We start from the raw sequence: 131813 nt of genomic DNA, 5'->3' as shown, positions 1-131813 counted from the left end.
GAGAGAGAAAAAGAACAGGCAGTAGGGTGGGGCAGAGACAGAGAGAGAGAGAGAGAGGGAGGGAGAGAGAAGCGGACTCCCTGCTCAGCAGGGAGCCCGATGTGAGGCTCGAGGCTGGATCTCAGGACTGGGCGATCACCACCTGAGCCAAAGGCAAATGTTTGACTGAGCCATTGAGGCGCTCCTTTCACATTTTTTTGTGTAATTTTTTTTTAAGATTTTTTTTTTTTTTTTTTTAATTCATGAAAGACACACACACAGAGGCAGAGATACAGGCAGAGGGAGCAGGGTCCCTGCAGGGAGCCCGACGTGGGACTTGATCCCGGGTTTCCAGGATCACGCCCTGGGCTGCAGGCGGCCCTAAACCACTGAGCCACCCGAGCTGCCCTTTTTGTGTACTTTTTGTTGGTGATTTTGCTTCTAACAGTGGCCCACAAGAGTAGGCCATGTGAATGCTGCCTGGTGCTCTAAGTGCAAGAAGTCTGTGATGTGCCTTATGGAGAAAACATGTGTTAGATAAGATTTGTTCCGCCTGAGTCTCAGTGAGTCCAAAATCTGACGGCACAAGCTAACAGGCTGGAGACTGAGGGAAGAATTGCCATTCTGGTCCGAAGGCAGACAGCTAGCAGAGTACCTTCCTTGTTGGGAGAGGCCAGTCTTGTTTTAATAAGATCTTCAGTTGATTGGACTCTTCCACATTATGGAGGGTCATCTGCTTTACTCAAAGTTCAGCTGTTTAAGTGTTAGTCATCTAAGAAACACCTTCATAGAAACATCCCTAATAATATTTGATCTGATATCTGGGCACTGAACATCATGGCTCATCTATCTTGACACATAAAATTAATCATTGCAAAAACCAGTTTTTTTTTTTTTTTTTTTTTTTTTTTTTTTTTTTTTTAAAGCATAGGAAATAGTACTTTTGTGAGGTTGACAGCCAAAGAAATATATGGTAACGTTATTAAGGAAGATGTCAGGCCTTTGTTGGCTGGTATATTATATGACTAATGATTTGTAGGAAATATATATTGCCTAAGGTGTCTGTAAACACCAATACACAAACAAGGATATCTATTAAAGAGTTGACAAAAATACTGTGATCAGAGGCTCTAAGGAGCCTAGTCTTTTATTTCCTAGGAGCAACGGCTATTTGCTAATTCAGTATTGGGTGGTGATGGTCTACCCAACTACCGTGAATAACCAGAATCAACTGTCTATGAAGATGGCATAAAAATCTGTCTCACGATATCATACTCCTACAGTGATTTGCAGGCCACACATCCTCATGCCTTCCTGGTTGCCTAAAAGGAAAATTAAACCCCAAATGTTGCATATTGAATTATCTTTGCCACCTCTACCATCCTTTCTCCTACCTCCTAAAATTCTGTCCTTCCTTTACATTCCCTAACATCCATCAAAGAGATCATCGTCCAATCAACAAAACAAGTCAGAAACTATGACACCCCTCTTTAGTCTTTCTTTTCCTTAATAAAACTCCCATGACTCTTATGATTGACACATCCTGGTTTTGTTTACTTGCTTGTATTTTGACCTTGTACCTTCTGTGAATTCAAGTTATTCCACTCTCTCACTATCTCTGTGGTGTAGACTTGGCAGCTGAGGACACTAGGTTTACAGTCAGATGGAGCTGACCTTGATAATCAAAAGGAAATGAAATTGACTACACTTTAGTAGATAGGAAAGTATTGGGTAAATTAACTTAATATAAGGCTCAGTTTCCCCACTTGCAAAGTGTGGATGATAAAGCTACCTATGACACAATATAATCTGGAGGATTAACTGTCAACAAATTTACACACGAGTGCTTTGTACAGCTGTGACTGACACTATCATCCAAAGAAGTGATTACTCTTATTTCTCTAGAAGTCCATCACTGCTGAGGGCTAGAAATGTGACAGTGAATTTCCAATGAATGGAAGCCATGTCAATGGCTTCTGTTCTTATAAAATTTATAACCTATTTGTGGAAATTCTACTTAAATAAATAATTATGTTTATCTTAGCTTTTTCTTTTTCTTTTGCTTAGGCTGCTCTGTTTTCAGTGGCAATCTTCCCACTTGAGAACATTGGAATTGGAGTAAGAGTTGACATGAAAAGATAGGAAATGTCTTTATTTCATTTCTGCAACATCACACCACAAGAGTGGGTCCAATTTATTTCTAGCAAAGGCAGTTATCAACGGGTTAGGTTTTTTCCTGTACTGAAATACACATTCTCCACAAGACTAAAATCATTCCATTTGTTTCTTATTTTCGTCAACACACTGTAACTATCCTGAGGAACTGTGTCTTTAATTATCATGCTTTGTATAGGGGACAGCCTGCAAGGACCAGGACAAAGCAAAGCAGGGAAGAATGCCTTTGAATTCAAATTTCAATCACATTGTTGTTTGAGTCTTGAGATTAAAGATGGGGACAAATAAGAGCTAATGTGGGGCCTGGGGACAGTGAGAAGGGGTGTTTTGCAGATGTTTGAACGTCACTGAGAGCTACTGGGATAGGCCAAGGATCTATGCCTATTACCTCTATGTGAATGCCTCTAAAGCAGCATTACCCAGACATATGGAACAGGTTTTTCTGTCTCCAGAAAGAAATTAAAATTTACGGGAAGGAAGTAGAGGGAGCAGACACAATTTATTTAGGATGTGGCTCCTATGGACCACGTTGCTCAGAGAACGACCCCTGCAAGCCCCCATGCCACAGTGGCTTTTGTGACTGACCAACTCAACCGTGTGTTTAAAGCTTTTTAAATTTCCCCAGAGCTGAACTCTCTGAAATGCAACTGAGATCTCTTTAGTTGATCCAAGAGGTTTACTATGACTTTGAACAAACCTCTTGGAATCAAATAAAAAAAAATTTAAAGGGCCCAACTATCCACTAAAGAGTTCAGAATCCACTGTAAATCCCAAATTAGCAGAGATTATTATTATGCTTTAACTTTTTTATATCTCTTAGCACTCTCGAGGGTAATTCTGGCTTTATCTTGCAGGTTAGAAGGTAAGAAAGCATTTTTAATGCAGCATCTTTTGTTTCTAAGCAGAACACACACAGATTCTTTTTCATGTGAAGCTCAGTAAGATACAGTATTTATCTCTAGAAAACATCAGTTTATTAAAATGAAAAAAGATGAGTGCAGTCCAAAGAAGAAAAGTATGAAGTACTGCTTCACAACAAGCAAAACACAAGATATTTAGTAGTTATGACTTATGTCCAAGAGACTAGAATCATACCTGTATTTTAGTTGTTAGGTTTTCCTCTTCTCTATATATTTACCCTTGATTATTGCCTGCAAAATACTCTTTCTTGGCAAACTTTATTTTCAGCAGCAGGAGGCAAATTAGACATTTAGAGAAGTCTCAAAGCAAAGCAGGGTAGAAAGTCTTTAAATTCAAATTTCAGACTGTTGTTTTAATCATGAGATTAAAGATGCGCACTAATAAGAGTGTGCAGACAGTGAGAATGGGGTGTTGTACAGATGTTCAAAAAGTTACTGAGAATTATAAATGGAAACACCCAGAAACTGTGGCAATTACCTCTAGCAGAACGGAAAACTACCCTTTTGCTAACCATATTTGTTATAAATACATTAGATTTGTAGTATGGATTCTGCAGATATGAAATAAAGACAATTTTTAACTTTTCATATCAAGTGTTGTTTTGATGTTGCTTTTCAGGAGTGAAAAGTCTTTTATTTTAATAAGGGTTTTAATGAATCTTTACATATGCAAAGTCCAAAGCTGATGAGTGGATTGTATAAATGGCCATATGTGAAAATGTGATGGGAAATGTGTTTCAAAGGCACCTGAGGGTACAATTGCCTGAGAAATGGAAAATCAGAGAGATAAGAGGAGAATTTTTTAAAATATGGCCAAAGCACAGAGAGAGAGAGTCTAGAGTCAGCAAAGGGTGGTGGAAAGAGGGATTCCAAGAGACACAGTGGTCAACTGACTTGTGAGAACACCCAAAAGCTTAGGAAAATGATACATACAAGAATGTTTTGGCAGTTTCTCTAAGGTATTAAGGGAAAAGAGATATGTTCCAAGTTTGAATTATTGTAAAAATCAAAGGAAAGAATGGTCACATGAAATAAATGTGAGACATTCTTAATCTACAAGAACACAAATGAAGGACTTGAAGTTAGTGTAATTTTGTATTTGCTGCAAAAATCAGACTTGGGCTAGCAGATTAAAAGGAAGCCTGGCTCAACATGGGTTTAGCAGAGCCTTATGAGTATGGAGATCTAAGGAAATCATTGGTAAAGAACTGATCCTAAAAAAGAAAGAAACCAAATAAAACTTGAAAGATTTTTTTTTTAACTTGAAAGATTAATGAGAAGAGAAATTTTTGAGTAGAACAGGGTATAATTACTGAGGCTTACATTGTACTTTGACACTAAGTTTGGTAGAGAACCCCAGGGAAAAGAGGGGAAAGAAAAAAGGAGTTGAATCAGGCGTGCGCGTGCGCACACACACACACACACACACACACGTGGTGGGTATAGGCAGTGCTCCTTTAGAATCTGTAAACCCAATGCAGGGCTAAAGAGGAGAGTATTTTCTTGTATTAGTCAACGTGTATGTGTACTGGGGTTCACAACATGGCAGTCTGATTGAGGGATCTGGCCCAGGAAAGAGGGTGCTGCAGTGATCATTTAGCGAGACTAACCCAGGTCCGATTAGAGAACTAACAGAGGGCCTTGTGGATGGGGCCATCGTGGGCCATGACAGCAGCAGCAGAACAGGAGGGGGAAAGAAAGTCAACCTCAGAGGGCGGCTAAGAGGCCTGTATTCCTGAGCACCTTTACTAAGTACCCTTTGGCTTATCTGGAGGACACTTGGGGAGGGTGGACTTGTAGAAATCTGCAGGTGGGAGCTAAACTGGATCACAGCATTTTGTTACTACTCCTATAATGATATTTCACTCCCATTCTGGTGTGGATTGAGTCAAAGAAGTAATCTAATTTTAAATTTGTCTCAGTGTTCATTATTCGGAAACAAATTACTGTTCAACTTTTGGTTCTTCAGTGGATGTAATATGTTGACAGCAGGCTTGTTGCTTTTAATAATTGCCACTCACCTGCTTGGAGTCACATCCTAGACTCACCATTGTCCACTATTGTGGACATGGGTGGAATGAGTCACACACATACAGACAGTATCATATGTAGGACATCTGCCGAAGACAGACACACCTTCTTTCTTTCTTTTCTTTCTTTTCTTTCTTTCTTTCTTTCTTTCTTTCTTTCTTTCTTTCTTTCTTTCTTTCTTTCTTTCTTTTTCTTTCTTTCTTTCTTTCTTTTTCTTTCTTTCTTCTTTCTTTCTTTCTTTCTTTTTCTTTTTCTTTCTTTCTTTCTTTCTCTTTCTTTCTTTCTTTCTTTTTCTTTCTTTCTTCTTTCTTTCTTTCTTTCTTTCTTTCTTTTTCTTTCTTTCTTCTTTCTTTCTTTCTTTCTTTTTCTTTTTCTTTCTTTCTCTTTCTTTCTTTCTTTTTCTTTCTTTCTTCTTTCTTTCTTTCTTTCTTTTTCTTCTTTCTTTCTTTCTTCTTTCTTTCTTCTTTCTTCTTTCTTTTAAGATTTTATTTATTTATTCATGAGATAGAGAGAGACAGAGACAGAGACACAGGCAGAGGGAGAAGCAGGTTCCACGCAGAGAGCCCGATGTGGGACTCAATCCCCGGATTCCAGGATCACACCCTGGGCCAAAGGCAGGTGCTAAACCACTAAGCCACCCAGGGATCCCTTATTTGCTTCTTTCATGTTTGAAAAGTGAGTATTATTAGCAGATAAGATTTTTTCACATTCATAGAAAAGTACAATGTTTGCCTTCAGAGAAGAAAATGTTTGTAGAGAATAGCCTACCCTTGACTGTTATATGGAGGAAAGATAAACCAATGTATTTACCTGGTTTTGTCTATGAAAAAGCTTTTGACACTTTTCTTGCCAAAGGTATACTTTAAGGTTGAAATAATACGGTAATTGGGGCAATTTTTAGTTATGAGAAGTCTATTGGCTGAATCAAAGTCAGGGCAATCATAATTCTCTGGTTGTATATCCTTGGGGAAGTAATGTTAATGACAATCACCTTATATTACCTCTTTTTAAGGTGGTTATAATAATACCTTTTTAAGTCACAGGAATTTTGTGACAAATGAGATAATATGTGTTTAAGCACTTTGTAAGGAAAACAAAATTCTTTTAATTGCTTGTTAGTAGAAATTGAACTAATCATGGTAGAGTCCCTGAGAATTGCACCTGACTGACATTTATCCACAGTTTCTGTAACTGAACCATAAAAGAACTATTCAGTGATTTTCCAAGTGTGAGGATGATATAACTTCTTTTGGGTAATTAATAGGGTAAAATGATAGAGTATTCTTGAAGTTATGAACAGAAAGACAGATGAAGAATGTTTCTTTGGGCAAAGGTCCTACAAATATATATATAAAATGGTCATTAAACACATAAAGGAAAAGTTCTAGATAACATTTTTGATACAGATCTGAAATTGGTAAGCATAACAAAAAGGGTCAGATAGTAAATATTTCAAGCTTTGTGGGCCATATGGTCTCTGTCAAAACTACTCAGTTCTGCCATTTTAGTGAAAAAGTAAGCACTAGAATGATGAGTGTGGCAGTTTTGCAATAACACTTTGTTTATAAAAATGCACATGTCCAGATCTGGCCCATGGGCCATCATTTGCCAAGCCCTAGTATATAGTAAAAATAATGATATAATTCTGGACTATTTCCTGACAACTTTAGGCTAATAGAAGACAATGACATACAAAAGACTTTGATGGGCTGGCAAACTGAGGAACTCTGAGAAATTAAGTGCTTATATATTACCTAGGTAAGAAGACTTGCAGGACATGGGCTTTGTTTGCCTTCTGAGGAACAAACATGGGTTGCATGATGACTGGTTGTTATACTTCAATAATGCTATAATGGTGAAGAAAGTTTTTAAAGACCCAATTAGACTGATCAAAGGATTGGAAAGGTTCTTTATAAAGATACACTTAAATCATTAGGACTCACAATCTGGAAAGAATAACTAAGAGGTTATGTGTCTGAATTTAATAGAAATAACTTCATAGATGCTAATAGGTTTCATGTGGTTATTTATATGGTAAAGATAGCTTGGGGAGTCACTTCATTGAATGTTTTTGTGCATGCTACTTTAACAAAAAGACAACATTATAGCGGAAGAAGAAATAGAAGTTCTTTAAAAAATCATAGAGCTCAGATACTCAGCATTTCATGCTTTTCTTATGTATTGTCATTCAGATTTTTTCCGTACATATATATTTTTGCATTGTTCTCATAGCTGAGATATAATATTTTTCTCACTTACATTATAGTATATATTTTCATGTCATCAGTCATAATTCTATTCCATTTTGGTGTTCTCTTCTAATGCCTTTGACTTTTCACTCTTTAGTATTTATTACCATTTGATGTCTTCCTAATATATTTTATGTTTAGCAGAATTTTCTCTCCTGCACTCCAGATACTTCCTTCACTTGTCCATTGCATGTTCTTAGTCTACAGTTACTTAACATGTCCTGGAAAGAAATTACCATTAACCTTGCTCAGAGCTATTATGCTTCCTTTACTCATCATCTTTTCAAATGATGTCATAAACCAAACTCTCAAACAAGATTCTGAGGGTGAAGATTTCTCCTGCTCCACTGAGTCCCTAAATGAATATATATTAAATCCTGTCACTTTTACCTCCTTGAAACCAACGTCTTAGACTAGCCAATAATTTTGTTCATTATTATTGTTGCGAACAACCCTTCCCTGTCTTCAGTCCATCTTCCATCCTGCTGCAAAAATGGTCATTCTATGTATACATCTGATTCTGTTCCTGGTTAAAATCCCTCAGTGACTCTCAATAATAATCCAGACTCTTTTAAACACAAATAACAGAAGTCTTACTTAAGCTGGTTTACAATAAATAAGACTTCTCTTGTTCACCAATTTAGAAGGATGTAATGGGCTGACGAGATCCCCGCTCAAATGATGTCATTTGCTGTCTTAGCTCTGATTCTGTTTGTGTATCTCTATCACTGCTTTCACTCTTTTTCTCTGCTTCATTCTTTCTCTCCCACCTTCCTTTCTCCAAATCATTTAAAGAGTAACTAAAAAGTTTGACATGTGTCTAAGTATCTCGGAGGAAAAGTGCATTCAAGAAAGAAAAAGAAACAGTTAATGTAGGGAAAAGAAGCCTAATGGTCTAAACATCGCTCATGCTAAGCTCACGGATTTGTCTGGACCAACTGAAATCCCACTTGAGGGGCACCTGGGTGGCTCAGCTGTTGAGCATCTGCTTTTGGCTCAGGTCGTGATCCCGGGATCCTGGATTGAGTCCCTAAAAAAAATCGGATTCCTTGTAGGGAGCCTGCTTCTCCCTCTGCCTATGTCTCTGCCTCTCTCAGAGTCTCTCATGAATAAATAAAATCTTAAAAAAAAAAAAACGAAAGAAATCCCACGAGATTTAGACATATTACTAGACACACAAATGATTTTTATTTGAGTTATAATTTGTATGAATTAATGCATGTAATTTATTTCACCATTTAATTTATTCCAGTTCACTTTTGTTTCTGATTTTTTATTGAGCAAGTTAACTAAACAATACGCACCGATACTTTCTCCAGTCATATCTTATTAAATAAGAATATTAATAACAAAACATGAAAAGTGCTTTGGATATCTAGAATGTATAGACTGATACAAAACATTGAGAAATTTGAAAGTTGCATGTGTACACATAGATACATACAACAAACTTTTTATTGTTTCATATATTCCAAACTATGTAATGGTGTTCAGTTCATGCTTTCTAAGTTAATATTCTTGAAACAGTAAATTGTAGGTGCTAATTATTATGGGAATCCAATACATCGATAATAAGGAAGAAAATAACAATTTTTAATTCAAAAGTATAGATTCAAAATGTTATTTATCACCTAATTTTTTACTCATAGTGACATCTGTAGATCTTTCATACCATATACTACTGCATGTTACAATGGAAACCAGTATAAGGAGGGCATTAACTCAAACTCTGGGGTGGTCCTCTAGGTAGGAACAAGGAGTATCAATTTACATATGCAGAAAGAGGTTTCAGAGCCTTTTTGCCTGCTGATGAAGATGGTTAGCTATGTACAGATGCAAGGAAGAAGGGTCTCCACAGCAGATCTCTGAGGTGAATCTCCATCCTGATCAATCCACCAGACAAAGAAGGAATACTGCATTAGTAGATAGGATTTATTCATTCCCACGGTGATTTATGTATTTATAGACATGTGTTTCATTTTTTTAATTACTGAATCTTGAGCCACTTAAAGCCAGACTATGCCAATCATCAACTACAGCTGTCTTAAATTTCAAATTTCTTGACAGTATTTTTAAAGTTTTCTTTTAAATTTTCATATACATAGATGCCCAAAGTCCCAACACTTGAATTCTCCCATTTAGAAGTTATATGAAAGACAATACTAATATTGTAATTCCTTATATGTATGATAAAGTTGTTATTTTTACAAGGGAAGAACATGATCTGTTATTTAAACTTTATTTTCTCTTTTTCAGGTGATTACTTTCCAATATAATTGAGACTGAATCATTAATAACTATCTAATGCTACATAAAGACATAATACTACATTAAGCATTATGAGTATTTACCTTTGATTATTATGTTAGTTTTTTTATTATTTCTTGACTAATGATATTGAGATGAAGAAGGAAACATATACTTAATATATATAATTAGTCATCATATTTGTCAGATTATATTTTTTTATTTTTAAAGATTTAATTTATTTTATTCATGAGAGACACAGAGACAGAGGCAGAGACACAGGCAGAAGGAGACGCAGGCTCTATGCAGGGAGCTCGACGTGGGACTGGATCCCGGGTCTCCAGGATCAGCCCCTGGGCCGAAGGCTGCACCAAACCGCTGAGCCACCCGGGCTGCCTGGTTATATTTATTTTTAATAATGTGGAGGAGGTTATCAAAAAATAGTACATTAATATTTGCTAAGATTGGATATGTACAATAGAAACATTCTTAAATTTGACCATATTGCTAGAAACAAACAAAAAAGATAAGATCAGGTGATCATCAGATAACTTGACATGGAGTTAATTAACTCTGTAACTATTTTATCTATTTAACTATATGATAAGAAATCATGGGGGGGGTACAATATAGTCCTAAAATATTGACTCTGAACTTGAGAGACTAAAAATGAATAGCAGAATTCACAGAAACTTTGATAATGGTAATAAATGTAACACCACATTAGGGAAACATACTATTTTCAAACCAAATTATCAGAAAGCTCTGGTATCTCAGGAGTAACTCAAGGATTTTGAACTCTTTGGCTTGGAACTTTATTAATAATCAATATATTTAAATACTTAAAATTGTCTTAAAAACAAATGAATAAATTCCTCAGTTTGAATACATTAGAGAATACCAGGAGAATAAGTTTTGCTAAAAGGCACAGGCACTTGAATTCATTTTGGTGCAGACCTAAAACTAAATCTCTAAACCCACCTCAAAATGCAAAATGAATTTCTTGTAATGTATAATGGGTTTTCATCTGAATTCACATCTGCACACAGGCACCCATGTAAAATGTATGTCTTAGTACACAACCAGAACACATGTGCATCAGGTGCCATTAAATGCCTAGTATGTCTCAACTATGTGTCTGTGAGCACATCCTCATCACAGGGTAATAGTTTGTTTTGGGTTTTTTTCCCCCAATAAAAAGTAGGAGGCATAACACACTGTGCTGTGATAATTGCATCATTTTAACATTTAAAAATTTTAGTAAATATGTTATTTTGGTATTGGGGGTACCTGTGGCACAGTCAGTTAAGTGTCCTACTCTTGGTTTTGGCTCAGGTGGTGATCAAGCCCTATGGCAGGCTCCTGTTCAGTGGGTAGTCTGCTTGAGATTCTCTCTCCCTCTGCCCCTCACCCTACTTGCTCGTGTGCTCTTACTCTTTCTCTGACTCTCAAATAAATAAATCTTAAAAAAAGGAATTGAGAGCAGTTGATTAAATTCACACGCTTTAAGGTTTCTAGATCAATTTAGTTCACCAGCATATGGTATTGCAAACAATCAAACTATGAAACAATGTCTGGTTACTATGCTTTAAATATAGAGACTATTTCTGGATGATACATAGAACAAACTATTGCCAAAGTTATTCTTTGTAAGAGATCCTAGTTCTGGGTAGGAGGGAAGATTAATTTTTTTAGTTGTATTCCATTGCAGACTTTTTAAAATAAAATGGTTATTATTTAAAAATTTTACTATGTGCCATCTGTAACTTTTTAAATTAATTGTACAGCAAAATGTGGTAAATGTTATAATTAGGAATTGTTTTTTGAAATGTCATTTGCAACTTCCTGATCGTGGGAATCCAAATGGTCTTGATTCTACGCAACCAATATAAAGTGAGGTGGAACTTTGAAACATAAATATTCTTGTCAATAACCTTTTCATAGGAAAATATTTCATATTTCAACTCAGGACATACTTTATAGAAATGCATTTGAATATTATTGTTTTTGTTGTTGAGCTACCACTAAAAATTTCATCTAGGGAAAAGTTTCAATTGCCATTTTTTAAAAAACCACTGATAAAAGGCTTGACTTGGTGATACATTTTTGGATCATTCAATTCTTACAAAATATATATGAAGTGAGAATTACTATATCCTTATTTATTTATTTATTTATTTATTTATTTATTTTTTACTATATCCATTTTTAGTGACAAAAATCGAAGCTCAGAAGTTTATAGCCTTCTCTAAGACCAAATGATTAGTAAATGTCAGAGCTGTGGCTTGATTCAGGTGTTCTAAACTCTGTATCCAGAATTTGCTCTTTTTTCTCACGATTTTTCACATGGAGGCATGATGTACACATTTTAAAAAGTATGTGGTTGAAACTATAAGACAAAGATATACAATAATTATAGGTGTTCCTCTTCAAGAAATTGAGAATTCAAAAAATGAGAAAGGAACGGAAATTCTAGCCCAGAAACCTTGTGAGGAGGCGGTGTGGCCTTAGTGCTCTGAACATCAGCGCAGATACCCATGGGAATCTCTGTCTGCATGTTGGCGCCCAGGTATCTGTTGGGTTCATCAGGCCTAAGCCCCTGTTTAAAGATTCTTTCTGCTCTCCCTGTTGCTTTAGGATTGAAACTTTGACTTTTTTTTCTCAGACTAGTGCCTGAAGTATAGTAAGTGCTCATTCACAAATTTCTGATGAATAAATTGTCCCTCTTTCCTGTCATCCACTCAGAAACAGCTTTTGTTTTCTTGAACCCAAAACTGATTATTAAGACATGATTACCTTTTGTTATAATTGTATAGAGCACCTAAATATTTAAATATTTAGAGATCTAAAGGGAAAAGTAGCAATATAATAGTAGTAGGGGATTTTAGCACCTCATTTACATCAATGGATGGATCATTCAGACAAAAAATCAGTAAGTAAACATTTGCCTTAAATGACATGTTAGAACAGATGGACTTAACAGATATACACATAGCAATTCATCCAAAAGCAACAGAATGCGTATTCTTCTCAAATGTACAGGAAACAGTTTTGAAGATAGATCATGTGTTAGACCACAGACCAAGTCTCAGTAAATTTAAGAGTACTAAAATTATATCATGCATCTTTTCTGACCAGAAACTAGAAACTAGAAATTAATTACATGAAAAAAACTGGAAACTTCACAAATATGTGCAGATTAAACATTCTGCTGAATAATAAAGGGGAGGGGTGAAAAAAAAAAGAAATGTTTTGAGATAAATGGAAATATACCAAAATTTATGGGATGCAGCAAGAGCAATTTGAAGAGGGAAGTTCATAGCCATAAATGCTTGCCTCAAGAAAAAAGAAAAATCTCAATCTAAATTTACACCTCAAGCAACTAGAAAAAGAAAAAGCTCAAAATTAGGAGGAAGAAAATAAAAAGAGAAGAGACTAAAAAGATGAAGGATCGGTGAAATTAAGAACTGATGATCAGGACACCTGGGTGGCTCAGCGATTGAGCATTCGCCTTCAGCTCAGGGTGTGATTCTGGAGTCCCGGGATAGGGTCCCACACTGGGCTTCCTGCATGGAGCCTGCTTCTCCCTCTGCCTCTCTCTCTGTGTGTCTTTCATGAGTAAATAAATGTAATCTTAAAAAAAAAAAAAAAAAGCACTGATGATCTTGGAAAAGATAAACAAATTGACAAATCTTCAGTTAGATTGACCAAGAAAAAGGACTCAAATAAAATCATTAATGAAAGAGATTTACCGCTGGTACCAATAGAACAAAGGACTGTAGAAGACCACTATGAATACTTGCTTACACATCAACAAATTGGACAACCTAGAAGGAATAGAGAAATTCCTAGAAAGATAAAATCAAGACTGAATCGTAATAAAATAGGAAATCTTAACAGCCCAAATTCTAGCAGGAAACTGAGTCAATAATCAAAAACCTCCCAACAAGCAAAAGTCTTGAGCCAGATGGTCTCATTTCTGAATTCTAACAAACATTCAATAAAGGATAATACCAATTCTCAAAATCATCCAAAAAATAGAAGCAGAGGGAACTCTTCCAAATGCATTTTATAAGGCCTCCATTACCCTGATAGCAGAACCAGATAAGGATAGCACCTAAATAAGTAAATAGTCAAAAAAAAAAAAAAAAATACAGGCCAATATCTCTGATGAACATGCATGCAAAAATCCTCAACATAATATAAGCAAACCAAATTCAATAATACATTAAATGGATTACACACCATGATCAAATGAAATTTATTCCAAGGATGCAAGGATGCTTCAACATCCACAAATCAGTCAGCGTGATACACAGCATTAATAAAATGAAAAATAAAAATCGTGTGTTCATCTCAACAGATGCAGAAAAGAGCATTTGACAAATTTCAAAATCCATTTATGATAAACACTCTAAACAAAGTATACAGAGAATGTACTTCGACCTAATAAAGGCCATATGTGACAAGCCCATGGTTAACATCATATTCAATGGTGAAAAGCTGAATGCTTTTCCATTAAAATCAGTAACAAGGGGGATCCCTGGGAGGCTCCGTGGTTTAGTGTCTGCCTTTGGTCCAGGGTGTGACCCTGGAGTCCCAGGATCGAGTCCCAGGTCGGGCTCCCTGTGTGGAGCCTGCTTCTCCCTCTGCCTGGGACTCTGCCTCTCTCTCTCAATGTGTCTCTCATGAATAAATAAATAAAATCTTTAAAAAAAATCTGTAACAAGACATAGATGTCTGCTCTTGCTACATTTGTTTGACTTAGTGCTGGAATTCCTAACCAGAGCATTGAAGGGGGGAAAATAAAGCATCCAAGTTGGAAAGGAAGAAGTTAAACTATTACTATTTGAAAATGACATCATATTATATATAGAAAACTCTAAAGACTCCAACAAAAATCTGTTAGAACTAATAAACAAATTGAGTAAACTTGTAGGATACAAAATTAACATGCAAAAATCTGTTGTGTTTCTTTCACTAATGAACTATCAGAGAAATTAAGAAAATCCTTTTTGTAATTGCATTAAGAATAATAAAATTCATAGAAATAAATTTAACCAAGCATCTGAATGACCTATATACTGAGAACTAGAAGACATTAATGAAAAGTTGAAGAAGACACAAATAAATGGGAAGCTATTCTATGCTCACAGGTTGAAAGAATTAATATTGTTAAAATGTCCATACTACCTAAAATGGTCTATAGATTCGATACCATCCCCATTGAAATTCCAGTGACATTTTTCGCAGAAATAAATAATCCTAAAATGTGTTTGGAACCACAAAGGGCCAGAATAGCCAAAGCAATATGAGAAAAAAAGAACAAAGCTAAACATCATGATCTCTGATTTCAAACTCCATTACAAAGCTACAGAAATTAAAACAGTATGGTATCAACACAAAAACAGACACATAGATGGATGGAACAGAATAGAGAGCCCAGAAATAAGCCCACACACTTAAGGTCAATTAATTTATGGCAAAGGAGCCAACAATATACAATGACAGAAGGATGGTCTCATGCAAAAAAATGAAACCGGGCCACTGTTTTATGCCATACACAAATCAAGTCAGAATGGACAAAAGAATGTAAGACATGAAACCATAAAAATGCTAGAAGAAACATAGGTAGTAAACTCCTTGATATAGTCTTAACAAGGATTTTTTAATTTTTATTTTTTAAAAGATTTTACTTATTTATTCATGAGAGACGCACAGAAAGAGGCAGAGACAGAGGCAGAGGGAGAAGCAGGCTCCATGCAGGGAGCCCAGTGCGGGACTCGATCCCCGGACCCCAGGAGCATGACCTGAGCCAAAGGCAGATGTTCAACCACTGAGCCACCCAGGTACCCCAGCAATGACTTTTTATTTTAATCTGACACCAAAAGCAAAAGCAACAAAAGCAAAAATAGGCAAGTTGGACTACATCAAACTTAAAAGCTTCTGCGCAACAAAGGAAACCATCAACAAAATGAAAAGCAACCTACCTAATAGGAGAAAAGAATTGCAAGTCATATATCTGGTAAGGGCCTGATATCCGGAATATGCAAAGAAATCATACAATTCATTAGCAAACTAAGATCCATTTAAAAATGGGTAGAAAAAAAAGAGCAGAAGATCTAAATAGCTTTTTTTTTTTTGTTTTTAAAAGAAGACAGGGACATGAAAAGATGCTCAACATCATTAATCATTAGGGACATGCAGATCAAAACCATAATGAGATATCATCTCATGCCAGTTAGAATGTCTATTTTAAAAAGAACAAAAAATAACAAGTGTCGGTGAGGATGTAGAGAAATGGGAATTTTTGTGCACTGCCAATGGGAATGTAAATCGGCACAACCACTATGGAAAACAGCAAAAAATTAAAAATAGAACTACCATATGATTCAGCAATTCCACATCTGAGTATTTATCTGAAGAAAATAAAAACACTAACTCAAAAAGACATCTGCACCCCCATGTTCATTGTAGCATTATTTACAATATCCAAGGCATGGAGGCAACCTAAATGTCCATCAATGAATGAATATGTATGTTCGTATTATTCAGCCATAAAAGAAAGAAACCTTGCCATTTGTGAAAAACATGAATAGATTTTGAGAGCATTATGCTAAGTGAAAAAGTCAGGCAGAAAGACATATACAGTATAATCTTTTTTACACATGAAATCTTAAAACAGAGAAGCTCATAGGTATATAGAACAGACTGACATTGCAGGCGGGGATGGGCAGATGGGAGAAATGGGTGAATTATTTTTTTATTAAGTTTAAATAAATTGAATAAAAATTTAAAGAAGACATGTAGAGACCTAATTCCACAATTGTTCTAATTCTCATGTTTTATTTGCCTTCTTGCATTATAAATCTTCAGCTATTCATTGGCCCCCATGTTCATGTTCAACTAACTAGTCAAAATACCAGAATATAACTTGTTATTTTAGGTTGTATTCTGAACCTCCCACCCCCATTCCACCGATGCATGCCAATTTGCCTTGCTAGGTATTATCAGGATCCCATGTTCTATCTTGTACTCCCAACCTCCTGAGGAGCTTGCAGCTTACGTCATTAACCAAGTGTTCATCCCACTTAGTTTATAAGTTTCGTTCCAGACCAGGCCTACTCCATAAACCCCCGCCTGTATATTTAAGTAGACTGTGTCCTGGCCTGAATCATCACACAGAATAGTATTTACCATGTTATTCTGTGCAAAGTTTCTTCTCTAGCAGATATTTGACAAAATGGGGACCTTGGAACATATCTTATGGTTCATTTATGGTGGTGTCACTAAGAATAAACTCAAGCTCTTGAAACTCCATTTTTTCCTCTCCTCTCCACTGCCATGTCTTCTAGTAGCTTTGCTCTCTCACGTCATCCACTACACTTCAGAGAAGCTTCAGCTCTGCAACTAATCTTAACCACTGTACAATACATATAAAGCCAATAAAAGCCATTTAATTCAGGCTTAAATATATGAATTTTTCTTTCAGTAAATTCTAGTTGATAATTTCTTTTCATCCACAAATTTCTTCCAATGATCTTGTTAACATGATTATTCTGGTATATCTCATTCCACCGTTTTCCATTCAGTTAAACATGTTACTTTAGTTCTATATTTCATTTGGTCTTTGGAGGACTAGTGTCTTTTCTTTTATTTCTCAGTCTTTGTAGCATATTACAATGAATGGAGTTGGACTTTTGAGTCCAGCGTTTTAAGTCTTAGGACTGATTTCATCACTACACTTAGAACCTCATGTAATTTATTTTACTTCAGGAGACCTCAATTTCATTATCAAAAATTGGGAGTATTGATGTTGAAATCTCCAAGATCCCTGTTACATTACAATGTGATTATCTTTTGAAAGGTGTTGCTTTTAATGCTGACTCTGATTCTTTGGATTCACCAACCTATAGTATATTTTCTGCTATTTTTTTTGTCCCCATTAAGTATAGGTAAATCCACAAATTTTCTGCAAGTATACTCATGACTTCATATCACTTTAGGAAAGGATAATATTTTGTTACAACTGGTTGGGAAATATTTCAGGATTCTAAGGGGTTTTAACTATCAACTTCAGAAGAACTCATGTTGAACATGAATAATTGTATATTCTTTTATTTTTTTAATTTATTTTTTATTGGTGTTCAATTTACCAACATACAGAATAACCCCCAGTGCCCGTCACCCATTCACTCCCACCCCCCGCCCTCCTCCCCTTCTACCACCCCTAGTTCGATTCCCAGAGTTAGCAGTCTTTACGTTCTGTCTCCCTTTCTGATATTTCCCACACATTTCTTCTCCCTTCCCTTATATTCCCTTTCACTATTATTTATATTCCCCACATGAATGAAAACATATAATGTTTGTCCTTCTCCGACTGACTTATTTCACTCAGAATAATACCCTCCAGTTCCATCCACGTTGAAGCAAATGGTGGGTATTTGTCATTTCAAATAGCTGAGTAATATTCCATGTATACATAAACCACATCTTCTTTATCCAATCATCTTTCGATGGACACCGAGGCTCCTTCCACAGTTTGGCTATCGTGGCCATTGCTGCTATAAACATCAGGGTGCAGGTGTCCCGGCTTTCATTGCATCTGTATCTTTGGGGTAAATCCCCAACAGTGCAATTGCTGGGTCATAGGGCAGGTCTATTTTTAACTCTTTGAGGAACCTCCACACAGTTTTCCAGAGTGGCTGCACCAGTTCACATTCCCACCAACAGTGCAAGAGGGTTCCCTATTCTCCGCATTCTCTACAGCATTTGTGGTTTCCTGCCTTGTAAATTTGCCCCATTCTCACTGGTGTGAGGTGGTATCTCATTGTGGTTTTGATTTGTATTTCCCTGATGGCAAGTGATGCAGAGCATTTTTTCATATGCATGTTGGCCATGTCTATGTCTTCCTCTGTGAGATTTCTGTTCATGTCTTTTGCCCATTTCATGATTGGATTGTTTGTTTCTTTGGTGTTGAGTTTAATAAGTTCTTTATAGATCTTGGAAACTAGCCCTTTATCTGATATGTCATTTGCAAATATCTTCTCCCATTCTGTAGGTTGTCTTTTAGTTTTGTTGACTGTATCCTTTGCTGTGCAAAAGCTTCTTATCTTGGTGAAGTCCCAATAGTTCATTTTTGCTTTTGTTTCTTTTGCCTTCGTGGATGTATCTTGCAAGAAGTTACTGTGGCCGAGTTCAAAAAGGGTGTTGCCTGTGTTCTTCTCTAGGGTTTTGATGGAATCTTGTCTCACATTTAGATCTTTCATCCATTTTGAGTTTATCTTTGTGTCTGGTGCAAGAGAGTGGTCTAGTTTCATTCTTCTGCATGCGGATGTCCAATTTTCCCAGCACCATTGATTGAAGAGACTGTCTTTCTTCCAATGGATAGTCTTTCCTCCTTTATTGAATATTAGTTGACCATAAAGTTCAGGGTCCACTTCTGGGTTCTCTATTCTGTTCCATTGATCTATGTGTCTGTTTTTGTGCCAGTACCACACAGTCTTGATTACCACAGCTTTCTAGTACAACCTGAATTCTGGCATTGTGATGCCCCCAGCTATGGTTTTCTTTTTTAAAATTCCCCTGGCTATTTGGGGTCTTTTCTGATTCCACACAAATCTTAAAATAATTTGTTCTAACTCTCTGAAGAAAGTCCATGGTATTTTGATAGGGATTGCATTAAACGTGTATATTGTTCTGGGTAACATTGACATTTTCACAATATTAATTCTGCCAATCCATGAGCATGGAATATTTTTCCATCTCTTTGTGTATTCCTCAATTGCTTTCAGAAGTGTTCTATAGTTTTGAGGGTATAGATCCTTTACATCTTTGGTTAGGTTTATTCCTAGGTATCTGATGCTTTTGGGTGCAATTGTAAATGGGATTGACTCCTTAATTTCTCTTTCTTCAGTCTCATTGTTAGTGTATAGAAATGCCACTGATTTCTGGGCATTGATTTTGTATCCTGCCACGCTACAGAATTGCTGTATGAGTTCTAGCAATCTTGGGGTGGAGACTTTTGTGTTTTCTATGTAGAGTATCATGTCATTGGCGAAGAGGGAGAGTTTGACTTCTTCTTTGCCAATTTGAATGCCTTTAATGTCTTTTTGTTGTCTGATTGCTGAGGCTAGGACTTCCAGTACTATGTTGAATAGCAGTGGTGAGAGTGGACATCCCTGTCTTGTTCCTGATCTTAGGGGAAAGGCTCCCAGTGCTTCCCCATTGAGAATGATATTTGCTGTGGGCTTTTCGTAGATGGCTTTTAAGATGTCGAGGAATGTTCCCTCTATCCCTACACTCTGAAGAGTTTTGATCAGAAATGGATGCTATACTTTGTCAAATGCTTTCTTTGCATCTAATGAGAGGATCACATGGTTCTTGGTTTTTCTCTTGCTGATATGATGAATCACATTGATTGATTTACGAATGTTGAACCAGCCTTGTGTCCTGGGGATAAATCCTACTTGGTCATGGTGAATAATTTTCTTAATGTACTGTTGGATCCTATTGGCTGGTATCTTGTTGAGAATTTTTGCATCCATGTGCGTCAGGGATATCGATCTGTAATTCTCCTTTTTGCTGGGGTCCTTGTCTGGTTTTGGAATTAAGGTGATGCTGGCCTCATAGAACGAATTTGGAAGTACTCCATCTCTTTCTATCTTTCCAAACAGCTTTAGGAGAATAGGTATGGTTTCTTCTTTAAACGTTTGATAGAATTCCCCTGGGAAGCCATCTGGCCCTGGACTCTTGTGTCTTGGGAGGTTTTTGATGACTGCTTCAATATCCTCCCTGGTTATTGGCCTGTTCAGGTTTTCTATTTCTTCCTGTTCCAGTTTTGGTAGTTTGTGGCTTTCCACATATGCGTCCATTTCTTCTAGATTGCCTAATTTATTGGTGTATAGCTGTTCATAATATGTTTTTAAAATCGTTTCTATTTCCTTGGTGTTGGTAGTGATCTCTCCTTTCTCATTCATGATTTTATTAATTTGAGTCTTCTCTCTCTTTTTTAATAAGGCCGGCCTATGGTTTATCTATCTTATTAATTCTTTCAAAGAACCAACTCCTGGTTCTGTTGATCTGTTCCACAGTTCTGGTCTCGATTTCGTTGAGTTCTGCTTGAATCTTTATTTATTTATTCTTTATTTTTATTTATTTATTTTTTAATTTTTATTTATTTATGACAGTCACAGAGAGAGAGAGAGAGAGAGAGAGAAAGAGAGGCAGAGACACAGGCAGAGGGAGAAGCAGGCTCCATGCACCGGGAGCCCGACGTGGGATTCGATCCCGGGTCTCCAGGATCGCGCCCTGGGCCAAAGGCAGGCGCCAAACCGTTGCGCCACCCAGGGATCCCTGCTTGAATCTTTATTAACTCTCTTCTTCTCCTGGGTGTAGGATCTATTTGCTGTTTTTTCTCTAGCTCCTTTAGGTGTAAGGTTAGCTTTTGTATTTGAATTCTTTCCAATTTTTGAATGGATGCTTGTATTGCGATGTATTTCCCCCTTAGGACTGCTTTTGCTGCATCCCGAAGATTTTGAATGGTTGTATCTTCATTCTTATTAGTTTCCATGAATCTTTTTCATTCTTCCTTAATTTCCTGGTTGACCCTTTCATCTTTTAGCAGGATGGTCCTTAACCTCCACGTGTTTGAAGTCCTTCCAAACTTCTTGTTGTGATTTAGTTCTAATTTCAAGGCATTATGGTCTGAGAATATGCGGGGGACAATCCCAGTCTTTTGGTATCGGTTCAGACCCGATTTGTGACCCAGTATGTGGTCTATTCTGGAGAAAGTTCCATGTGCACTTGAGAAGAATGTGTATTCAGTTGAGTTTGGATGTAAAGTTCTGTAGATATCTGTGAAATCCATCTGGTCCAGTGTATCATTTGAAGCTCTCGTTTCTTTGGAGATGTTGTGTTTAGAAGACCTATCGAGGTTAGAAAGCACTAGATTGAAGTCACCAAGTATAAGTGTATTATTATCTAAGTATTTCTTCATTTTGGTTATTAATTGATTTATATATTTGGGAGCTCCCACATTCGGGGCATATATATTGAGGATTGTTAAGTCCTCTTGTTGGATAGATCCTTTAAGTATGATATAGTGTCCCTCTTCATCTCTCACTACAATCTTCGGGGTAAATTTTAGTTTATCTGATATAAGGATGGCTACCCCTGCTTTCTTTTGAGGACCATTCGAATGGTAAATGGTTCTCCAACCTTTTATTTTCAGGCTGTAGGTGTCCTTCTGTCTAAAATGAGTCTCTTGTAGACAGCAAATCGATGGGTCCTGCTTTTTTATCCAGTCTGAAACCCTGCGCCTTTTGATGGGGTCATTAAGCCCGTTCACATTCAGAGTTACTATTGAGAGATATGAGTTTAGTGTCATAATGATATCTATTCAGTCCTTGTTTTTGTGGATTGTTCCACTGAACTTTTTCTTAAAGGGGAATTTTAAGAGTCCCCCTTAAAATTTCTTGCAGAGCTGGTTTGGAGGTCACATATTCTTTCAGTTCCTGCCTGTCTTGGAAGCTCTTTATCTCTCCTTCCATTTTGAATGAGAGCCTTGCTGGATAAAGTATTCTTGGTTGCATATTCTTCTCATTTAGGACCCTGAATATATCCTGCCAGCCCTTTCTGGCCTGCCAGGTCTCTGTGGAGAGGCCTGCTATTACCCTAATGCTCCTCCCTATAAAAGTCAGGGATTTCTTGTCTCTTGCTGCTTTAAGGATCTTCTCTTTATCTTTGGAATTTGCAAGCTTCACTATTAAATGTCGAAGTGTTGAACGGTTTTTATTGATTTTGGTGGGGGGGGGGGTATCTATTTCCTGGATCTGAATGCCTGTTTCCCTTCCCAGATTAGGAAAGTTTTCAGCTATGATTTGTTCAAATACATAATCTGGCCCTCTGTCCCTTTCGGCGCCCTTGGGAACCCCAATTAAACGTAGGTTTTTCTTCCTCAGGCTGTCGTTTATTTCCCTTAATCTATCTTCATGGTCTTTTAATTGTTTGTCTCTTTTTTCCTCAGTTTCCCTCTTTGCCATCAACTTGTCTTCTATGTCACTCACTCATTCTTCCACCTCGTTAACCCTCGTCGTTAGATCTTCTAGTTTGGATTGCATCTCATTCAATTGATTTTTAATTTCTGCCTGATTGGATCGAAATTCTGCAGTCATGAAGTCTCTTGAGTCCTTTATACTTTTTTCTAGGGCCACCAGTAGCCGTATAATAGTGCTTCTGAATTGGCTTTCTGACATTGAATTGTAATCCAGATTTTGTAACTCTGTGGGAGAGAGGACTGTTTCTGATGCTTTCTTTTGAGGTGAGGTTTTCCTTCTAGTCATTTTGCTCAGTGCAGAGTGACCAAAAGCGAGTTGTATTGGGAAAAGGAGAAAAAGAGAGGAGAGAAAGAAGGAAAGAAAAGAGAAAGAGAAAAAAGAAAAAAAAGAAGAAAAAAGAAAAAAAGAAGAAGAAAAAGAGAAAGAGAAAGAAAAAGAATGGGAAAAAAAAAGTGGGGGAAGGAGACAAATCAAAAAGCAAAACAAAACGAAACAAAAAACAAAACAAACAAACAAAAAAAACCACGGGGGAGTATCTTCTGATTCTGTGTCTTTAAGTCCCTTGCCTTCCCCTGGAACTTGTCCTTCTAGCTGGTCTTCTGGGGGAGGGGCCTGTTGTGCTGATTTTCAGGTGTTAGCACTTGGGGGAGCTGCTCTGCCCCCTGCCCGGTTCAGGGCTCAGTGGGGGTTGTTTACCCCGTGAGGCCGCAGGAGGAACAACCCCAGTGGCTGCCCCAGCTCTGGAAACCTGGATTCAGCTCCTGCAGGAACTGCTCCGTCTGCAGGGCCTGGAGGCTCTGGGGCGGGGCCGCTGATCTGCTCAGCTCGGGGCAGGAGCGTCCTTGCTGTCCTGGGCCCTCCCGGCCTCTGCCTGTCCCCGGGGGAGGCCGGATCCTGTCCCGGCGCCCTGTGCTGCGGGGCCTGCGCTGTTGGATTCACGCTCCCGCCCCGCAACCCCCTCCGCGGAGCCGCCCCCGAGTCCCCCCCGAGCCCCCCCGAGCTGCTCCCGCCCCGCAGCCCCCTCCGCGGAGCCGCCCCCGAGCCCCCCCGAGCTGCTCCCGCCCCACAGCCCCCTCCGCGGAGCCGCCCCCGCCCCAGCTGCTCCCCCGCGCAGCTCCCTCCGCTGAGCCTCCCCCGAGCTCCCCCCAGCTGCTCCCGCCCCGCAGCCCCCTCCGCGGAGCCGCTCCCGAGCCCCTCCGAGCTGCTCCGGGTCCCCGTGCGCGCTGCAGCCCTTAGGGAGCTCGGCGCACTCTCCCGGGGCGCAGGTGTCTGTTAGTGTCCCCGGGATCCCGAGGGCATCCCCGCCCTCCTGGGTCCTGCTCCAACTCCCTGCGAGCCCCTTTCCGCCGGGGAAGGTTGGTGCAGCTCCTGCGTCTCCGGGACGGGGCTCTCCTGTCCTGGGGACACTCGCCCCGGCCTCAGCCCGGCTCCTCGCGGGGCCCCTCCCCCTTGGAGGCCTTTGTTCCTTTATTTCTTTTTCCCGGTCTTCCTACCTTGATAGAAGCCGAACTCTTCTCACTGTAGCATTCCAGGTGTTCTCTCTTTAATTCTCAGGCCGAATTCATAGATTTTCAGGAAAATTTGAAGGTTTTCTAGGTAATTTGGTGGGGACAGGTGATTTGGAGACCCTACTCTTCAGCCATCTTGCCCCTCCCCCTCCTGTATATTCTTTGAATTCACTTAAAGTTGATTTGAGATCTTCTACAATGTTTAGCAAAAGGACAATTGCTAAGCCTTGCTATCTGAAAAACACTGGGGGGGAAAACACGGTTTATGCTAATTGACAGATGGCTCATGGCCATAGGTTCCTTTTCATAAAACTTTATTTTTTTATCCCTTCATTTGGGATGAGGTAATCACATTAGTGAACTTTTCTTTTTCTGGACTTAATGGTTTTAGAGGTTTATGAACGACATCACATTAACTCCCGTGAGAAAATGCAACACATTAAGGCCGACACTCCCACTGGTGAAGTGATGTATGAAGTACAGATAGTCAAAGATGACTTAAATATTGCCCCTACCAATAAGAGTTTTTGTTAAGCAAGAGAAAATTTGTAAAGAGATATAATAAAAGGATTAGTACGATAACAGGGGATTTAGAGAAAATATTAAAATTTTGTCAGATTGTTTCCGGTTAGCTATGTTTTAATAACCTTGTTTTCTAATGTGCAAGGCTAGGAATAGATTTTAACAGTGTATTTATACAGTTTACATTACTTTTCTGAGGAATCTGGACTGTAATTTAATGTTGAATACTGTGAAAGTGGGATAATGTTTTGGCAATAAACTAGGCTTTCACATTAGCCCTTTCATTTTTTAAAAAAAATTTTGTTTATTTTTCATAGGAGACACAGAGACACAGGCAGAGGGAGAAGCAATCTCCTGAGAGAGCCCAATGCGGGACTTGCTCCCAGGACCCCAGGATCATGACCTGAGCCAAAAGCAGATGCTCAACCACTGAGCCCTCCAGTGCCCCTTAGCCCTCTGATTGACACTAGGCAACACACCACATTTCTACGTATGAGGCCAGCCATGGTTAAATGGAAAATGTTTCGTGTCGATGATAAATAAATTTATGGAACACTTACTACAGATCAGACACTAATTTTACTTCATTCACATAGTCCTGACAATAACCCTTTGGAGACTATCATGATACACACATCAATGAAAAAAATAGTGAAGAAACAGACACAAAACAGTAAAGGGAGTCACCTACTTAGGAATCATCACACAAGTGGGTTTACTTCAAAAGTTCACATTCTTAGTCTCTGCCTGTATGTCCCCTTCAGGTAAGAAAGCTGCATGATCCACTTCAAGGAGAAAGGTTCAGGGTCACAAGTCTCAGATATGAGCTTATAGGTGGAAAGTATGGCTGTGGGAGGGAGCAAATGGCTAGCAAATCACAGACTGTTCCTGAGACTGTATGAATCGTTTATTTTGACTTCTTTAGGAAATGAAGGCGAGAGAATATATGAAAAAAAAATATATATGAAATGCATAGTTCACTTCTTTGAGTGAGGACTCTTCTTGCCTGGTGTTCAGCTTCTGCCCCATGGGTAGGAAGTACCAAGAATCGCATTAATAAACATAGATCTTACAAAGGCACATGTATTTAATTGGCATCTTTTCAGTGTGTGCATATGGGGTGCCTCACACTGAGAGATAAGTGCATGCCCCCGTGGCGGAAACATAGTTTGCAAAATAGTTGTACTGAAAGTTTGTTCTCTTACCATCACCTCACCATCAGAAATAGCTGGCATGATCACAGTATCAGAACAGCTGTGCTATTTAAAAGTGTTTTGATTCCTAAACAGCCTCCCACTATTACTCCCTGTTTTCATCCATTTGTACAAATGAGTTATTATTTGAACATGAAACAGAGCAGGAGAAAATATGAAAGAAATATGCTATGGTGGACATATTTTCAGGCACAGTGGTCATGGGTGCAACTGATTTGCTAATTACACTCAGTTTATACATTATTAAAAAATGATTCTATTACCAGGAAGCCAGAGTTGAGACAGTCCAGATTGGTCTGTGACAGTTTCCTTCTGTTTTTTTCTTTTTTGACATAATTTAATTCTGAGTCAACAAAATGTTTTTCTGTATCATGCATCTTGACAGTATTAATTGAATACTTCCCCTTAGAATTTGAATCATTGACAATGAAGCCAAAATTTTGTTTCTAAAGGTTAATGATCAGTCAGTAGTTTTCTTTGCAGGCATGGTTGTTCCCTATAAAAAGGATCTTATATTGTCACACAGTTTAATACTCAGCTTGCTGGGTGAGAAAGAAAACGGATCCATTGCAGGGTGAACGTAGTGTCATGATTACTGAGGTCAAATTTGCTTGTTCAAGAATCTGCTTTGAATTTTGGTTATTCAGCTGTGTTTACTAATAAACTATGCAAGCATATAAACAAGGGTCCTAGAGACACAATGGCTAGACTTTCTGTTTCCAAAATATTGGCCCAAAGTGCAAAGTCCATTCACAGAGAGTACATTTCTGTTGGCTAAGCAAAGGATTGCTAAGCAAAGGAGATGGAATTATTCTAATTTTGTGGTAGTTTTGATGGCATATTCCAAACATCTAAGGCATATCCTAGGTATTACTACCAAAGAACAAAAATAGACTGAATCGAATATAAATACATACCTTTAACTGCTACTGAGAGCTTAAAGAAAAACAAAGGAGGTAATGATAACATCTTAGAACTCAAAGGGATTTACATTTCAGTCACTGACTCAATTTTCAATTAAAGATTCTTTTAAAGAGCTACTAAAAGTTCCTCATTTCGTTTGTAAATGAAGGAAAGAAAAAATGATTTTGAAAGATTAAGACTGACTGTTTATGGGAACTAGAATGGATTTTTCAGGAACATCCAGAAAAATGCCATTTTTACAGGAATTTTTTCCTAGTTTTATAACGTGGATCAGTGGTTCACTTCAGTATTCTCTAAAATTTCATGGACTCTGGGTTTTGATCCAAACATAAATATTTGGGGGGGTTAAATATTAGCCAAACCTTTGGAGAAGATTCTTGAATCTCCTCCGTATCCCCTTGGGACTGTGGCAAACCATTTTCAGCCTTGTGATAGAGTACCGCTGCAAATACCTCTATCAGTTTGCCTCTTTAAGGCCCATTCTAGTTTCAAAGCAGTGATGTGCTCAGGATTTCACACCCCCAGGGTCAACCCTTAACCAGTGGAAGATTTGGTGAGTGACAATTGGTGGATGACAGGCAAGCGCCCCATAGTTTCTCAGAAGGGAGTCAACAGAAAGGAGCATCATTTGCCACAGCAGAAACCCTCTCATTAATATACATTTTCCTGGCATTTCTTCCATTTCTGTCTCACTCATCTTACTGCTTCCCCATTCATGTATTTCCTAAGATCACCTAGACTCTATGCACATGAGTCCTTGTCTCATAGTTGACTTTAGGGATCACAAACTGAAACACATTGACTTCCAATTTCTATGAAGAGATACTTAAACATTTTCTAATATCAATAACCAAAAATTCAGTAGGACTCTTGAACATCAAAAACTCACTGAGCAATATTTTGATGAATTAAAGTTTAATGATTTAATGCCATATGACCCACTGCCTGTCTTTTGGTACAAAAATGAAATGAGAGTTGCTCCCACTTGTCCTAAATTTTTGGTTTTGGTGGTTTGTGAAACTTAAATGTTGCTTTACTGTTTATATTTGAAGAAAAAGGAGAGGAAGGAAGAGAGGGAGAGGAAGAGAATGGGAAGGAAGGAAGGAGAAAAGAAATATGGAAGAAAGAGAAAGAAGGAAAGAAAAAAGGGAAAAAAGAAGAAAGAGAGAGAAAAGAACTTGGCCAATTCTCTTACCATTAAGAGAACAACTTACATGACTGATGCCAAGAATGTGGAGATGTCCTCTCCAATAGAACATACGCCAAACCACTTATGTCCTCTGCGTTTAACATGATTTTTTTTAACTGAGTAATTCTAATTTTGTTTTTAAAAAGATCACAATTTTAGATGAACTATTTGCTTTATGATTCTCCTTTTTTTCCCTCAATAGTACTTCCCATTTACTTTAAAATATGAACAAAGTAAGCCTATCATACTATATTTGGTAAGAAATTAAATGAAATGGTATTATTTCTGCATCTTTTCAAGAACTACTAGCAGCCAATAAAACAGGAAATTCTCAAGTTCTGGAGTTTATATTGGTTTTCTTTTTTCTTTTTGTAGTGAAAATATATTAATACAGTATATAGGGATTTTTTCCCCTCAATTAAAATCCCGAAGATACTTACCAGTGAAAAAACAAACAACAAAATCTCGAATTAGATGTTTGAGACAAATATAAATAATAATAGAAAAACATAACAAATAATCATTAAATAATTTAAATTTAATTTTATGTAATTAAGGCAACAAAAAAATCACAGGGAGAGGACTGAAGGAGACAGGTGAATAAATTGTCAGAAAGGCGATTTAGTCTGCCAAATCCTAAACAGACATAGATCTACCCAATCTAATCAAATGTCACTTGAAAACAGTCATGGTCTTGGGGCCCTGGGGGCTCAGGGGTAACCCTGGGTCCCGGGATCGAGTCCTGCATCCAGCTCCCCACGGGGAGCTGCCTCTCCTTGTGTCTGTGTCTCTCATGGATAAATGAAACCTTTTTAAAAAATAGTCATCAAAAAAAGGTGAAAGCTTTTTATAATTATACTTGTCTCATAGACAAATGAAATGGCTATTTCAGAGAAATTTTGTTTTCCCAATTTGTTATGTCTTCCTGTTGACATGCTCGTTACTTTATAGGGTCAAAGTGTCTCTTTGAAAAAACTGCCCTTTTCACATCCTCTCCCTTAAATACAGAACTTATACATTTTTAAAGTAGTATATCATTAAGAACCATAAATGAATTGAAACCTTTATGAAAATTTTCCTTTCCATATATTGACATACATACAATTCACTTTTCCTTTAACAGACAAAAGTAAATCTTGCACCTTATCTAGCCTCAAGGTAAGAGTCATCACCCTTTTAGTTTGTAAATACATTTTGTTAGGCATTACATTAACTAAAAAAAATTAATATTGATTGATGGATAATTTCCAGCAATCCATATCATCACAAATAACACACTTATTATTTTTATGGTAACTGTATGGGCGTTCATCTGAATAGTAAATTTGCAGGATGACCTCCAGGCTCAGTTGAGACTAGCTTTCCTATCTCATTTTCCTCCCTAAATTCTTTTCTGCCTCCTCTCTATGATGAAAAAGGAGAGAATTACCTCTTGATCAAAAGCCAAGAATATGACTAAATTAAATGAAAGTTGTCCTCTTTCTTCCAAACCTTCTATATTTTGGCTAAAACACTTCCTGGAGACAGGAAGCAATTAATTACGTGTTTTGATTTTTTATCGTCTGCCTCTCCATCTGGTACTTGACTGCACATTATATATAGGAGGGTGTGAACAGAAGATGGTGACGACGTCAACTAAGACTAACACTTTTGCAGTATGGAAGTAAAGAAGCTGATAACATAATTATGACGTTGAAAGACAAATTATGGAAACATGCAACAATGAATAATTGGAAAATTGGCTCTGTAAGTTGGAGTATATTCTTAGTTCAAAGATGTGAATGAAAAGTCATGTGTAATGAATTTCTTTTCATCAAACAAAATTAGACTACAGTTTCTCAGCAATATTAAAACTAACATTTAGGCTTAATATTATTTTAAAAGCCGCAGCTTTTTAATTAATCATTAACCATTAATTTTTAATTAACCATATTAATTTTAAATAATAAACTATTAATTATGTAGATATTCAAATAGATCATTTCTCTATATATGAATATTAATTTCATTTTAAAGAGAAGAGATCTAATAAATAAAATAAAGCATTAGAGAAAGAAGGTATAGTGTGTTGACAGATGTCCTTTAAAAAAGCCAACACCATGTCCTACTCCTTGGAACTTGTGACCTCATTTGTAAAAAATCAGTCTTTGCAGATGTAAATAAATATCTCAAGTGAGACTGTACAAGACTATGCAGGTGGCCTGGATATCCAATGACAATTGACCTTCTAAGAGACAGAAGAGGAAAGAGAACAGAATAGAGGCCGTGAAGCATAGAGGCAGAGATTGGGGTTACTTAGCGAGAGAATACGTGGAATCCCCAGAAGCCAGAAAGAAGCAAAGAAAGATTTCCTTTTTAAAGTCATACATATTATTTTGCATTCGGACACACATGGGATGGGGGCAAGAGTTTTCATAATGTATTTTAGAAAACTGTCCGTATTTTCTCATGTTCATCTGAATAGAAGACCTAGACACAAAACAAGTTACCCGAGCACTCAGTCTTTTTGAACCCTGTATCCAAAAGTCAGGCCTTTCCCCCCCCTTCCTGTTCATAATCATTATAAACAGAGTCCATAGGCTTTAGAGACCTGCCATTCCTGTGACAAGGCTCTTGAAGACCCTGAAGCCTATGGTACATGAAATGTGGTGCTGAAAGGAAGTGCAGGGCTATTTTTTTTAGAAGCAAAAGGGATTGAGGCTCTTAGAATACTTCTTTGCCTTCTCTACTTACATCCACTGCCTAGATGCAAGCCAGAGTATTCATTTGTCCAAATCGAATACCCACTAAATAAATATATCATGGGCAGCAACTCGAGATTCATTTTGGCCAGTCAACAGGTTGAAATTACTAAGTGTCCACTGGTCACTGTGTGCGTTATAAGAGTATTTGCTGGCCAAAGATGTGGCCCTTACTGTGGTCCAGGTCATTGCCTCCAGGGACATAGAGCTTTTGAGGAGAGTTCAACACTAAACACATCTTGATTTTGGGCTTTTGGCTTCCAGGACTGTCAGAGAGTAATTTCTGTTGTTCAAAGGCACTGATTTTCGGTAATTTGTTACCACAACCCTAGGAAACTCTTAGAGAAGGTGGCAATGCATTTTTTTTTTATAGTTTACGTCTTCAATTATCATTTATATAGTCAGTATTACATATTAGGAATTAAAACTTCTATTCTTTATATTCTCCAACACTAGTTAGTGTAATTCTCACAACAACCGAAAGTATGTACCAGGAAAGTAGAGAAGTGCAGCACACATGACGTCACTGGCTGGGGGTCCCGTGCCACCCAAGTGGTGGGACTGGGATTTCTAACCCTAGCTGGGCTCTGGGGTTTATGTGCTAAATTGTCCTCTTAGATGAATTGAGGCAAAAACAGGTGATAGAATTCAAAGTAATACTCCACAAAGATGCTTTCATCTTCTTTTGAATAAGACTGTGAAGACAGGGAATTTGAGTCTTTGAAAATCAGATGGGCCACACAGGAGGATAAACAAATATATCAGTAATGAATCATGGTGTTCTTCAGGTCTGTTTTCTCCTTCCTAACACCAAAGACTATCTGGCTTATGCTGGCAAAAAAATCCAGTTACACATCTGCATCTTTCAGGTTTCAGTGGATTTGGAATTATGCAATGAACCTTCCCAACTAAAACTGCATGGAAACTAAATGCTTTCACTTACCTGACTGTGTCATTACTTTAGCAGATTATTTTAACAGGTGTAAGGAGGAGAAGATACTTATGAATGCAAACAAAAATGAACAAAATATTTCAGCAGATTAGAGCTTGTTTTTATGTTTTCCCTGAAAACCCATAAATTTAAACCAACCTTACAACTTTCTCTTGAGGGACACCTGGGTGTCTCAATCGGTTAAGCATCTGACTTGATCAGGGTCCTGGAGTCAAGTCCTGCATCGGGCTCCCTGCTCAACGGGGAGTCTACTTCTTCCTGTACCCATCCCTGCTGCGTGTGCTCTTTTTCAAACAAATAAAATCTTTAAAAAAAAAAAAAAAAACCAAAAAATTTTCTCTTGAAAACAACCATCCATAATTTCAAGGCTGGTACTCATGCACACTCTCTCCATATATATAAAATATAATTTATAAAATATAACAGTTCTATATTCATAAAATAATATGTGTATACTCTAATATTTTTTCCTTAAAAGTTGTTTAACCATATTCTTGTTTTTAATACATAATATTTTGCTTTGGTTCTGTGGCCTAAAAATACAAAGCAGTGGATCTACCCAGTTCGCTCACTGATCAAGAAATTCAAAGCATAAGAAGCTTGCCAGGCAGAATGTTGGTGTATTATCCTAAATCCAATAACAATTGTCCTTTTAAGAGATAAAAGGGCATTCTGTCTCAGACATTTTCAAGAAGTAGGAATTTTTAAAATAAAACTCTTATGAACATAGGTCTATTTATTTCAAATCCATTTAAGTCAATATTGATTTTACATGCAATGTCCACTCCTGAAATAAACCTGTTACAGATGGTCTGTATACCTTTGGCATATGAGTTCTTTCATCTCTAAATTTTACTAACCATTTCTTATACTACCAGTGTGACTTTTTACGAAGTATTTACAAAGGCCTGGACTGATGAAATGTTCTCATGTGACTGTTTTTGTGGCTTCTCTGTCCATGTCCTGGCTCCCTGAATTGAAGTGCTTACTACCAAGAATACCAGCCCTAAGCTGTTACCATATAGTGCAAGTAAGTGGTAAAGAATGAATTAATGGAAAAATATTTGATTTGTTGTATTTTTAAAATATCAACTGAAATATTTTAACAGTCATAAATTAAATACATATGTATCTTTTTAAAAGTTTTTATATGGAGTTTTACTTCTGCATTCTTTAAATAAAGAAGAGTGGATTTTTCCATTTTCTTTCTCTCCTTTTTAAATACAAACTTACAATATTGATGTATCAAAAACATGTAGCGGCTACCACAGAAAACAGTATGGGAAGTCTTCAAAAAAATTAAAAAAAGAACTATTATGTGATTTACAATTCCATTTCTGTGTATATATCCAAGAAGAATTGAAAGCAAGCTTTCCTTTTTTATGATTGTATTTATTTATTTATTTTAGAGAGAAGGTGAACTTGCACACATGTGGGGGAGGGGCGGGGGGACAAGCAGACTCCTTGCTGCGTCCAGAATCCCACGATGGGCTCCACATGAGTCTTGATCTCAACACCCTAAGACCATGACCTGAGCCACAGCGAAAAGTTTGTCACTTAACTAACTAAGCCCCCCAAGTGCCCCAAAAGCAGACTTTCAAACAGATCCTGTAACTGCCATGTTCACTGTGGTACTATTCACAGTAGCCAAGAGGTGGGAGCAACCCAAGTAACCTTTGAGGGATGAATGGATAAACAAATGTGATGAATACATGCAATGGAGTATTAGTCACCTTTAAAAAGGAAGAAAATGCTGTCATGAACTACAGTATTGATGGAACTTCAGGGCATTATGCTAAGTTTGATAAGCTATTCCAAAAAAAAAAAAAAAAAAAAACCCACTGTATGATTCCTAGAATAAGAAGTCTGAAAAAAAAAAAAAAAAAAAAAAGAAGTCTGTAAAGAAGAAATTAGAGTAGTGTTTACCAGGGACTAGGGCAGAGAGAGAGAAAGGGAAGTTGTTGGTTAATAGATACAGAATTTCAAATTTGAAATTTGAATGATGAAAAAGTTCTTGAGAACTGTTTCACTACTATTTGAATAAACTTAACATATTGAATTTTACACTTTAAAATGGTAAATTTTTATATTACGTGCTCTTTACTGCACTTGAGAAAAAACACGAAGAAGAAAATCTCTGAAGCAGAAAGATGATTCATTCTTATAATATAGTTCACATTGCAAAGTAATAAAATGAAGGTATATTTTAAAACATCTGCCAGAGGAATTTCATTTTGGTTCCTTAATCAGGTACTTCTTAGATACTATGTTAGATGGTAAAGTCTAAGGGAAAGTTTTTGATCTAATTCTTCATGAGGTTGGGCAGAAATCCTTAAGCTTAGTGAAAAACGCTATAGAAAAGAAAGAAACCAACAATGAAAAAGATTTGATTTGACTTGCTTTGGTTGCATATTATTGATCACCTGTCATCATGCACCTAGCATTCGTGGGTTAGCTTATTTATTTGAATGGAATTAAAACAATATTTATTGGTAAAATCAGTAATTTTTTATGTTCAGCTTATTGCGGAAGAAAGAAGTAACTCATAATCTTTTCAGGTGTTTTTCTATCACCTCAACTTTTAATATACAAATGCTTTCCATAATTGCTGAAGATCTGTAGGTGTTCCTGAGGAAATGAAAATTTGTTTATAGAGGTCAACTGAAAATCCTTGAGTGTGAACATAGATAAGCATTGTTAATTGTCACTCAGAGTTTTTTTTAGTTTTGATCATCTTTGTGTTTCAAATAATTTTTTTTCTTTGTAGAAAGAAAAATAAAAAGAGGCAAACAGAAGAAAATACTTAATGTCTCCACAATGAACCTCTATAAGACATCAGTGTATGTGTCTGTTTTCTTTCTTCATCTACATCTTATACCTCCACACACACATACACGGGCACACCCCCACACACACAGCTTCTATGAAACCAAGCTATTGTGTAATTCATTCTCTTTGGCTTTATTTGTCAGGAAGTTGATTATTTTTTCTGCCCTTTTATTGATGGAGTTGCTCTTTGGTGTGCTCTTATTTTTGTTCTGATTTCATTTGCAGGGGTACCTGTTGCATTATCTGTAAAGAGAGTTGAAATTCTGGTGTCTAGAGTCCTCTCCTGACACAGTGATTCTAAATTCTATCCACAATCCCCAGCCACGACTACGGGGCCGCCTCTGGTTCCCTGGCCCACGTTACTGTGAAGGGCTGACTTCTCTGCGTTCCCGTGGCGACCTTACTCGTACAACCAGTGTGGTATCTACAAGGCAGCTGATCTCTGAAATTTGGACAACCCTAAGGATAGACCTATGTGTTATACTCCTTCGTGTTCAACATAAAGAGGATGCTCATTATCAACACAAAAAGTAATTCTCAGCTTTATGGTATTGTATTAGAAAGTCAGTGCCTGTTTCTTAATTAATTTCTTATCTTTCTCTGGGGTAAAATCTTTTAATAGAGTTTTCACCCAGGAGACTGATTTGAATGTAAATGAGAGTCAGTAAGTGTCATTTCTTTTGTTTCATCCCTTTCCCCCTTTGCATCCTCCTTTAGAAGTATTGTTTTCCTCACCAAAGAAAGAGCTTTGAACCAATAGATGTTTAATCATAGTCTGGAGATTTGTTAACACATAATTAAAATATGTAGTTGCTTGAGTTATTGAACAATAATGATTTTTTGATAGGTGTCAAGTTATCAGATATGCACTTAAGACAGACCTCAAAAACCCCTGTTTGCATATAGGTACATAGAGAATCATTAGTATAGACATGTGTTTGAAATCTAGCTTTGCTATTTATTTGAATTTAGAAAAGAAAATGGGGATCCCTGGGTGGCTCAGTGGTTTAGCATCTGCCTTTGGCCCAGAGCCTGACCCCAGGGTCCTGGGATCTAGTCCCACATCGGGCTCCCTGCATGGAGCCTGCTTCTCCCTCTGCCTGTGTCTCTGCCTCTCTCTCTCCGTGTCTCATGAATAAATAAATACAATCTTAAAAAAAAAATTTAAAAAAAGAAAAGAAAAGAAAATGAACCATTCTGCAACTGTTTCATCTGTAAAATGGTAATGATAAGTAAGAACTCTCTTGTATTTTTGTTGAAAGGATTCCTTAAGATGAGGTACATAAACCACTTGGCATTTCTTGGTATAGAAAGCCTCAATGAGTCGTGTTGTTAGCATCCCCGTTATTGTCTAGAGTACATTATTACTCACCTTTAGCCATGGCTTGCTTTGGATTGTCAGATTAATTTGTTGTTGTTGTTTAAGATTTCTTTTATTTATTCATGAGACACACAGGGAGAGGCGGAGGCGCGGGCAGAGGGAGAAGCAGGTCCCCGTGGGGAGGCGGACGCGGACTCGATCCCGGATCCCGGGGTCACGCCCTGGGCCGGAGGCGGGCGCACAGCTGCTGAGCCCCCGATCCCTGTCCGACTAATTTGTGGGACCTCAATGGAAGGCGTGTGGGGAAGTAGAGGACCCGTTGAGCCTCAGATCACGGAGCCTGGGGCCTCCAGGCGGCGGGGACTCCTGGGAACACACACTTGCTCACCACCGCCCCTAACACACGTGCGTTGTATGGATGGGCTGAGGGAGGCCCCGGGGGCTGGAGTCAGTGCATCTGGTGACGCAGGCAGGAGGGCGCCGGCGCGGTGGAGAGGACACACTCACCTGAACAAGTCGGGGGCGGCAACGACAGAGGCCCCGAGACCCGGCGGGCACGGCTGTTGGCGGAGCAGCGGCCCGCGGCGGGGCCCCGTCCTGTTGTGGGGCTCCCGGGGGGCCCGCTCGGCTGGCGCTGGGCGGCGGGGACCAGGACGCTGGGGGGCGGGGACCAGGGTGCTGGGCTGCCGGGATCAGGGTGCTGGGCGGCGGGGATCAGGGCCCTGGGCGGCGGGGGGCCAGGAGCTGGGGCCGCCAGGGTGCAGAGCTGGGGCCGCTGGGGTGCAGAGCTGGGTCGCCGGGGGCCAGGAGCTGGGGCCGCGGGGTGCAGAGCTGGGGCCTCGGGGTGCAGAGCTGGGGCCGCTGGGGTGCAGAGCTGGGGCCGCGGGGTGCAGAGCTGGGGCCGCCGGGGTGCAGAGCTGGGGCCGCGGGGTGCAGAGCTGGGCCGCCGGGGCCAGGAGCTGGGGCCGCGGGGTGCAGAGCTGGGGCCGCGGGGTGCAGAGCTGGGACCGCTGGGGTGCAGAGCTGGGGCCGCGGGGTGCAGAGCAGGGGCCGCTGGGTGCAGAGCTGGGGCCGCTGGGTGCAGAGCTGGGGCCGCGGGGTGCAGAGCTGGGGCCGCCGGGGTGCAGAGCTGGGGCCGCGGGGTGCAGAGCAGGGGCCGCTCCCCCGGCCACTCAACCCTGAGGCTTTCGGTTCTGTAGGGGAGTTGACGACACGTCCACCCCTTGTCCAGGAACCCCGCCGGGTCCGTGCGGCAGGGTTCAGCAGCTTGTCCACTTGATATTATAGAAAACTTCAATATTCAACAAGGGAGAGGAGCCAAAACAGTCTCTTAAATGTTAATGGATTCAGCTCAATTGTGAAATGTCAGCATCACTCTGCCGTCTTGCCTTAGGACCCACAGCGCTACCTGCCTTAGGGCATGCGCCAAACTCTGCTAGGAAAAGGCCAGAGACACTCGGGGCTCCGGGGTGGAGCGCCCGCCTTCGGCTCAGGGCGTGACCCCGGGGTTCCGGAATCCAGTCCCGCGTCGGGCTCCCGCTTGGAGCCTGCTTCTCCCTCTGCCTGTGTCTCTGCCTCTCTCTCTCTCTCTCTCTCTCTCTCTGATGAATAAATAAATAAAGTCTTTAAAAAAAATAGAAAGAAAAAGGATCAGCATTTAAAAATATCTTCCAAAAAATAAAAATAAAAAAATAAAAATAAAAATCTCTTCCAATTTCCTAAAGCTGGATTAGAAAAATACACTGTCTTTGTTCCTTATTAGGCACCACTGTCACTAAGTGTATCCGATCATGTGAGCATAACCAGTTAGGCACCGGGGACTGACCGTAACCCTCCTACAGCACAACACAGCGGAAGACGTGGGGGCGCCTGCGGGCTCAGTCAGTTAAGCCTCTGCCTTTGATGTGGGTCCTGGGATCCAGCCCTGCTTGGGACTCCCTCCCTCTCCCTCTATCTCTGTCCCTCCCCCTTGCACTCTCTCAAATAAATAAAATCTTAATAAAAAATGTGTTGAAAATTATCACGCTGATAGGTATTTTATAAATTTGTATTTTACTTATATTTTATATATAGCTAAGAGTAGCAACTAGTAAAATACCCAGTTTTTTCAGTCTTTCTAATTACAAAATCATACAGATTATAACTGAAAAGATTTATATAGTAGAAATCACGTGACTATCTTATATCTGAGGTGAAATTTCCACCCCCCTCCTGAAATTTTTATTCTGTTTATTTATAAGAAGCCATTCTCACTGGCTTCTATAAAATCATTTACACCTAATTCTTTAAACATTAGTCATTTTCTTTAAAGATGAAATTTAAGATATCAAAACAACAAAGGGATGAATTTCTGAAATTTATCTTCTATCATAAAGAAGGCATTTTTTAAAAGCTTAATTCTTTGCAGTTTTCTAGCTAATTTTATATAGAAAAAATGAGCTTATCTCAGCATAACGTTATTAAAATAAGCTTGCTTTTGCCTCACTTAAAAAATTGATAATTTTTGCTTAAATATGTCCATAACAAAAGGTGTTCAGTTTTTCTGTTCCATTGTAAATAAAGACAAACTTTAAGAGTGTTCTTTTATAAATCTCAAGACAATTGTATCTTAAAAAAAAAAACCCAAAAAAGCAAAAAATCCAATTTCTCAGTGGTGTTACAATCACTCAATCATGTCATAAGCACTGAAAGAAATTAAGCAAGAAATAAATAGCATTCAGTTCTGTCACATTGTAAAGGATAACGATCTCAACTGAGCTTGAGGGCTTGTTATCTCTGTTGACATCCATTGATACTATTCAAGATAGTATTGACATTAAATATTATTGAAACATTAAAATTTAAAGAACTATAAATGCAAGGCTATAGTTACAAGTGATGTTCCTGTGTATAAAATGTAGTTTTCCTTTGTTTGTAAAAAGTCAACATTTATATACATAATATCAAGATTTTCTGTTTTCAAAGAAAGAAAGATTTTCTGTTTTACGTCTTTATTCCTTCAACCTTGGATGGCTTTCAAATGCCTTCATTAGCATAGGATTAGGCTGTTTCAAAATACTGTTTCCTGACCACGAATATTGGCAATGTGATGTACTAGGTGAACTTGTAACTCTTGACTGATATTAAGCCTTGGCTAATGTCCTCTTTCTGAGAGTGCTCTACTGCAATATTTTTGTGCTTTGTTGATTTTCCTAGTCAGAATAAGTAGCTAATGTAGGAAAAGTGGCTCTTGTTCACTGTGATTTTTATATTCATGTAAAATGTTCAGTATTATTTTACAGTCTTCTTAAATGCAATCGGAAAAACTCCAACAACAACACGACCAAGAAATCTGGTATTCTCGTGGAAGAAGGTGTCCTAATCTTGGCTGTTTTTCCAATAATGTGTTTGGCACTTAGTGCTTATAATAAACAGCTTTCTTTCTGTGCTCTGAGGGAATCAGATCTTTCACTGAGCTAAGTATTGCCCCAGGCTATAGAGAAGATGGAAAGAATGTAGAAACCTCAAAGTTGGCTTCCATGAACACCTGGTCATTTATTTGAGACAGTAAATGGGAAGTATGGCAACTAAAAAATAATCCATTTCTAGACTACCATCATATATGTGCATTCACTTGTTTTCCTCCTTTACCACTTGGAATGATATTATGGAAGATAATCCTTCAGATTCTGGCTTGATTATCTAACTAAAGTACAGGATTAGTCACCAATCTTTAGACCAGATACCTAAAGAACTACCAGGTCATTAGGACTGGAAATCATAGTACATGGATAACTTAGGGAGATTTTGAAATCTTAGGGAATTTTTGAGCTCTTTGAAATTAGTCTTATGAATTCTTTTTTTTTTTAATTTTTTAAAAATTTATTTATGATAGTCACAGAGAGAGAGAGAAAGAGAGGTAGAGAGACACAGGCAGAGGGAGAAGCAGGCTCCATGCACTGGGAGCCCGACGAGGGATTCGATCCCGGGTCTCCAGGATCGCGCCCTGGGCCAAAGGCAGGCGCCAAACCGCTGCGCCACCCAGGGATCCCTTATGAATTCTTTTAAACATTAGGTATATTTGTGATTTTTTTAGAGATGTGGAAACATATTTAGCATTGAGACTCATCTCTGTCCCTTTTTGTTAGTTGCTATTATGGCTGTTCATGTTCCCTGAAAGGTAAGAAGAAAAATTATCCCATTGTCTTTTAGAGTAAAATTAACCACAAATAATAGTTAATAAAATATGCTATCACATGACTTATATTAAACTTTTGTAATAATATTATTATTATTATAGTCTTATTGATTAGAAAGTTTAGGCTTAGAGTAGTTAAATGATTAGGTGCCCAAGGTGCCCAGTTTGCAAGTGGTAAAACTGGAATCCAGAGTCAGGTGTAATGATTCAGACTTTGAGTTCCTATTAGCTGCTACATTATACACTGAATCATTGGGCTGTATTAAGACATCCAGTATAACCATTATATTTGTAACTATGCACAGTCAGACACACTCCCCTGGAAATGAATATGGGTATGACAGGGACCTCTTTTTCTTCTCCTATCTTTATGCTTATTGGAAACTTTCCTAAAAAGTGAAAGGTCAGGGGCACCTGGGTTGCTCAGTGGTTGAGCATCTGCCTTTGGCCCAGGCCGTGACCCTGGAGTCCCACATTGGGCTCCCCACTGGGAGCCTGCTTCTCCATCTGCCTCTCTCTCTGTGTCTCTCATGAATAAACAAATAAAATCTTAAAAAAAAAAAAAAGTGAAAGGTTCACCTTATGAGAATATTTTCCATAAATTCTGAATATTTGCATATGTCATGTTATCATCAATACAGAGCTCAGTGATGAGCATGGCTTCACACATTGAGATCTTTAATTTCCATTTGATAAACAGCTCATAGTTTGTTTCCAAGTACTCATGAAACACAGGTCAGGGTAGATCTTACCTTCAGGCAAAATCAGTAACTTGCTATATATGTAATTGACTTCAGAGGTGCCAGGAGAGATATCCTGCATCATCCTTCCCTTTTCACTTCCTTCTCCCACTCACTATGGACGCCTCACCTACTTATCACTAAAGTCTGATCTACCATGATGCCCTAAACATGAAAAAGCCCCCAGTGGGGAAAGGATTGGTAGTTGGAGGTGACTACAGGTTTGGGGCTTGATGTACCCCCATTCACAGAATTTAGGACAAGGCAGTCTCTCACTGGAGAAAAGTTATAACAAAGGCAAAAATAAAACTATGTGCCTTTAAAATTCTAAATGATGTTAGGGCCTAGAAAATGGGATTCTTTTCATCAATATCATTATAGAATTTCATAAAATTAGCTATATGGAAACTTTAAAAAATCTAATCTGATCCTTTCATTTTCAGATACTATTTTAGAAGTGATGTTTAATTTTCCTCATAAGATTTTGGTTGGAGTCAAAAGAAAAATCAGAAAAAATATTTTTAATGCTATTATTTTAAACTCTTTTTTTTTTTTTTTTTTTTTGCTTTTCTTCAAACAATTCTATTGTCACTCCTATGGTAAATTACAAACATGGCCACAGATCTTACACTCCCTATGCACACTTACTTTTGCTATATACTTTTGTTTCTTATTTTGTGGTAAAAACATTTAATGGAAAAGCAGCCCTCTCAATAAATTCTTAATTACACAATAAAGTATTGTTAGCTATGAGCACTATGTTGTACATCAGATCCTTAGAACCCAGTCATTTTGCATAATTGAAACTCTACAACCGTTGGACAATGGCTCCCCGAATGCTCTGCCCCCAGCCACTGGCAGCTCTACTCATGTTTGAGAAGTTCCACTAGTTTAGATATCTATAAATAGAATCATGCGGTACTTGTCCTTCTGTAACTGGCTTGATTTCTCTCAGCAAAATGTCCTCCAGGTTCATCCATGTTGTTGTATATGGCAGGCTTTCCTTTGTTTTAAGGCTGAATAGCATTTTGATTATATATATATATATGTGTATATATATATATATATATATATACACATATATATATATATGATATAGTGTGTGTGTGTGTGTGTATCAAATTCTCTATTGATGGACATTTAGGTTGTTTCTATACCCTGAATATTGTAAATAATGCTGTGGTAGTACAAATATATCTTTGAGATGCTCATTTTAACCCTTTTTGATATAGACTCAGAAGTGGGATTCCTGGATCATATATTATCTATATTTTAATTATTTAAAGACCTTCTATACTATTTTCCATAATGACTATACCAGTTTACATTCCCAAGAAGTATTTCAATTTCTTCACATACTCTCTAACACTTTATTATCTTTGTGTGTGCATGTGTTTGATAATAGCTATCCTAATAGGTGTGAGTTGATATTTCATTATAGTTTTCATTTGCTTTTCCCTGGTGGTGATTAGTGACGTTGAGCACCTTTTTCATGTATCTATTGGCCATGTGTATGTCTTCTTGGGAAAAATGTTTATTCAAGTCCTTTGCCAATTTTAAAATCTGATTATTATTATTGCTATTATTATTTTTGATTAACCCTTTATCAGACATAGAATTTGCAAGTATTTCCCTCATTCTAAATAGTTGTTTAATTTTGTGGGCATCTTTTACAGTGCAGAAGTTTTTTAGTTAGATGTAGTCTCACTTGTCTATTTTTGGTTTTGATTCCTGTGTTTTTGGTGTGATAGCCAAGAAATCATTGCCAAGACCACAGTCAAAAAGCTTATTCTTGGGATCCCTGGGTGGCGCAGCGGTTTGGCGCCTGCCTTTGGCCCAGGGCGCAATCCTGGAGACCCGGGATCGAATCCCGCATCGGGCTCCCGGTGCATGGAGCCTGCTTCTCCCTCTGCCTGTGTCTCTGCCTCTCTCTCTCTCTCTCTCTCTGTATGTGACTATCATAAATAAATAAAAAAAATTTAAAAAAAAAAAAAGGCTTTTTCTTTATATTTTCTTTTTGGGGTTTTATAGTGTGAAGTCTTAAACAAGAGGTGAAATTCTTGTATATTGAAAACTAAAAAAAATTTTTTTTTGAAAAGTAAAAACTATTGATGAAAGACATTTTAAAAACAAAAATACATGGAAAGACATCCTAGATTCATGGAATTTAAGACTTGATTCCATACTACCCAGAGTGATTTTCAAATTCAACACTATTCCTATCAAAACCCCAGTGGTATTTTTTATAGAAATAGGAAGGAAAAAAAAAAAAAAACCTCCTAAAATTCATATGGAACCAAAATCTGGACAAATAAGAACAAAGTTAGAGACATCACAATAATTTCAAAATATATTACAAAGGAACATAATCAAAACAGTATGGTACAGGCATAAAGACAGACCTATAGGACAATGGAACAGAACAGAGAGCCCAGAAATAAATCCACACATAGACCGTCTTCAACAAAGATGCCAAGAATACACATTGGGGAAAGTATAATTTCTTCAACAAATGGTGTTGGGAAATCTAGATATCTAAATGCAAAACAGTAAAACTGGACACTTACCTTACAACATAAACAAAAATCTCAAAATGGAGTTTAACTTCACATCTTTTCTAACTTGCAACTCTTCCATGGAGAGAGAGTTCATTTTCCTTCCCTTGATTCTTGTTCTTAAAATGTAACTTGCTTTTAGTAATGGAAACTTAATAAGTATAATGCAAATATTCAGAAACTATCTATACATTGCATCTTGCTCTCTTGCTGCTCTTTGGAACCCTGAGGCTACCCAAAGCCCAGGGTAGCTCTGGAGAATGAAAAACCTTTCTGCATGAGGACTCTGTAGACCAATCAACTTGGTAACCATCAGACACGCAAATGAGACCATTCTCAACCATCAAGCCTTAGTTGAGCCCACTTAGAGAGGGACAACTGCCTAAGAAGTCCAAAAAACCTTAAGAAGTAAAAAATGCTTGTTGTTTTAAGCCATTACATTTTAAGGTAGCTTGTTATATTGCAAAAGCTAATCTATGCATTTCCTAGTTTCCCTTTGTTATTGTTATTGCAAATACACATCTTTAAGGAAATCTCACAAGTACTTCCTAGAATAAAGAAAATATCCGGGAATATAAAAATATGAACTTCCACTCCAGTCAGTAATTCTAGGAGAGAATCTGATTCAGAAACACAATAAATGCCATTGCTCAGTTCACAGAGCAAAGCTAGTTCTCTCTGTGCTGCCAATATTATATGTGAAGAAAATAAGAAGTACAGTTCTGTTTGGGTTGACACGTCTTCATTGCAAGGTTAAGCATTTGATTTGTTTATACTGTCGCCCACTTCCCTGGTTGAGCTGCACTGTCTGGGTTTTAACAGGCTTCAGTGTTCCTCCATTCATTGAGACAGTGTCTGAGTTAAGGATTAACATTTGTATAGTTAAACATAAATGCTTGTGAATTGTATATAATATTTTAGCAAAAGATTAGTTTTACCACTTTTACAAATTTTTGGTCAAGCAAGCAGCCTTTTGTTATTCCCTTAGCAGCCCAATTTGATGGCTGCTAGCAATGCATTAAGAAAAGTAGATTCTTAAAAAGTCTGTAGATCTAAATAGGTAGCCGCTCTATGCTATGAATTAAAGAGAATATTTTTTACAGTTTATCTTTTCTTATTTCTTTTTCCTCCATCCAGTATGCCTATCTTAACAAATGAATCTAAAATGTTTAAGTAACGTTCAAATAAGTGTATATCCTGATCAAATTAAGTAAAAATAGTACTTGAAAAGTTTTTTTTTCACTACACAAACAATTCTATATGACTACAGCACATTTTTTTTCCATCTTGTGTATGTAAAGTTTGTTTCTGAAATCATTTAGTTTCCCTGTTTTGCCCTTATTTCATTCTCCTGGAGTAACCTCTTCCTGTCTTCAGAATCCAATGATCTAAATATATTAGAGCTGGAAGGAACTTAGAATTTCTTTGGAGTCTATATTTAAAATAATTTTTTCCATATGCTTTTATAGACCCCCCAACTTACTTTATAGTAAGTTTCACAAATTACTTAATAGTCAATGATGCTTGCAATCCTATTATTCCCTGTTTGTTCTCTTCTAACTGGTCTCTTAATGTTAGTCCTCAGTTACTAAGTTGATTTCTTCTTTACTATTGGATTTTGACCTACTGATGGAAAAATTCCATTCTCTACTAGAAGGAAGAAAAACATCCACAGCTTTAGATGTGAAATGATGTAATCCCTTCTTCTTACCTCTCTATACTCTTTTCCTAGCAAAGAAGAGATTTGTCCCTACAGACTTCAGTCCATTGGCCAGAACATCTCATGAATCTTCTACTCTTGGATCTCCTTTTCTTTGATTTCTTGTTTATTACTTAGGACTCCCGAATTGATTTAGTTTATTTCATCTTTCTCACAGTTCTGTGTCTTGTCACTCTGTGCTCCTCAAACCCTGCTACAAACATACCCTACCTCAAGATACTCAGGCTCTGTTCTTTCCTAGCTCATGTTTATATTCCAGTGACTGTGCTCCACTCTCCTGCTCTTGGACACCACTCCTTATGATCACAGCCCTTACTTACCTTTGTCATCCTGTGGAACCCCAAGCATATAGGAATGATTTAGAATGCCTGGGATCACCAATGGATAGCAAGAATGACTTCCAAAAAGGAAGAAATGAAAGATATTACCAGAAGAAATGGGTCCCTCTACTGGTAGAAAACCATTTTCTTTATTTCATTAACTAATTTTTGCCCTTGAATACTTTTTTGTCACTTTTCCAGATAAATATCACACATTTAAATTGAATAATTTAAAATTTTACAAATTTTCCTTGGTGAGAAACAAGTCAGGTTACCTTTCATGTATAACGTGAAGCCCAGTCTCTCCCGACTCCCAGGGCCCTGGCTCAGGGAAGGACAGATCTTGCTTTTCTGTCTCTAGTGTCTGCTCAAACGTAGATACCCTCATGGCTATGAACTTCCCCAGCTTCTACTTTCCTTTGTCTCTCCCACACCAGGCTGTGCAATCTATCATTACTCCCACTTATCTACTTCCACTTTTATGAGAAATGGAGTAATGCTTCTTTCAAACCACAAGGTATCCACTCTTGCCAGGCACATCCAATTAAAGTGGGGTAGGTTTTTGAAATGATCAGGTTTCCACCATTATTTACAGGGCTGCTTACCCATAAGACGAAGATGCTGTAATCTTGTCCAAAGAATCTCACTGTGGAATGAACTGAGTATCCTTCTCTTGAGATCTAAATCATCTCCCCTTACTTTCTTCTTTGCTCCTCACCAACCAGAGTTCTCAGGTACTGAGTTTATCGACCTCAGCTAGACGTAGACAGGAGGCAAAGTACAGGGTCATTGGTCTCTGTAGGAAGGCTCCTGTGGTTTAGTAGTTTATGAAATTATATTTCTAATTGGTAGACTTCTATGGGGAGGAAAGAAATTCAGTCAGTGTGGGTTAAGAAAATGCTTGAGTGACAATAATCTCTATGTTTGATAATCACCACATACATTTTCTTATGCCATCCTTTTGTTAGCCAGATTGCATACTGATTGTTTCTATCACTTTTTTTTCACAGCAGAATAAATCACACAGTAATATGGTATCTTTCCTGAAAGCCAACATATAAATTGTTTTTTGATCCTTTTATCTGAAGAATTAACTCAAAGTTTTTCATATTGGAAAAGAAAGCAAAAAGTAAAATCTAGTCTTAAATAAAAGAACAGGTGGATATCCTGAAACTTGTAAGACTCCCCCCCAGCCAATGCAAGATGGAAAATTATAAGAGCAAGCTAAACACAAATGCTGCCAGACAATGTTCCCTAGACATAATTTGTAGGGCCTCGTACACCCAGTACAAAATTAAAAAGGTTTCATGTTCAAATATCATTAAAAGTTCAATATGGCAGTAGCAGACCATTACACCAAACTCAGGCCTTTCCATAGATCCTGAATTTAAGCAGGTACTTGCACAGACCATCCACCTGTAAAGCCAGCTCTGTCCCTAGAGCTTTTCCTGAAAATAGACTGAAAGCTTTCAGTCCCTTCCTCACCTGCTTCCTTCATTGCATCAACTAGTGTCTCTTCTATGTTTCACAGACAGACTTGTGAAATGATGGCCTAACTGCTAATAAATATTGCTGGAAATTCAACAAATATTTTTGAAATAATTGAATAAAAGTTATAGAATTACCAGAAAAAATACTGCTGGAAAAAAATATATATGAACACATGTGGAATAAAATAAAATGAAATTTTTACTTCATTACTACTTTTTAACTACTTTAAATAGTTCTAAAAGGATTCAGGACTGAAAGGTGAAAATATAAAAGTTTTAAGAAGTTATAGAAGACAATAGAGATGATGACTTTAGCTCAGGGAAATACTGTCTGAAGAAAGTGCTCCCCCCCCCCCCCAAAAAAAAGGTAAGATTGGTACATTTAGCTATATTAAAATTTAAAAATTACTTTAGGAACACCTGTGTCACTCAGTTGGTTAAAGTATCTGATTCCGGCTCAGGTCATGATCTCAGGGTCCTGTGTTCAAGCCCCTCGCTCAGTGGGGAGTCTGCTTCTACTTCTCCCTCTGGCCCTCCTCCCTCGTACTTGCTCTTTCTCTCTCAAATAAATAAAATCTTAAAAAAAAATTACTGTAAGTTAAAACATGCTTTAAACAAAATGCAAAGACAAGCTATAATCTGAGAACATTATCTGTCATACATATAGCTGCCAAAGGATTTTTTCACATTATATAAAGAATCCTTTTAAAAGGGCAATGATACATTTTAAAAATACAATATGAAAAATGAATAAATTTGAATGGTCAATAAGCCTATATGAAAAATGTTCCTTCTGAGAGCATGGAGAGGTACCATTTCACACCTCATACTCCATATCCTCATCTCTTTCCACAAGTGCATATATGCCAGCAGCCTTGGACACAGTCACAGAGCTTCTGATTCACCAGGGTTGGGGTGGGGCCTTGGAAAGTTAACTTTGAAAAAGCTCTCTGAGGGATTCTGATGTGTACCATGGTTGACACATAATTTCCCGAATTTCTACAAATCCTCGTCCAAAGCAATCAATCATCATATCCTAAAATTGTAACTTCTAGACAGTTTTTCAGTCTGTCATTTCCTCTCCATTACTTATTTCAGACAAGTTTAGAAAGGGACTTTGGTATGTAAAAAGAAGTTAGTCTTGAAAGCCATTTAGCAATGTGCTCCAGTTGTACAGGTGGTGTAAGGCCATCAGCCAGAGACTCCATTACCACATGGGATGAGGATGGTGTTCATGAGTCTCCATCTATGTTTTCTTTCTTAGATGTCAATATTTTCCTCTACTCTGTTTCTCTGTAATTCTACATTTCATTAGAGAGATTTGAATCTCTGAAACTCCACAAGAGCTCTGTCTCACTTGTTGCCTTCCTATTCCCAATAGATAGAGAGAAGGAAGTATGACTTCTTGGGAGAGAAACAGGGAGTCTGCTTCTTCCTCTGATCCTGTGCAAGTGCATGCTCCCCCTCTCTCTCCTTCTCCTCCCCTTCCTCTCAAATAAATAAATAAAAACTTTTAAAAGATTTTATTTATTTAACAGAGAGAGATCACAGCTAGGCAGAAAGATAAGTAGGGGGAGAAGGAGAAGCAGATCCTCCACTGATCAGGGGTCCTGATGTGGGTTTCCATCCCAGGGCTCCGAGATGATGACCTGAGCCAAAGACAGACACTTAACTGACTGAGCCACCCGGGTGCCCTAATAAATAAAATCTTTAAAAAATAAAATAAGAAGCATTTTTCTGATAACAATAACTTCTGTATCACCTAGATCATAACAGGAAGTTCACATAGCACCTTACAAAAATAAGTACTAAGTAGGTGTTAGAAATAATGAGAAAAAAAATTGTATAAATTAATGAAGAATTGGTATCTAGTCCATATTTTACAGGTAAAATCAAGGTGCAGATGTTTAATAACTTAATAAGCTCTCATGTGGGAAAACAGATAATTATCCATAAAGAACCAAGAAAAGGATGAACCAGAAACTACTGAAAATGCTTATTTACAGTGGATGGGAGGGAAAGGGTGGAGTTGGACATAAAATTTTTAACATAATTAAATATTTACACATAAAAATAATATCAAAAGTAAAAGGAAGCAAACTGCAAATTGTAATCAAAATAGAAAAATGAACTAACTATATATTAATAAGATAACTATATTATAAAAAATACTTCAAGTAACTTTTTAAAAAAGATTTTATTTATTCATCTGAGAGAGAGAGAATGGTGCATAAAGACAGAGAGAGAAGGAGAAGCAGACTCCCCAGTGAGCAGGGAGCCTGACATGGGGCTTGATTCGAGGACCTGGAGATCAATGACCTGAGCCTGAAGACAGATCTGACTTCAAGTAACTTTTGAACACAGTGCTCTGACCACCCAATCTTAATAAGATCTATTCTAGGAATAAAAAATATTAGGAAATAAAAATCTAAAGATATTTATTAAGTACATTTATTAGTAGTAGTAATCTGGGACATTTCTAGTGTTATTTATTTTATGTGTGTTGTAGACAAAAATAAATAGGTTAATGTCATTAAAAGGAAGATTTTCACAGACAAAAAAAAAGGTACAAAAATAAAATAAAATAATGTAGGAAAAACTTAGTGTTAAATTTTTGTTAGAAATAATAACTTGGGGGCTCCTGGATGGCTCAGTCAGTTAGGCATCTGCCTTCAGCTCAGGTCATGATCTTAGGGTCCTGGGATCAAGCCCTGATTGGGGCTCCCTGCTCAGGGGGAGCCTGCTTCTCCTTTTCCCTCTGCCTGACACTCCCCCTACTTGTGCTCTGTCTCTGTTTCTCTGTCAAATAGATAAATAAAACCTTTTTTTAAAAACATTTTTATTTACGATAGTCACATAGAGAGAGAGAGAGGCAGAGAGATAGTCACAGAGAGAGAGAGAGAGAGAGAGAGGCAGAGACACAGGCAGAGAGAGAAGCAGGCTCCATGCACCGGGAGCCCGACGTGGGATTCGATCCCGGGTCTCCAGGATCGCGCCCTGGGCCAAAGGCAGGCGCCAAACCGCTGCACCACCCAGGGATCCCCAAATAAAACCTTTAAAAAAATAATAGATTGAACTCTTGATTAAAAATACTAACAGTGAGTGGCTATATCCATACACTTTAAAGGTGTAGAATGAGTAATGATAGCTGCAGTGAAATACCTAGCACTGAGATCTTAGTTTCTAAATTCCCTTTTTTTTTTTTTTAGGATTTTATTTATTTATTCATACGAGACACAGACAGAGAGGCAGAGGCAGAGGCAGAGGGAGAAGCAGGCTAATGCCAGACTCAATCCCAGGACCTCAGGATCATGACCTGAGCCAAAGGCAGATGCTCAACCACTGAACCACCCAGTGCCCCTCTAAACACCCTTATTGATGAAACGAAATGAATATGTATTATGCCAGTAAAAAAAAGAAGTGCTAAAACACTAAAAGAATTCTGGAAAGAAAAGAAGGACTCAACACTGACCTAAAGGAACTTACACTATTTTGGTTAATTTGAGAATCTAATAGGATGACAGATTTAGATTATAATTCCTTTAAAAATGTAAGTCCAAAAACATTTTAAAAATAAAAGAAAGCTCTTTTTTTTTTTTTTTTTTTTTTTACAGAAGAATGTCAACTAATGACTGTAGAAGAAATGATGAAATTTGTGAACTAATCAGTTTGTCGCTCCCAATGTAATAAACTAATTTAGGCTTTTACTACAAATAGATGCTAAAGCCATTGGCTAAAAGATTGTTAGAGGAGATAATTTTTTCTTGGTTGCAAGTTATCATCCCACAAATTACTAAATATAAGGGAAAACATTAAAGCAAACAGGTATTACGATCACCACCCTTAACCCCATGATCAAGCTGTCTCAACAATAGTGAGAAAATCTGATAAGATCTTACCTCCTTATGCAGTGCTATAAAAAGCACACAGAATCACACCTATGTGCCATTCTTGCTAAACACATTTTATGTGAATGTAATTACAAGGAAATAAAATAAGACAAATCCACAAAGTGGACCATTCTATGAGACAAATGGTTTGGACTCCTCAAAACAAAATGCAGCCAAAACAAAAAACAATGAAATTGTGGAAAATAAGATAAAACAACAATAACAACAACAGGAGAGTCTGCAATAAAATAGACTAAAGAGCTGTAACAATCAAATGCAATGTATGAAATTTGATTGGAGTCTATATTAGGAAAAAAACTATAAAGGACTTCTGAGACAATTGGGGATGATGATTGTAGACTATATTTTATGAAATTATTTTATATCTGATAGTGTGGTTATGCAGGAGTATGCCTCTATTTTTAGAAGCTGATGTTGACATATTTGTGAACTATTATGCCTACATTCTACTTACAAACTGGTTAAAAATATACACAAATATATATAGAGATAAAGTGATAATGAAAGATACGGATACTTGGTAAATCTAGGTGGGAGGTTTACAGTTATTCATTGTAGTACATTTTTTCAGTTCTCTATAGAATTGGCTTTTTTAAAAGTATAAAGTTGGTGGCAGAGTAGGAAGAAATTTCTATTTTTACCTTTTGCAATGTATTCTGCAAACAATATCACTTCCCTTCCCATATGGTACCAAAAATCCCTCATTAAGCAGCCAAGCTACAGCAACAGTAGCCACACCACTGCACCCCCAAACTGATTGTTTGCACATTGTCCTTTCACTTCAGGGAGCCAAGGCTTCTTGCTCTTCCTGCCTCTCCCCGCACTGTCTCTAAAAGGAAGAAGCCCAGCTAAACAGTGACCCAAATTTATATTAATGTATAATATATATGTATACCTGGTTTCGATTTAAGGTAATTTTGTTATTGTTATTGCTGTTGTATTTGTCCATTCATATAATTTTCCCCAAAAAACAAAAGGACCATATGAAACTGGGATTTGTACTTTCTAGCTTTAGGAAAACTACAATTACCTAAAATCCTCTCAACATGCTAAATTATATGGGTTGATAGGATATCCCCACAAAAATTTCTAGTAGGTAAATATTCACCTCCTGAAATAGTCATCCTACTTGTCATTTTTTTCCTTCAATATCAGTCTTCACTCTTCTTTTAAAAAAAGATTTATTTATTTATTTAATTTTATTTTTAAAAAGGTTTTATTTATTTATTCATGAGAGACACAGAGAGAGGGAGGCAGAGACATAGAGGGAGAAGTGGGCTCCATGCAGGAAGTCCGATGTGGGACTCGATCTTGGGACTCCAAGATGACGCCCTGAACCAAAGGCAGAACTCAACCACTGAGCCACCCAGGCGTCCCTATTTATTTATTTTAGAGAGAGTATGTCTATGTGAGTGGGAGGGCAGAGAAAGAGAGAGAATATCAAGCTGACTCCACAGGAAGCACAGTGCCTAAAGCAGGTCTCAGTCCCAGGACCTTGAGATCATGACCTGAGCCAAAATCAAGAGTTGGATGTTTAACTAACTGAGCCACCCAGGTGCCCCTCATTCTTCACTCTTAAATTACATCTGTATGATGTCTAAAACCTATGAATGTTTAATAAATATATGGTGAATAAATCACTGAATGTGTAGTGACTTGGAGACCAATAGCAATAAGCAATAGATCAGTCTGTGAGCATAAGAGAGGTCTTCAGAGAAGATGAGTTGAGAGAAAAGAAGGCAAATCGAAAAGGAAAAAAGGAAATGAAAAGGAGAAATTGAGGAAATAAATGCAGACAATAGTGATAGTGGGTAGCATAACCAAAGAGTGATATCTCATTGATATTCTTTATTATTCTCTCAACCTTATTTTAAATGTGCTCACTAGCCACATGTAGCTGAAGGCTACCATGTTGGATAGTGCAGTTTTCAGAAAATTCCCTTATTATGAAAAGTTCTATGGGACATAACTGGTTGAGAAAGTATAGAGCGAAAAAGGGGCAAAGAAGTAAAATCTGAAAATATAAAAAATGTATAGATTAGAAAAGTATGTAAGGAAGGATAAATAAAACTAAATATTCAGTAGAGGAGTCTAGAAGAATATGGTATCAAAGGAAACTAGGAAGTAATATAATCAAGAGTGTTCTTCAGAGGTCAGCTTCCTCGAACATATTTACTTGCTGCTTTAGGGACATGGTGGAAGAGATCACAGAAATCCATTACGGAAGTAACCTTTCCAATTAAAATTGCCAAGTTTGAAAGGCATGAAGCAATATTTATGCTCCTGATTTTATATTCTATTAACATATTAAGTTTGGCTTCTAATAGATTCTTACTTTAATATTTCTAAATATTACAGGAAATAATTCACATTAACATTAAAAGAGATAAAAAAAACATTAAAAGAGATAATAAAGACTCCTACAACCAGACCCTCCAAAATTGTGTTTGCTGCATACAAAATAATCATTGCTGTAGCAAATGTCTCAAAAGCTAAACTTGAGGCACTCCAAAGATGTGTGATGGAAAGAGAGGGGGAGTTAAGTCAAGAAACAACAATTAAGGAAATGTCTTAAACACCAACTCTATTTTGGTTTTCTCTAGCCTTTCCACTGTTCCCACTTGTGTTAGTCACTATCCCACAGTTTCCTTTCATGTCACTGAAGCAAGTCAAGTCAAAAAATAAAGAGTCATCTGTCTCGGAGCTTCCACGAATCTAAAAACAACTTGCATTGCCCACTACTAAGGCAAGTCTAGTCATACTCATTTTATTCAAGTACCTTTCACTGTCTGCTCAGAATAAACAGTATTGGAAAAATGTGCTCTTGTAATCTTATGAGAGTCATTTCCCCTTCCTTGAACTCAAAACATTCCTTAAATATGTGAGCAGGGCAATCCCAGTCATCACACTCAATGGGATTTCACTGAATCCTCTGACAGTTCAGATAAACTGCTAAAAGAATGTTTATTGGAAGCATGCATGAAGGCGATACATTATAGGGAAGAAACTACTTGAAGAAGTTATTCTACCTGTAAACAAGATTGCCTAGATGGATTTTATTTCATTCCTAGAAAAATGCCATGACTTACATGGAAAACTAAAGAGTATGTCACCATAATTTTGTTTGGCTGAATCTGCATCTTGTATGCCTCTTCCCATAGATTTTGATCTTGGCCCAAGTCAACACTTGACAACAAACTATGCATTTTGCTGTTCCTAAACATCATGACTCTTGAAAAAAAACCACACATTATCAGCTGCAGTGATCACAGGAGCTGATGAAAACTAGTGTGTGTGTGTGTGTGTGTGTGCATGTTTGTGTGTGTGTGTAGGCCATTAAGTATGTGTGTATATTTACAGCAGTCCTAAAGGCTTTCATGAATACTGTGCTTCTCACTAACAGATCTCAAAGTTTATTTTAACTGTCATCATTAAACCCAACAATAGCTAGAATTTACCTTTATTTTCAATAACAGTTTTAACATAAAATGTAACACTCAATATCAACATCTATATGATACCTTTAACTACTTTAAGATTTATTATGTTTTTATTATCAAGATTCTACTCAAAAGAAAAAGTAAGATCTGTTAAGAATCTAAAAGGCGAAAGATTTATACGATCTGAAGAGAAACCGGGGGGTGGGAGTGAATGGGTGACGGGCACTGGGTGTTATTCTGTATGTTAGTAAATTGAACACCAATAAAAAAAAAAAAAAAAAAAAAAAGAATCTAGATAATTCAATATGTTATTTTATAATAATCTAAAAAATAGCATGGCTAACTAGAAAACCATGGCCATGAAAACATATACAGTCAGAATAGAAGTGAAATTTGTGTTATATTGGACTTTGGGCATCCTCAGATGACTCTATACATGATCCAAATTGTTCATCATAATACTATAGCAATGTTATGCATACATTCACAGTTATTTAATTTAATGGCTTATCTTGTCATTTCACTCTGTAAAAAAATGCACAAATAATGCCTTTTTTAGGTAGTGTGAAGCATTTGACTAAGCAAAATATTCCTTTATATCAATACCCAAAAGAAAAAAATCAAAGCGACTCATGTTACCAAAAGAAACAGGAAAGAAATATTCTTTAAAACCTACTCACAGCTGTTACCATAAACTATTGTAGACTTACCATGTAAGATGGAAAAACAACCATAAAATTACATAATTGTCCTGATTTTTATTTCCTTCCCCCTGGGAAAGTGACCCTTACTTGACAGTGAAACTTTTTTCTATTTCAGTGCAGGTGAAAAGAAAGGAGGCTTTGGTGTTTGTGTTGAGTTACTGTCATTCTATAAGGATACTCTAAAATATATTTTCATATTAATCTCAAAAATTCTAAATTATAAATTCTAAATCAAAAATTCTAAATCAATAAAGATAAAATGCAACAATTTTCAAGTCATGTAGAAAAAATAGAAACTTTCAGATTAAAATTATATGTATATACCACAAAAGACCCTGAATAGCCAAAGCAATCTTGGAAAAGAAAAGCAAAACTGGAGGTACCATAATTCCAGATTTCAAGTTATACTACAGAACTGTAGTAATCAAAACAGTGTGGTGCTGGCACAAAAATAGAAACATAGATCAATGGAAGAGGATAGGAAGCCCAAAAACAAACCAATAATTATATGGTGAATTAATTTTCAACAAAAGAGGCAAGAATATGCATGGGAAAAAGTCTCTTCAAGAAATGAGGTTGGGAAAACTGGACAGATACATGCAAAAGAATGACACTGGACCACTTTTTTTACAACATATACAAAAATAAAATAAAAATAGATTAAAGACCTAAATGTGAGACCTAAAACCCTAAACATCCTAGAAGAGAGCACAGGCATTAATTTCTCTGACGTTGGCCATAGCAGCATTTTTCTGGATATGTCTCCTGAGTCAAGGGAAATAAAAGTAAAAATAAACTATTGGGACTACATCTTCTATACACTGAAGGAAACAATCAATAAAACTAAAAGACAATCTACCAAATGGGAGAAGATATTTGCAAGTGAGATAGCTGATAAATGGTTAATATCCAAAATATATAAAGAACTTACAAAACTCAACATCCAAAAAACAAAAAATCAAATTTAAAAATGGACAGAAGACATGAACAGACATTTTTCAAAGAAGACATCCAGATGGCCAACAGGTACATAAAGATGTACTCAACCTCACTCATTGTCATCTATTAGAATGGTTAAAATCAAGAGCACAAGAAACAGCAAATGTTGGCAAGGATGTAAAGAAAAAGGAACCCTCTTGCACTGTTGGTGTGAATTTGAACTGGAGCAGCCACTCTGGAAGACAGTATGTAGTTTCCTCAAAATGTTAAAAATAGAACTACTCTATAATCCAGCAATCACTCTACTGGATTTTTACCAATACAGAAGAATACAAAAGCATTAACTTGAAAGGACATATGCACCCCTATGTTTATTGCAATATTATTTATAATAGTCAAACTATGGCAGCCCAAGTGTCCATTGACCGATAAATGGATAAAGAAGAAGATGTTGTTCATCTATAAAAATTAATGAAATCTTGTCATTTCCAACAACATGGATGGAGTTACAGAGTATAATGCTAAGTGAAATAAGTCAATCAGAGAAAGACAAAATACCATATGATTTCAGTCATATGTGAAATTTAAGAAACAAAATAAAGGGGGAAAAAAAAAAGAAACAGACCAAAAACCAGACTGTTAACTATCGAGAATGAATGGTAACCAGAGTGGAGGTGGTGGGGGGAATGGGTGAAATAGGTGAAGGGAATTAAGAGTACACCTATCATGAAGCACATTGAGTAATGTATAGAATTGTTGAATCACTATATTATACACCTGACAGTAATATATCACTGCATGTTAACTGCGTATATTAAAAACTTAAAATTATATATATTTGTATACACACACACACACACACACATATCTCCTATTTATTCTGTTTCTCTGGAGAAACCTAACACAGTACTCAATCATACATTACACATAGCAAGTTGTTACTACTCAAAAACTGTTAGATGAATAAATAAACACAAATCAATTTTCGAAATCCTATTCTATATAGAACAGTACTGCAGAAGAGCGCAAGGGTGTGCCTGAGGTGCAATCAGTAGAGTTCCCAACACAAAATTTAATATGAACTTATTAAGCAGAATTTATGATAAAGGGTTTAATAAGTAAATATTAAATAAATACATGGTTTTTTAAAAATATATATATTATGGCCCCTAAAAAGGAGCACGGGAATTTGTACCCATTACACAATAAATATTTGTTGGTGTGAGTTGATGTAGTTTGAGTTAAAATGCCTCAGTTAATTCCATTTAGCTTAAAAAGTTCTGTTTTGGAAAGGGTTATTTTTCCAGTTAACAGGCATCAATGACAGTTTATTACCACCACATCTTGTCACAAGAAGACCATGTTTTGACAATGGCCTCAATCATAGTGCTAGTGTATTCTTTTTTTCTGAAAGCAGCACCAAGCTGTAATAGCCACCCACCCCCAGCAGGACGCTGTGCTCTGATTGGACGGTGAGCTTGAAGGTGGGCCTGCTTAGACTCTGACCACACCAACTGCATTCCCCAGAGTTGTGGTCATGAAATTGGAAGCCACCTTTGTGAAGCAAAAAGCCTCAAAGTAATTGCTATGTGCTGTAACCTTCCCTCTCGTTTGGAAAACAGAAATAAACAGTGCGTTTTCTTCATGAACCTACTGTATTTACCAATATTGTTTATGGGGTATACTTTGCCAGTTGACATTACTTTAGTAAACTTATTATTATATGGTCAACACCTGCCCCATAAATATAGAATGGAGAAGTTATATTATATTTGTGTTTGGTGAAATGAAGTGTTACCCAAACTCTGATGTGGGGAAGACCTTTGGTGCTCTCTGTATTTATGGGAGCTACATGCCACTTAACATATACCAAATCGGGTAAGCAAACATGCTTGACTCAAAGTTCAACTTTACATGATCTCTGTGACCGGAGATTGGGTCATTTGGTTTCTAATGTATAGTTTTAACTACTTTAGGATGCTAAATATGTTTTTAAATTAGCTTTTTGAGTTTTTATTGAATAGCTGTATATTGAACAAAAAGAAGCCATGTATACCATGTTGATGGGTTTACGTATTTGCATAGGAAGCCATTGGAAGTTTAATCCAAGATTAGATAATCCTTAAGAAGATATAATTAGAAAGTACATAGCCTTATCTTTTTGTGAAGCAACACGATATAATGGTGAGAGAGGCTGAAGTCAGAGAGATCTGGACTTGCAATTCAGCTACTCACTGCAGCTGTGTGTGCTTCAATCATTCAACTCTCTGAACCCTGATTTCATTATTTAAAAATACACACCCTATCCTGAAAGCTGATTTAAGTGTCTAGAGATAGCTCATGCAAACGGCCAGTCTCTGATAGAGAAAACTATAAATATACATATTGTTGTGCCTGTTTTTAGTACACTACTCTTGTACTTTTATTTTTATTTATTTTTTTTACTCTCGCACTTTTAGAAAAATATTTTATCACCTCATTACCCATAGTTATTTCCACTTGTCTGATTGTGAAGGCACCAAAAAACTGTTATCCAGTAGCACCAGTAACCACAAAGATATTATTGAATGTCTACCGTGTCCACTTGTTGCTAGACAACAGGGCTATAAGAAATAAAAGATAAACACAACTTTCCAGCCTCTTTCCTCAAGTCAGTTTTCATTGCTATTGAAAAGGAATTTGGTCAGAACCTTCAGAAGAAGTTATGGTAATAGAATCAGGAGTCCTAATCCCTTGAATTAATTAACAACAATTTATTTTTCAGATAGGAATAGAGACATATAGAAATAAAGTGAACTAATAAATAAGTGATATATTTTTAAAAATATTTAACCCAATTACCTTCAGGTGTGGCTAAGTACCAAAGCACAAGGGAAACGTCAACCTTGAGTTCTTGTAAGTAAATTGTCTACTTCCCTCAGACTGAAGGAAATGACGCTATCAGGTGAAAAGGTAGTGAATGTCTATCCTGCTAAGCATACTGAAAATTGTGGATTGGAAGATAAAACAGGGTAATATCCGTTAAGGAACTTCTTACATTGAGAAATATGGCAGGTTACTAGTTTCTCCGTTGAATACAATGTCCATTGTCCTGCTGCTTCTTTTACTTAGGAGCAGAATTTGCGATTCGAAATATGCTGCAGTGACTACTCTTGCACATATATCTTGGCCCACATGTGCAGGTGTCTGTGGCATGCCTTCCTGAAGCAGAATAAAAAGGTCTGAGAAAATACTAATTTTTAATTTTGATTGAGAGGACAAAGTTGCTTTCTGGTGGATTTTGTTCCCTATTTTCCTGGTGCTAATAAGGCTTGGGAGTCTCTGCCCATCAGTAGGAAGAACTGACATGCGATTAGTCATGTTTCTATACAATGGCATAGACTACAACCATTTGAAATAATTGAAGCAGCTTTATATAAAGTGAATAAATCTTAGGACATGTTAAGAGAATAGAGCAAAGTTTAGAATGAGAATATAATTCTATCTTTTTTTATTCTGGAACTTAGCTTAATTTCATTTTTTAAAATTGTGGTAAAAAATACATGACATGAAATTTACTATCTTAACCATTTTAAAGTTGAAAGTTCAATAGTGTTAAGTATATTTACATTGTTGTGAAACAGACCTCGAGAACTTTACTATCATCCAAATCAGAAACTCTATTGGATGTATAATGTATGTGTACATGCATACATATATGATATATATACATACATATATATATATATAATTTAGCTCACACAGAAAAGAGTTTTAAGAATAGAGCAAAATATCATCTTAATTCCTTACTAAGAGACTATTATTATTCTTCCCAAGATATAAACACTCTTATCAGTTCAGTATATATTCCAATGATTATTTTAAATAAACTTTCAAATGTATATGTATGTATAAAAGTAGGACTATATATTCCATGGTATCGTATTAATTATTCTGCTATGTTCTTTTTAAATATAACACTCTTTTGGTGTTATACTTGTGTCAGTAAATAGGACTCTATTTCATTCATTTTAACTCTTGATTAAATATACGATAATTCTTGATTATGTGCAATGCTTCCACTTCTACCTTTCTTTTAGCTATTTTTGAAGTTTCATGCACATATAAAAAAGTGAACATACTGGTCAACATTTCTAGCCAACCTTCAGAATAACCACTATCCTGATTTTATGAGCATAGATTAGTTTTGCCTCTTTTTGTACTTCATGTAACTGGAATCATATGTAGCATTCTTTTTTGTGTCTGGCTTTTTTTCCCCACTCGGCATTGTGTTTGTGATCTTTATACCTACTGCTGTAAATAGTGGTAGATTTTTCATTCTTATTGCCATGCATCACATTGTAAGAATATAAAAATTTATTATTCTACTATCATTTATTTTTTAAAGGTTTATTTATTTATTTTAGAGAGAGAGAGAGAATACAAGTTGGGAGAGGAGAAGAGAGAGAATCCTCAAGCAGACTCCCCAGTGAGTGTGGAACCCAACACAGGGCTCAAACCCAGGACCCTGAGATCATGACCTGAGCCCAAATCAGGTGTCCCTACTTATTCTGTTTTTAATAGGAATTTATTTTTTTTTTAATTTGGGGCTACTACAAATGGTGCTGTTATAAACGATCTCATTAATTTCTTTTGGTACACATATGTACACATTTCTGTTAACTCTATATCTGAGAGTAGAATTGTCCATTCATAGATTTAGCAGATTCTAACAAATCATTTTCCAAAGCACCTGTATTAATTTTCAATCTGGTCAGTAGTGTATATATAGATAATTTCTTGACATTAGTGTCACATTTAACACTTTTGATCATTTTTATTGTAGTCACTTGGGTGGGTGTGCAGTGGTATCACACCGTGACAGACATACACAGGCCATTATAACCATGGGCCATTTCTGGCAATACCACATAGTACTTTGGTGATTGGCCCCAGGGACCTAGAATTTAAGTGAGCTTTATAGGAAGTATTACTTTTCACTGTGTATTCTTTGAAATTTTTACCATGTACCTGCATTACCTCTTTAAAGTGTTCTTTCATTTCAGTTCAGTTTTCATTTTTAAAAGAACAGTTATGTGAGCCTAGAGTCTTCTCACCTATAGTCTCAGTCTGCAAAGCATTCAGTTTTGCCTCAAAGACACCAGGAGTAGGATAATCATGTCCTTAAGGAAATATAAAGCACTACATTTTTTGCCAATTCCTAAGTTGAGGACAGTTCAGGGAGATAGGATACAGGTCAGGGAATAAGACTGAAACCCTGGAGGAACATAGACAGTCAAATATCCAGGGCCTTCTGAAATCTCTCTTTCTGTTTTCTCCTTTACCTGATTATAGATGCTATAAGATTACACACACACATACATACCATCTCCAGGGAGCTGGTTGAGAGTTGTGAAGATGAATGCATGTCTCTGCCTCCTCCATCCTGGTTGGCAGATTCATACTGACTTGAGAGGAGGTCAAGGGAAAAGCCACTGACCTAGAATATAGGGACTGGACTACCACCTCACTGTTGTTAAGAGGCACAGAATGCAAGGGCAAGATAGACTTAAAAAGCATAATATGACAACATTTTTGTTTTTTATTACTTCTGGATAGAATTACCCTGTAGGACTTAATAGATTGATGACTATTTGAGAGAATTGTACTGTTTGGAAAATTCGTCCTTAGATGTTAACTACCTGTAATTGCCCTGAGAACCTATAGGACCAAGGCTAGTACCCTATGAGTGTGACTGTGGAGATTACTCAACAGGAAAGTGCCTCCCAGTGGGTCAAAGCGATGAATTTGTGCCACTAGCAGAGAGGTCTGAGCTCGTGATTATTCCTTTCTGCTTTTCAAAGAGGAATATTTATTGTACTGTCTTTATTTGTCCTAACACTGTCTGTTGTGTAAGATGGAATGGTTATATTTGTAATTAGAATTTTGTTATAGTACTGTGGGGACTCACATCTGGATTTGATTAAGAGAAATGCATTTTACCCAGAGAGGCCAGCCTTAGAACAGGATGACTTAATGTGTCTTTGAGTTGTGCCCTTTGGGGAGAGGATGAGTACATTTTTATGGTAAGTGAAATAATTATGTTAGGTGGAGTTACTCATCAGATTGTTTATATGCGTGCTATCTGGGCATCTAAGAGATGAAATCCAAAGGACAGAATTTTAATACCTTTATTTCTCTGCATTTCATGTATTAACAACCAACTCTATCCTTTCTTGAGGAGCTTTTTGGTGGGACCAGTGTCATGCCTGCTTCCATATCTTTTTCTCTCTATAGCTAGTGAAATATCTGGCATCTGTCTGACTTATAATACACATCACTCTAGCCACAGTCATTGGCCAGTGATGGCAATAAAACAAACTCTTTATTGGCATCTAACATGTAGATGCTAGAGTGGAAAATAGCATATTCCTTTGAGTTCAGTAAGCTTTGCTAATAACAGTCTTGCTCCTTCTGTGGACATAGTATTACTACTTCCTCTCAGTTGGAGAAATTTTACCTTTGGCAAAACTATGTGACCAATAGAGAAAAAAACAAGAGCTGAAAAAAACAGGAGACAATGAATCCCAAAGTCACTAAGTACTGTGTGGCCTCTAAGTAACCCCAGAATCAGAACTTTCTACAATTCTACAGCAAAGCAAGAACTAATCAAATGAAGATATCGTGGATGAGAGGCAAGCTAATTAAGTGATGGTAACCTAACTCTGAATCAACCTGAATCATAAGAATTTGATCATTTGTTTTGAATATTTAGAAAATCATGATAATAATAAATCTGAAAAAGCTTTATGTAAAGAAAAATGGTTGCTTTATGTAAAGAAAAAACTCTAAAATTCATATATTCATTAGTCAAAGATGAATATTTATATAAGTATGCAACTTTATGTATTGCTTGATGTATGGTTTTCCACCCAGTTTGTCTAGCCTATGAATCAAACACAGTTTAAGTGAATATTGAATAATTAATTAATTAATATTTAAAATTATTAAGAAATAATATATTAAACATATCACATTTTTATCAAAACAGACACATTAAAGGCATAAATCTATTTCATATTATGCATAATATGTGGTTATGATTGTTAGAGGTGAAGCAGAAATATGCTCTTCTTACCAGGTATTTAACACTACCTAATAATATATATAGAAAGATAAACACTCAGGAAGAAATAAAGATTTATGTTCTGCTATAAAGCATAATTTTATATTTTATTTAAGATTGAGCCTTACAAAAAAAAAAAAAAGATTGAGCCTTACATTGATATTAAAAACTGTGCTTCATGGTTGGAGCATAAAATTTAGTTCATACTATATTAAGCCAATTTAGCAAAAATAATCCAGTAACTTAAATATATCACATTTTTTAAATGATGCATTGGAGAAACAGATACCTTGCTGCCCTAATAATGGTTTGTAACATGAAGCACTGTAAAAGTCTAATCCCTTCAGGATATTGCTTTTTCCATTTTCTCAGCTGAAATGATCAAATGAATCTTTCTGATTCATGTTTTGAATGAGTTATAATCAGCAGTATCCTGTGCTCAGTTAACAGACTGTACCCAGAGCAAACAGGTGTGAGAGGAAACAGAATGTGACTCATTATTTACCTGGACTTCAAAAGACTGTCTTTTCCCTCACACACTGTCAAAATCGGATGTTGTATCATAAAGCTGAGCCTTCTTCTAGACCGTGTTTTAAGCCACTTAGCTATATATTGACCTTGTGAAGCAGTGGCAAAAAGGAAAGGATATGCATTGATTTATTTTTTTTTTTTTTGTACTCTGCTGATAGACAGGAAGAAACTGCTTGCTTAAGCAGTGTAATTGGCAGACTTTAGATTTGCTAAATGATAAATAACTGTAGGCTTTAGAGATTATAAATAAGTTTACCTATTAACTTATCTAATATGATGAGATTATTTTCAATACAGAATGCATATTTTCTATGTTTGATTCATGAACTACATGAGGTTATTTACCTATTACCTTGTTAAACTATCCATGATGAAGACCCAATCCTATATATGTTTTTTAAATGGATATTCATTAAGAAATATATTAATGGGGCACCTAGGTGGCTCAGTTAGTTAAATGCTCAGTTTTGGCTCAGGTCATGACCCCAGGGTCATGAGATCAACCCCACATTGGGCTCTGCACTTAGCACAGAATCTGCTTGGGATTTTCTCTCTCTCCCTCTCCTTCAGCTCCTTTCCCTGCTTTCTCTCTCTCAAATAAATAAATAAATAAATAAATAAATAAATAAATAAATAAAATCTTAAAGAAAAAAATATGATATTAGTTTATACTCTATAATGATGAGTGATTAAATAACTGGTTATTAATTGCTCAGACATGGTTATAATGTATATTAACTAAATATGGGCTTTACAAATTTTTTTGAGTGTACATAGTTTGTGCTCTCAGTGTATTGAAGGTACACAGGGTGGGGTATTATTCAGTGACACGGTTAAAACTAGTGCTATTTTATAACAGAGAGGCCAAAATTTCATGGGCTGGGCTAAGATTGTGTTAGAGGAATTCAGCAAAGTAAAGCAAAGTTTTTTTATTTGTTTTTCTCAGAAATTATACAAATTAATGATGCAAGGCTCCTTGGAAAATTCTTGCATGTGAATCTAAAGAGATGCTAGATAGTTTCTTTCCAAGATATTAAAATAAGACTCTGCTTGGAAAGAGGTTAGATAAACTTTGGAGGACCCTCGGGTTCTCGAGTCAGTGATTCTCTGCTGTAAGCAAGTAAGACAGTATGGATTTGAAGTGGATATGTTTTAGCCAAGTCTTTTTAGAAGCCAAGCTAGTCATCTGGTTTTAATGAGGCCCCTTGGAATGCAAGAATTTTAATGTTTTGCTTGAGGGCACTTTAGTTTTAATTACTTGTATTTGACATGTGTTGAGCCTCAACTAAGCACTAGTAATTAACCAAAGACAGCACTTGGGCAATGCCAGCCTCATTTAGATTGAACTTTAAAATGACAGCATCTTTCAGGTAGAATAAGGGTTAAGAAATATAATGATAGGGCATTGGTATTTCCAATGAAGCCTGAAAAAATTCAAAATAATCTAGGGTTAGCATGACCTTCTGTCCACTTTTTTTTGTACATAGTCTTTCCAAATATGTAAAAAAATAGTCTGAATCATGTAACTTAAATGAGAGGATTGTGACTATTTGATCATAACCAGATGTCTTCACTCTCCACTAACTACAGACAAAAGGACAGAAGATTATAGACTGCATCAGTTAAGGACAGTTACTTCACTAAGGTGAAGGAAATTAGTATCTACACCTTTTCAAGTCTGAAGACCTGATTTTTAACGTGAGCATGTTTTGTAGATATCCGCTAGGGAGTAAGTAGTGATGCTTTCAGCAACTTCTGATTAGGATAATGTGTAACAAATTATCATGTGGTCAGTGATATCTTCAAATAAGTTTATGATTTAAAAATTGTATCATGGGCATTTGAAAAATTAAGTATGATATGGGAGATACTGTTTACTGAATCTACAAAATCATCCATAATAGATTTTCAGACCCCTTGTTACTACTCTGAGAACTCCTTGAAGTTTCCTTCATCTCAATGATAAGATTTACTTATTAGAAACTAATCTGTTTAATATCAATTTACTATTTAAATGAAGAAATCCTCATCATGCAGGGGTGCCTGGGTGCTCAGTCTGTTAAGCACCTGATTCTTGGTTTCTGCTCAAGTCGTGATCTCAGGTTTATGAGATCAAGCCCCACATTGGCCTCTGCTCAGAATCTGCTGGAGATTTTCTCTCTCTGCTCATATACTCTCTCTCTCTTCTCTCAAATAAGTAAGTTAAATCATAAAAAAAAATCCTCATCATTTAAGCCTATTTTCAGAACACATAAAACTGTATAAATACAAACTAAAAATAATAACTGAGAAACAGGGAATATACAGTTGACCTTTGGAAAACAACTAGTTTGAACTACATGGGTCCAATTATACATGTTCTTTATATATATAAGATAGTACAGTACTATAAATGTATTTTCTCTTCCTTATGGTTTTTTTAATAATACTTCCTTTTCTCTTTCTTCCTTAAGAATTCAATATACAATAAATACACAAAGTATGTGAGAAATGACTTCCTATATTATTGGTAAGGCTTTTCTAGTTCGCAGTAGGCTATTAGTAATTAAGTTTTGGGGGAGTCAAAACTTATATGTAGATTTTCAACTGTGCAGCAAGATTGGTGCTTCTAACCTCCTCATTGTTCAAAGGGTCAACTGTACTTTGGAACATAATGGGTATATATCATAGAAAAAGTTTATTTTTTATCAGTTTTGATAAGCCAGTCTATGTTCTGCTAGCCTAAATTAGAAGCAAATTTAGACCCTCACTCACCTCCTATGGCCTGCTGCACCGCCTGAACGCTCTGCCACTGTCCCACAGAAATGCTTCGATTACCTGCAGTCCTCCCCCAAATTAGGCCAGTGTCCAGAGTGCTGGCTCCTTATCTCGCTTGGGCCTATGCCAAAGATGTAAAATCTGGTGCAGATGCCCAAGCCTTAATGCTTCAAGGTGTAGACCTTTTAGCCAATGCTGTAGCCATTACTATGGGGCCAAAGAGAAGAACAGTGATTATTGAACAGAGTTGGGGAAGTCCCAGAGTAACAAAGGAGGATGTGACCGTAGCAAAGTCAATTGACTTAGAATATAAAAATATTCTCACTAAACTTGTTCAAGATGTCGCCAATAACATAAATGAAGAGGCTGGGGAATGGCACCACTACCGCTACTCTCTGGGCATGCTCTATTGCCAAGGAAGGCTTGGAGAAGATTAGCAGAGTTGCTAATCCTGTGGAAATCAGGAGAGGTGTGATGTTAGCTGTTGATGCTGTAATTGCTGAACTTAAGAAGGAGTCTAAACCTGTAACAACCCCTGAAGAAATTGCTCAGGTTGCTACTATTTCTGCAAATGGAGACAAAGAAACTGGCAACATCATTTCCAATGCAATGAAAAAGGTTGGAAGGAAGAGTGTCATCACAGTAAAGGAAGGAAAAACACTGAATGATGAATTAGAAATTACTGAAGCCATGAAGCCATGAAGTTTGATCGAGGTTATATTTCTCCACCTTTATTAATACATTGAAAGGTCAGAAATATGAATTCCAAGAGGCCTATGTTCTGAAACATAGTGAAAACACTGAGCGAAAAGAAAATTTCTAGTGTCTAGTCCATTATACCTGCTCTTGAAATTGCCAATGCTCACCATAAGCTCTTGGTCATAATTGCTGAAGATGTTCATGCAGAAACTCTGAGTACACTCATTTTAAATAGGCTAAAATTTGGTCTTCAGGTTGTGGCAGTCAAAGCTCCAGGTTTTGGTGACAGTAGAGAGAACCAGCTTAAAGATATTGCTAATGGTGGTGCAGTGTTTGGGGAAGAAGGATTGACTCTAAATCTCAAAGATGTTCAGCCTCACAACTTAGGAAAAGTTGGAGAGGTCATTGTGACCAAAGATGATGTGATGCTTTTAAAAGAAAAATGTGACAAGGCTCAAATTGAAAAACATGTTCAAGAAGTCATTGAGCAGTTAGATATCACAACTAGTGAATATGAAAGGGAAAAGTTGAATGAATGGCAAAACTCTCAAATGGAGTAGCTATGTTGAAGGTTGGTGAGACAAATGATGTTGAAGTGAGTGAAAAAAGACAGAGTTGCAGATGCCCTCAATGCCACAAGAGCTGCTGTTGAAGAAGGCATTGTTCTGTGAGAGGGTTGTGCCCTGCTTCAGTGCACTGCAGCCTTGGATTCAATAACTCCAGCTAACGAAGGACAAAGAATTAGTATCAAAATTATTAAGAGAATATTCAAAATTCATGCAATGACCATTGCTAAGAATGCAGGTGTTGTAGGATCATTGATAGTTGAGAAAATTACACAGAGTTCCTCAGAAGTTGGTTATGATGCTAGGCTTGGAGATTTTGTGAATATGGTAGAAAAAGGAATCATTGATCCAACGACGGTTGTAAGAATTGCTTTATTGGATGCTGCTGGTGTGGCCTCTCTGTTAACTACAGCAGAAGTTGTAGTCACCAAAATTCCTAAAGAAGGGAATGGGTGGAATGGGAGGTGGTATGGGAGGTGGTATGGGAGGCGGCATATTCTGATCCCTAGAATAGTGCTATAGCCTTTACAAATTTGATTGTATCAACAGCACAAACTAGGCTATATTTCTATGCATCACTATATTAAGAGGGGCTGACAAGTTATTCACTGACCATTTCCTTTTTCTTCTTTAGTCCAAGCAGATCAATATCTTAGAGCTGTCTATGCAATTCCATAAGCAGCAGAGTTAATAGATATGGACTTCCTATTCACAGGTGGTGACCAATTGGGCAGATTAAATATTTAGAGCTGGCTGATTCTTGCTTGGTCATGTCATATAGGCTACCAGAGGTAACATGATGAAGGCTAGATTATTGAATACCGGAAGGAGAATTCAGTTAAATGCTTTAGTCTGTTCCATAGGGTTTCCTGGGGATACAGAAAGTGAAAAGCAAGAAAAAAATGTCTGTTAATAGTACGTTCATAAATTTTATCAGCAAAATTATTTAAGTATTTCCTGTCACCCTTAGCTTAGCAAGTGACCACTTCATCTTGCTAATTTTGAAAGTCAGAACTTTCATGTTATTTCTGACTCTGGTTTTTCTCTTCTACCATATGTCAAATTCATCAGCAAATTCTGTCATCCATGGATTCAGAATCCCCGTGCGATTTACATATCCTCCAAGTCTTTATGTTTACTGCCTTGTTAGGGTGCCACAGTCTTTCCCTTGAAGTACAGCAATACCCTTCTCATAAGCAAATAAAGTGCTGAGGAAAGTACACGCGTGCCCAGTCAGGCAGAGAATCACAGCATAGTGGTTGAGACAGAGAAAAACTTAAGGTGGTATAAGACTATACATATATATATAAATTATTATAATCATTAATATATCAGCATATATTATGTATGTATATTTGTATATGTGTATATGTATATATTTATAAATATGCATTTCTATCAGGTGTGTATTTATTTTAAACATACATAGCTTTACAAAATATAGAATAAAGCAAAAAACCCTCCAATACCATGAAAATAATACATATAATTGAAATGCTCTAAATATATATACTCGTCAGTAATCCTCAGTGCTGCCACGATCTACAGTGGTTCAGTCTGTTCCTCCAAGTCCACAAAATGTGGTTATCAGAGCTTCTGAAGTCCAAGTGCTAGACTGGCTTAAATATCAATCTTGAATCCTGTCTATGGTAGATCATAAATGCTGATTTTCATTCTTTGGAAAAAAGTATATTATTTATTCTCACTAAAGTATAATCATCATTCTATCGAAACAATGCATATGCCAAATAATTTTAGATTTTTAATTTGTATTTATAATACAAGCTGAAAAAAGTTGATCTTATGGAACTAGTAAGTATAGCCAAATAAGAAATCCAACAGAACTATTACACGTTCAAATCTGGTAGGTGGAATTTTACTCAGTTTTTGTTTATTACTTGTGTCCTAGTTTCTAGGCATTGTGCTCAGTCCAGGAATCCAGTAATGAATAACACAGAGGCTCCAAACTCAGAGTTCACACTTTACTTTCTATGATGTTCAAGAAAAATCATCCTTGCCATGTATCTGTGTGGTTCTTTCTCTTTGTTTGCAGGAGTATAGATAACAACTGCCTTATTTATCATCACTTGAGATGACATAAAACATTGTGCCTTATATATAAATATTAAACAATAAATTATTAGATATAATTAGCTTATAAAATTGTTAATTGTGTGCTACATTTTACAATTTTAATTTCTACTATCTGGGTTTTTATTAGTGCCATTAAACATAATAAATACTTGTTTTGCTTAAGAAAGTTCAATAGTATTCTTGATACATTTTATAATAAGCTAACTGTGGTTTTCCATATGACTTTCCCTTTGTATATACAATATTATTTAAAAATAAGTTTTTGTAAAATAAGCCAAATGGTTTTTATTTTAATGTATATATTATTAGTAGATTGCTTATTTCCATTTTATATGCCATCTACTAAGTTTATATTTACCAGGAAAATAACTACTTTGGTGACTTAAGTCATGTCTTCTTCAACTTCTTCTTATACTTGGCAGTAAGTGTAGGCGTGTGTCTGGGCCACTCGCCCAACTGTACCAGTGGTTCCCTTTCATTTCCTTTCCCTGATTCAGCAGCCAGTATGAGTGACAGGATGGTCACCAATCTTCTAGACAAAAAATAGTTTGACAAGAGTTGGTGTTTCCACTGTGTTAGTCATATGGGAGTCCTCTCTGTGGTCAGTACCTGTATGGAAAAAGAATGAAAAGTGTGTTTTCACTGATAACATTCCTTCAAATATATTTTGTTTCACAGAACAACAAACCACAAAGATGATTCCAGTCAAGACATCCAAATGTTTACTCTGAGTCATAGACCGGCTACCACAAACTGAGGTAAGGGATTCCCTAAGTAGTATCTCGGTTTTCTATAGACACTAAAAGCTCTCAGATATGGATTTGAGTGGCCAAGTTTTATTTAGTTTGCTGACTTTAAAATTTCACTCAGTGACTTTTTTGACTACTCTGGGCAAGACACGGAGCTATATTCTGTAATACATAGAAAGTGGAATAAAGAAGAGTTCCCACAATCAGATAGTTTATAGGTATATCAGATGAGTGTAAGAAAATACAAAAGTAGCATCGTTAGATTATAATTAGCATCTTAAAAGAGCGTTTGGGGGATTTAGAAGAAAAAAGGATTGCAACTTTTTAGTAATACCAAGAAGACTTCATACAGGGTAACATCGTCAAATCTGTAGAATTTCAGCGCTTAATATGATGGTGACTTTTTAGGGAGAAGGGACATCACTGAGTACCTGTTTCAGGAAGAGAAATGATACAGTTGGATTGGCCTGTTGGATGCAAGTAGGAAATTACTAGGGCTAAAGCTGAAAATTAAGTTGATGTTAATTTTGTTTGCTAATTTGAATGAACCATATTTAATGTGGTAACCATTTTTTTAGCATAATAACATAATCTAAGTGTGACTTAGAAAAACTAATCTGAATTATTCATTAGAATAAAATGATGTCAGAAAGACTATAGAAATGAGACCAGTGAAGAGATAGGAGTAAAAGAAGATAGTGTAAGGTAGAGAAATAGGAATCAGAAAGGCCGAGTTGACAAAGTAGGGATTATATGATTAGCTGATTATGAGAGACATTTGATAGAAACCAAAAATTTCATTATTTTTACTTTGGAATAAAACCCAATTGTTTTTCACAGATTGAAGGATATGCGAATGGATTTGGCTTTTGCTTTATAGAGTTTGAATCCCAGGTATTTCGCTAGGTAGTTTATATAGTGGATGGACAATTGACAATAGGGAAGGAAGTCGAGAGAAAATTGGATATCATTCAGTTGGAGGTAATTATGACAGTTACTAAATGACAAGCTAAAGACCTTTATTTTTGACAATACTATGTTATATTCAATATGTACTATGATTAGCTTTATGCTATATTTTCCAGTGACTTCATCTTGATTTTTCTTCATTCATGGGTTCTAGATGAAAATGCTTGGGTGTACAGAGGCTGATGGAGATTGTCATATTGGCCATATCCACTTATTCTTTCCCTCTTTACTCAGCCAGTAGTAATAGATTTTATGTGCTCAACAAGGTAGTAATTATAGTATAATATAAAGATGAATGAAATCAAGTTCTTGCCTTCACAGAGCTAAGTTTGGTTGAGCAGAGTAGGAAGTCATTGCTAGTAAGTCTGGTTTTAGAATCATCAGTTCATAATTTCCATTATACTGATGAATTTGTTGTCAAAGCTCACTTAGAAATCAGTTAGCAAATATATTTATCAAAAATATCTAAGAACCATGTAGCAAGTGGCTATGAGACAAAGAATTATTTAAGAGTCTGTATTCATAAGAAATAAAATCATACTTTGGCAATAATTGCCTTGCTGTGGAAAATCATCTTTTTCAGTTTGGCATACAAAGCAATTTGGACAACTACTTGTTTATAATAAAAGTGAAGTTTTATACTATTTAAATCATACTTCTGATTCTTGAACTTAATATGCTACTGTCTAAATTTGTTTTAATATGTGACATTAGATTTATTTCATTTGGAATGTGAAGACTGACTTTCATGTTGCCAGGTATTTATTTGTACTTTTTTCTTTTGTTTCTTTTCTTTGGTTTACTTTGCTTTGCTTTTTCTCTCTCTCTCTTTTTTTTTCTTTTCTCTTTTAATTTTTTCTTTTTTTTTTCTTTCTTTTAATTTTTTCAAATGAACTATGAAACTGAGATTTTATGTCTGCATCTGCATATATAAATAGCTGTAGAGCCGTATTGTCATTATGGCCCTACTAATACACTTAATGTTTTGTCTAATTTACCATAGTCAGGGGATCCCTGGGTGGCTCAACGGTTTGGTGCCTGCCTTTGGCCCAGGGCATGATCCTGGAGTCCCGGGATCGAGTCCCACAGAAGGCTCCCTGCATGGAGCCTGTTTCTCCCTCTGCCTGTGTCTTTGCCCCATTCTCTCTCTCTCTCTCTCATGAATAAATAAAATCTTAAAAAAAATAATTACCATAGTCTTGGTGGACAACAGTCATTGGATGAACTATAGAAAGAGGTACCTCTTGACCGTTTAAGTACACGTCACCAAATAAAGTTAATTCTGTCAAATTTTGTTACCTGCAGTGCTGACTCCTTGGTAACATTAGCAATTTTGCAAGCCCCCAGAAATAAGGTATTCTTTTTGCAGGTTTAAAACTCCAAACCTCTATTTTTAAAACTATTTTTGAGCTTCTGAAAACTTTTCCTTAATTCCAGAATTCCATTTCAACTTAAACAATGTATATCTAAGTACATTATTTTTCAATGTTGATATTTAATTTCCCGTCCATTGTGCTTAAAGAAAAAAAGAAAAATCAAGTAATACTACTACTAGTAGTAATGATTACTTTTTAAGCATGCCACCTCTACCTGGAAATAATAGATTAGGTAATACGGCATGACATTCAATTTCCATTTTCTACTTGGTCACCTTTATTTTTCTGGATTACCTGTGATTGTGAATATACAAGAAAAACTTTGGATTTTTAGAACTCTAAGGCCACTACTACAGTTAAGGGGAAAAAAAAGACATAGCTCTTGCCATTACCTTACTTTTAAGGCTTATTTGGGAAGCTAAGGTTTACTAGGATGTCTTTGTCTCCTCTGTAATCCTCACAAATGAGATTTTTTAGAAACCATCACTAACTTGGTGAGAGTTTTGTATAGTGTCTGAACAGTGACTTCAATGACATCACAGAAAGTGAAGTAGCAGAAAAAAATTTCCATTAAAAAGGAATATCTGGAGCACTTCAGAGTAGGTGCAGAGTGTTGTTTCTCTGTAAGTTTGTTGAGTTATATCTCTAATTAAGTATCTCCAAGTATTTTGTGTACACATAACATTGTATAATACCATACCCTAACTAGTTCCTCATGCAAAGATCAAAGTTTTTGAAAATATAATGGTTTCTTTTTACTGGACTTACTTTTATCCCCTTCTTTTTCCACTTTTTCCATTGGGGATACACTCTCCAAAGTTGTTTAAAAAGAAAAGAAAACACCTTTAGATCTTTGGGTATCCTTATTCAGCCAAGGAAAACATTGAATATGAACATCAAATGCTCCAGTAACATTTCTATGATTTGTCATTAAACTATTTTCCTTCCTTTGAATTTTTTTTTAAATAGTGTTTAAGTCTATAAAAGATCATGGTCCCCCAAAAGTCAACAATTTGCTTTAAATTAAATTTTTTATTAATTCAGTTCAGTCTTTTAAATTGGAAATTGAACTTTGATGGTTACTCTATCTATACAATATTAGTGTTCTTGCATTATGAAAGTTCCAAAAGTTATAAAGGAAAATGGTAATAACGTTTTTGAAAGAAATTTCAAATGTTTCTGTAGAAAAGTATATATAATTGGGTCAACATATAACTGAAAAGGTTCAGAACTTACTAAAACAATTTCCATTGAAATGAATGTTCTGTATCCTTTCTTAAGATATTAAATTTAAAATGTTACATTTAAAATACTATCTGTATACTGTATTTTAAAATGAAATAGGAGTTGAGTTCAAAATTGTTATTATGTATAAAACTAAAAGACTAAAATCTCCAAGAAACTAAACTTCTCTTTTTTAATTGATTTATTGAAGATTTTTAAGTAGGAATTCCTTATTTAGCTAGTATATTTGGCATCTATGTGCTAAATCCATTGGTAGATTTGAGGAAGAAAAGGTAAATAGGTAATTGATTCTATCTTGGAAATGTCCACTCAGGGTTAGGGGGATAAAAATTACATTATATCAGAAATAAATGGCTATTTTTCCTTGAAAAAAAGTTCATGGACATAAAAATGTTAATGGAAATAATAAGTAATTTTCTACTCTTAGGTGACTATTTTTATCTATATGAAATTTTACTAGCATTATCAAATTGAGTTAATGCTTTATCTATAAATTAAATACTTATTATATTTAATTTTTTTTTTGAAATGTTTTATCAGATTCAATTCTGTAACACCTCAGTATTTCGCAGTAATGGGAAGGAAATTCACCTCCATCAGGTAGATAGCAGTGAAGTTGAAAAATGGTGTAGTTTTAAAATGCCTAGAATAAGTCAAATGAAAAGGCTGCACGATTCATGTTTTATTTTTATCTTTCAATGTGTAGTCACTTTTTGCATCACTGATGGGTAAAGCTTGAGTTCATTTATCCAACTTATTACTAAAATGTTTTATATTATAAAGATTGAAATTATGATTATTAGAGATAGTCACAAAAGGAAAAAATATATACTCAATGTACTAATATATTTTGAGATGTTTTCTATCATAAGATTTTGTTAACTCACATATTAAACTGTTTTTAGAAGTAATTGGTAAAAGGCTAGTGTACTAAAATCCATGCCCCTTCCTTCCTGCAGATTATAGATTTTAGTTATAGCCATTGTGTATCTCTCTGATGTGTGTGCTCAGCAAGGATGGAGGATGGTTTTCTTTTATGGGAACATGACCTGGCAATCATACATTAAGTTCTGTGACCCTTTGATAACTGAATAGCAAACTAAAAATGATATAACGTGCTCTATATTTACCTTTAGGGTATATTTTAGTATAAAGTAATCAAAGAGTAAATGTTTAATTTGCATATCACAGTAAAAGAACAATTTCCCCTTTGGGTGTTGACAAGACTCAGAGTGAATTGCCTGGTCTATTCTTTTGGTGGTTTTTTACCGAATGAACACAAACTTACCATTATTTTGCCTTTGTCTTTGATGTTGAATGACTGAAGATTAAAGATTTTTTTTTCTTGACATATGGCATTTCTTTAGTGACAATGTCCCCCTCACCCAACACCTTTTTGAAGTACTGATCACGTGAGGACATGACATAAAAGATTTCATTTGGTATTTTTCACTCTAAAATTTCCATTTGGTTCTTTCTGATCATTTTAATTTCCCTTGTAAGATTTCTTTTTTTTTAGTTACAAGCATATTTTCCTTTGTGTCCATGAACGTAATTATAACAGCTGCTTCACGATTCTTGTCTACTAATTTTTGCATCTGGATCATCTCAGATTGGTTGCAGTTTCTTGAATACGGGTCAAATTTTTGGTCGTGTCCTGGGTATTGGGAAGGAAAAAATTGTAGAGATTCTGCTTTGGGTGATAGTCTTAAAAAAGATGATTGCTTTTTCTTTGTGCTAGTACTCCATTAAGTGGCTGAACTCAAACTCAAAACTCCCTTCCTGGGGCGAGCAGACTCAGAAATCTGGAAGTTCAATGCTTCTAGGCTTGCGGGCTGCTAGTGCCCCCATGTCCACGCGTGACTCGGGCTGGCCAGGGGTTCAAGCAGAGCTCATGAGCAGACTTGGAGGCGTTTAAAACAGGAAACTCTCCTTTCTCGTCTTTCCTGCCTCCTCTCCGCTTGCTGCGATGCCTCAACACATCCCTGTGGCCCATCAGGCTCTAAGCTCTCTGGGCTCTTGTGACCTCACGTGTCACAGACCGGAGCCCAGTTAAGGGAATGTTCTTAAAAGAAAAAGGGGACAGTCATCCAGTGACATTTCCATCCTCCAGATGGTGACTACTCGATACCTTCTGCCTGCTTTTGGTGAATCTCTAGTGCTTCCAGGTGATCATGCATTATTTTTCTGTGTCCCCCGAAGATGGTACCTGGGTTCTGCTGGAGGAAGTCCCACCGAAGCCCTCCTATCCCGGCTACGAGCAGGAGGTCCTCCACGAATGCTTGTATCTGATTTTCTAACAGATTTATCTCTAGCAGAGAAGAACTGTGTCATTAAATTCATGACAAATATGTGTCTCTTTTAAGAATCATTATCTTAGGGCAGCACGCGGGGCTCAGCGGTTCAGCGCAGCCTTGGGCCCAGGGCGTGACCCCGGGTCCCGGGATCCAGGCCCAGGTCGGGCTCCCTGCATGGAGCCTGCTTCTCCCTCTGCCTGTGTCTCTGCCTCTCTCTGTGCCTCTCATGAATAAGTAAATAAAATCTTTTAAAAAAAAATCAAAATACTGAAGTTTAAGAAACAAAAAAATACCACTTTTTTTTTTCTTTTAAAGAATCATTATCTTCAAAATAACTTCAACTTACTGCCCAATACTATGAAGAGGAAATGTTTTATTCATTATAATTACTGTTAAAACATCTGTATCTTACAACAATATGCAATTTCTATCAATATTTACCGAATTTCGTGCAACCACCTCCACATTGAAAGAGTGGTAAACCTGCCACATAAAACGGGGCGTATCAAAATATGTATGATAACCATACACTTAAAAACCACTTTAAAATATATTGTATTTTTACATTTTTACATCAACATATCCATTTGTCTAATAGTTCATGTGTTTTGTAATAATTGGCAGCATTTTTGGATATCTTGGTGGCACATACAGTAATGGTAGCTATAACTGATGATGTTTTTGATTTTAGGAAATAATTTAAATGCTTTTCATACATTCATCTAAAATGAGGGAATTGTAAACTGTTGTAGAAACTGTACCCTTTTGTGTTATTTTAGATTTAGAAATATATACTTTAATAATGATGAATCAAAACTAGTACATACTTCATTCACCTTTATGCAACTTTTTAAAGTATGTTACATAAAAAATGCACTTAAAATGTTAATCTGTTTTTTTTTCTATTTGCCATCATGAATGTGTCTCTTTGTGTAGAAACAGAACAATAAACATTAAGTAATAAAATAGTATCTTCTAGAATGACAGAAACTAGCACAGCGCTATAAACGCAACACGCTAGGGGTAAAAACCCAAGAAAAAGATCATATTCACATGGGTTCTAAAATAAGGCATAAATATCTCCATTTTTCCAGATAGAGAAAATTTCAGCTATAAAAATTAATGACAGAGAAAGCTTTAAAAAAATAGATAAAAGGAATGTGCTTTTGAAACTAGGCACTTTGCCAGTTGTGATTACTGTCTAATTCTGCAAATATGTTTTAAAGCCAAGCTTGTCAAATGAGCTTGAAAAAATTACCAGAATTATGAAATCTTCTGTACAGACAACTGTCCTGGGATCCCTGGAGACTCTCTCATAGTAAATCTTGTATGGTGGCCAAAACCAGTCAAAACATTCTCTATTCAGATTTTCTTCACTTGGTCTTTTCATCACAATTTTAATGTTAGAAGGATGTTAGCACTGGGTGCTACAGATCCTAAGCAATTAACTTATTTATCTACATTTCCCAGTTATGTGGTGGAGCGGGGTGCTGAACTATTGACATGCTTTTGGAAGAATGGATGAGTCTAGAAAAGGAAAGAAATGAAAAAAAAAAGAAATGTAGGAGAGTAAAGATTCGCTAAAGCTTATAGATACTTCATCATAGCAATTAAATTAGAGCCACATATTAAGGAATTATCAGCATTGAAAAATAATTGATAGATTCTAGTTTGGAGTCCCATGTTTTAGCAGACTATTTTCTCTCAAAAGAAATATTTGAATCCTTTTTGTGTTTGTAGACTGTAACATTTTATTAAAATTTGTGATAGATACATACCTGGTATTTGACAACATTTGATATGCCTTGTTTTTCAGTATAAAGTTATGCTTTTATTAAAAAATACTTTTAAACATATTTAGAGAAATCTTTACTTATTTTGATTTACATATATATATATTTTTTTTCTTGTGAAGATTTCTCTTACAGTTGGTTGGTACATTCCTAGAGATGAGACCCTTGTGATGTGTTCCTCTCTGCAAGGTCTGGAGTATGCATTCAAAACTGAACTAATTGCATCCAGAAGTCTTCAGGTACCCTAGATTCTTTTGGTATTATTCCATTTTTTTGGTATTATTCCTAATTAGGGAGCATTTAAGGAGTCTTAGCCCAACAACTGAGCAGCAGATGACCACACAACACATGGCTCACATTGGCATGTTTTCAGCTTTACTAACTGATTTCCAGCATTTTTTCCTGCTTGTCATTTCTCAAAATTGAATTCCTGTGGGGAAAATTTTTGCCTTGATCTTTGTACTCTTTTTACTGGACTCAACCTTGGCATCACAGTCCAATTTCTGGTCCTTCCATTCAATCAACAAATATTTACTGAATACATTTTATGTGCCATGCACTAGTCTAAGTAAGTGCTTCCTATATATGCCGGAAGCGAACACTGAGGGCTTCCCTTATATAGCTTAGATTCAAGCAGCAGGGAGTGGAGAGGAAGACCATTAATAGTAAACAGCAGGAAAAAAAAAAGGAACATGAAATCGTATGCTAGAATGAAGTAAATGCTAAAGGAAAAAAAAAAAAAAGCCAGAGTAAGGGGTATCTAGAGTAAAGAGAGCTGAGAGTTCCTTGCATTTTAAGGAGGCTGGTCATCGAGAAGGTGATGTCTGAGTGGAGAAAGGAAACAAGGTGGAGAGAATTGTTCTTCACAGAGGGCCCACCAGCATGGAAGCTTTTCTCAGATTCATGGAGAGGCAGGAGGCCAAGAGCGGAGCAGGGGCGATCTGAATGAGAAAGGGAGCCAAGGAGGATGAGGTCAGAGAGGTAGTAGGGGGAGAGTCCAAGCATGGTGTGCTCCATGACAAGGATTTGTTTTCATTCTGAGGAAATCTGGGAGTCAAGGCAGGATTCTGCTCAAATCTTCCAACCACATACTAGTCTCTGTCTTTACGTCCCCTATTCATAACAGAATGTGTTGAAATACCTCATAATAATAGTAGATTTGTCTGTTTTCCCTGTAGTCTTATAAATTTTGCTTTAAATATTTTATTAGGTGAATACAGTTAGGAGCTGCCACATATTTCTGGTGAATTCAACATTAAAAAATTATTATATCGAGCTATTTCTAATAAACCTGTTTTGCATTCTAAAATCTGTTTTGTCTGAGAGTAATATATAGCTATTACAGTTTCTTTTGGCTACTATTTTCTGGTGTTTTTTTTTTTTTTTTCTTTTCCTACTTTATTGCTTCCAACTTTTCCCCAGCTATTCATGGATATATCTCTTAGAAGAAACAGAGATGAATGTTTATTTTTTCCTTGTTTTCTTTATTCCTTTTATAATCTAACCTGATAATCTCTGTCTTTACATGACACATTTTTTTACATTTGTAGTTATTGTGATTTTTAGACCTTTCATATTTTTATGCTGTTTCATTATCTTTTTTAATTTTACGAGTTGATTAATTTTTGTTATTATTAACCTTGAGTTTTATTCTTTTCTTTTCTTTTTTAAGATTTATTTATTTATTCATTAGAGATACAGACTGAGAGAGAGGCAGAGACACAAGCAGAGGGAGAAGCAGGCTCCATGCAGGGAACTTGATGCGAAACTCGTCCCGGATCCAGGGATCATGACCTGAGCCAAAGGCAGCTGCCCAACTGCTGAGCCACCAGGCATCCTTATTCTTTTCATTTCATATACTGATTTGAGAATTACACATATAATTTCAGTGTCTAAAGTTTATTTTTGAACATCTAGTATACTTATTCAATTAATTAATGAATATGAAATTATTAGCTTAGTTACCACTGGAAAACACCAGGGGAAAAAAATTTTCAAATTTAGCTAATATACATTGGACCTTAGGAAATTCAACTTTGATCCCTTTACTGTTAGTACTGTATAGTGCTCTAGTTGTGTTCTTTTGTTAGGTAGAAGCTAGATATGAGCAGTAAAAGGAATGCCCATAAGCAAAGTCCCAAGTCCTTGAAGGGGACTGATAGAGACCAGAGCTAGAGGCACAGAAGGTGATAAATAGGTTATATACTAGAGGCCAAGAGCACAGCCTGACCTCGTGGCTTCCAGAACCCTGGGACTAAAAGACCAAGAGCCAGAGGTGCAGAGCACGTGCTCACCTATTCCACCTCTGCCCCAGGGTAGCCCCTAGACTCATCATAATGAGTCCACATTGTGGTTGCAGCCCCACTTCCCTCCATGGAGAGAGGTTGCCATGACAGTTCTGGTACAAACCTTGTGGGGTCAAATCCCCCCCAGCCCCAAACTGTGGAAGTAGCTCCCCAAATGACTGGAAGCAGTCTCCACTAGAGACCTCCCTGTCCGTGACCCAAGACCCTGCAGACGCAAAAGGAAAGGACTCCTGTGGCCTTAGGCCCCTCTGGTCCTACGTGCTCTCCCACCTTGAGAGTTTACTGTCCTTAACAGCCTGCTCTGTGCTTGCTGCTTTCTTTCTGTCTTTATTCTAGTGCAGATCATCACCTAATTGTTTGGTGGGTTCCATTAGTGGGCAAACTAAGAACCAAGACTTTTTTTCACACAATGCAGACTCTTCCATGGGTAACACTTTTTTACAAAAGTGATTCTAAATTAAAACATCATTATGAATTTATTCATGTTTTATAATAGCATTATTTTATGCAAACGTTATTTTGAGGATTTGTGCACTTGTTTAACAATTCTTGGGGATCCCTGGGTGATTCAGCAGTTTAGCGTCTGCCTTCGGCTCAGGGTGTGATCCTGGAGACCTGGGATCGAGTCCCGCATCTGGCTCCCTGTATGGAGCCTGCTTCTCCCTCTGCCTGTGTCTCTGCCTCTCTCTCTCTCTCTCTCTCATCAATCAATAAATAATTAAAAAAAAAAAACCCACACAATTCTTTGTGCATTATTTCATTTTGCAATGCTTCCTTTCTTCGTGGTGGAGTTATTTTTCCTCTTCCTACTTCATATCTTTTGAAAACTTCTTTATGACAGATGGTTAGTGGTAAGCTTCTTCCCCTTAAGCTATATTTCTCCCTCATTCTTTTAGTTCAGCTGTGCATATAATTTCAGTTTGATAGTTACCTCTATTTTTCTGAAACTTTTGAAGGTATTCATTTTTTTCACTTCCATTTTTATTTTGAGAAGTGGCTATTATTTTTTCATGGTTTCTTTGTAGGTGATCTCTTTTTATTTTGACCCATTATTAAGATCCTCCCAATACCTTTGGTTACCTCCTGCTTACCCACACTGTACCAGTGGATATTTTTTATTCATACCAGTTGGTATATGTTATATTTTCTTTATCTTTACATTTGTGGAGGTTTTTATCCATTCTTGAAAATTTCAAGCATTTTTTCTCAAATTTTGTTTCACCTTCATTTTGTTCTATTCTTTTTTGTTTAGATGTATGTTGGAAACGCTCCATATCCCTTATCTTCCTTCATCTGTTTTACTTTTCTTTCTGCACCTTTTGGACTTAGATCTTAACATCTGAGCTCCAATTTAAATATGCTGTTTTCATTGGATTGATTCTGTTGTTCTGTTGAATTGTAAGTTTCAAAAATGTATTCTTTTTCTTTTCTAGAAGCTAGATTTGTTTGATTTTATTTTGTTGGTTTTATTTTTTATTTTTGCTCTGCCCCTCCCCCCTCTCCATCTGGTTATTTTTATAATGTTTCATTACTTATTTATTTTAATGCACATTTAATTTCTTAAAGCAAATCAAAGATATTATATTTCTTTAATAAAGAAATTTTCAAATTTACCCAGTATACATTGCAGCTTGTTCAAGGCTTAAAATAGCCTGATATTTTGTTGATACTGGCATTTGTCCTCAAGTGAGCTTACCCTTTATTTTTGTTCATTGCTTAGTATTCCTCGCTAGGTGTTTGGTTTTTCTAAAAGATTTTATTTATTTATTCATGAGAGACACACACACACACACACAGAGAGAGAGGCAGAGACACAGGCAGAGGGAGAAGCAGACTCCATGCAGGGAGCCCGACATGGGACTCGATCCCAGCTCTCCAGGATCACACCCCAGGCTGCAGGCATCACTAAACCACTGCACCACCAGAACTGCCCAGGCTTTAGTTTATAATATGCTTATGATAAGTTAGTTGTGTGTGTGTGTGTGTGTGTGTGTATTTTTTTCTTAGTTGTATTAGAAAGTTCTTTTCGCCTTTTACCTTGGTTACAGATAGACATAACATTTAGTACCGGAAGAAGAGAATGTTTACTTGCATCATTTTGACATTATGTGTGACTGTCTCTAACAAATTGACCAGATGTTAATCTCAATGTAACAAAATTACCATGTTATTCAAAACAATAGGCATTTAAGTTATTTTTTAAAATCCAACTTGGGATCCTTGGGTGGCGCGGCGGTTTGGCGCCTGCCTTTGGCCCAGGGCGCGATCCTGGAGACCCGGGATCGAATCCCACGTCGGGCTCCCGGTGCATGGAGCCTGCTTCTCCCTCTGCCTGTGTCTCTGCCTCTCTCTCTCTCTCTCTGTGACTATCATAAATAAATAAAAATTGAAAAAAAATATTAAAAAAAAAATAAAATAAAATCCAACTTGGGATCCCTGGGTGGCGCAGCAGTTTGGCGCCTGCCTTTGGACCAGGGCGCGATCCTGGAAACCCGGGAACCCGGGATCGAATCCCACGTCAGGCTCCCAGCATGGAGCCTGCTTCTCCCTCTGCCTATGTCTCTGCCTCTCTCTCTCTGTGTGACTATCATAAATAAATAAAAAATTTTAAAAATAAAAATAAAAAATAAAATCCAACTTGGGTGGGTTGGTTAGTTAATTAAATTTGTCTCTAAAATTATTCAGAAGAAATGATACTTATTTTGTTTTATAATTATTCATGATAATATGGGAAAAATGACAATTCTTTGTTACTATATTTTTAGATCCTCTTCATTGTGGTGATTCCAAGGTTGAGAAAGCAAAGTCAGATAATATTATAAGAGAACAGCTTTTATGCATATGTGCTGGATCATCTTTTCCTTATAATGTATATTAAATTTCCATTGTATCCATGTTTTGAATAAAACATATAGCCTAAATTTTTTAGTCTTTCAAGTCAACTATTTCTCAGAATATTATTCATCTTTCTGTGTCATTTAGTGGGCTGGGCTTTTAAGCCTATAGTATGATATGAGCTTATTCATTTTTGATGTAGCTATTTTGACACTCTTTTTTAGGTATATACATATTTAGATTTCTTATGTCTTCTTGAAGAATTGTCCACATTATCAATATGCAATGCTACTCATCATATTTGATTGCCTTTCTTATTTTGAATTACATTTTGTCTGAAATTAATATAGATATTCCAGCTTTGTTTTGATTTTGTGTCAGCATTGTATACCTTTCCCCATCTTAGCTTTTTTAAAAAAAGATGTATTTATTTATTCATGAGAGACATACACAAAGAGAGGCAGAGACACAGCCAGAGGGAGAAGTAGGCTCTATGCAGGGAGCCTGATGTGGGACTCGATCCCAGGACCCCAGGATCACGACCTGAGCCAAAGGCAGACACTCAACCACTGAGCCACCCAGGCGTCCCAACCCATCTTAGCTTTTAACCTGTCTGTGTTTATATTTAAAATTCACTTATTGTAGATATTGGGGTTGGGTCCTGTTTTTGTTTTTGTTTTTGTTTGTGTGTTTTTTATGATAGAGACAGAGAGAGAGGCAGAGACACAGGCAGAGGGAGAAGCAGGCTCCATGCAGGGAGCCCGATGCAGGACTCTATCCCGGGACTCCAGGATCAGGCCCTGGGCCGAAGGCAGGCGCCAAACCGCTGAGCCACCCAGGGATCCCTGGGTCCTGTTTTTCTTAATCTGAAAATCTTTATGTTTTAATTGGTGTATTTAGATCATTCACATTAAAATAATTATTGACATAATTGGATTAATATGTACCATTATTGTTCATTGCATTTTCCTCTGGGTTTTTTTTCCCTCCTTTTTGCCTTATCTAGTATCATTTGAGCACTTTATATGATTCTATTTTGTGTCCCCTCTTAGTATTTTGATACTTGAAAATTTTTTCTAGTGGTTGCTCTAGAGTTTACCACATACATTTTACATGGATCTAGGTTCAACTTCAAAGAGCATTATATGATTTCATGTGCAGTACACGTACCATACAACAGAGGACTCAATTCCTTCCTCTCATCTTTTGCGACACTGCTGTCATTCATTTCATTTACATGTATGCATAGCCACCCAGCACATTTATTACTAGTACTGCTTTGAACAGTTATTTTATTTATTTATTTATTTATTTATTTATTTATTTATTTATTTATTTATTCATTCATTCATTCATTTATTTGAGAGAGAGTACACAAGCATGCACAAGTAAAGGAGGGACACAGAGTCAGGAAGAGGAAGAGAAACTCAAGCAAACTCTCGCCGGAGCACAGAGCCCAAGGCCAAGCTCTGTCTCATGACCCTGAGGTCACGACCTCAGCTGAAACCCAGAGTGGGCCCCTTAATAGTTATTTTTAGATCAATTAACAATAGTGAAGTTGTTTTAAATTTATTTTATCTTTATTTATTCCTTCTCTAGCAGTCTTTCCTTTTGTATAAATCCAAATTTCTAACCTATATTGTTTTTCTTCTGCCTAGGAATTTCTTTTAGTATTTCTTGTAGGTGCAGGGTCTGCTAGAAATAAATTCTTTCAGTACTAATTTCTTTATTATCTTTCAATCTTGAAGGATCATTTACCAGACTATAGAATTCTAGGTAAAGCTTTCCCAAAACTTTAAATATTGTACTCCACTTTCTTCTTGATTACATAGTTTCTGGTAAGATTCCAATGTAGTTCATATTATAGTTCCTCTATAGATAAAATATTTTGATTCCTTTGACTTGCTTCAACATTTCTTTTTTGTCATTTCATTCCTCATTTTAAATATAACATGGAAAAGTTATGAAGTTTTTTTATATGTATCCTTCCTGCATGTTCTCCAAGCTGGTTTGTGAATTTGTGGTTTGGTACTTGTTATAATTTTGTAAAATTCTTGGCCGTTATTTCTTTTTAGTATTTCTTTTGCTCTGTTCTCTTTTCCTTTTCCTTCTGGTATTCTAATTACATACATATTATACCTTTTGAAACTTTCCCACAGATCTCCAATGAGATCTCTGGGTTTTGGGGTGGGTTTTTTTTTTCATACTTTTTCTCCTTGCATTTCAGTTTGGAAGGTTTCTGTTGACCTTTCTTCAAGTTCGTTGAATTCCACTTGTGGCACATTTACTGATGAGCCCATCAAAAGCATTCTTTATTTCTGTTCTTGCATTTTTTATTTCGGAAGTTCCTTTTGATTCTTTTATGGTTTCCATCTCTCTGCTTGCATGACCCATATGCACTTACAGTGTGTCTATTCATCCCATTAGAGCCATAATAGATTAATTACAGTTAGTTCAAATTCCTTTCTGATAAATTCAACATCTGTGTCACATTTGAATCTGGTTGTAATGATTTCTTTTTCTCTTCAGACTATATTCTTTCTTGGCTTTTGGTATGTTTTGTTTATATTTGTTGAAAGCTACATAGGATTTTTCAGGTAACAGGAATTGAAGTAACGGGCTTATAATGTGATGATTTATATCATGATGATATAGACAGATGATTTAATCTGACTGGAAGCTGGGATATATTTAATGTTTCATGGAGCTGTAGGTACTGTAGGCTTCACATTCTCCCAGTAACCTTATTTTTGTCTTCTCTCTTGATCTTAGGCTTCCTCATTCAGAGTCTGTGTCTTATAGCTCTTTACCTACATCTACTATTATTATACTGGGGTCTTGATGGCAATATGTGGGAGAAGGTGAGCGTTCCATAATCTTATGGTTAAACTTCAGTCTCTTAATGTCTCTATCTGAAGACTATGACAGCATTTTTCTTCCTTCCTCCCAATCTCTTCCGTAGTACAGCAGATTATACATCCCTTTCCTTAGAACTTTCATTTCTGTTTAATGTGTGCTTGATTTTTTCACTTAAGTGAGAGAAAGGAATAGAAGAGCTGGGAGTGGGAAGGAATTATCTTCCTCTTGTTGAAATAAGAATTCAGAATTATGCTATGGCAGAGTCCTTTCACCTGAAGAATAGGTCTTTCTTCTGAAGAAGGCTTGGCGTATATTCCTCAATGCTCTTGGTATCTCCATTCCCATCTCTGCATCAAAAGACCCCCTCAACTTTCTACTATTACTCATCTACATCCTCTACTCATTCTGTTATAAGTTCAGAAGTTTTTTCCTAAATTTCAAGCGTTCTGGTGTGGTAATAGCTGTTGTTTAGCACATTTTTTTGAAAAAATTTCCTTTATAATGTAATTTTTCCTGCAACTTACTACTTGCTTTTATTTGTTCAACAAAACTATATACTTGCAGTAGGATAAAATCCAACACATATTCATGATCAAAATTCTCAGTAAAGTAGAAATAGAGAGAAACTTTCAACCAGATAAAGACTATTTACAAAATACCTGTAGCTGATATTATACTTAACGGTGAGAGACTCAAATCTTACCAGTAAGGTCAGATATGAAGCAAGGTTATCCTCTTTTGCCACTCTTTTTTAACATTATCCTGAAAGTCTTTGCTAAAAGAATAAAGCAAGAAAAGAAAAAGTATACAGATTAGGAGAAGAAAGCAAAAAACCATTCATATATGACATGATTGTCTATGTAGAAAATCCAAAGGAATCAACAAAGAGCCTCTTGGAACTAATGAATTATTATAGCAAGTTTGGAAAATAGAAGGTTAATTTGCCAAAGTCACTTGTTTCCCTCTATACCAACAATGAACAAATGGAAATTAAAACCACTGTACCATTTGCATTAGCATAAAAAATGTAATATTTAAGTGGAAATATAACATAATATGTGTAAGATTTATATTAGGAATACCATGAAGCTCTGAATAACAGAATCAAAGAAGAAATAAATAAAGTGATGTTCCATGTTCTAGGATCAGAAGACTCAATATTGTCAAAATTTCAGTTCTCACCAACTCGATCTATAGATTCAGTGCCATCCCAATCTAAATCCCAAATTATTTTATGAATATCAACAAATTGATTCTAAACCTCATGTGGAGAGGCAAAAGGCCAGCATAACCAACATAGTATTGAAGAGAAGAACAAAATTGGAGGACTGACACTGCTTGACTACAAGATTTACTATAAAGTTACATAGTATTTAAAAGAGTATGGTTTTGCTAAGAGAATAGGTGAGTTAACCAATAGAACAGAATAAAGAGCTGAGAAATAGATTCCCATAGGAATGCCTGGGTGGCTCAGTGGTTGAGCGTCTGCTTTTGGCTTAGGATGTGATCCCAGAGTTCTGGGATCAAGTCTCCCATCGGGCTCCCTGCATGGGGCCTGCTTCTCCCTCTGCCTGTGTCTCTGCCTCTCTCTCTGTATCTCTCATGAATAAATGAATAAAATCCTTAAAAAAAAGAAATAGATTCCCATAAATATAGTCAACTGATCTTTGACAAAGGAGGAAAAGCAGTAATGGAGTAAAGATAATATCTTTAAACAAATGGTTCTAGAACAACTAAATGTCCAGTTGTTAAAGAAATGAATCTAAATGGAAAGCTTACACCCTTCACACAAATTAGCACAAAATGGATCATAGGCTTAAATTACAATGCAATACTATAAAATCCTAGAAAATAACATGGGAGAGAAACTGTGGTGATGTGATTTTACATACAAAATCAAAGACATGATCCATAAAAGAAATAATTGATAAACTGGACTTCATTACAATTTAAAAAAACAGTCTGCTCTGTGAAATACAATATGAAGAGAATTAGAAAACAAGCCAGAGACTGGAAAAAATATTTGCAAAGCACACATCTGATAAAGGACTGCATGCAGTCCCTTGCCATAAAATCTAACAATCACACTTGGTATTTACTGGACAGAGTTGAAAACTATGTCCACACAAAACCTGGCATAATAGATTTTTATAGTGGCTTTATTCATAATTGTCCAAACTTGGAAGTAACCAGAATGTCCTTCAATAGATTAATGGATAAACAAACTGCAGTATATAAAGATAATGTAATGTTCTTCAGCATTCAAAAGAATAGAGTTATCAAACTATGAAGACATGGGGGAAACCGAAATGCATACCGAATTTTTACCAAGTGAAATAAGTCACTCTGAAAAGTCTACATATCATATGATTTCAGTTATATGACATTCTGGAAAAGACAAAACCAGGAAGACAATAAAGAGATCACCGGCGGCCAGGATTGGGAGGGGTGGGGAGAGATGAATAGGCCAAGCAAAGGTGATGTTTAGGGCACTGAAACCATGTGAGATGATGACAGTGTAAACACTTATACATATACCCAAACCCATAGAATGTACAATACTAACAGTGAGCCTGTGGGTAAACTATTAACTTGGGGTTTATGGGATTATGAGGTGTCCATATAGGCTTCTTCCTGGTAAAAAAGTGTATAATTCTGTGAGTGTGAGTGATGTTGATAGTAGGAGTATAGGGGAAACCTCTGTACCTTCCTCTCAATTTTGTTGTAAACCTAAAACTTCTCTGAAGACTTTATTCAGAAGATTTTTTAAAACCCAAGCAATTAGTAAATTGATTACCTATGTTGTACTTGCCACTTTCATAAGTGCTAAAAGCCTCTAAAAGAATAAGATGAACACTATTCAAAAGTCATTTACATTTTATTAGCTGCAAAAATAATATGATTAATATATAAAAATGTAATTTAATACATTTAATAATACATACTTGAATAAAATGTAGGTGGTAAGATACTTTCTTTTTCAAAGTTAATTGAAAAAAGTAATAATCAACAAAAATTTTAAGAATGATCTAACACTAAAAAAATGAGAAGCCCACATGAATACTCCTATAATCATACCTCTGACTTTGGAAAAGAAACTAAAGTATCTTGGGATAATAAATATTCTTTCAGGTTTTACACAGAAAATATTGACTTTTTCTTCCTGATGTCCTTTTGCTATATCTTCTTATGACTTCTTTCTTTGTTAAACAGAAGATCCACAGTGTATTTGAGGCCAGTTTCCTGTAAGGATTTTTTTTTCCTTTACTTTTTCTGTAATGTTGAAAAAATGGATTTATTATGCAGAGACATTTTAAGAGTTTACTATTAATCAAATTGAATTTTAAAAACTTAAACTTACATAAGCTCATAACGTAAAAACAAAACAAAACAACTACTCCATACCAAATCAATAATGAACATACTTCCTTTTAGAAAGTAAAATAAACAGAGATTCCAAATCTCAAACTCAATTACTAGAAAAAACAAAATGAATTCTAATTTATTTGGGGAGCACTTAGAATATTTTTACTCAAACAATGAACAAATAAGTTAGCTTTCCAATCCCTACAAGACTTATGTACCTAAATTATTCATAGAAAATTAAATATGTGTTCTAAGCAAAATACTCCCTTCTTACACAAGGGATGGCATAAAAATAATTAACCTTTATTTGAGACTTTAACTTGAATTTTTGAATATATAATATGTTCCATTTGGAACACAAATGTTTTGATGGGCCACTCTGGCAGCAAGAAAACAATCACATCCATTTCCTTCTGCAAGAATTCATAAATAAAATAATTTCTTTTAAGAAACAAAACTGCACAGTTTCATAAGAAAATAGAAAATTATCTTAAAATCAAAATAACTTCCCATATTCTTGTATTGTATATGTGATATTTGTGATTGGACTATGAAGGAAGGAAAATATAGTGGATCATAAAAGGTATCATTCTTAAGTATGATTATTTCTAATCTTTTGTAGCAGGGTTTATAGAACTACAGTGAGCTAGAATCCAGGAATTGACTATGTCCCAGTGGTAGTACTGGTCAGCTACTAAGTAGATGCGGGTTGGGTTGTTACTATTTCTAGACTTCAATTTCTTCACACATCATTCAGCTATCAGTAAAACCTTCTAAAGACATTAAGAGCAGCTATCAAGTAATTCTTCTTCATACTGTTGAAAAGGGAAGTATATTGTTCAATTGGATTAGATTTGCATTTAAAAATACATTTATTTAATGAAATATAGGCACAGGGTTCTACTTAAGTAGATATAATTGGTCAGAGTTAATCAAAATTTTGTGGCAATATACGCTAAAGGAATCCAGAATGGCATATACCTAGAAACCCGGTATTATTATAGTTTTGGCACCATTATTGAAAAATAATTCCTAAAATGAAGTTAATCGATAAGTTGAATTTGCCAAAATAATATACAACATGCCTTGGACAGAAGGATGTGGAAATAATGCAGCGATACTTTGTTATATTGCATATACCAATAAAATCTGAAAAAGCCCACACAAATTTTCAGAGCTACCATTTGATATCTACAGCCTATACACATTTCGTATGATCTTAGTAGATTAATTTGCTTAAGCAGAGAAAATTTAATTGTGGGCACTCAATGAAACTAGCTTGCAATGTGTTGAGCTGGAAATAAATGACTATATGTTTTTGAAGCTCAAATATTTGTATGCCGCGTTACTGGCTTTATTTACTAAAGACTAATAAATAATATCCTATCTTAATGGGATCCTAGTTGTTAAATTAGATTTAAAATCTATCTGCTTCCAGAATTTACAAGCAAGTCATTTGATTTTTTTGTTACTGTCTTGTACTAGACCATGCTAGCAGAAAGAGCAGTGTAGAGAAAACAGGCCTTCAGTCCCATTGGAGCATGAAGATCTCTGCACTTACAGTTATACATGTTATAGTAAGAATTCTTGATTTTTTTCATAACACAAAACATCAATTTATGATTTTATAATTCATAATAAAACTATCAAGGGGCTGAGTTTTCAATTTATAAGGAAACATGTTATTTATCTATAGAAAAGTCTACCCAAGTAGCCAAATTCTAATTGTAAGGGAATGTGGATGGTTTGAAATAAGAGAAAGTAGCTGTTACAAAGTTCAACGAAATTGCTTCTGCTTTTTGCAAGCAGTTATCACACTATAGTAGTTATTGAGCCATAATTGCATATACTTTTGTTTATCTATTGCATTTTTTATTTACCAGACCATGTATTTCATGAGGACCTTGTCTGTGTTTCCACTCAGGATTTCGGAGAGCCCTCAATATGTGAGCAATAAATATTTGTGGAATGAATAGATAAACAAATGACTGGCTAGTAATGTCTATCTATGCTCTTAGAGACTTTTTAAAGTAGTAATTGAAACTTTAACCGCCAAAAGAAAATAAATAAGATCATTTTTAAGAGTATTTTCAAGCTGGTAGAAAAATAGGAAACACATTTAACTCGCCTCTGTTTTCTTCACAATTGCATAAATGTGTATCATCTCTTTCCTGTAAGCTTGATTCTGGTTAATTGATTGATTGATTGGTTGATTCTTCCTTCTGGTTGCAATTATGATTTACATATATATCTTTATGTATATAATAATAATATAAATAATTATGCATACATACATTGAACTTCTCAAGAATAAATTGCAACCAAGGAAAAGATTAAAGCCCAGGCACTGAAATTTAAAAATATTTCTTGAGCATTATTCACAACAGTCTTCAATAAAAGACTGCATTATAATCATACACAAATATGTATGGTTCTCTCTGCAAAAAGAAAAAAATGGATTCTCTCTTTTCTAAAGAAAAAATGAATTTAGCCATCAACAGTTGGCCTGAAACTTTTACTTATCTTCTATGCTCTGCATGGTTGGAATGTCTTGCCAACTTCCAGTGAACAGAATTACATGGGTTTTTAAAAGCAAATAAATGAACGTAATCTTACACTAAGGGAAGAGGGAAGGTCAGAAAGAATTCTGTTGTATAAGCACTCAGTCTGTTTGCCATGTGGCATGTTTCCACTGTGATAAAGACGACTACCAAATTCTAAACTGATAGAAATGTTTTGTATGTGCCTGCAGCGTATTTCTGTGCCAGCACTCGGCAGCACATCTAGACCTGAAGTAGAAAAGCCTGCAGAGAGTGAGGCTGTGAAATCCCAAACCTTCATTTTCAGAAGAAGTTTTGCACTGGTAGCAATGTTTTCTTCAGTTGGAAAAACTACTCTCTGTATATTTGCTTGTTTGTGGGTGTATTTGCACACAGATACAGAACTTACACGACCCAGGCCAGACACAGGCATGCAGATGCCGCAGGCAAGCTAATAAATCGGCACTGCATCAAACCAACATGCTTTCACTATTTATTCTGTCTTCATGGAGAAGGAGGTCAACTTCTTTATAGGAGAAAAGGAGAGAAGGCGACTTGATCTCTGATCTCTTCCTAGGTGCTCGGTTTGTCCCTGTCCCATGTTATACTAAGCAAAGCGGTAATCCTGCAGTGAATGGTGCCCATTTTTAGGCAGGCAGTGTAGTATTGTTCTCTTGATACTCGATGACTTACCAGTTTTTTACTCATCTGTTTAAATAAATTATCAAAGAATTCCCACAACATTATAGAAAAGTATCTACTAAGCATAATCTCTCTGTGTTTACATTTGCGTGATTTTTCAGCCCTTTCTTGAATGGTCTGATACCGAAATCAGGTCATGACCCACAGAGCTGTGCAGCCCACCCAGCCAAAAATGAGGTGGAAGCAACACTCGGGTTTCCATCATTAACAACTTTATCACTTCAGCACCATCTGTCTTCATCCCTTTTCTCTTCCTCCTTTCTTCTGGAGCCTCCTGCCTGTCCTTTTCTGATTCCTCTCACTCTAACCTCCTTTGCCTTCTTGGCAAAAACCTCATATCGGCCATGTGTATATATTGGAGCAGGTGAGTAAGTATTTTCTCCTCAAATATCGTCCATATTCAAATACTCCCTCTAGGTGCCTAAACAGCTTTGTTTCTTTTCAACTATACTGTAAAAATCTAAAGACAAGGGAGGACAGGATTTGGTGAGTGGTACAGAATGCCTATGGTCATACTGCCTACAGAGGTACTTAAGGGATTTAGTGGGTTTTTTTTAAATCACAATATTTCATTTCATGAGTTAAAAGTTTTACAGAGTATCAAGTTCAGTGACAAAGGCATAATTTATTTTAATGTGGCTAACTTAATTTCCAAACATAAATAAATGGAAGCTAGTTTTCATATATTTCTGCTAGACACCAGATGTTGGATTATAAGTGTATATAAATGAACATATACATAAGAACACATCCGTGTGAGCACACACACTGAGTGTACACACACAGTATGAACAATCTCTGGAAGCCAAAGGGATAACAAGCTTTGACAATATTACATATTGATCATACTTTCCCTGAGATACACAAATATACACATATGCACATTTACTCATAATCAGAAATCATACCTGAATAAATACTTTTTATTCTTTTTAGGTAACTAGGATAGGCTTAAAAGAACCTTTTATTTTGAAGTATAGACTCAAAGGAAGTTGCAAAACAGTAGAGACTGCAATATACTCTTTACCCACTTTCCCCCAAGAATGGCATCTTACACAGCTGTAGTATAATTTTAAAACCAGGAAATGACATGTTTCTACTGAGTAGACAATAGTATTTTCACCATTTTTAAATCTGTATTTATTTGTGGAAATATAAAGTTCTTTGCAATTTTATCAAGTGTATGGATTTGTGTAACTGCCACCAAAATCAATATGTAGAGCCATCCCCTCACCACAGAACAATTCCAACATGCTGTGTCTTTGTATTCATATCCACAAACCCACCACACACACACTACCTGTTCCCTGGAAACCACTAATATGTTCTCCATCTTTATATATTTATCATTTTGAGAATGTCATATAAATGGAACAATACAGCTTGAACATTTTAAGACTGAGATTAAGATTGTACTTCTTCAGCATTCCTATTGTGTTCATATTTTTTATTTACTTTCTAATTGGATAGCTTGTTTTTCTTCTGTTGAGTTTGAAGAGTTCTTTATATACTCTAGATATAAAACTTTTATGTTAGATACATAGTTTGCATATATTTTACCTGGGTTCTGGCTTGATTTAAATCCACATTACATAGGGCCTTTTGCATTACATGTTTTTAGTTTTGATCAAGTCTCATTTGTTAATTTTTTTCTTCTCTTGATTATATTTTCAGTATCATGTCTAAGAACTCTTCACCTATCAATGGGATTCACAGGATTCTTCTATTTTCTTCTAAAATTTTTATAGTTTTATATTTTAATATTTAAACACAAAAATTATTTTGAATCAAGTTCTCTTTTCTGTTCTTTTAATCCGTAGGTCTTTTCCTCTGCCAATACCACAGTACCTTGATTACTGTAGTTAAATAACAAGTTTTAACATTTGGTAGAGTGATTTCCCCATTTATTCATCTTTCTAAAATTTGTTTTAGTTATTCTAGTTACTTTAACTTTCTGTATGAATATTAGAATAAGCTTGCTTATGTGTATAAGAAATCTTGCAAGGATTTTGATAGGCCTTGATTTAAGCTTATATATTTATGTTGGAGAAGATTGACAACTTTACTGGATCGAGTTTTCTAACCCATTAACTCATTATGTGTCCTTACTTTTTTTGACTTTTTATTATTTCTTTCATCAGTATTTTGTGATTTATAGTGTATGGTTCCTTTTTTTTATTTTTTTTTATTTTTATTTATTTATGATAGTCACAGAGAGAGAGAGAGAGGCAGAGACACAGGCAGAGGGAGAAGCAGGCTCCATGCACCGGGAGCCCGACGTGGGATTCGATCCCGGGTCTCCAGGATCGCGCCCTGGGCCAAAGGCAGGCGCCAAACCGCTGCACCACCCAGGGATCCCTGTATGGTTCCTTTATGTGTTTTGTTAGGCTTGTAAGTCGGCATTTTGCTGTTTTTGGAGAAATTATAAAAGGTTTTGTGAGTTTAGTTTTGGTTTCTACTTGTGTGTTGCTAGTACGCTAGAAGCATGGTGGGGGCAGGGGGCTTTATCTTGTGCCTTGCTAACTCACTTACTGGTTCTGAAAGTGGTTTTTTTTGTTGTTTGTTTGTTCCTTCCTTATAATTTTCTATACTGACAATCAATCATGTCATCAGCAATAAAGTCTAAGGAGCAGTTGTATTTCCTCCCTTTCCTGTTCACATGTCTTTTATTTCCTTCCCTTATACATTATTGTGCTGGCTACAACTTTCAGTTTATTCTGAATGGTCAAAGGTATTATTGTTTTTTTTCCTTTGATTTTAGGGGAAACATTGTCTTTCATCACTACATATGATGTTCGCTGTAGTTTTATAGATGCTCTTGGTCAGATTGAGGAAGTTTCCTTATCTTAATTTGCTAGAAGCTTTTTATAAAATTATTTATCATAAATGGTTGTTTGTTGAATTTTGTCAAATAATTTCCTTGTATCAATTCCTATGAGCAATGGCTACATGCCAGTTACTAGAGGATGTGTTAGTTTGCTCCATCATTGAAACCACATTAGTACAGCACCTGCAATAGCAGTCACCCTGTAGTGAAACTGACAAAAGTCCACTGTTGTTCTCTGAGATCCATCTGTCTTCTGCACAGACTAGATAGGAAATGTGATAGGAATTACCACTCCTACAACTTTCATGTCCATTATGGTGACACTAATGTCTAATGATCCCTCTAAGAATATGGTATTGCTTTTGGTTTACTATTTTCCTAGGTAAAGGTAGTTCTTGTGGCTTGATCCAACTTCATTACTTCCGTCATTATCCCAGAGCCTTTGAATCTGTTTCTATGCCTGTTTCCCAGATATCTGTCTGTATCAATTAAAAAGCTCAAGTTGTTATTTTTGATATAGTGCATCTCACCATGGGTCAAACTTTGGGTCTTACCTTTAGGGAACTGCTGAAATTTTGGTCTAGGCACTATGGGATAGACAAAGTGACCAATGAAAAAAAGCAGATTCCAGAAACAGTTTTCAGAATTTAATTTATGATAATTATGGTAGGATAGATTGGTAGCTGAAATAATGGAATTTTCAGTAAGTGATACAGAGATAATTGGTTAGTCATAAGAGAAAAACAAGGAAATGATGGGGGGAGAGAGGTGGAAAGATTGGATTCTTGCTTCATACATAATCAAGGATACTGTCCAGGCTGATTAAAGATCTAAATGTGAAAAGCAAAAATGGAAACTTTTACAAAGCAACATAGATTTTATTATTCTACTTTGGAAATGGGGAGAATTTCTTAAGTCACAAAAAAATGAATGAAGACAATAAAGAAATGAATTGAGAAATCTGACTAAGTTAACATAATCATTTCTGTTTATAAAAATTAAGAATGGGAAAAGACAAGCTGTGATGTGGGAAGAGAGAATTGCAACATATATTATCAGTAAAAGATTAGTATCCAGGATATAGAAAGAACACCTTTGAATCAATATGAAAAACTCAAGCAACTACATGGGGAAGTGGGTAAAAATTAATTCAAATGCACATGATAGGAAATATTCAGGGTGCATAATCATGAAAAGGTGTTATCTTTAATTAGTAATCAGAAAAATTTCAATTAGATATTATAATGTTAAGTGCATGTACACACATACACATGCACACACACAAATTAGCAAAAAAAATCAAGTGGGCAAGGATATGGAGCAAAGAAAATGGTATCCACTGCTGGTGGTAGTTAAAATTGAGTACAAGCTTTTTGGAAAACTGGCACTACCAATTAAGGATGAGGATTTCCATGTATTATGGGCCAACAATTCCACTCTTAGATAGATATACATATGTTAAAGCATAAGACTGGATTACTGCATATGTGATCCAGGAGTCCTGTATAAAAGCTGTGGCAATGTTCATAATTTAAAAAAAGACTGAAAAATCCCCAAAAGAAGCAACAACCCAAATGCATATCATCAATACAATATACTAATGAATTACTTAATCAATTAATTTATTTGAGAGAGAAAGAGCACACATGTGGTGGGGGAGGGGCAAAGGGAGAGGGAGAGAGAGAAACCAGAGCAGATTCCAGGCTGAGTGTGGAGCCCTACACAGGGCTCAAGCTCATGATGCTGAGATGAGACCTGAGCCCAAACCAAGAGTGGATATGCTTAACCAACTGCTCCATCCATGCACCCCATAAATGATTTACTTTGTAATGACACATTGGATGCCATTGGTGAATTGGATGTCAGTGGTAAAAATAATAAAATCTGAGAGTATGATCATGGATAAATCTCAAAAAACATACTATAGAATGGAATAAGTCACAAAAGAATATGTGCAGAATAATCCCATTCGTTAAAAGTAAAAATAAATTAAAGGCAAATAATAGATTTTTAAGAAGTGCATAATAATATATTCACAATTTTTTCAGGATATATAATAACATTACAGAAAGATAAGGAAATGATTAACAAAATATTCAAGAGTGAAGCTTACCTCTTCGAAAGTGACTAAATCTGATCCATCCAGGCATCATTTTTACCAGCAAAATTCTATTTTTTAATTGAATAAGGGTAATACAGTGGTTATTTATTATTATTGCTTAAACTATACTTATAATTGCATACAGTATTTTTTACATGTGTTGAGTTTCCCAATAAAATAACATGAAATAGAAAAAAATGGTACTGCTCCATTTTATTTTACTTTAATCAGCTACTCTAGTCTTTTCTCTCTGATATGGATACACACGTACACACAACTCCCTTTTGCTTTTTGCTTCACGTTCTTCACAACTTAACTTTATGTTTGATGACCTTATGAACTAAATAAATAGAAGAATGTGTTTTTTTCTTCATACAATAGTTTTTTTTTTCAGCACGGTTGCATTTTAATCCTATTTCTTGTACTCTAAATATGATTCATACATTTGAATATTGTCAGAGCTTCCTGTGGAATGTGGAAGGAGGGGACAACCTAAAGATTTTAAAGTCAGTTTTAATTTTTAAAAAGCTTCTAGGAATTTTATAAAATCTGGAATTTTTAAGGATAAAATCAGCCTACCGTTTTTATTTATATGTCATCTTTATGTATCCATCTGCTTAATAAGCTGCTAGATAAGCTGCTTTTCATATCATTGTAACTGATATAAACCACATAATCAAATACTGAAAATACACAGGCATTTATCAGGAGAAAAATATGTCCTGTTCTCCTTTAGGAGTTAGATTTATTTTCTAATCATGAATTAACATCTTTCCTTGTAATTCATTGGATTTTATTGTAACTCTCCCTGGGTTGGGCCCCAAATAATCCTAAATCTATCACTCAGACTTAAATTGTGCTATGCCCCAGGTGAACATGTCCTAGCACACTGCCAAAGTTAATATCTGTCCAACTGGTCATGTACTTGCTGACCTTAGAAAAGTGCTTATCTGTGTGATATCAAGGATGATAGGAATAACAACTGTGATATTTGTTTAGAGTACTTTGTAGTTCACAATGGGATATAAAGTATATTATTATATCCCATCCTTAGACAAATAAATGACTGATGCTATTATTTTACAGATTAGGGAAGCAGGCTCAGAAAACTTAAGAGACATGCCAAAATTCCACAACATTTTAGTTTTGGGCGATAGCTCTTCATGATGTGTTTATCTTGTAAGCTAAAGCATTAACTGCTCTTTGGCTCTGGACTATCATTTCAAGAACATTTTTGTGTATAGAATAACTGTGTAAGACTAAAAGAGCGTCTCTTCCAGAGCAAAGGTCAGTTTGCTTACAGCCCATCATAAAAAAAATTTGGGTTCCTTTAGTTTGATATTTCTTAGCTGTGATGCAAACCTACTGTGTTGCCCATTCCTGTGGGATCTTTCACTTTGGTCCTTTCCAAATTGGGAACAAGGGGAACTGACATGAAAATGAAGCCACGGATAATGGAGTCCTTTGTCTCTAATATAGAAGTCTTGTGTTTTCTGCCAGCATCCATAAAGCTGGCCAACTGCTAGTTTGAAAGTATGGTAAAATCTCCGACCTGTCACAGTTCTTGAAAAGAAATTGTAAAGTAGAGGAGCCAAATACTTCTTTACTTTCATAGTTGAGTACACATTGTATATAGTACCATGAGCCCCAAGACCCCAAATCAATATATTCAGATCCCCAGGACCTTTTATTTTTGGCAAGATATGGGAGGATGCACGTTATTGCTTCCAAACTGAGCTAAGTATCTCATATAAACCACTTTGATTTTGGGTGTATGTGTGTATAGGCTCTCTCTGGAAGGATACAACCAGCTGGTGGCAATGGTAGCATTCAGCAAAGGCAGCTACACACTTGAAGATGTGACGCAGTTTTCTTGTTAACCATACTTATATTTATACTTGATGAATACTGCTCTTTGCAGAAGGCCGTATACTATAACATTCAATAAAACCAAGCTCTCTAGGTTTATATTCTCAGCCAATTGACTATAATACATTTATCAGGTTACTTGAAATTAATTTCTATATGCTTCAACTTCCTTATTTGTAAAATTGTGCTATTATAGTAACCACCTTACAGGTTGTGAGGATTAAAGGAGCTACTACCTAAAATGTTTTAACATTGTGCCTTAGAATAAGAGTTCCACTGGGACGTCTGGGTGGCTCAGTGGTTGAGCATCTGCCTTTGGCTCAGGGCATGATCCCGGGGTCCCTGGATCAAGTCCCACATCGGGCTCCCTGCGAGGAACCTGCTTGTCCCTTTGCCTGTGTTTCTGCCTCTCTCTCTGTGTCTCTTATGAATAAATAAATAAAATCTTAAAAAAAGAATGAGTTCCAGTAAGTATTAGCAATAATGATTCAAAGTCATTTTTAAATGATTTTCACATTAATGTTCTCCTAAATTAATTTTAAATAACAGTATTTCTTTACATGAATCCAGGTTGCAACATAAAGTGAAATTACTGATAAATAAACAAACCTGTACAAACCAATGGCTTCTCCTTCGTGCTGAGATGCAAATGACGGATGGTAGAACCTACACGTTGACTATGTGCTGCTTGAGAAGAGGCACGAGAAGAGCACTGGATACACCACGATGGGCTGATCATGAGTAGATGCGGTAAAGAAATTGTGCAAGGGACTCTCAGCGTTGAAAACACAATATTTTCAGTGACAAATTTGTCCCTCAGATGAGCACTGGTCCAATAAATGGTTACTAATTAATCCCATTCCCTTGAGTTTCTTATTCACTCATTGATTCCTTAATTCAACAGCTATTGATTTAGCAGCTTCAACCTTTCTCCCAGGCTAGTGATGAAAAGAAATGTTAATCAATTAATACATGATCTGTGATAAGTATTATTATTATAACCATATAACAGGTGAAGACTGAGGCTTAAAAATGTTGTCTACGTTGCTGAAAACCACACAGCTCAGTTTTCTTATTCGTCAAATGTTGATTTAAAATGTTACCAAATTTTTGAGGTTTAAGTGAGGTAATAATAGGAAATCACTTACTCCAGGGCTTTTGACACTGATCTCAGACACACCATCGTTCTTGAACAGTCTCCCAAATGCCAGGAATTAACTCAATCTAGTATTGCCTTTTTTTTTTTTAATAATAAGTAACAATACCACTTATGCAGATAATTGCCATATTCCTATAACATATCTGTTAATAAATTTTTCCTTTCCTTTAAGTGATGGAGCATCTCTGAAATTAAAATTCTAGAAGCTCAGCCTGGGCCCTGGCCTGGGGAGAATTCTCTCTTCATTGCATAATTACTAGCTGACTGTCCGTGTTGAGTCTTAAGACTCATTTTTTAATGTCTTAAGACCCCATTTTTTGATGACCTGTCTCCTTCTCAACTTGGTACATGTTAGCAAGGTGTGCTTACCAGGCATGAATTACAGTTGGGAACGATACAAAGTTTATCATAACCTAAGTCAAAAATGAGAGGCAATGCCATTGGAAGGTAAGTCAGGGGAATCCCTGGGTGGCTCAGCGCTTTGGTGCCTGCCTTGGGCCCAGGGCGCGATCCTGGAGTCCGGGATCGAGTCCCACATCGGGCTCCCTGCGTGGAGCCTGCTTCTCCCTCTGCCTGGGTCTCTGCCTCTCTCTGTCTCTCTATCATGAATAAATAAATAAAATTCTAAAAAAAAAAAAAAGGAAGATAAGTCAGTTCTACAAAGACATTTCTTAAGCAGGAGATCTTGGAATTTCAAAAACTGTATCTTTTTAGATAATCCACCACATTTCTATTTGCCTAAATATTATAGGCATACAGAGGCAAAATTCTGATGGCTCCTGAGATTCCCAGCCACTGGTGTAAATCCACCACCTTCTCCCATCCCAGTCAGTTAAACTCTGATCTGGGTGCATCTGTGAAGGGGCTTTTCAGGAGTAACTAACAGGCCGAATTTGTTGGTTTTAAAGAGGGCAGGTACCATCTGAGACTCACCCAATCATGTGTGCTCTTAAAAGGATCTGGGCTGTTCCCAGTGACCGAGATTTTCTCAGGGAGAGGAATTCCACGTGCAGGAGCTCCACTGTTGCTGGTTTTGAGGAGGCCAGGGTCACATGACCTCTTGGAGATAACAGTGGCCTCCAGCTGACCGCCAGCAAGGAAATGGAGACCTGAGTCTAACAACCCCAAAGACCTGAGTCGGGTCATTCTGCTGCATCTGGCCTTCAAGCTTCAGCTGAGAATATGGCCACCGGTGTGAGACCCCGAGCAGGACCCCAGTCGCACTGCCCCGGGCTTGTCACCTGCAGAACTGCGAGCTGGGAAGGAAGCGTTGTGTCAAGCCGCCAAGTAATCGCACTTTCTTACTCAGCAATAGGAAAGTAATGCGCAGCCTGGCTGTGCTTGAAATGCAGCTTTATTGTACCATTTGCTGCTTCGAATTCTTTCTAATCTTCCCTCTTCTGCTGGGTAACTGGATCAATGGGAAAAACTCCAACGGGCTCTCTGACAGGTCACAAAGGTGGAGGACATCTCGAAGAGCTTGCACATGGGCATACACATAATAAATGTCCTTGCCAACATTTGGTAGAACAACATTTGTCTAAGTGTACATATCACCACAACGTTGAGCAGATAGCTGCTTACTTGCAACAGAATAAACAGCTTTTTATCCTCCTTGTTGCGAGCTCAGGAGCTCTACTTGGTCTTCTTTGGCACCGTTTACCATCTGAGAGTCTTACGTGTCTATAGGCAGTTATACCAGGCTGAGGCATTTCTGTCTACCCACGTACCACTCCAAGGTGAGTTTTCTTTAAACTTTCCATGACTGGGGCACCTGGTGGTTCAGTGGTTGGGCGCCTGCCTTCGGCCCAGGGTGTGACCCCGGGGTCCCAAGATCGAGTCCCACATCGAGTTCCCCGCATAGAGCCTGCTTCTCCCTCTGCCTGTCTCTCTCTGTGTGTGTCTCTCATGAATAAAAAAAATGAAATCTTAAAAATAAATAAATAAATAAATAAATAAATAAATAAATAAATAAATAAACTTTCTATGACATGACAATCTTTCATTTATTTCTCAGTTTCCAAGGCATTTCAACCACACTTCAAACTCTTCCCACCCTGGCAACAGCTCTGCTTCTTGGCAAATAATCAGCTGTTTAAAGTTGACACTGGGTTGTATAGGCTGCATTAACGTCTACCCCGAAACATCACTGTGATGATGCCACTGATGCCTGTGATCCCCAAAGTGAGAGGGATTCGCGTTTGTCATCCCCCTTAATAGAAAATTCTCTCCTGCACACCCCTCGTGGGTAGTTGTCTCTGTTGCTGTGGAGGAAGTGGCCCCAAGTGATTGCTGGCCCCAGTTCCAGCCCCGCCCCCTCGCCTCCCGCAGTAAATAGTGCCTGTACTCTGGAATGACAGCACAGGTACCCCCTCGTAGTTTCTTGTGTTGGTGGCTTTAGCCATGCTATGTGAGGTGCTGTCTTGTAGTTTAATTTGTATTTCCTTGATATCAGTGATATTGAGCATCTTTTCATGCATCTGTTGGCCACCTGTATGTCTTCTTTGAAGAGCTGTCCATTCATGGCACCTGCCCATTTTTTCATTGGATTATTCATTTTTGGGGTGTTGAGTTTTGTAAGTTATTTGTATATTTTGGATATTAACCCATTTGTCACATATGTCATTTTACAAATATCTTCTTCCATTCAGTAGGTTGCTTTTTAGTTTTATTGATGGTTTCCTTCACTGTACAGAAGCTTTTTATTTTGATGTAGTCCCAATAGTTTATTTTTGCTTTTGTTTCCCTTGCCTCAGGAGACATACCCAGAAAGAAGCATCTATGGCTGATGTCAAAGAGATTACTGCCTGTGTTCTCCTCTAGGATTTTTATGGTTTCCTGTCTCACATTTAGGTCTTTCATTCATTTGAGTTTATTTGTGTGTATGATGTAAGAAAGTGGTTCAATTTCATTCTTTTGCCTGTTGCTATCCAGTTTTCCCAGCACTAGTTGTTGAAAAGACTGTCTTTTTCCCATTTGATATTCTCTCCTGCTTTGTTAGAGATTGACCATATAGTCGTAATATATTTGTAATAGTTTCAGAGTTTGTTTCATTGACCTATGAGTCTATTTTTGGTTCTAGTACCATATTGTTTTGATCTCTATAGCTTTGTAATATAACTTGAAGTCTGGCATTGTGATGCCTTCAGCTTTGCTTTTCTATTTCAATGTTGCTTCAGCTATTAGGGGTCCTTTATAACTCCATACAACTTTTAGGACTATTTGTTTTAGTTCTGTGAAAAATGCTGTTGGTATTTTGATAGGCATTGCATTAAATGTGTAGATTGCCTTGGATAGTGTAGACATTTTAACAATATTTGTTCTTCCAATCCATGAGGATGGAATGTGTTTCCATTTCTTTGTGTCCTTCAATTTATTTATCAGTGTTTTATAGTTTTCAGAGTAGAAATCTTTCACCTCTTTCGTTAGGTTAATTATTAGGTATCTTATTGTTTGTAGTGCAATTGTAGGTGGGATAGATTCCTTAATTTCTCTTTTTGTTGCTACATTATTGGTATATTGACATACAACAGATTTCAGAACATTGATTTTTATATCCTGCTACTTTACTGAATTCATTTATTAGTTCTAGCAATTTTTGGTGGAGTCTTTGGGTTTTCAACATAAAGTATTATGTCATCTGCAAAGAGTGAAAGTTTGATTTCTTCCTTGCAGATTTGACTGCCTTTTATTTCTTTTATTGTCCGATGGCTGAAGCTAGGATTTCCAGTACTATGTTAGACAACAGTGTTGAGAGTGAACATGCCTTTCTTGTTCCTGATCATAGAGGAAAAGCTTTCAGTTTTTCCCCATTGAGGATGATATTGCCTGTGGGTTTTTCAAGTATGGTGTTTATTATGTTGGAAACATATTCCCTCTAACTCCACTTTGTTGAGGATTTTTATCATGAATGGATGTTGTACCTTGTCAAATGTTTTTTCTCTACATATCTATTTATTAAGATTTTATTTATTTATTCATGAGAGACACAGAGAGAGACAGAGACATAGGCAGAGGGAGAAGCAGGCTCCCTAATGGGAGCTCACTGTAGGACTCAATTCCAGGGCCCCGGGATCATGCCCTGAGCCCAAGGCAGATGCTAAACCCCTGAGCCATCCAGGTTTTTTTCTCTACCTATTTAAATGGTCAGATGGTTCTTTTCTTTTATTAACCTGGTATGTCACATTGATCAATGTGTAAATATTTAACCACTCTTGCACCCCAGGAATAAATCCCACTTAGTCATGGTGAATGATTTTTTAAAATGTATTGGATTCAGTTTGCTAGTATTTTACTGATATTTTTTGCATCCATGTTTGTCAAGGATATTGGTCTATAGTTTTCATTTTTAGTGGAATCTTTTTCTGGTTTTGCTTTCAGGGTAGTCCTGGCCTAACAGAATAAATTTGGAAGTTTTCCTTCCTCTTCTATTTTTTCCAAATAGTTTGAGAAGAATAGTTATTAACTCTACTTTAAAGCTTTGGTAGAATTTGCCCGTGAAGCCATTTGGACCTGGACTTCTGTTTGTTGGGAGGTTTTTTAAACTTATTATTATTGATTCAATTTCTTTGCTGGTTATTGGTCTGTCCAAGTTTTTTTTTCTTCTTCTTCTTCTTTATATTTTGGTAGTTTATATGTTTCTAGGAATTTATCTATTTCTTCCATGTTGTCCAATTTGTCGGCATATAGTTTTGCATAATATTCTCACAATTACTTGTATTTCTATGGTGTTGGTTGATATTTCTCCTCTCTCATTTGTGATTTTACTTGTTTGGGTCCTTTCTCTTTTCTTTTTGATAAGTGTATCTGGAGGTTTATCAATTTTATTATTTTTTTCAAAGAACCAGCTCCTGGTTTTATTGATCTGTTCTATTATTTTGGTGTTTCTATATCACTTATTTATGCTCTTATCTTTATTATTTGCTTCCTTCTGCTGGCTTTAGGCTTCATTTGTTATTCTTTCTCTACCTCCTTCACTTGTAAGCTTAGGTTATTTATTTGAGATTTTTCTTGCTTCTTAAGGTAGGCTTGTACTGTTACTATACATCCCTCTTAGCACCATTTTTATGGCATCCCAAAGGTTTTGGACCATTAAGTTTTTTATTTTCATTTGTTTCCATGTATTTTTAAATCTCTTCTTTGATTACTTGGATGATATACTCATTGTTTAGTAGCATGTTGTTTAGTAGCATACCCTTCATGTATTTGGGGTCTTTACAGTTTTTTCTTGTGATTGACTTCCAGTTTCCTAGTGTTGTCGTCAGAAAAGGTGCATGGTATGATTTCAGTCTTTTTGTATTTGTTGAGGTCTGATTTGTGACCTAGTATATGAACTCTTCTGGAGAATGTCTCATGTGCTTTTGGAAAGAAGGTGTATTCTGCTGCATTAGGGTGAAATGTTCTGTATCTATCTGTTAAATCCATCTGATCCAGTGTATCATTTAAAGCCTTTCCTTGTTGATTTTCTGCTTAGATGATCTGTCCATTGCTGTAAGTAGAGTGTTAGAAGTCCCCTACTATTATTGTATTATTATCAATGAGTTTCTTTATATTTGTTATTAATTGTTTTATATATGTGGGTGCTCCCCAGTTGGGGGCATAAGTATTTACGATTGTTATATATTCTAGTTGGATTATCCTCTTTATTATGATATAGTGCCTTTCTTTGTCTTTTGTTACAGTCTTTGAAGTCTACTTTGTCTGAGGTAGCGCTACTCCAGCTTTCTTTCAACATCCAATTCCGAGATAAATGGTTCATCGTCTCCTCACTTTCCAGCTATAGGTGTCTTTATCTAAAATGAGTCTTTTGAAGGCAGCATATAGATGAGTTTGTTTTTTATTCATTCTGACACCCTATGTCTTTTGATTGTTTAGCCCATTTACATTCAAAATAATTATTGATATATATGTATTTTATTAATTTATTTAATAAAACAGTTTTTATTATCTGTATTGTCATTGTTTCTGGAAATTTTCTCTGATGCTTTCTTGTCTTTGTCATCTTTGGTTTTTCCTTTCTAGTCAGAGCCCCCCCCGCCTTTTTAAAATATTTTATTTATTTATTCATGAGAGACACAGAGAGAGAGAGGCAGAGACACAGGCAGAACAGAAGCAGACTCCATGCAGGAAGCCTGATGTGGGACTCAATCCCGGGACTACAGGATCATGTCCTGGGTCAAAGGCAGGTGCTAAACTGCTGAGCCACCCAGGGATCCTGCAGAGTCCCCTTTAATATTTCTTGCAGGACTGGTTTAGTGGTCACAAACTGCTTTAGTTTTGGTAGTCTGGGAAACTATCCTTCTGTTCTGAATGGCAGCATTGCTAGTTAGAATATGCTTGGCTGAAGATTTTTCCCCTTCAGCAGTTTGAGTATATCATGCCACTGCCTTCTGGCTTGTCAAGTTTCTGTTGGGAAATCTCTAGTTAGCCTAATGGGTCTTCTTTGCAAGTTAAAGACTTCTTTAGTCTTGCTGCTTATAGGATTTTTTCTTTATCACTATATTTTTCAAATTTAACTACAATATGTCTTGATGTTGGCCTGCTTTTGTTGATTTTGATGGGAGTTTTCTGTGCCTCCTGGATCTAGATGTCTTTCCATCCCCAGATTAGGAAAGCTTTCAGCTATTATTTCCTCAAATACATTTTCTTCCCCCTTTTTTTCTCTTTTCTTCTCTTGAGACTCCCTTAATATAAGTGTTACTACATTTAACGGAGTCACTGAGTTTCCTAAGTCTGAACTTACATTGCATAATTCTTTTCCTCTTTTGTTCAGCTTCATTATTTTCCCTTATTTTATCTTCTAGGTCACTAATTCATTCCTCTTATTTTTTCACTCTACTGTTTATTGCATCAAGGCTGTTTCCAATCTTGTTTATTGCATTCTTCATCTCTTACTGATTCGATTCTTTTTTAACTCTTTCATCTCTGTGGAAAGAATCTCCCTGGTACCTTTTATTCTTTTCTTGAGTTCAGTGAGTATCCTTAGGATGTATTAAATTCCCCATCAAGCATGTTAACTTAGAACAGTTTTTGCTTAGATCTCTGGCTATGACCCCATCTTGTTTTTTTATTTGGGAAGGATTTTTCTGTCTTTGCATTTTATTTAAGTCTCTCCTGCCTTCTCTGTATTAGAAAAGCCAATTGTGTTTCCTGTTCCTGAAAGTAATCACATTGTGAAGAAAAGGTCATGTAGTGTCCAGGGCCTGGCACTTCACGGAGTGTCTCTAGTGTGTGCTGCATGCACTCTGATGATGTGTTTTGGCTGTTCTATCCTTCAGACCAGTGGTCTGCAGAGGCTCTCCTTGCCTGCTCTGGGCAGTGTTTGGTCCTTGGTCTGATTGTGACAAGTTCTAACTGGATGTGTCTGATTTGCTTATGAAATGAAACCTGACAGCACTTCCTGCAGAACTATCTGGTCAGGACACAGACCTGTGGGCAGGGGTTGGTCTGCCTTTGGGTTGTTTAGCTGCTTTCTCTCCAAGAGCAGGGCAGTGCCTTCCAGGCTCTATCTTAGCCAAACCCCCTGATCTTTAAGACTCCAGGCTTTATGAGGTTCAGCCCCTCTCCATTTCTAAGCCAATGGCTTTGGAAAATGTTCCCCTTGTGGGTTCCCTTGTGTGCTCCCCTCTCCCACGATTCTCCATGGCTCACCACCACTGCACTTGCGATCTGTTTCTCCCTTAAACCATAACTCCACATGTCTTACGTTCTTTGATGTGGGCTCTTCTTCCCCTTTAGTTGTGGGGTTCATTCTGTCAATCTTCAGGTTGATTTCTAGGGTATTTAGAATGATTTGATAGTTACCTAGTAGCATTCATGAGAAGAAACGAGCCTACAGTCCTCCTGCTCCACCACCATCTCCCTCAACCAGGCCCAGATAAATGTACTCTTAATTCCCTCCACCTATTTTGCCTGTTTCCCACTACTTCCTCTCTGGTAACCACATGTTTGTTCTTTATAGTTAAAAGTCTGTTGCTTGGTTTGTTTCTCTCTCTTTTTTCCCTTTGTTCACTTGTTTCATTTCTTAAATTCCACATATGGGTGAAATCTTAAGGTTTTTGTATTTCTTTGACTGGCTTATTTTGCTTAGTATTATGCTCTGTAAATCCATCCATGTTGTTACAGATGCAAGATTTTATTTATTCTTATGGCTCAATAATATTCCACTGTATCTATATTTTGTATCTACCATGTCTTCTTTATCCATTCATCTGTCAATGGACACTTGAGCTTCTTCCATTGTTTGGTTATTGTAAATAATCCTACAATAAGGAAATCTCTGGGTGGCTCAGCGGTTTAGCGCCTGCCTTTGGCCCAGGGCCTGATCCTGGAGACCTGGGATTGAGTCCCACGTTGGGCTCCCCGCGTGGAGCCTGCTCCTCCCTCTGCCTGTGTCTCTCCCTCTCTCTCTTTCTATGTCTATCATGAATAAGTAAATACAAAAATCTTTTTAAAAAATCCTACAATAAGTATAGGGATGGATATATCTTTTCAAATTAGTGTTTCTGTATTCTTTGGATAAATAATACCCAGTAGTGTGATTACTGGATCATAGAGTAGTTCTATTTTAACTTTTTGAGGAACCTCTATACTATTTTCCACAGTGGCTACTCCAGAAAAACAGGTAAAAAATGAGATAAATTAGTTTTCTGAATAGGTTACAGATTTTGTTTGAATTAGAATATATATGTAATTAACATAAAATATAGTAACATTAAATAAAATACAAATAATATGAAAGAAAAAATAAAGTATATATAAAATATATATTAAATATAAATGGTATATATTATATATGATAGTATATGTATAATTTCTACTTTATTGCTACTGTTTTGAATAATAACACAGTATCTCTTTACCCATGTATTTTATATATAAATTCATTATGATATATATAAAATTCTCAGGGGTATGACTGTCACAGCCAGTCATACCAGTAGCTAAAATGTGGGTTACATCAGATTTATGAAAAGCCAAGTAGAGAAAGCGGTTAGACAAATATTTGAGAAATCTGTTTAGACAGAGGAGATGTGAATCAATTAGTTTAGTTACACATTTCATCAGTTTTAGAATAGATAAATAATAAACCCAATCTACAAAATTCAGTTCCATATACCCTATTAGTGTTGTCATAAATATCCTAAAAATAACTTAGAAAGTTATGGATGGATTTATAATTTGACTAAGCTGTCTATCTTAATGGACTTTGTAGCAATCTTTAACATGTAAATATCATTTTAACCATGCCACATTTTCAAATATCATTTCTTTTTATTTTACTCATAAAGTATTTTTTATAAAGATTGACTGCCTCAAAATGTACAAACTTGCCAAATAAAAATAATTCTCCCCAAAATGTTTTGTATTACTGCTTATGGAGCTCATGGTATCCACAACTGTAAAATCATTACCAGTCTCTATGTTTTGGAAAACTCTGTTTTTCCAAGCTATACTAACACTCAATTCATTTGCTCTCATTTTATGGAGAAAGAATGCATAATTAATTTTCAGTATTTCTTGGAAGCATTCTTTAACTTTTTGGCAGGAGGAGATATAGTTATACATTTGTAAAAATACTCTATTATCAGAATATCTATTAATCTCTAAGCCAATAAGAAAACTGGGGAGGGGAGAGTTATCAAGATTCTTTTCTCTCTCTTTTTTAAAAGATTTTATTTATTTATTTTTGAGAGAAAGAGAGAGAGAGCAAGTGAGCACAAGCAGTGGGAAGAGGCAGAGAGGGAGAGAGAAGCAGACTCCCTGCTGAGCAGCAAGCCAGACACAGGGCTGGATCCCAGGATCCTCTGATCACGACCTGAGCCAAAAAGGCAGACAGTTAACCAGCTAAGCCACCCAGGCACCCCAAGATTCTTTTCTTTTTATGTTATTTTAGAACAAACTTTTTTTTTTTGTAAAGAGCTGGGGTTTTGCAATATGTCTAGAAAATTTTCAGAAATGTTGTCATTTGTTCACTGCTTCTCAAAGAAAGCAAATCATCATAGTGGTCTTTTCAAATATTTTAGTCTTTGGCCAATATGGTCTGAATATTCTCTATACTTTTTTCAAAAATGTGCTTAAGAAAAAATATGTTTAAGCCTCCAAAAACTTCCTAACATTTCTAAATATGGAAGTTTACAACTGTGTTGTAGCTGTTTACATTTTTATGATTTTCTACTTAAAAGATTATCTCTATCCAGACGATTTTTCTACTCATCCCATAAATATTGTTCTAAGTATTATCTTAATATGCTGATTCCCAAATTAACTTCTTTGGTTCTGACCACTTATCTGAATTTCATATTCTGTATTTAACAGTTTAATATTTTATGTAGATTTATAATAGGCAGTACCAACTTATGAAATGGTAAAAATAGAATCATTAACTTCAACCAACATCCCTGAACATACTTGCCATTGTCTTTCCCATAAAAAAAACAAAAAAAAAAAAAACAAAAAAAAAAAAACAGCATCAAATAAATACCTAGAAGTTTTCTTGGATAGTCTATGTTTCTCAGTACCCATATCTATTCTCTCAGCAAGTTCAAAACTATCTGAGATCTACCCACTTCTATCCACTTATACTATGATCATCTGTGATTGGGGCCACAAACTTTGTTGTCTGGACCAATTAAATGGTTTTCCCACTCTTGAAGTTCTAGAATCCATTCCCTGATCTTTAGTAGTATTTTTTAAAGTACTAGTTTGATTAAATCACTTATTAAACAATTATATCACTTACTGGAGGATTTTAAAACACTCAAATAGCTTATAGCAAAAATCTCAGTCCCTGTAGGACCTGGCTCCTTCCTACCTCCCTTCCACTTTGCCTCTTGTTCTCTCTGCTCCAGTCACAAGAGTGATCTTCCTGTTTTGACCAAGCCAATGGGCTTGACCTTTGGGCCTTCACACAGCTCTTGGTTCTGTCTGTGATGTTCTTGTGCTTGATTTTTGCTTGACTGCCAACTCTCATTCAATTTCAGTTTGTCATCATTTCTGAACTTTGAAGCTTTTTTTGTCTTTGTAGCAACAATTGCAATCTAATTTTTTGTTTATTTTTTATTTAATAAAACATAAGTTTACTGAGTTTATCTTGTTCACTATTATATTTTTAGTTTCCATTATATATAAGACAGGAAAAAACGAGGTAACAATTTTTTAGTAAGAATTAGTGTGACAGGATAACTTGAATCAAGAAGCATTATTTCAACTCTGATTTATTTGACAAAATTGTGACAAAATCAGTTAGAATGCAAAGGATTAAAACAGAGTAGAAGCATTGTTTGAACAATATTAATTTACACAGTACTTATGGGAAGTTATTGATCTGTTACTACATCTTATTCATAAGTCATTTTTAGTTGGCAAATTATCCCAAAGTATTTTAATATACATTTTGTCTTTTGCCTTGGAGAAAGAAAGCACCTCATGATGATACTATTATGTTATGAGTTTATGGCTTAAGTCATCTCATTGTACAACTTTATTAAAACTTTCCTAATTTTGGGAGCACTTGGGTGGTTCAGTAGGTTGGGCATCTGCCGTAGGCTCAGGTCATGATCCCAGTCTCCTGGGATGGAGCCCAGCATAGAGCCCTGCATTGAGCGGGGAGCCTACTTTTCACTCTCCCTCTATACTCTGCTCCCCATGCTTATTCTGTCTCTCTGTCAAATAAATAAATAAAATCTTTTTAAAAATTAAAAAAAAATCTTCTCATTGTTCCCTTGTCTGGTGGAAATTTCAGATGCATAATTTATTATTTTGTCTTATACTCCTTCATTTACATTAGCAGCCAGAATTCATGTTGTTCTTCTCCCAAGAGTTAAACATCCTTCAGTAAAGGCAGGATGCTCTCCTTGCTTAAGAATTTTTTCATTGCTTTGATTTAGTTTTACTTATAGGCAAGAATGAAAATGTGACAGCCTTTAACAAGCTGCCCTAAGACAGAACTTGTAAATATACATATACTTACATTTGCATGTGCATGCATACAACACACGCACACAACCAACACACAAAACACACACACACATATATTTGTATGTATGTATGTATAACAAGTGGTAAAACAAACACCCATTTCCATTGTCATAGGATTCGTGTGGGGTCTCATTCTTTTAATTCAGTTCTCTATTTAAGAAGAATTTTTACTGAATTTGAGTTAACTAGTAGAATAAAAAATATAGCCATTGGGATGTTAGAAATAATGCTCAGTGCAGCAAATTCTTTGTGGTATAATTAGACAACATTTTTAGGATGCCTTAAATATACTGTTCCCATTCTTTAAGTGGCTACTTGTATGACATTGTAAAGTGTTAAATATTCAATGTAAATTGTTTACTCTAGGACTTCCTTTTTTGGTACTTTTACATAAAAATGTGTACAGTAAAGCATAGTGATAATGATGGGAGAGAATGAACAAAGTGAAAAATGGCAAACACTTAACAGTGTTAAAGGTATGTGAAAATTAATTTTCATTTTTTGTGAATACCAAATGCCTCAAAGATTTTCTTTACTTTTTGCATAATTCTAATATAATATAGTAAGACACAAGTATTTTAGGTTTAGATTTTATTAAGTAAAGCCTGTATGAATTATAACTTAATTAAATTTTAACCATCTACTTTATCTTGTCTGAATCTTACTTGAAGTAGCTAACTTTGTCTTATTTTGGTGTTACTTTTGTCCCTTTATAATCTGAAGTCCATTTTTCTGTCTCATTAAAATCTCAGAAGCTACTACATTTGCTTTTTTAAAGGATGTTACAAAGGAAACCCCTTGAAAGCACACCATCTATACTGTACTGTTGTGTATGTGTTCATGTCACTATCAGTAAATATTTGTTGAAGGAATAAACTTGAAACAAAGAAAGTGAAGGATTATGCATAATTATCCTACATTATAAGGTCAATTATTATGTCTTATTTTACTTAATGTAATGCTCTCGTGATCCTTCCATGTTGCTACAAGTAGTCAGATTTCCCTCTTTCTCATTGCTGAACAATATTCCATGGTATGTATGTATATGTGTGCATATGTATGTATACATACGTACTTGTACATACACATATATACACATAAACACCTCACATCTCAATCCATTCATCTGTTGGTAAGTAGTAAGATGATTTTTGCTTCTTGCCTTTTGTGAATAATGCTGCAATGAACATGAAAGTGCAGTTACCTCTTTGAAATTCTAATTTCATCTCTTCTGAACATATACTCAGAAGTGGAATTGCTTAATCATGTGGTAGTTTTGAGGAAACTCCATACTGTTTTCTGCAATGGCTGTACCAATTTGCATTCCCACCAATAGTATACAATGGTTGTATTTTCTCCACATCCTTGTCAACACTTGTTGACATTCGTTATCTTTGTTTCAATAACAGTCATTCTAACAATTGTGTGGTTATATCGCACTGTGGTTTTCATTTGTATTTCCCTGGTGACCAGTTATATCAAGTATGTTTTCATGTGCCTTTGACCATGTGTATATCTTTTTGAGAAATGTCTGTTCAAATCGTTTGCCCATTTTTAAATGGTGTTATTTGTTTTTTAGCTATTGATTTGTATGAGTTCCTTATATATTTTAGATATTAACTCTTATCAGATAAATAATTTGCAATTACTCACTCCCATTCCAGACATTGCCTTTTCACTGTACTGTTTCCTTTGCTTCCAGATGCTTTTGAGTTTGAAGTAGTCCCACTTGTCTGTTATTGGTTTTGTTGCCTACACGTATGGTACTATATCTAAGACGTCATTACCAAGACCAATGTCAGGAAGATATTCCCAGTGTTGTCGTGGGTTTTAAGTTTTCAGTCTTCAATCCACGTAGAGTCGATTTTTTGTATATGGTGTGAGATAAGCGTTCACATTCATTCTTTTCACATGTGGTTCTTTACTTTCCCAGTACCACTTATTGAAAAGACTATTCTTTTCCCATTGTGTGTTTGTGGCACCCTGTTGAAAATCACTTGACTATAGATTTATTTCTAGGGTCCCTGTTCAGTTCCATTGGCCTAAATGTATGTTTTTATGCCAGTACTATACTGTTTTTTTATTTCAAGTATAATTAACATACAGTATTATATTAGATTCAAGTGTATATTATAATGATTCAATAGTTCTATATATTTCTTAGTGTTCATCAAGATAAGTGTACTCAATTAGTACTATATTGTTTTGATTACTGTATCTTTGTAATGTTTTGTTTGTTTGTTTTTAAATTAGGAAGTGTAATACCTGCAACTTTGGTCTTCTTACTTAAGTTTTCTTTTTTTTTTCTTTCTTTTTTTTTTTTTTTTTTGCTGTTTAGGTCCTTTTATGATTTCATATGAATTTTCAAATTATTATTATTATTTAAAGATTTTATTTGTTTGAGAGATAGAGCATTCAAGAGAGAGCAAGAGAGAGTAAGAGAGAGCATAAGCTGGGGGACAGGCGGAGGGAGAGGGAGAAGCAGACTCCCCGCTGAGCAGGGAGCTGAGCACCATGTGGGGCTTGATCTCAGAACCCTGGAATCATGTGAGCTGAAGGCAAATGATTAACCGACTGACCCAGCCAGGTGCCCCTAAATTACTTCTTTTTTATTTCCTTAAAGAGTGCCATTGAAATTTTGGTAGGACGAGGATGTGGCCATTTTCAGTTTTTGTGCTCCAGTGCATAGCTGCAACATGTGTATTGTGTTCCAGAGTTCTTGCAAAGCATTTTTGCACTGAGTAGCTGTTAAATCATTGTTTTTGTGAAGAAACAAGTGCTGGGATCTCCTAATGTTCTCTCCTGTTCATGTCACTCTATTACTTTGTAATTAATTGTTTTTGTGTCCATGTCCTTGAATTTTAAAAGCAGTGTTATATCTATTTAATCCCCAGTACATTCCATATACACAGTGGAATTAATTTTAAATAAATCAATATTCAGACTCATTGCAAAGATTGGAAAGTCAGTGCAAGAGTTGAGAACTCATAAAGAGTAACTACATAGGTACCTAGTTACATTAGATTATTGAGGATTAAAATAATCTTCTTACTACTTTTCCTAGTGAATAACATATTTATATACATAGCCTTGAATTTAAGACCCACTAATATTAACTACCATGGCCTTTGATCCGATTATTGTTCAGTCAAACACAATGATTAACGAATTAATTACTGAGATTTTCCAAATGTGGCTTTTGAAGATGTATTTTAAATGCTGTTTTCTATTAAAAGCATCTTACCTGTGTTTCCTGAATCTCCACTCTTATAAATGATGTTATACGCACTGTACTAGTAGAAAATCATCCTTGGTATTTGTATAAGAAAGAGCAGAGTCTTGTCTTCGGCACTTTTTTTTTTTCCCAAAGGTTTTGTTTATTTATTCATGAGAGCCACACAGAGAGAGGTAGTGACACAGGCAGAGGGGAACCCAATGTGGGACTCAATCCCTGGACCCTGGGATCACACTCTGAGCCAAAGACAGACGCTCAACCACTGAGCCACCCAGGCTTCCCTTCTCTTCAGCACTTCTGCTTCAGTGGTCAAACTGTGCCCACCCTTTTACCCATCATATTCTTGTTGTGTTATGTATGGTTGAAGGAAGTTGTACTTAATCAAAATATTAGAACTCAAAGGACAAGAAGCATATCCAAATAGTGCTGAATCTGTGGTTTTAGTTATAACTGTAGAATTATGTGTAGGCTAATTACTCTCATTGAATCACACATAGACATAGCTTAACCCTAAAGGGGAAACTTGGTATTAGTTTTGGAATACTGTTTTTTTAGGTCAAGATAACTATATAGTCAAATGATATCCATAATCATAGGAAAAGTGGGATTAACTGTGTAAATGACAGTTGCATTAGTAGACTGTATGCAGGTTTTGATAATGAAAGTATAACAAGATTGTTAGGAAACTATTCTTTCAAAAAAAAAAAACAGCTTAAAAATACCTGAAAATATGAAATACCAATTATTACTTTGCATGCTATCTACACATGTATAATATATGGGAAAACACAATACTGCTTTGATTTTGGTATAAATTTAAACTGTAATACATAAATCATAGTAAAACTTTGGAAATGTCATTTACCATGTATTGTACGCCCAATGTGTGTCAGATACAAAAATCAAGGATTTTACATATTTCATCTAATCACCACAGTTCCTACATTAACCAGCCTATACTATCTCACATTGCCAAAGGAAGTACCTGAGGCTCTGAGCAGTGACTTGACAACTGGAAAGTTCAAGATCAGTTCTGTGTGTCCCACCCTATAGCTGTCTCAAATTCAATAAACTTAAGGGTCTTTATATTCAAGAATGAAGCCTCACTTTCAGGAAGGTGCATAATGTCTGGCAGCTGAAATACTTGGGTTGTTTCTCCAGTGTGCTCTTCTGTTTCATCATCTGTTCCATGTGTCTACAATAGTGCAGCATCAGTGGAACTGGCCTCTGTCTCAGGCGCTCCCTGTTTTAGTCTGTTTTGCAAAGCACAACTGGCTGATGCATCCTCCCAAAGCATCAGGGTAAACTCTTTGAAGATGGGAACTAGGTTCTTGATGATACATCATGTATGAGAGCCACTGAGTAAATCTGTGTGGCCTCTTCCATGGATCATAAAGTCTCTTTGCTAGAAAGGCTCCCATATGGAGAAACGGGGCCATCTTCATGATCTTTTTTTGTTGTCACTGTTTAAATCATTCAGTCTGGGGAGAGATATCATGGACCAAAAGATTCTGCTCATCTAGGCCAGCCAGCAGCCATTGTGTATTTCACTGCGGACTGAGTCTGCAACGTAACGCAGATGTTAAACTCTTTCTAGTATCACCTTTTGTACATGATATATCACATATATTTATATATAAACATATTTTTTATATATACTTAGTGTTAAAAAGTACATTGGGAGAAGGTTAAAATGAAAATTACACACAATAACAAGTGTTGGTAAAAACATATGGTGTTTGAGATTTTCATTGTAGCTGGGGAAAGTGATAAGAGGTACAAGCACTTTCAAAAATTGTTTGACAATAGCTATTCATCCAAGCGATTCACAAATCTAGGTTATATACCCAACAGAAATTCATATATAGACGTAGATATGCATCAAAAGATATGTATTATAATGTTCATAGATGCCCTATTCATAGTAGCCCCAAATTGGATAAAAAATTGTGGTACACTCATTCAATGAAATATGTGGCAATGATGATGAACAAATGACAGCCTGGCTGGAACTCCACAAATATTATGTTGAGTGAAACAAGCACTGAAGCCTATATACTGTGTAATTATATTTATATAAGTTCAATAAAAGGCAAAGCTAATCTATCGTATCACAGAAGACAGGGTGTGGTCACCTGGATGCAGTGTTGGAAGTAAGCATTAGGCAACCCTGGCATGCTGGTTATTTTCTATTTCTGGATCTTATTGCTGGTTACTTAAGTGTATTTATATTGTAAAAAGTACCATCAGTTGGGGATCCCTGGGTGGCTCAGCGGTTTGGCGCCTGCCTTCGGCCCAGGGCGTGATCCTGGGGTCCCAGGATCGAGTCCCCTGTCGGGCTCCCGGCATGGGGCCTGCTTCTCCCTCCTCCTGTGTCTCTGCCTCTCTCTCTCTCTCTCTCATTGTCTATCATGAATCAATCAATCAATCTTTAAAAAAAAAAAAAAGTACCATCAGTTCATATCATTTGATCTGTGTACCTTTTAAAAAAAAGATTTAATTTATTTATTTGAGAGAAGAGAGAGAGTACGAACAAGGGGAGAGGCAGAGAGAGAAACAGACTCCCCTCTGAACAGGGATCATGACCTGAGCTGAAGGCGGATGCTTAATCGACTGAGCCACCTAGGCGCCCCTGATCTGTGTACTTTTCTAAATGGGTGTTATACTTCAATATAATTTACAAAAAAATTTTTAAAACCCACTTTATTCTTCTGAGTATGGGATTTCAAATATGTTTAGCTGACATGTCTTTTAAAAATCTATTGCATTAATGCTTCCTTGTTTCTTTCCCACTTATCCATGTAGCCCATCTCTCTAAGTCAATTGAATGGAAAGGGTCAAAAATGCTTATCTTGGTGTGAGTCACACTATATCTGATTTAGGTTGATCATGAAGTGCATTTTATCACTTCTGGTGTGACTTCAAGGTCTATTGAGAAAACTCATTTGTCTACAGACATCTTCCCCATTTATTTGGTGTGGATCGGAATTTCATCCTTGGTCTTTGTTTTATGTAGGAAGCTTTATGTTTTAATGTACATTTACCTAGTGGATTAATATTTTGGTTTTTTTACATTTCAAAGTATTTTCTAAGAATAAACACGAAATTCTCAGAGCTAGAAGGTAGGAAAGATACTCATGAAAGAGAAGTCTAGAAAACTCAGAATTTCCACTTGTTGATACTTCTCCACCTTCTGAGGTTTATTCAGAGCCTTCGTTTGCAAACCATCCCTTCTAGTAGGATGGAGGCAGACAAGGCCTCTGAGTCTAATATTATCCACTTTGAAGTACATTTAAGACACTAGTAGCAGCTTTTGGGCAATTGCATTTGTTAATAAAACTGAGAAGTAACAGTATGATAAGCAGCAACACATTTTCCACTCCCAATGCCTGCAGGCTTGGACTTCTTTCTTGAGCAAAGGAGCTAGTAGGTCAGCTCCATGTTTTTCAAAATACTTTATATAGCAGGTTTGCTCTAAATTAAGAATCCACAAAATCTGCATGACTCTAAACTGCAAAAAGTACTTTTTATTGAAAAAGAATATACTTACAGTGCCATATTCATTTTTGTTCTCTCCTTCCCTATTCACGTGTTTACAGTACATATTCATGCTTTTAAATAAGATATGTGATACATAATATGGAAACATGCAGATAAATACTTTCACTTAGGAGAAAAAGTAAACAAAACAAAACAGAGACTTCCATGAATCTAATGTTAGTAGAATGCTTCTTACTTTTCTTCACTGTCCTTGCTCTAATATTTAAGTTACTGCTACTCAGCAATGCTGCCTGGCCTGGAAACTTCTATACTGCTATTCTGATGACACATGTTATACAAAAAGCCACAATCATGACCAGGGACAGTGAGGAGAGAATGCTAGTAGGTTCAGTCACCTCTGACCTTCGTGCTTAGTTTTAAGGCTAAGAGTGCCCCCCCCCCCATCAGTTTAGTTATTACATATACATCCAAATCAGTTTTTTAAAATAGGCTTAAACTCCTACCAGTTTTTTGAAAAGATATGATTTCATTATTTAGTCACCATAAAGAATTTACATTACTACATTTCTGTTTCTATTTCACCCTTCCTTATTCCTCTACGTACATATATATATTTTAACACAAAGTTGTTTGTGCATGTTTGTGCGAGCTGGAGAATCCGCCAACACGGAAGCAGCCCTGAGAACGTGTCCTGGGGCTCCCCAGGTAAACCCTTCATAGGAGCAGAGGAATCAGGCAAGAGTCAGCCAGAACTCTTACTTCCCTGGAAACTCGGATTTTAGACTATATTTAAGACTAAATGCATTTCAAATATGACAACCATGTACTCGTCCTTAGGAAGATAATAGTGAAGAATTTCAAAAGAGGATTTTATCATTTTCCCTGAAAATGGAGCTCTAAGTGGGTGCGTACCTCTGTTTGCAGATCTTTCGGATCCACCTTCGTTTACGTACTGCCACCTGCTGGTCGCTGCGTGTGTCTGCCCCCAGGCGGACCTAGATGCTGATTTCCACAGGATGTGATTATTCCAGAGCTTTGGATTCCGAAAGAGTTCTTCTGTTAACTGCGAGAAAAACAAATTTTTATCGACATTTAGATAAAAGGAAACACTAGCTTCTTATACAGATTTTTTACTTTAGGTTAAATCAGTTATTTTGTTTTAGACAAAAGCAAGCAAAACTAGTGAAATATACGATCAGCATTTCAGACATACATGGCACGGGATCAAGTGATTCCCAGTGGCCTTTGGTTACTACCATCATTTTTTATGATTTTTAATGTATATATTCATTAAAGTTAAAATATCTGATCCAATAACAGTTACTATTAATATTGACAGTGTAATTTAGCATAATTATATATATTATCTCTTAATTCTTGCAACAGTATTATGAGGCATTTACTAGAAATCATCATAAAGATGAGTTCAAGGACATAGATCTGATAAGTGGTGTAGAAATAGATCACTGAACATTACTAACTATTGGATGAAACCTCTTTTAAATGAAACTAGTTTTTAAACTGGTTGATCTAGATATTGATCAGCTGTTAATTCTCCCAAACCTGCAAACCATTTTATTCTTTTGTAATAAATCTCATTACAATTCTACATTTAATTCTAAAGGACTCTATGTAGAGAAAATGGACATGAAATCTATGGCTGCTTAAAAACACAAAATAGAGCAATTAAAATATGTCATTAGATAATACTTCATAAAACCAATATGAGACTAAAAAGAAAATGCAGACATTTCAAACGAGGGTCTGGAACTATGGATGGAAATGTGGAAAACAAAAATGTGGAAGACATGTTTATAATAATTGTACATATGCTGTTATATAAATATGAGATTTTTTTCCCCAAATAGATCCTAGCAATTGGCTGATTTAATAAAACAGAAAATATACCTATTTAGGTATATTTAGGGGACACAGGTTTTTTGTTTGCTTGTTTTAGTCACACATTTTATTTTGAGAGCATTGTAGAATCACATGCATTATGAGAAACAAAGCAGAGAAGCCCCAGGTATCCTTCATCCATTTTCCCCCAGTGGTAACATCTTGCAGAATTCGAGTGAGGTATCACCCCGGGATGTCAACACTGATGCAGTCCAGATACAAAGCATCCTGTCATCACAGAGATCTCCCCTGTTGCTCTTTCTAAAGCCACACTCATCTCTTGCCCCACTCCCTTTTTAACCCTGGGAACCACTAATCTGTTTTCCATCTCTGTAAATTTGTCATTTCAAGAATGCTGTATCAATGGACTTATACAGTGTATAGCGTTTGGGGATTGCCTTTTTTTCACTACTCATAATTCTCTGAAGATTAATCCATGTATAGAGTGTATTTAGTTTTCCTGTTAATTTCTGGGGAGTATTTTATGATATGAGTATGCCACAGTTTGTTCAGTCATTCACCCATCGAAGAACACCTGGGTTGTTTCCAGTTTGGGGCTATTACAAATAAAGCTGCTATAATCAGGCATGTACAATTTTTTGTGTGAACAGACATCTTCACTTCTCTGGGATACAATGCATGAGTGATCTCCAGTTTCTCCACAGCTTCACTAGCATTTGGTGTTTTCACTACTTTTCATTTTAGCTGTCATGATAGATATATTTTGATCTCTCACTGTGAATTTCCTAAGTGGCTAATGATATTAAACATTTTTTAAAAAGATTAAAAAGATCACTCATACAATGCATGAGTGATCTCCAGTTTCTCCACAGCTTCACTAGCATTTGGTGTTTTCACTACTTTTCATTTTAGCTGTCATGATAGATATATTTTGATCTCTCACTGTGAATTTCCTAAGTGGCTAATGATATTAAACATTTTTTAAAAAGATTTATTTATTTATTTATTTATTTATTTATTTATTTATTTGAGAGTACCTGTGTGTGCACCTGTGTGTGTGCATGCAGGCACATGCCCATGAGTCAGGGCAGAGTAGAGGGAGAGAATCTTCAAGCAGACTCCCTTCAAAGTCCTGGAGGGGCCCTCACCATCCTGAGGTCAGGGGCACCATCATGACCTGAGCTAAAACCAAGGGTTGGACATTTAATCCACTGAGTCACCACCTAGACACCCTATGATGTTAAACATCTTTTAATCTGCTTATTCCCATTTATATATCCTCTTTGATGAGATGATGTCCTTGCTCATTTTTAATTGGATTTTTTTTATTGTTGATGTTTGAAAGTTCTTTACATATATTAGGCCCTAGTCCTTTGTCAGATATGTGGTTTCAAATATTTTCTTTTACTCTGTAGTTTGTCTTTTATCCTCTTAAAAGTGACCTTTGAAGAACAGGGGCACCTGATGGCTCAGTCCATTAAGCATCCAACTTGATTTCATCTCAGGTCATGATCTCAGGGTTGTGAGATGGACATCTGAATTTGGACCTATTTCTAGAGCCCCTGCATCTGTCCCTCCACCAACATCAGAGAGTCTTTATTAATGTAGCTATCTAATAAGTCTTGAAATTGGGTAGACAAATTACTTTGTTCTTTTTTTTTTATTTATTTTCATTATTGTACTTTCTCTGTATTTTCATGTAAATTTTACAGTAATCTTATCTATATCTATAAAATACCTTGCTGAGATTTTGATAGGAATAGCATTAAACTTGTATATCACTTTGGGGAGAATTGGCATTTTCACTATGTTGAATATTCCAACCAGAACACAATCATTCTCTATATTTATTTAGATCTTCCTTGATTTCTTTCATGAGCATTGTGTAGTATTCAGCATGCAGGTCTTGTGTATGTTTTATTAGATTTATACCTAAGTACTTCATTTTTAAAAAAAGATTTTATTTATTTATTTGACAGAGAGAGAGAGCACAAGCAGGAGAAGCAGGACAGAGAGAAGCAGGTTTGCTCCTGAGCAGGGAGCTCAATGTGGGGCTCCATCCCAGGACTCCAAGATCATGCTCTGAGCCAAAGGCAGACGCTTAACCAACTGAGTCATCCAGCTGCTCCTAAGTACTTCATTTTTTGAATGATTGTAAATTGTAGTGATTGTTTTTCTTTAGCGGTGAAAACTTAAGAAGCCTAAATAAAAATCTCTGATTCAAAGGACTTAAAGTCTAGTTGGAAAGACTTATAAACAAATAATTACAATGAAGTTTAAGTTAATAAAACTTTGTTCTCTTTTCTTTCCTCATTTTTGTCTTCCAGAAATACTTATTGCTCATTATATTTTTAATTTTTTTTCTTTATACACTGTGACCTCCTTCACATATATCTCCCACCTCCATTCCCCACCTTTCCCTTGGCAAGCACCAATCTGTTTTCTGCATCTGTGAGATGAATTGTTTGTTTATCTGTTTTTAGATTCCACATATAAGAGTAATCATATATCATTTGACTCTATCTGACTTATTTCACCTCCTTAGGTCTATTTATCTTGTCACAAATGGTAATATTTAATTATTTTTGTGGTTAAATATCCATTACACACATACACACACACAGAATATGATTCCTTTTCATTCTTAGATTGTTTCCATATCTTGGCTATTGTAAATAATTTTGTGATAAACATGGGGGGGTAGAGTTTTGAGTTAGTGTTTTTATTTTTGAGTTAGTGTTTTTATTTTCTTCAGATAAATATCCATAAGTGGAATTGCTGGGTCATATGGTAGTCCTATTGTTCATTTTTTTTAGGAAATTTCATCTTGTTTTCCATAATGGTTGTACCAATCACATTATTGGTTTTCTCTTTTTTTCTCTCTTCTCTTCTCTTCTCTTCTCTTCTCTTCTCTTCTCTTCTCTTCTCTTCTCTTCTCTTCTCCCTTCCCTTCCCTTCCCTTCCCTTCCCTTCCCTTCCCTTCCTTACCCTTCCCTTCCCTTTCCTTCCCTTGCCTTCTCTTTCTTCCCTTCCCTTCTCTTTCTTCCTTCTTTTCTTTTTTTTTTTTTGTTTTTTTATGCTACTGAGTTGTAGGAGTTGTTTGATATTTTAAATATTAGCCCCATATCAGATACATGATTCACAAATATTTTCTCCCATTCAGTAGATTGCATTTTCATTTTGTTGATGGTTTCTTGCTGTAAGGAAGCTTTTAACTATGAGGTAGTCCCGTTTATTTATTTTTGGTTTTGTTGCTTTTGCTATTGGTGTCAGATGCAAAAAAAAAAAAAAAAAAAAATCATTGCCAAGATCTATGTCAAGGAGTTTATAACCTATGTTTTCTCTAGGAGTTTTGTGGTTTTAGGTTTTATGTTTAAGCCTTTCACCCATTTTGAGTCAATTTTTGTAGACGGTATAAAACAGTGGTTGAGTTTCATTCTTTTGCATGTGGATGTCCAGTTTTTCCAATACCATTTATTAAGGACACTGTCCTTTCCCTCTTGTATATTCTTGGATCCTTTGTTATAAATTAGTTGATCATACGTACATGGGTTTATTTCTAGAATCTCTATTCGGTTCCATTGATCTCTGTGTCTGTTTTTATGCCAACCCTATACTGTTTTAATTACATTAGCTTTGTTAGATGACTTGGAATCAGGAAGTGTGATGCCTCCAGCTTTGGTTTTTCTCATTATTGCTTTGACTATTTAAGTTTTTTGTAGTTCCACACAAATTTAAGATTACTTGTTCCATTTCCTTGAAAAATGCCACTGGAATTCTGATAGGGATTGTACTGTATCTGTAGATTGCTTTGGGTAGTATAGACATTTTAACAATATTGATTTTTCTCCTTCATAAGCATGGAATATTTTTCCATTTACAGTTGACCCTCGAACAATACAGCGATTAGGAATGCATAGTTGAAAATCCACATATAAACTTTGACTCCCCCAAAACTTAATAAGAGCCTACTATTGACTAGAAGCCTTACTGATAACATTAACAGTTGATTAGCACATATTATGTACATTGTATTTATTAGATATTGTATTCTTATAATAAAGTGAACTAGAGAAAATAAAATGTTATCAAGAAAATTATAGGGAAGAAAAATTACATTTATAATATTGAAGTATATTTACTGAAAAAAAAAATCTGTGTGTAAGTGGACCCACAGTTCAAACCTTTGTTGTTCAAAGGTCAACCATATTTGTGTCTTTATCATTTTCATAGATGTCTTGTAATTTACTTTACACAAATGTTTTACCTCCTTGGTTAAATTTATAACAAGGTATTTTATTCTTTTTTTTTCTTTTTTTTGTAATGCAATTATAAATGGCCTTGTTTTATTTTTCTTTCTTATAGTTTGCCATTAGTTATAGAAATACAACAGATTTTATTGTGTATTTTTTTGTATCCTACAGTTTTACTGTATTCATTTATTTGTTCTAGCAATTTTTTATGGAGTCTATGGTTTATTATATATAATAGACTGTCAGCTGCAAATAGTCTCGATTTTACTTCCTTTCCAATCTAGATATCTTTTATCTCCTTTTCTTGCCTAATTGCTATGGCTAGGATTTTTTGTTGAATAAAAGCAATATGAATGGTCATTCTTGTCTCATTCCTCATTTTAAAGGAAAGACTTTGAGTATGATGATAGCTGTGAGTGTATCATATATGGTCTTTATTAATTTGAGGTATGTTTTCTCTATATGCACTTTGTTGAGAGTTTTTATCATAAATTGATGTTAAATTTTGTCAAATACCTTTTCTGTGTCTATTGAGATGATTGTATTATTTTTTTATCCTTCTTCTTGTTAATGTAATGTTGACTGATTTGCAGATGTACAACCATCCTTACACTCATATAATAAAACTTGATCATATTCTATGATCATTTTAATGTATTGTTGAATTTTATTTGTAATATTTTATTGAGGAGTTTGCAGATATGTTCATCAGAGATACTGGCCTGTAATTTTGATTTCTTGTAGGATTTTTGTCTGATTTTGATATTGGTGATACTGACCTCATAAAATGCAATTGAAGGGGTGCCTGGGTGGCTCAGTTGGTTAAGTGTCTGACTTTGGCTCAGGTCATGATTTCGGGGTTTGGGATTCAAGCCCCACACCGGCCTCCCTGCTCAGCGGAGAGTCTACTTCTCCTTCTCCCTCTGTCCCTGCCCTCTACTCATGTTCTTTTGCTCTCTCTCTCTCTTTCTCAAATAAATAAATACATAAAATCTTTTTAAAAAGTAAAACAAATAAAATGAAATTGGAAAACCCCTCTTTTATTTTTTGGAAGAGTTGAGTAAGTTTGGTAGAACAATTTGATAGGGTTCATCACTGAAGCTGTCTGGTCCTGAACTTTTGTTAATTGGAAGTTTCTCATTACTGATTCTATTTCCTTACTTATTTATGATTTATTTAAAATGTATAATTTTATTTAATAAAAAAACAGTCTGTTAAGATTTTGTTTCATCACGATTCAATCTGAGTAGGTTGTGTATTTCTAGGTTATTTATGACAAAGATACATTAATCTACTTTTTGAAAAGATTCTCATTTAAATACTGAATGTATCCACCTACATAGATGTAAGAGCCAAAGACAATGTTAGAATGATGAAAAACCTGATTTGTTTTACCATGCTCTGCTACAAGACACAGCTTTAGATTTAACCATATTAATAATAACCATATATTCTTTATTTACAGGGGCAATCAGGACATCATATAATTAGATGCTTTTCAATAAAGATGGCCAATTATACTTACAATTAATATGATTACAACTTTAGAATTGTAGAATATATTGTTTAAACTCAGTACACAACAAAATGTTTCTATTGGATGTGCTCAATTTATATTTGGTGAATATAATTATTCTTTGTATTAATAATCTTTTTAGAAACAAAGGACTTTGTATCAAAAAGGAAATATGGATTATGATCTTTCATTTTCCAGTATGTCTAGAAATATCCAGCTTTATTAAAAGATGCAAAATGTGATTATCTGTATGTAGTCAGATTTTAGGATTAACTAAGAGCCTATGCTGATATTGCCCTTTTGCCTACCTCCCTAAGTTGTTACTTCACCTTTAGGTGTGTATTCTTTTATTCAAAGTAAACATAAACCTCATTATCTTAAATAGAATTACTTTGTAACAATCTCTGTGTATTCTAAGTGTCTGTATAAATGGCTTATATTATTTTATAGGATCATGTGTCATAGAAGCTTGGGAAGAGAGTTTAATCCCAAAGAAGGAAGCAAACTTCATCTACATTACTGTTATCCCTATCTATATGATATAATGGCATTTTTAAAGAGTCAACCTAATGTAAAGCCTACTTTTCATACTCTGTCAATGAGTCCATAAATCATGGACTCCAGTTCCAGATTATTATAAGACTAAAAAAAAATCCATTTTAAAAAGCTTATATTTTTATCCAGACTGTTGACATTTACGTTTAACAGTTGTACTGACTTTATAACACATTCCACATAGGTTTTTTTCCCTCAAATTTAACTATTGTTAAAAAAAAAGTTTTTTTTCTCAAATTTAACTATTGTCAACCCCATACATAGATCAAGTCATGCTATCATTGTGAATGCCATATCACTTTTCCCTGTGTGCTGAAATTTTTTTTCTGACTGTCTGTTAATTAAAAACACATTTCTTATGGGGCTTCAATGAAACCACCACCCACTGCCACCACAAAGAGGACACATATATGGACGAGGTAGAGTCTTATCTTCAAAAGTTTTATAGCCTGATATATTGATAGATGCCCAACAACCAGCTCTCAGGGGAAAGAGAGAACTTGCAATTGACAAGCATTCACCAATATTTATGGTGCATATTCTCCCTTCATGACTGGTTTTAAGCTAACTTGAAGTCACTGAACTAGATATTAGGAAGAGGAAAAAAAAAAGATATTAGGAAGAAATGTGCATATTTCACTATTGCAACCTGGTGAAGGTTAGCTGCAGCACACGGTTGGTTATGCAGACATCATTTATAGTCCCATGTGATAAATGATTTGGTTAGGGCATGTGACAATGCTTAGGAAACAAAAAATTGGAAAGTGGGTTGTCCACCAGAATCAGTGAAGTCTTTCAATAGTCAGGCATTGGCACAAACTGTATCATCTCAATACTTCTTCAACTTGTTTCTCATCCTGATGTTTGTTCCTATACAAACATACATAACAGTATTTTTTCAATTACACATCAGTCATGAAATTCTAGATTTGCTATCACTTTTTCTTATTTTTTTTTCCACCACAGCGCATCATTTACTTTTGGAACCCCATTACGTCTACTTTTCTTAAAACATTGATGTGGATCCCCCAACATTATGTTCTATTCATTGCTATATCCTTAGGACCTAGCATAGTGTCTCAAATTAGGTTATTCTCAATAGATATCAATTGAATAAATATATTTTTTAAAAAATATACTTATTGAGGTATTGAATACATTATCTTATTTCTTTTGCTGTTCTTTAATTATGCTTCCCATCCATTTCTACTTCAGTTTTTATTTCCTGAAGCATGGTTCTGTTTTACCTACCACCACATTCATCCTCCCCGCTCCTAACAAAGGTACTCACGGTGGCAACATTCGCAACTAAAGGACCATATTTGTTGACCTCTTTGTGGCTGGGAGTTGGCCTCTTTGTGACTAGTCCCATGCAATGATATGTAATTAGGAGTATTCTGGGATAGTTTCAAGAAGTCTCTCTAAAAAGATGGAGGACTTTCTCCCCACTTCCTGTTTTCTTTTGCCAGAATACAAATATAATGGCTTACGTTCCAACAGCCATGTTAGAACATGAAATAACTTTAAGAATGGGCTCTGAAAATCACTTGTTTCCATCATACACTGTATCTTCAGCTTGGGCCTCCAAATTACTTACTGTTTAAAGATTCTTAAGGCCCCAAACAGAATTTTGGGGGTCTTGTGCAGGTTTTGAGGACTCTCCGAATATCAAGGCCATAGCAAATTTGTTTGCGATTCCTGTTTGTTCCTGATTTTTGAAGTATCTCTCAGCCATATCCCAGAAATACCCAAGTTCTCTAAGCCAAAAAAGCTCATATACATTATCTTACAGATGATAAACAGTCCATCTAGCAGAATTTGTCTCTTGATTGTATTTCTCTTTCCCGGGTTTAGCCTTTTTTCAGCTATAGGTCACTGGAATTCGTGACTATATGAAAATATCAGAATCTGTATTTTCACTTTAGAAAGAATGGAAGTTTGGTTCACCTCTTAAGAGACATAGCCCAAAATATTATGGTATAAGTAGCTTTCTGTCACCACAGATGTGGAATGGAAATAAATTAAACATATGTAATTCTTTATAACTCACAAAGTCTTTGCATCAGTTATCTCATTGGAGCTTCACAAGACCTAGTGAGGAAAGGATAAGCATTACTGTATGTTGCAGAGGAAAGGATTGAGAGTTAGGGTTTCCTAAGAAATCAGAAGTAATTAAGTTCAGTATAGGCATGCATTTTTTATACTAAATTGCTTGATTCTCCTCTTTAATACCTCTTTGGGCTTCTATTAAGCCATATTTGAAATTATAACAAATGCTTTAAAAGGCAATTAATGAACTGTTCAATTGCCACCCTAGGCAAGTTTCCCAAACCCTATTTCAAATATTGTTAAAAACAATTAGGACAAAAAGAAGCCTCAAAAAAGACTGAGTCAGAAGCTGTGGGAAATTGTGGTGAATGAAGATACTTCCAGGGAGTAGAAAGAGGGCAAGGATTACCGGTTGCTCTGATAGTACAGTGCCTTCAATATATTTGCTCAGAGAGATTTCAGAATTGCTATGGATCAGAGATTGCCAGTTGTCTCACATTTCACCACTCTCCGAATGGGAGCATTTATCCCAACCTGTGGTCACGTTCTGCAAAATAAAAGTGTGTGGGATCGATAATTTATGTTATGTTTTTATGTCTCCAAATTTAAGGGAACTGCATCTGGGTAAAATAAATAGACTACTGTGCATCACCACATGCTACCTAGAAATCCTCTGCTAAGAGCTATATCTGGACTCTATGGTATTGTGAATTCCCTTCCTTGAAGGAGTAAATTTATGTTTTAGGCTGAAAGAGAATTGAGATACCTATTTTATGATCAGAAGGCAACCAGAAGGGGATACTATGATAGACATTAATAGACATTAAGTATGTTACGTATGTCTTTTCTGTACTTATACACCACTTGACATTAAGCATGACCACGTCTTGTTTGTCTAATGACATGTGAACAGAATTGTCATTTGAGACTTTCAGTGGTTCTTTAAGACCCATATATATTCTTGCTTTCATAGCCACTTATCATATTTCATATGACAGAGGATTAATTAGCTTTGATTGCCAAATGAGAAAGTGTGATAGAGCCTCCATGATGGGTATTTTCTGGAGCCAGGAATAAATTGTTGTTGTATGCCACTAGGATTTTGAAGTTCTTAGCTACTGCAGATTAACCTAGTTCCTTTTGGCTGACAAAAGTCTTTAACAAATAAAATTATAATGCTAAGCACTATGAATGATATGAGATGAATAATGAAAAATAGGCACTGATTAATTATTTAATCAAAATGTTTCAAGGGCATGGGAATTATAGGTAAATGTATTTGAAACACTTTTAAGTATGTTCATTATTTTTCATTAATAAGTTTACTTTTGTTTGAAGAGAAGTCCTATGTGGTACACATCACTGTCTAATAAAAAATATTTGCTTTGATTCTTCTTATCCTTGATGAAGGTGGAGTCACAATGAATATTACAGAGGCTCTAATGAAAACCTGACCGTTTCTATCTAACTCCTCAAAAGTAAGCTTACAGAAAAAGAAAACTCTTAACATAGTAGCTGACACCAGGCCTGAACATATTCATGAAACTATCTTTGATTAAATACTGTGCAGGGCCAAATTATGGTACCATTTGCATTTTCTTATATCTACATATTTTTGGTGCATATATGATATTAATATGTTTATCTCTTCATAAAAGTGACAGTAAAATAAGTAATAAACCCAAAAATAATAAAATAAAATAAGTAATAAAATGAGAAGTACTAGGATGAAGAGAATCACTTAAATTGTGAAGTTTTGTTTCATGTCAGCAAAAGCAACTCAGATTTTCCCTATGGGCTATAATTTCATTAAACAGCATTTTTAAAAATAATCCCTATTTTTTTTTAATTTATTTATTCAGAGAGAGAGAGACAGACTGAGAGGCAGAGACACAGGCAGAGGGAGAAGCAGGCTCCATGCAGGGAGCCTGATGTGGGACTCGATCCTGGGTCTCCAGGATCAGACCCCAGGCTGCAGGCGGCACTAAACCGCTGCGCCACCAGGGGTGCCCCAATAATCCCTATTGTTAATGAACATATTGTATTTAAAAATTAAAATAATCTATTTATAAAAAATTCTTTTCCTGAATTTTGCTTTTAAATCAACTTAAAATGGTTAAGATATTGCTTTTGAATCAATTTAATTCGCAATTCATCATTAACATCAATTAACACTATAAGCATTTCATCTGATCAGTGTAAGACATACTTCACTTTATTTTCACTTAAATGCAGATACAGGCGGAGGGTCAGTCTCAGTTCCTG

At 36.1% G+C, this 131813-nt stretch overlaps 1 long non-coding RNA gene and 1 pseudogene across 1 annotated transcript; both read left to right on the top strand.

The window, feature by feature from the left end:
* The first annotated feature begins 34798 nt into the window (after positions 1-34798).
* LOC144293458 (uncharacterized) lies at positions 34799-100272 on the top strand. The gene is made up of 5 exons (XR_013360683.1): positions 34799-35068; positions 70286-70365; positions 76004-76114; positions 78159-78275; positions 100012-100272. It is a non-coding gene; the product is annotated as an uncharacterized LOC144293458 (long non-coding RNA).
* On the top strand, positions 66296-68015 carry LOC144293457 (60 kDa heat shock protein, mitochondrial pseudogene; annotated as a pseudogene).
* Positions 100273-131813: the final 31541 nt, after the last annotated feature.

This window comes from Canis aureus, chromosome 21 (genome assembly GCF_053574225.1).
Source record: "Canis aureus isolate CA01 chromosome 21, VMU_Caureus_v.1.0, whole genome shotgun sequence".
NCBI classification, from domain to species: domain Eukaryota; kingdom Metazoa; phylum Chordata; class Mammalia; order Carnivora; family Canidae; genus Canis; species Canis aureus.
This window is presented reverse-complemented; position numbering and strand designations above follow the sequence as displayed.